At 36.1% G+C, this 144,179-nt stretch overlaps 6 protein-coding genes and 3 non-coding genes across 12 annotated transcripts; 2 read left to right on the top strand and 7 right to left on the bottom strand.

Annotated features, from left to right (window-relative positions):
• Window positions 1–40,784: 40,784 nt before the first annotated feature.
• mfsd8l1 (major facilitator superfamily domain containing 8-like 1) lies at window positions 40,785–50,624 on the bottom strand. 2 transcript variants are annotated; one of them, XM_028026889.1, is made up of 13 exons: window positions 50,268–50,624; window positions 47,165–47,350; window positions 46,946–47,008; window positions 45,246–45,365; window positions 45,010–45,089; window positions 44,551–44,911; window positions 44,168–44,241; window positions 43,173–43,386; window positions 42,889–43,011; window positions 42,587–42,717; window positions 42,030–42,090; window positions 41,884–41,957; window positions 40,785–41,284 (listed from the first exon to the last, which is right to left on the bottom strand). In XM_028026889.1, exons 1-12 carry the CDS (start codon window positions 50,341–50,343, stop codon window positions 41,887–41,889), a joined length of 1,560 nt encoding a protein of 519 aa, XP_027882690.1. In that variant the 5' UTR covers window positions 50,344–50,624; the 3' UTR covers window positions 40,785–41,284; window positions 41,884–41,886. The 2 variants fall into 2 exon arrangements, with proteins under 2 accessions (XP_027882690.1, XP_027882689.1); XM_028026888.1 differs by having other exon boundaries at window positions 41,884–42,090; window positions 50,268–50,623.
• A 2,135-nt stretch (window positions 50,625–52,759) lies between these two features.
• On the bottom strand, window positions 52,760–55,324 carry polr2h (RNA polymerase II, I and III subunit H). Its single transcript, XM_028028291.1, has 6 exons — window positions 55,145–55,324; window positions 54,476–54,568; window positions 54,034–54,117; window positions 53,644–53,737; window positions 53,455–53,538; window positions 52,760–53,297 (listed from the first exon to the last, which is right to left on the bottom strand). The coding sequence occupies exons 2-6, from the start codon at window positions 54,546–54,548 to the stop codon at window positions 53,180–53,182; spliced, it is 453 nt and encodes a 150-aa protein (XP_027884092.1). The 5' UTR covers window positions 54,549–54,568; window positions 55,145–55,324; the 3' UTR covers window positions 52,760–53,179.
• Window positions 55,325–55,659: 335 nt separating this feature from the next.
• On the top strand, window positions 55,660–81,840 carry armc9 (armadillo repeat containing 9). Of its 3 annotated transcripts, XM_028028288.1 has the most exons (26): window positions 55,661–55,847; window positions 56,729–56,895; window positions 57,084–57,209; window positions 57,756–57,926; window positions 58,335–58,490; window positions 58,604–58,696; window positions 59,774–59,798; window positions 60,445–60,602; window positions 61,667–61,765; window positions 62,787–62,822; window positions 64,229–64,263; window positions 64,342–64,453; window positions 64,875–64,967; window positions 65,878–65,968; window positions 66,541–66,664; window positions 67,364–67,503; window positions 68,510–68,586; window positions 68,920–68,994; window positions 69,306–69,396; window positions 69,634–69,686; window positions 70,051–70,149; window positions 71,202–71,311; window positions 71,913–72,079; window positions 72,789–72,894; window positions 76,867–77,045; window positions 80,350–81,840. In XM_028028288.1, the coding sequence occupies exons 2-26, from the start codon at window positions 56,821–56,823 to the stop codon at window positions 80,370–80,372; spliced, it is 2,514 nt and encodes an 837-aa protein (XP_027884089.1). In that variant the 5' UTR covers window positions 55,661–55,847; window positions 56,729–56,820; the 3' UTR covers window positions 80,373–81,840. The 3 variants fall into 3 exon arrangements, with proteins under 3 accessions (XP_027884091.1, XP_027884089.1, XP_027884090.1); XM_028028290.1 differs by lacking the exon at window positions 76,867–77,045 and having other exon boundaries at window positions 55,660–55,847; XM_028028289.1 differs by lacking the exon at window positions 62,787–62,822.
• Window positions 81,841–87,765: 5,925 nt separating this feature from the next.
• Window positions 87,766–94,404, top strand: b3gnt7 (UDP-GlcNAc:betaGal beta-1,3-N-acetylglucosaminyltransferase 7). Its single transcript, XM_028027570.1, has 2 exons — window positions 87,766–88,010; window positions 90,380–94,404. Exon 2 carries the CDS (start codon window positions 90,381–90,383, stop codon window positions 91,632–91,634), a length of 1,254 nt encoding a protein of 417 aa, XP_027883371.1. The 5' UTR covers window positions 87,766–88,010; window position 90,380; the 3' UTR covers window positions 91,635–94,404.
• A 4,550-nt stretch (window positions 94,405–98,954) lies between these two features.
• Window positions 98,955–105,856, bottom strand: ncl (nucleolin). The gene is made up of 16 exons (XM_028027569.1): window positions 105,672–105,856; window positions 104,582–104,677; window positions 104,375–104,483; window positions 103,917–104,042; window positions 103,282–103,626; window positions 102,942–103,085; window positions 102,713–102,796; window positions 102,499–102,622; window positions 102,157–102,293; window positions 101,901–102,027; window positions 101,494–101,630; window positions 101,213–101,342; window positions 100,759–100,901; window positions 100,408–100,534; window positions 99,783–100,051; window positions 98,955–99,631 (listed from the first exon to the last, which is right to left on the bottom strand). The coding sequence occupies exons 1-16, from the start codon at window positions 105,687–105,689 to the stop codon at window positions 99,567–99,569; spliced, it is 2,181 nt and encodes a 726-aa protein (XP_027883370.1). The 5' UTR covers window positions 105,690–105,856; the 3' UTR covers window positions 98,955–99,566.
• LOC114151652 (small nucleolar RNA SNORA75) lies at window positions 100,244–100,370 on the bottom strand. The gene has a single exon (XR_003596982.1). It is a non-coding gene; the product is annotated as a small nucleolar RNA SNORA75 (small nucleolar RNA).
• LOC114151651 (small nucleolar RNA SNORA75) lies at window positions 101,018–101,152 on the bottom strand. The gene has a single exon (XR_003596981.1). It is a non-coding gene; the product is annotated as a small nucleolar RNA SNORA75 (small nucleolar RNA).
• On the bottom strand, window positions 103,690–103,829 carry LOC114151644 (small nucleolar RNA SNORA57). Its single transcript, XR_003596974.1, has one exon. It is a non-coding gene; the product is annotated as a small nucleolar RNA SNORA57 (small nucleolar RNA).
• Window positions 105,857–110,768: 4,912 nt separating the features above from the next.
• Window positions 110,769–114,049, bottom strand: nppc (natriuretic peptide C). Its single transcript, XM_028026865.1, has 3 exons — window positions 113,822–114,049; window positions 112,596–112,890; window positions 110,769–111,320 (listed from the first exon to the last, which is right to left on the bottom strand). Exons 1-2 carry the CDS (start codon window positions 113,912–113,914, stop codon window positions 112,618–112,620), a joined length of 366 nt encoding a protein of 121 aa, XP_027882666.1. The 5' UTR covers window positions 113,915–114,049; the 3' UTR covers window positions 110,769–111,320; window positions 112,596–112,617.
• Between the last annotated feature and the right edge of the window lie 30,130 nt (window positions 114,050–144,179).

Raw genomic sequence — 144,179 nt, 5'->3', positions numbered from 1 at the left:
GCGTTCCCAACTGGACCACTGTGTAGCCAATCTCTGAGCAACACCAAACAGAAAACATCAGAATATAGTTAGACATGGCTTATGCATGAGTGTGAACGCAGCCTAAAACAATCAAAACTGAACTGATTCCTTCTTCCTCCTCCCCCACCCTTAATGATGAAAAAGCCGATTAAAACTCCAGATAGCGTCACAAATCTGTCTGAGTATATATACGGGTATATTTCAGTGGGGAGAAACATTCAGAGAGCTTATAATGTGTCTGTGCAGTGGGGAGCAAGGGATTGGTGTGTCTATAAGAAAAGTTTGCCCCAGGTGACAGTTTAAACAAACTCCCATGGAGCGCTCTGCCGAGAGAGCTGCATGCTGTGCCGCGCAGAAACAATGCACTAATTAAGGCAAGACACTCAAAGTTCATAGCAAGTCCTTAGATCTTGGTTGGAGTGAGGAATGAGTGGAGCGGGAGGGACTTTGGATTACATTCAGATCAAGGGAGCAGACACAATCTGGCTTCAGTTCTGGCTTAATGAATGGCTCCAATTATTTTTGAACTAGGTTCTATCTGCTTTGACTGCAGTACACAAATACATACAGAAACACTTTTGGAACCTATGCATCATTCTACTATCAATCTCAGAGTTTAAATCTTTGGTATAATACTATAAATCATCCAAGACAATATTATTGTCTTTTTCCTAGTGGCCATAAGTGCACTTCTGGAACAGTTTTATTACAAAACACGAGCTTTCACAGCTTAATCTCAGCTTTTTCCAACCAAATCTAGAGGAAGTATAATTTTAGTGAAATTATGACACATCCTAAATCTTTAAAGAAACTCTGCTTTGTATATGTACGTAAGTGCAAGAAAAGAAAAAAAGGAAACAGTAATATTTAAAAAAATGATAAAATATTTTCCATTTAAGAGATATTTTACAAAGAATTAGCTGAAGAGATTTTTATGTTTTTCATGTGTTTGTATACAATTAATATATTTCTGGGTATAAATTGGAACTGTTTGTCTTGTAAAGAGCATTTGAACTGGACTGAATTGAATAGAATGTTACCAATCTTGTTTGGTTTTTGATTATGTTCTCTGTGATAGAAAATTATCACTGTCTCACATTTATTCGGCCCAATTTGCATTAACTGCTTTAAGGTTTCTAGAACTATTTTATTTTCTCGGTGCCAGACAATGTGGGGGAGATTTTTTCTTCTCTTTTTCTACATGTTTTTCCAAAGTATTTCTTAGTGCTGCCTTTAAAACTGTATCACTTGGGTCAAACAACTTAGGCATCCTTTCACAAGCTTCTCTCTAGTTCACTGAAATATTTTGTCCTATTCCACATGAGGTATCTACACAACCCTTTCGCACAACACTTTTCAGCTCCGATCAAATTTTTCTTTTGAGATTGAGATCACGATTTTATGATATCGCTCTAAAACTTTGAGTCTCTTGTTTTTAAACTGCTTTCTCACCATTTTGACAGTAGGCTTAGGTTCGTAGTTTATTTCAAAGACAAATTTGTACCCAAGTTTTAATTTCCTGGGTGATATCTTGAGATGTCGCTTCAGTATTTTCGCTGGTGTTTGTTATTAATCTTCAAAATGATATTGAGCAGAAAAATACTCTCATAACATCGCCGCTATCTCTGTTTTTCACAGCTGAGATAGTAATCTAAGGCTCCCAGGCTCCCCACTTTTCCCTCCAAATCTAACAATAGTCATTGTGGTCCAAAAGCTTAAATTTCTATTTCATAAAACCACAGGACATGTGTTCAAAATTATCTCCATCCATACGTTTATTTATAAAATGTAATCTGACTTTTTTCATGTTGGATTTGAAGTATCCATATCTAATTGGCATTTCAGCAAATAAGCATGAGACAAATTTTACTTTGGATAGTGTTACTCATCACTGATTCCATCTTCAGCCAGCATCTTCATAAGATATTTAGCTTTTGTTCTGAAAGTGATCTGCACATTTGTAAAGGAAATATTTCTGAGACACAGAAACTGTCTCCTTAACAGTATAGTGGGTGGAAATTCACACGATGTTCATATAATTATTTGAACATGTGGACGTGGCACCTTCAGGCAAGTAATAACATAACTCACAGAAATTCCCTGTCTCATGATTCTGGCATTTAACAAATATAAATAATTTTGGAAAATTATAAAATTGTAAAAGGAGCTTTGTGGTTTTTGGACAGACAGTGGAACAATGCAATCCCAGTGTAACATAGTTTCTTTCACCAAATAATGTATTAAAAGAGTAAAACTGGAAAAGCATTAATTTGGTTCTTTTTAACAGATCCCATAGATCAGTTTGAACATTAAATAGGGCGACTCTAGACAGGGGCCAACAGGGGCCAATGCCCATGTAGACTTGGTGATGGCTCCTGTTGTGGAACTGGTGCTGAACTGATAAGACTAAATCATTTTCTTATGCACAACATAAGAAAGTCCCTTAGTTTCTTCTATGGCTCACTTATTACATGAAATTATGAAATATTGCTCTTTGTTTAATTCTGTTGTTCTTTGGCCCCATGGAAAAACACTGGCTCCACCCTAACTCGCCTGACCCCTCTGTAAATATGGCCTAGAACTGTCACTGAAATAGATGTTATTAGTGTTTTATGATGTATTTAATCACTCTTAATAAACGTATGTGGATGTGGAAGAAAAGTTAAATGCCTATGTTGTTTTGCTGAAAAGAAAGTTTCAAAAGTCACAAACAGAAAGGAACTTGGAAACAACATTACTACACAGAATTCATACAGTAATTGTGTATGAAATTAGTTCTGATCTGTTCAAAGGGGTGAAAATCATAAAAAGAAAGTTTCCTTTCAAAGGCCTGCACTGTTATCTTTTCTGATATGTATTTATTTTTATTTATTGCAAAATCACAACCTTTACAGATGAGAGGAGAACAAATTATGTATTCAGCTTTGAACAAACAATAAAACTATTTTATTTTTGCCTTTTGCTGAGAAATATGAAGTGACCTGGCTGCCTAATTAAAACCGGGAAGGTGATTTTCCCGGCAGATCTACTTGCAGTGGCGATTTCCCGAAAGATACCAAAAGAACACCAAGATCACAGTAAAGATACTTCAAGACCCACAATGATGCTGTGAAATACCACCAGGTGCTACAATCAGGAAAAGCCAAAAGAGATTTTGATTACCACAGCTATAACAATCAGGCAACTTGAGAAGAAGATCTCTGATTCTAAATACCCAGATGATGATTGTAGAAATACCTGCATGTGTGGGTGCATTTGTTCGGGCTCACTCCCAGCAGAGAGTCGATGCACAGGAAGAGAGTGGGAGAATGAAGAGAGAGCACAGAAAATCCACATCCTTAGGATCGTGCATCTATTTATTGTCTACCAATTTAATCCATCCAGGAAACTGGTGCTTATCTTTGGCGATCGTTAGGGGAGAGGTTGGGCCTGTCCTGGACAGGTCACCAGTCCAACCCTGAGACAAACATGACAAACAAACATGCACACATTCACACCCTGGGAGGAATTTCAACAGACTATTAACCTGACATGCATATTTCAAACTATAGGAAGCAAATCTAAAAGCTTTATAGAAAAAGCCTCCCAGCCAGGATTTGTATTTGTGTTAGCACAGGTTGACAGCTTTTTTTTATAATTACTACTGCAGTCAATAGTTGGAGAGTGTGAGTGTTAGGAGGAAGTCATTTATAGCTGTATTGAATTTTATTTATTACTTACTTATTCATTCAATTATTTTCCCACTTTGGTTTTCCTTACATTACTGCCATTATCATTTGAGATCTGCTGTCTAGGCTTCTATATTTTTACGTTTATATATCACATACATTTACTTTGAAAAGAAAAAATAACATAAAGCCTCTATTTGGGTTTAAATGATGTAAATAAATTAAACCACATTTCAGCTGTTTTTATTGCTTTATGCACCATCACCACAGGCTCCACATCCTTACTCCAAATCTCTATCCATCGCAGTTGTTCCCTGACAGCTCATTTTGGGTTTTTAAAATCATCCGTTCCAACTTGCCAGTGACAGCTTTGGAGCTCGCTGAAGGCTGGGAAACAAACACATGCTGTCATCTGTGCTGTCTATCTGTCTTCCTGTCTCTCTGTCCTTGGCCGTCAGGATCCTCACAAGTGACAGATTTCTGTCCGGCGGTGTGCCTTATCCGCTGATTTGGATCTGTCTGTTTGTTGTGTTGCGTGACAGACCAAGAATCCCAGTGCTGCAAGAATGTGAAAACGTGGCAAATTATGTGTAGGGGTGTGTGTGTGCGTGCATATGTTCTAAAGCCTGAGTTTTGATTAAATCTTTGTGATGTAGTCACAACTTCTTTCTGGCAAGAATAATAAGGACAATCCTTTCACACTCAGAAATTATTCAGCCTGGTTGACTAGCAAAACTTGATTTTCTAAGAAACTTGTCACTATAGTGACACCAAACTCTATAGTAATTTTTATATTTTATGAAATGATTATCTTATCACGTGTCATTGGTACATGGCAAAGATATTGACATGCATTGAACTATTTTATATTTTGCCATTGTAGAACCACCAACTTCAGTGTATTAATTGTGTCTAGTATTGTCTACTAGTGGAGCTAAGAGAAAAGGATTCATGGCAGTTGAAAATGTGAAAAATATGGCATGGCTATTTGTTCTCTGAGCCTCCCAGTTGTTCTCCACTGCTTTGCCACCATCTGCCATCTTCACCCTGCTCACTCTCCACCTTATCTGTGATCTGGAGAAGAAGAGATCATACACCATGCATCTTGCACAGTCACACCCACAGATACAATTCCTTTGTCTACACTGGAAATCCTACACTGAACAGTAAGACCTCTCCATTCATTCACAGCTCTGCAATGTCTTAAACCTCATAGTTTAGAAACTGCAGCTCTGAAGAGGAGCTGCGTCGCCAAGGCAGCATTTGGTCCACCTAGCGTTTTGCACAGCTCAATGGTTGCTCCAGGAGATTAAAGGATTTCTCAAACATGCATGAAAGATTCAAGACAACACTCTAGGTATGTTTCTGATGAATGAATACCTTCATAACATGGTGAAAAACTTTTAAAAAGTTGATTTTACATAATACTGCTGCTTTAAAAAAACGTCTATAAAACCTTTGAAAAAAAAAAAAGAATGAAAACTTTCCAATTTAGAGCTATGCACTTCTTTATGTTGGTTTATTAACCAAGTTCAATAGAAAATAAGCTCAAGTTTGCTCTTGTAAAGAAAAAACTGAAAAAAGCTTAAGGCATGGAGATTCTTTGTAGACCTCTGAGACTTGAGTCATCGTCTGATGTTTTTTTTACACGTAGTCATCTTTGGCACATTAAGATGCTGGATAATGATAACAGCTCATAGATGGCAATCCTTGAAGAGGAATCTGTCTGACCTTTCTGACTTTTCCACAGCTGCCTTCTTTGATGTAAAGCTCCAGCCTGAATAAGAAACATTATCGTGGTGTTTGTCACCAGATAGCTGTGGATGGAACAGTGCATTCTTGGCCAGAGGTAGTCTGCTTGTGCATACATATGTTTGGATTCCTTTATGCTTTGAGGTTCCTTGTTTTATTCTTCCACAGACAAAACAACCCAAATGCTGTTTTCATCACCACATATTTTTTGCATTACAAGTAAGATGATACACTCAGCAAACTGCTCAGAACTGGTGCTGCATGAGTACTGTCATTTGAAACTAAATTAAACATTTAGCCCTGGGACATGGACCATGATAATCCATCACAAGCATCACAAGCATATGAAATGCTCATGTAGGGATTGAAGGAGGGAGGCAATGTGTGAGCATTTGGTGCCATCTTTGATGACCAAACAACTTAATCAGGGGATCTGTCAGGATGTTCAAAAAAATCGGATTGCCCTGCAGTGATGACTGAAGGCCTTCACCTGCATGCTGATAGCGTGACATCACCCAAACCTCTGTTTTCATTCATCCTCAGGACAACTTATGAAATTTTCTATTTCAGCTCCTTCGCTCAGGTTAGATTTTCTTTTGTTTTTTAAAAGTCTGAAATTCTACAGAAATGATAAGTGTTGCTACTAGAGGTTTATGATAGAAGAGCCGTCTAAAAACCATTTCAGGTTCTCTGTGTTGGTAGTGCAACCTCCTCCACTGATGATCCCAAGACTGCAAATGGTGTGCAGAGCACTGTGGGAGCTGCTGCCACATAGACAGATTACTCTTGTCACTGCTGATCTACGTGGAATGGCCGGCCATTACCGAAATGATCTAAGGCCGCATACAAATACACATTATATGAGCACAGCGCAGGTGGACAATTGGCAGGAGATAGATATTTGATGGAGACAAGTAGTGTATGCTGAAGACTTCATGATTAGGGAAAGATAGCAAATGCAGACTGCCGAAAAAAAAAACAATATTAGAAACTAAAAACACACACATATGCGCACACCCACATACAGTAAACACATGGAGTCCCAAAGCAGATAAAGCCGTCACTGGAATTAATAACTGTGTTCTTCAGCGCTTTGGGCCCCAGTCCTCGCCGTAAACAGATCACTCACACTGTAGCCGATTGGCCAAGAGATCAACCCAGGGGTTGGGGAGCAAGGGAAACAATTTAGTTGTGTGGATGTGTTGCAACGTAGGCACACTAAAGCAGTCATATTTCAACCCTAACATACAGAAAAATGCAGATTTTTGTTCACAGTGTAACGTTTTCTAAAATAAATAAGTTTTGTTTTGCTATGTACATGCACTGAGAACAACGACAAAAAATTACCTTGATGTCAAATTGCCTACTTTAAAAGTTGGAATTAAATTTCCCAACAATGTTGCCAAATATTAATATCTCCTTTTGGTCCTATTAACACCTACTGTATCTCATTCAGCCTTTGATAGTCCAATTACTAGAGGACAGTTCTAGAATGATGTGGGACTATTTTTGAATTTGTCTCTTTCTGTTTATTTTGTTTTTTGCATTGTAGGTTATAGAATTGTGACAAAATATTTGGCAGCTACAGATTTCTCCTATTTTTATTCATGTTTTGATAACAATCAAATGTTTTAAAACACAAAAGAATCTAGCCAATAAAGCATGCATAAATGCGTTTTGAATTCCATTAGTTGTGACCGGGACGGTAAGAAGCAAATTTATTTTCTGGTTTCTATGTAGAGTTGCATTTGTGCTTTGTAAATATTTTTATACCTAATATAGGTATAAGACAATAAATGTGGTTACTCAAAGTGACTTTGTGATGTGTCAGGTAGGGGGAAATATTTATCCTAGAGCCATCTTGGTCTTCTTAATAATGCAGATTGATTTTGATTTTTGTATTTTATCAGGCTATTTTTGCCTGGAGTTATTTTTTGATGAGCTAGAACATCTAGGTTTGACTCAAAATAAAATACAAAATAAATGTGTAGGGTGTACATACTTTTTTAAAAGCATGAAAAAGTATACATATAAGTTATTTCTTAATGGAGTATTGGAGCCATGAGTGCTACAACTCATTGTTAGTCCATTTGCCCTTATTTTAGGTGTTAAGAAATTAATTTAGGAACCATTTTTTATGCAGGTCAAAGTGCCGCTTAGAAACATTTATTTTAGTTAAAGTACAGGTGCCAATGTGTGGAAAACCACTGAGCTGTTGTTTCCTGTCATTCTGTGTATGTTAACACCCCCAAAACACATCTTATATCTAAATGTGAAGAAATGATATAGAGCTTGTCCAATGTCAAGTCATATAAAATATGTAAAGTGTATGCTGCTACAGATGTGCACATATTTTGATTTGTGTGATTGTGGCAATGATGGATGTAGAATTCATTCTGTTACACCATCAGGATGGAGTACCTCATTTCAATCCAACTCCAGTTATAAGCAGTAGTCAGACAGCAGATTATTGCAACTCACCAAGGAGAACTTCAGAAGGTGGATGTATTTTAAGGACAAATGATAAATTGTGTCAATAAGGGAAAGGAATCTATATTCAGTTCAACATAAAGAATATCAGGGGTGAGGAGACCTTTGGTATGGAGTAAGAAGATGCTTGATAAAACATGAAGGATACTGCAAAGTTACTGAACCAGGAAAGCAAGAAATATGGTATTTTGGGGGATAACAGTAAACTCAGCCAAGATCATATTAAAAGTTAAAAGAAGAAAATATGATTTGTCACCATATTAATCACAGCTGTGCTCATCCAGATTACTCAATGTTTGGAAATGAACGATGCAGAAAGAGCTCTGCCATATGTCCTAATGTAATAAAGACAGCCAGGATTCAATCACAACAAAACTGAGAAATTTTACAGCTAATACCTGGACTGAGTCTAACACTGAAGGAAGAAAGGCTTAAGGAAGTTATTTGCAGTGCTGTAGCTTAGCCTCATCCATTTTTTATTAGAAATGAGGTACACAGAAACATTTTTAAGCCAGTCACGCGGTGTTTCCCTTTCAGTGTGATCTGGCACCTATTTGGAAACAGCAGTAGAGAAAGGTGTAAGATGAAATAAACAGAAAGCGGAGATTTGGTTATACTTAGGAGATGCAGCTCTTCTGTCAGACATACTGATTTATTGAAACATGCTCTCATTTCACACAACATGAGACTACATAGGTTTTAATCATTGCAGTTTTAGTCAAAAATGAGAAAACATGTCAACTTGGTTCTAATTACAATAATAGCACTGCCTATAATATTCATGATCCAAAACAATAACCCTGCGGACTTGGGCCCACTGACTCGACACTGATAGATCAAAGACCATCAACTTTTATCTTGCATGGTCTTTGGTAAAAAAAAAAGAAAGAAAGCTGAATATACATTGTATGCTTTGACAAAAATACACTGAATAGGAGAAAAAAATAACAGTTCAGGTTATGGAACAAATCTGAAAGACTGTAGTTATTATTTTCTTTATGCATTTCATTTTTTATCATTTATGCCTTGAGTTCATATAATCTAGAAGACATTGAGTATAGTTCAGTGCCAGAGTTTTGTCAGTCATCACTTTTAGGAAAGTTCCCTTTTTAGTATGAATAACTATTAGCAGAGTTTTACAAGTGGTAAATTATTGGCATTTTAGCGTTTTTGTACTTTTTTATACTTCTGCATGACAAGTTTCTGGCTCTGGCCACCCACTTAAATGCCTCCTGAAAACATGTGAACTGAATCACTGGGAACAACCAACTAAAAGTCTTAAATCACAATGAACTCACACTCATATTGTTCCACAGGTGTACCAAAACCTTAACAAGACGCATGCATATCTCCAGAAGAGGAAAAAAAGTGATAAAGTGAAGCATTTTATAGTGTTTCATATCTAATCTGGGAAATGCTGGACAGGGAGAGGCTTTCGCTTTAATTTTCCTGGCAGCATTTGGCTAAAACCTGATGATTGCTGGTCTGCTTAGTGTTCCAACCAGTCTCTCCTGAGACTTATCTATAAACATGCACACTCTGCAGATTGCTTCACATTCACCCACTCTAACCTAAAGAACCTCCCTTTACGTGTGTACACTTCAGTAATAAAAATCTTGCCGCTATAAACATTTAAAGCCACCCACATTTCTATCTCCTCCGTCTGTCTATCCTTAATCTCCCTCCTTTCCTGCCTCCTTCTCTTTCTCATGCTTCACCCAGGACGTCCGGATGAGCCCTTCTAGCCCCTCAATATAGAAATGTTCCCCCTCTCTTCCCTTCTTTTCATCTCTGTTTGCCTGCTGCAGTGGGGTGGGAGCTGACAGCCAATAAAGGACCAGCTTGTTTCTAGTTGCCCAAAAACATAAAAAAAGAGAACTGATCCATTCTCTGTTGAGTGGTTTGTTTTTCCTCCTCTCTGTGTACTTTGCTCTAGATTTTGGCCTCTTGTAATGTGGTCTTAATAGGAAAGAGGGAATGATTTAATAGAATTAATTACCCCAAGCTGCCTGCCCACAGCTTCGATGCAAAACGCTTTCTGCACACACAGCAGCATGATGCTGTAGTCTATAAAAAAAAGCTATAAAAACCTAAACAAAGATATAGTGTTTTTGTTTTAATGAGTATGGTTAACATGCTCATTCAATTAGGAAGATTCATTTGCCCCAGCCTGCAGTTGGCAGCTATGACTTGCAGAATAGATTTAAACACTAGCAAAGACGTACAGGGGACCCTCTGAGTACAAATGCATATGAATCTGAAGTCTCCTAGATAGGAATGGCGCATGACTACTGAAGCAGAGAACTGCAACACCAAATCCTATTTTCAGAGTAACTAAAATGTTTCAATTACAAAAATCATCATTTGTTGTTAGAATATAAAAACTGCTTGTTCTATAACGTCAAGAATTTGGCCACCATGAAGACAACTGACTGTGCAGCTTGAACAACGTGAACATTTCAAAGGTCTTTCAATACCTTTTGGACAATTGTACAATATATTGTTATTTTTTGACATTACATAAAAGCCTTTGGTTTTTCCCTAGTAATGGATTTCAAAAGCTATTAGCCCACTCCAACCAAAATGTAGGCTATGGAGATACTTGTTTGTCCTGCAGCTCATTATAACAGTTAATTATAAGTCTATGGCTGAAATAAGTAATTTTACAATGTCAACATAAAGTATTTTATTGAAATAAAAGTTTCTAAGATATATTAACCCAGTATCTAGTATCTGGAATGAGATTAAGACATTCCCAGTAGTCCTGTCAGTTCTTTCATCTCATGGCTTAACTTGAAGAATCTTACAGTTTGTTTCTGAATATGTCTCCCATGGTCTCCCTGTTCTCATCAACAAGTAATTATCACGAGGTTATGCTTTTTGTCAAAGTTTGAATTGTCTCTGAATTACTTAAACTTTGCTATTGTGTAAGACAACTCAAAGTAGAATTAGCATCATAAATGAAAATTAAAACTGGTATAGTTTAAAAGATTGTGACTTGTGAGTGACTCACTTGAACTGTCTGGTTAGGCCTCTTTAGCATTGAACTAACACTTTAAGAATATAGTATAAACTAGATGATTTGGTATTGTTCACTCAGGTCATTAAACTCTACATATACCTCAGAAAATATTTACCATAGTTAGAGAAATATTTGAAGTCTTTCCACGTCTTATCTCGGTTTTGCTGGGGGGTTTTTACAGGTCAGACCAGTCTTATGAGTTTGACCCATCATCCTTCCATCAAGTGCTTAACACAACTGGCAAGTAATAAAACAAACATACAGCAGCAGAAAGAACATATGTGTGGACAAAATTCTCCATCAGATTAAGGTTAAGACTTCAAATGTTGTCCTTCCAACTGTCCACAGCCCTTCAAGCTTCAAACTATTAGCTGTGGGGAAGGGAGGGCTGCCGGGTCAGCAGTAAACACTAACCCATGAGAAGCAGGCGATAGGAATGGACAGAGGCCAAATGGAACAAACGTGAAAAACACTAAATCAGAATTCAAAAGTAATTGCCAAGAGGAGAGTGCCAAGAGAAGACAAAAAGGACTGAGAGAGACTTTCAATCTGACAGAACAAGAGGGAAGAGAACGCAGGAAAGAATATTTGCAGGAGCACAAATTAATTGAGCAAATAATGACTCAGCATTGTTTACTGGAGTTTGAGACCTTTTTGAAAATACAGAGCAATATTAAGCTGTGTGCTGTGTCAGCAGATACTAGTATACATTGGGGTTGATTTGTATTCCAGCTGAATTTATGAAAAAGTTAAAAAGGATTTGGAAAGATGTCCAAAGGTGCTGGGTTGGGATAATTGAAAAGTAATTAAGCATTCAGTAAGCTGAATATAAACGTTTGGTATTACATTAAGAAAATTTGTACAGTATTTGTTTATTTATTGTTGTTTTAGATTATTCTTAACTATTCAGAGCTTGGTGTGTATTAAAAGTTTTGTAATACTCTGTTTAATTTATGCAGATAGTTACATATGACTTGCTTCCCAAAAATAGGTTTGAAAGTTTTAAAATGACAAATAGGAAAATTCTAAGAAATAAAAAAATATATGTAAGTTTGGGCCATATTTTCTGGATTAAGATACAGATTCAGCCAAGCACTTTGCCAGTTCTATTTTTGGACATTTCACATGAAATAGATGCAAGTTTATGTATCATATGTGGTTCATGTGCTGCTGCTGTTTGGTATAAACAAAATCACAATGCCTCTCCTGTAAAATTGATAACACCTTCAATAATAGATTTCCCACAGTGATAGCAGGCTTTGATGTATATTGATATTAATTGAAAAATAAGTCAAATTACATGCATAATTTCAATTATAAACTGAATTTGACACTTCAATTCTAAAAATGTGCAGCCCCAAGAATAAAACTGTTGCACAGCAGAAATGTGAGACAGCACTTTTTGTTTCCACAGCACATGCTGAAGGTTATCTTCTGTTAGCTTAGGTTCTTAAATTACCATGAGATTCAGGTTGAACAGCAAGCCTGTAGTTACTCTGCTTAGGGCTTTCAGATTTTCATAATCCATATTACATTACTTGTCCACCTTAAACACCTAACAGAGTGTCTGGAAAAAATCAACCTGTTTCCGTTAGTCCGCCGTCTACAGGCCTCTTTATTTGCACCATAAAGGCCAAAGCCTCAGGGTGTGGTGTTCACTTGTCAGTCAATATCAGCAATACAGAAGCTCAAATCTCCAGCTCTCCCAGAGGTGTCTGACATATTTGGTCTGCCTGTACACAAATGTGGGTGCTGCCTCTATGAATTCAATGACCTTTTATCAGTCACCTTGTTTTTATAATGTATCATTTACAGATCAAAACCTGAAAATATAGACATACATGTCAAACTTATTTACCTCTTTTTAAATTGAAACCACAAACTAGAACGTAATTAATTGGTATTCCATTTGATAGACCAACACATGTCAAAGAGAGATCAACACATGTAGGATAACCATGGTTTTTCTGCAGAATAATGAGCCTTGTCCTGCGCTATTTGTAAGTTGAAAAATATTGATTCTTGGAGGTGTGGACTGTGTTGAAGTTTTAAATTTTACCCAATTGGTAAGGTTTGCCAGTGACATATGTTATATGCCAGTTCAACGTAATGAAGCTAACCGGATTCAATATTTAGATGTAGGGCCAACATGAACTGAACGGCTTCGTTCACTTCCTCAGCTACCTTTGCTAAAACTACAGACAGTCAGCAATTCTAAAACAGTGCAGACATTTGACATCATTGTTTCAATTTCAGATAATGGGTTGAAGATTGCTTTGTTAGATATTCAAGCTTGGAATATTGTTCCATAACCTAATGTTTCTTTAAGCATCTTGAAAACCTTATTCATAATCTGTCTGCTGTGTTCCTTGATTTTCATGATGCTCTGTTCTCTAACTAGCCCCTTAGACCTTCACAGCACAGCTGTATTGATATTGAAATTAACTAATGGACTCTATTCACAAATTAAGGTGAATTATGAATCCAACATTATTGCATTGGACTTATTATAGGGATGTCAGAGTAAAGGGTATTACATTTTATCTTACATTTCATATAATGCATATAATTAAAATTAAATTAAAATTAAAAATTATATAATTAAAACCTATGTCCTTCTTTTCTTCCACTTCAGAATTATGGTCTATCACAATAAAACTCCCAATATTTTTTTTTATATTAATATTAAAGTGTTTATTGAAAAAAATGTGGAAAAGTTCAATGTTTATGAAAACTTTCAAGGCTATTTCAATTTGCATGAAATAAAACATTTGAAGGGTCAGTATTACATTTTATTTTTAAATGAATTTAACCTTGTCGTTAAATTCTTTAAATTACAGAAATGTTGGCCTTGCAAAGCATTTTTATGACTTCATTCATTCTGTGTCACATATCACACTATTTTGTTATAAATAGTTTGAACAAAACTCTTAGTGTGAGGTCTTCTTTATGAGACAGGTGAATAAGCCATCATAAATGTTTGGGAGGCTTGTGATCAACCAGGACTGACCCATTCCACATGCAAACAACTTTAATGTTTTACTGCCAGTGACAAATAAAGATACAATCTATGTCCGCTGTTTAAAGTGGAGTGCAGTGGATAGAAGATTTATGTTTTACTCTCCCCTCTAAGGTCCAGTGTCTAGTTTTCTTAATTCCCATACACTGCTTTATTGGCCTCTTTTCATTGCTTCTGCAAATTGTTACTCTTTTAGATGAATAAAACTGTCCCTCATCCTCTTTGCTCACAGTCTCCCACGCACTGCTTTATGAAGGTAGTGCAAACCTTTTCGAATAAGTTATTTATTTTGCAGAAGATCCCATAAGGCCTTGTCTTGAGAGGCTTTTCATGATGGAAAGCATATTGAGAAAATAGCTATATTCTTCTAATCTCTGCATAGAGATCTTACATGTTTTTCTCCTCTGAAATGACCTAATTAGAATTAGTCCACATAGATTTAAAGGTTAACTCGTTACTCTATTATTCTCAGAGGCATTTTTCACACCATATATACAGTATATGCATGAAACAGTGATACTCACATGTCATTTTTTTTCAATTCAAAGTTATGCCTCAAGGCTTTTGCTCTTAGTCAAAGTGAAGATTCAAGTCCTAATGGGTCACAAAACATTCACACTTTTGAATGCTACACAGAATTGCTGTAGGTTGCAAAATAGAATTATGAACTTTGTGCTAAATTTAACATATAATCAGTTAACATTTAAATCTTGTTCAGAAGATTAAATGCAGTATTGAATAATAATAATTAATTGATTGATTAATAAATTAACTATTAACTGTTGTAAGTTATTAAAAACAATATTAGCCATAAAATTGACCTCTCTAGAAATGTGCAGCTGAATTTTCATTTGTTTGGTAACATTAAATGCTGACATTAACTAGTTTTACTGATGCATACTGCACTGTGGAACCAATATACAGTGTGTATAATGTGACCATAACAATTACCAATTTTTAAACACTATATAACCCTGAGGGCATTTTAGTAATCTACTCGAATGATCCACACTTACTTTCTTCCTTGGTCACATAAAGATTGTTTATGAGAGCTGAGTTGTCAAAATATGAAATCTCTGCTTTTGGCACTGAAATGAAACTTTAGCCTAAGTGTTCATCTCAGGTCAATTCTGACTTCAGTCAAATTTCTTTACTTACAGCACACAGCTCAAACAACACAAAATGTGTGCATAGATCTCCTTCAGCAGTCAAACTTATTTCTCCTGACCAAATTTATGCCTGTGTAATTACTGAAGCCAGATGACAGGGCGCTGAGAGACAGCAAATAGACGGGCCGTGCCCTTGAGTTTGGACTACACCCACATGACGTAGAGTAACTGCAAGTGTAGATTCGCATGTGTGCTTTAATGCCAAGAACACTCAGCAGTGTCAATGCCAATAGGTATAAAACCGAAAAAGTTGGTTTTATTATTCAAGGTTTGTTTCGTTCTCTTGAGAAAGAAAATGCTACAAGAAACATAAATAACTTGAGCTTAAATATTTTTTAAAGAAGTTTCTTCTTAAGGGATTAGTTAATTTAAAGCCTGATAGGTAAGAAAATGTAGGGGTTTTCTGAGAGGACAAGAAGGCAGCCATAACATTATGCCATCTGTCAGTGAAATACTTTCATTCTCTCACTGCAATGGTGCACCTTGATCCTGTGTCACACATGGATCATCTTAAAGTACAGTACAGGCAAGCCATACGTTGCACTGCATGTCATTCGAGTTCTTTATGTTCAACAAAATGCTATCAACTAATATCAAACACACAAAGAATTATTTTCCATACAATAAAACACAGATGATTTACAAACCTTATCAGGTTGCAATTACACAGTAAAGTGCCATATTTCCCAGCAGAAACTAGGTCACATTGCAAAGCCTTCATACCTCTGTCACTACAGTATTATTTCAGCTGCTTTGTCCGCTTACAGTGAAGCCAAGAAGACAGTTGATGTCAGCGCTTGAAGAACAACAAAAGGAGCGCATCAAAACTGGTACGTGCCGTGCCAAAAATCCTCACCATCTCATCACCATCTGTTTTCCGTTTACATAGCTTTCATTCTCAATGCCAGGAGAGGCAAAGGGTTTTTACTTATGGTTGCCTAGCTGCAGCCATGTTGTGATACGACCAGCAAAAAACTTCAAAGTATCTTTGAAATAATGCCCATAACTCATTTGCAGCTGCCAACTCTTCTTTGTCAGCCAACAGTGCAATACCGCAGATCTCTACAAAACAACTAGGCAAGCCTAATTGTTTCAAATCAGCTGACAATATTGTTGCAACACCCCTCAAAGTAGTTTTGGTCGTTGGGAAAATTCACATAAACTGTTGCTGCTGTTATCTGTGTATCATTAAGTGGGAGATGAAGTGTGGCAGGATCAAGCCTTTAATCTGTCATTTGTTAGATCCTTCAGATCAAGACCAAATTAGCCTTTTGGTTGTCATATTCCTGGAGGCCAAGACAATAAATTGTTTATGAGTTTGCATTGTTTTATCTTTTGCTATTTGCTGAGAATCACAACAAAATATTTACTGCTCGGTTTTTCATTTCCTGCCTGGTTTCAGTCACACTTGGCTAAAAGTTAAACATCCCATTCTGTTTGGTTCTTGTTATGGTCTGAGAAATAATCCAACGGGCTTGTAAGGACATTTTCATGAAACTCACAATGTTTTTAATTTATGTTCTGAAATACTGAATTGACAGTTATTTCAGTGGATAATAAAAATGTGTTTTGTCTTGCAGATGTACCAGAAGATCATGGAAAGGAACACTGTACATTAAAGCGTGGATATAGGTAGTGCTCGACATGCTGTCATTCATTGTAGGTGTGTGTGTATGTTGAGCACAGGCTGCTGTGCCCGTCATTCTGTCTCCAGAAGGATTTAATCTGGTCCCTTATGCTTTGTGCTCAAAGGCACTGACTGACAACTGGCAGAGGGTGAGAGATATGCGTGACTTTGGCCTCCTGTTGCAATTTGTTTGTGAATGCATGTGAATGGGCACGCAGAGCTTCTAAGTGCTACTTATGGGTTTGTGCATGTGTTCAGTTTGCATGTGGTTTAATCCTTATGTGGTGGTGGAAAGCTGGATTACATTTGTATGTGCAGATTGAATGTTTGTCATCCAGCAGTGGTGTGTATGCTCAGGTACATACTGCTTGAGAGGAAGTCCCATTGTGTCACTGTTTAGCATCTTTAGAGATGCCTGTAAAGTCCCTTATTTATAGCTGCACAGTATAAAGTAGGCCTTTTTAGTGATGTTACAAAAAAATTATGGCATAAAATCCTTTTATAAAAAAAGGCATTTAATCTTTCTTGTCTTGGTCTGCCTAGCAACGCACTCTGTAATTGCTGCTACTCTAAGCTATTATTTTGGATCTCAGACATGACTGTGAGTGCTCCAAGATCCTCAATTCAGCTTAACATCTTAAATCTGCAGTTGAGCCTTCTTATAGCATACATTGTATAAGAAGACACATTACCTTTTTTTCCCCTCTCTGTTTCTCTGTTAAATCAGGACAAGCTTTTTCTCTTAGGTCAGTTAGGATTATCAAAATTATTTATATTTGCTAAATACCAAAATTATGGGAGAGAAAAACTTTTTTTTTCTTACTTTCTTAAATCCAGAAGTTGACTCTCACTAAGATTCCTTGGCCTGAAAACATTTTAGAAAATTCCAGATAAGATGATAAGATAAGATAAGCGTAAAGCTTCTGCCAGGTTAATTTACAAATGTATTGTAAATTAGGCTGAGGCTTATTGGTAAGGTATACCTCAGACATATTAATTCTTTGTTTGGTATCTTAACAACACACAACTAAGAAAATCAACCAAAATATCAGGAAGAGAATTGCAAACCTCAACAAATACTGCTAATCTTTGTGCACAGCTTCTAGATGCCTAAATGTGCCATGAACAAACCGATTATGAGAGTTTCCAGTCGTTATAGTGAGTAATGAAGAAATGGTTTCTGTGAGATGGATGTATTTTGGTGCAAAATCTGTTTATCCATGCCAGAGCATCTTTATTCACAGTGAAACAAGTCCTTTACCAATTTGGGATGAAAATCCCCTCAGACAGGACGACTCCATGACTCCAAAACAACATAAAAAGCAATATTACAAACTACGTCTGCAATCAGGGACAAAAACCATCATTTTTGTCTGATAAAACAGAAAAGGAAGAGTCTAGCAGCAGTCCTCACCAATACATTTGAAGGATAAAAAGAAAGGATTGCAACTGTGTTGTAAAGGTGTTTGGCTTGTTCTAAAGAAAGACGGGAAGGAGCTATTGAGTGGTTGTCCAGTTTTATGATAGTCAACTAATAAAGAGTACACATCATCACACTGAACAATAGTCAGTTGCAAAAGCATTACAGTAGATCCGCACTCCTTTAATTTCATTTAAGAGGCAACATTTTGATTACCCAATGAAAAAGGAGCGACCGACACGATACAAAACATTTTTATGCAATCCAAGAACACAGTGACCAGCTACTGTTGCTGCTAACAATGTTAAAGTTGGCCTTATGTTTAAGGATTTTCAAAGGGCTATTTCATAGTTTGTGAGGAGTCTGGACTGCCTTTTTAAATTTCTGGTTCAAAAGCTAAAATATTTAGAGTGGTCCAATCTGAACCTGATACTTCTGCGCTAGACATAAATTCCATAAAATACAGTTTGAGTTTCATACAATTTTTCTTCTATTTGTAAAAACACAATGATAGAGCTTTGTTAACTCTTTTCTAGCCATACAGTCATGTATTAGTCAAAAGTGGACTGAGCATATAATTTTTGCCTTTATAAGAGTACAATAACATTTGTAACAAAACAAAACAATAGGATTCTTTGTTTTTCCCCAGAAGATACTCTCTTATTTTATCTTGTCTTGTGGTCTCTGTTTCTTCTAACCCCACTGACATGTTTTGTCTCTTGAGTTGCATGTATGGCCGCACTTTTTAGTGATGTTCTTTTAAAAAAAAAAAAAGTCTGAACACCAAGGTGAGCTATACTTTTTAACCCACTACATAACTCTAACTTCATTTTAAAAACACATTCCATTATTTTGTAAGTCTTACATAATTTCCTATGCTTCCTGTTTTTTGTAAGGCAAAGGTATTTTTTGTTGAAAACCAACATTTTCACTGGTTTCCCTTTCTCAGTGTAAACACCCATGGATTAAAATCCATGTTATTCTAATGCTTTTCCTCGATGGTAAAATGTAGATTGGTGGTTTATTTATAAAAGCTTCTGTGTTAATTTTCATACTGTACAGCTGGGTTTTATGTTTGCTAAAAGAAGTTATTAAGGACTGTGGCTGTGAATGGTTTCCCTGTATGAGAAGCGGTGTTAAATGTCAATCTGCAGGATGACTCCTGTTACACTGCTAAGCCTTGTCATTGTTACAGTTGCTACTGTTAAGCAGAAGACACACACACACCCACACAGCTGCGAGCCTGGTCTGTGTCTGTCTTTGCAGCCATGTGTCAGCAAAAGCATTTGAGCAGAAATCTGTCCCTACCTTATGCCTGTGTTCAAATAACCGTGTCGTCAGGCATCTGTGTACTTTCTGTCCTTAGAGAGTTTCAGTGTGTGTGTGTGTTTCTTGGCAGATGATCAGATTATGTGCCGATCTCAACAGGTCCCCCAATTGATGCCAAGTCACACAGTGTCCCCTAATTCTCCATAATCCACTCTGTCTCTAGCAGGTGAACATTGTGTCTATCTTCCCACTCCTTCTTTGGCAATATCTACAAACCGTGGATAATCTCTCATTGCTTTGGGAACTCATTTTCACATCAGGTCATCACTTCTCACAGTGTCCAATATACACTAAGCCTGTCATTGCCCCCCTATTTCTCTATAGTACCTTTTGGTTCCCACAGGAGGGGACTAAGGCTATTGAATATCTAAACAGGTACACTTATAAAGGACTGTCTTTAAATCTAACTGTTAGTGTATTTCAAGCATGAATCACTGCCACATAGGCATTGGTAAGCGTATTATCAGGTGCTATCCGTCTAAACTTTTATTATAGATCAATAGATTGATATCCCATTATAAGTACTCTCTTTGCCTGAATGATTCATGTTATGTGGAAAGGCTAAGATCAATAAGAATACCTTTCTCATTACAGTAACTATGATGGCACAGTAGGGATTAATGCTTAGTTTACAATAAAAAAAGGAAAGTTTTATAAGATGCCAAAATTGGATTGTTTTATTTGACCAAAAGTGCAAAATCCAACAGTTTCAAAGTTTTGAGCCTTAAGAAAACAGTGTAGATTACCTGCAACCTCAGCTATCAGTTAAGCATGTAAATATTAGCAGTAAGTAAATTTAATTGGGGTACACAGCTGTGGAAAATTTGAAAATTATGGTTCAGCTAAAACTGACAACAGACTACTATAGTTGGTGTCACTGATTTAATTGCTGAATCACAGTAGCCTTTATAGGGTGCTTGTGCACTGCTCATTTAGCTAAATTAAGAAATTACACCCTGGAAAGAACACCAGCGCACTAGCCAACACTAAAACACACAGGACAGACAACCAGGTAAGCACACATTCACACCTTCAGAGATATCAATTAATCCGACATATATGTTTTTGAGAATCCACTGAGAAAATATATCTTTGCAAGGGTAGAATATGCAATCTTCACAAATAAAAAACAAAATTCAAAACCAGTATCTTTCTCACTGTGAGGCAAACATATTAATAACTACCCATCATGCTTCACCCATATGTACTCAGAAGTTAACATTTAGGAGTTGCAATTTGATCCACTGGGAAACCACAAAGCAGTTTCAAAGTCAGTTTTGGTATGGGTGCTTCATGCATCAGTAGTGATGATAGTTTATGCAATAAAATATTTATTTGTCTTTGAGTTTAAAACTAATTAAATCAGTCACACTCAGTGGTGTACCTAAAAGAAAAACAAGTTACGAGGGGAAAAGTCATTCCCCAAAAGCTTTACAGGCTATTCAGAAGCTACGTTATGGGTGATTGCTTATTGTATTTTATTGTTGGTAAATTTGAAAATCCGTGTTATTTCAAAGGACTCGTTCACTTTGCCTTTGTTTTTGATATTTCCGCAAAACAATTCAAAAGTTAACAATTCTCTTTAGGATTTTGCTAAGACTAATCTATGATAACGGACGTAAAAGCCTGCTCAAATTTTATTCTCATATTATGTATTTAACTTCTTAGTCTGGCTGCCAAATGTTTGATACATGACCTGGGACTGCTTTTGTTATCTAAACCTCTTCCACATGTTTAATAGAAAATTAGAATAAGAAAATTATGAAGACTCTATGACTACTATACAACTATGCACCCAAGACACTACCTCCATTCTATTTCACACTTAGAAGACTTTGAGAAGCATTTGTCAGTCATTCAGTAGGTTTTATCAGGCATCAATCAACAGCCCTGCTGACCAGCTATCACAGTGTACATCTAGGGTGAAAACTGCCCTCCCCTGCTGCACTTCAGCCTGAACTCCTCACCCCAACCATAATACAATTGGCCTCCATCCAGACTTCCTCCAGCCTCTCAGCTTTTACCTTTTTCTCTCTAGTCACAACACCAGCATTTATAGACTCAAAGATCCATCACTCAGGATGCTTTATGGGCCTTCCCCTCATCCTTGTTCGGGCTCTTATCCAACTATTTCTGGTATTTAGCCTGAGTGACAGTGTTTAATAAAGTGTTCAAGAATAAAAGGGCATTATTAAATCTGTAGAGGGGGGTAGTAAGGCCACTAAAGGTCTAGCTTTCAGGTCAAGCAGGTGAGCAAGTATAAGTTGCTGGGAGGAACTTATGCTACAAAGCAAACGGGTAATACCAGTAGGAGTGAATGCTGACCTGGCTGTGAGGATGTGTAAATAGAAAAGAGCACACAGGAAGATGTAATTGCTTGTTCAATGATTAGGCAATAATTATCTTTACGGATACCACTCCCTGCATGCTCTGTCAAGTTTGACATTGATGGTGCAGAGAGTATCGAGTACACTCAAAATATGTCTTAGTGCTTAATGCTATGTGGAGTCAGCGGTAACTGAACTTTACAAAAGCCATTACCGGCACGTCTAGGAATGTACGCTGTACGGTTGATCCTGGCCAATGATAAGGCACCATCTGTTACCCATGAGTGGAGCTGGTGGGCTATCCACGTACACAGCGAATGCACACCCCAGTGTTGTCACTTGTGGAGATTTCCCATTGCCACGATAATGAAAGAGATGCTTGGGTTTCTCTCTGTTATTGTAGCGTCTTTTACGCAGCAAACGCTGCCCTTTATCCCCCCTTTTGGTTTCTGTTGGGGATTACAAGACATAATGGGGGTTAGTGGATGGCTATCAACCTCTGTCTTCACTCTTTTTAAAAAATTTAGGAACAAAAGCCCCCGCAAGAGCAGACCACTTCTTCTTCCTTCATTTTTAATTTGACTGGATGTGCTAGAGGGGAAGGTGGTGAGACTTACAATGAAGAAAAATAAAGATTGTTTGATATCACTATTTCTTGATGTTATGTGCGGTCAGGAGTTGTTATGCTTGGAAACAGCTCAGAATATTAGAACACAAAGATGAAGATATGGAAAGTGGCAGAACACTGGGAAAATGTGACAGTACAATCTTTATTTAAATTCATTGACTTTAATTTAATTAAAGAACAAGTTACATTTAAGTCATTTAAAACAAATTGAAATAAAAATTTCTTAAAGTTTTATTATTAAGACAGAGAGCAAAACTGTAACTTAGTAACAGGCACTAATTAGTATAATTCTGGTATTTGATAGCAAGTTAAAATGAAAGTCTTTAAAAAAAATAGGCAATCAAAAGCAGCCCAGTGTGGGGAAATAAGGTCTCTTGATTGGACAAGGCTACACACTGGTTTCAACATATACACATTTTATACACGTCATACTGCGAATATTGGTTATCAATTAATATAGCAGTATTATAGTATAACAATCAGAATTATTGTCTGAGTGCCAAAAAGAACTCTAACAGTTTTATTTTCACAAATAGAGAATTGCGACATTTGCTATTCTATTTTCACTTGATATATTTTTTGAAAAAAATAAACGTTATTAGAAATTGCTTTGAGTTTATATCAATCACAACAGACAAGCAAACAGAAAAGAAATGGGAAAGAGAAAAAAAGAAAAGAAGAGAGGTAGGTGAGAAGGTTAATAGGAAGAGGGAGTTAAGAATATAAGAGAGAATACATTAAAGCACACGTGGGACCTGCTTCTTACAGTGACTACACACACTGATGGTGTGAAAACCACAATACCAGTCATCACTTTTATTAAGGTAACAATGCTTTGTATTGTATGTTGACAATCTACCCACAGCACACTTGTTAAGTAGCTCACTACAGACTGACTACATAAGTAGAAACTGCAACTCATTAACAAGCTAGTAGTTTATAATTCTGTCACTTATTAAAGTGCACCATGTTAAAAGTGTATAATGTTCACTTGTTTAAAGTTGCATAAATCTGTATTCAAATTCAAAATACAAAATGTCATGGAATAAATTATTAAATATTATCTCTAATACTCAACATGTTAATAATAATTGGAATAATTGTTGATTTTGTGCAGAGTAATTCTGATGTAGTATTTTTACAGAAGGTTGTCTGTGCCTGGGGTCAGCTGTGGGAATCTTACACCCACCCCTGCTTTGGCTGCATTTGTACTATCTGAAATATATTAATTTTAGAATCTGAGTATGAAAATCAAATGCGATATGAATGGTAAGTGGGAAGTGGTCTGTAGTTGTGTAGCATTTTATCTGGTCCAGAGAACCCCAAAGTGCTTCACCCTATATTCAATCATTCACCCATTGATGCACACATTCACACACTGATGGTGAAAAGCTACACAGCTGCCCTGAGGTGGACTGAGGGAAGCAAGGCAGCCAAACATTTGGCACCACCGGACTTCTGACCACTTGCCAGTAGGCAAGTCTGGGGAAGTGTCTTGCTAAAGGACACAACGACAGAGACGGACAGAGCGGGGGATCTAAATAAGGTGCTCTTCCTTTATGGCTAAGTTGATGAAATTAGAAAGACTGGACTCTGCAGACATAAGTTTTTCATGTAAGTCTCAAAGAATGTATCCAGTATTAGCACCGAATATGCGTTCCAGTTTTAGCCAAACTGATCAGAAGTATAAGAAGCTAAATAGGTTTTTTCTTTCTTCAATGCTCCAGCTTTTAAATACATGTTAGGTAAATGTAAATACTGTTAGAAATTGTTTCAAATACAGATTTGATTTTTAATAATCGGAAAAGAACTTCTTAGAATATTTTATTTCTTCAGATTTTAAAGTTAAATCACCTGGGAGTGTGTTTTCTTTACAATATTTCCATTTCTGATTCCAATAAATCATGAGCTACACATTCACTAGATTTCACTCCCACCTTTAGGCAAATCCCAATTTCTCGGTTTTTCTTCACCATCAATTGTACCTTTTCAGGAAGAATCCGCTAACACCTTCTGACAGATGATGCCAGAGGAGGTGGAGCAACAAGAAGGAGGTAGAGATAAAGCAGCAGCAGGGGTGTGACACCAGTCGATACCAGTGGGAAACAGCAGTAAAGATGCAGATGAGCAGTAAGAACTCTTTAGACTGGTGGGAAAATGGCAGGATGAAAGCACTAGCAGGGGGTGTGATAAGAGAAAGGTGTGAGATGAGATAGTTAGGAGGAACGTTGTCAGATGTACTCACCCGGCCAGCTCGAGAGCTTTGCAGCATGAATAAGAAATGGAGTCTGCTCTCATGGATCGTGTCAGGATATTAATGAATGTTATCAGCCAAGATGGTATGTGGTGTGGTAGAATTTTTCTCTTGGCACAGGCTGTCTTTTGCCAAAATTACAATGTAATATAAAAACCTTTTTAGTATTATTTGATGGCAACATTAAAAAAAAAAAACATTTAAAAAAAAGACTGACCAAATCTTTTATAATGTTGATCAATCAGAACGTAATACGTTACAAGTTTACAGGAGATAAATCCTGCAAAAGTACTCATACCCCTTAATTTTTTTTCCCGTTTTTCAGGCTGCAAACACAAAGCACAACAAAAACTAACACTGAATGCAACTTTGAACTCTTCCGCCCCACAGAGTATGAAAATATATGGAGAAAAAATTGATGAAAGACTACAGAAACATATTCATGTCTTAGAATTACCCAGTCAAAGTCCAGATGTATATTCTAGACAACAATAATAATAATAATAAAAACTGGGGTTAGAGATGAGTTTCAGCAAAGCTAGCTGAGAAATACTCCAAGTTTGTAGGGAGCAGTGGCTGTACAGCTCAGGGCCCAAAATGCATGCCACACTTTTCAGATTTTTTTTGTGAAATAATAAAATGTGTATATTTCAGGGACGCAAAGTATTTGATAAGGCACGGCATTTAAGTATTCATTTGAGTGTAAATGCACACACCAAGTCTGGAATGCTGCTCATTCAGCTCCACTCATGCATATCTAATTTGTCATAAATGTGTTTTCCTGGAGAGGCTGTCAGGTTAAATAAAGGGTTAACCATGAAAGAGGTGAGCTGAAGCTGCCAAATGTTCGATGCTTGAAACTACTGGCATGAAAGACCTCTGAGTCCTCGCTGCCGGCAAACTCTATGTGCTCTGGTGACCTGGCTATCGCTCGACTAGCTTCACGGCTGCAAACCACCCTTTAGTCACCGACAACATGCTACACATTGTTTTTTCTGGGTCAAGAAAGTCCCTTGGGCAAAGAAGGTGTGTTATGTGAGCATACTCTTAACTCTCACTGTCTCTTTTTTTTGTGTTCTTTTTGTTGGGTTTTTTAAAATTATTTTCTTGTTTACCTTGTTATAGCAATTATCTCAGCACAAAACCAGAGTCCTGCCAGCATATGCGGCAAAGAAAAAGTTTTCCAAAAAAACGGTTGCCAAAGTAAATCTGGTGGCTCAGTCAATTTTTAGAATTCTCCCTTCATTTCCCAAAACATTCAGGAAAGCATGCTGCTTTCTGACAGAGCACATTACCAGTGACGGCCACAAGTGTATGTTAGAATTTTATGTTTATATTTGTTGCATGCGTCTGTCTTTTGCGAGTTTATGTGTCTCCGGGCCATGAATGCAAGACCCCCTTCTCTAATCCCCATTTCCAGACCGCCTCTATTAACTGGTGGGTTCTTTTCCGTCACACTGCAGACATCTCAGCTGTCCTGCTCCTTCACTGTCAAGGTGCTAACAAACCATGAAAGGTGTCCATACTGGGGTCCTCTGATCAGACTTTGGCTTGCACATGAAAGCTGTCATACATGCACGCTTGCAGCTTGTCTGGCCCTGGAGGGTTGTGCGTGACGGTAGGGGTACACGACTCTGCGAGGGGAAAGCTGATGGTGGGCCAACAGCTCAATGCGCTCAGGTTCCCAGCCACTCACTCTCCCTGTGTGCAGCTGTGAGCAATAATTTGGCTCCAGCTAGTACGATGCTGATCCAGACCTGTGAATCTGATACCAATTAGTGGAGGCCTAATCATGTGCCTCCAGGTTCTGGCTTTTGTTAGGAAACAAAATAAAGATATGGGGAAAAAAGTGATGGGAAAAGTGCCAAAAGATGTGCAGAACAGCAGAGATTTTTTAAAATGGTTTAGCATTGTAAAGCTTTTTTTTTTTTACAGAGGAGGATATTTGTAATGAGATAGAACTGTGAAAATTAGAAATTTGGGATGCTCCGGGGCTAGCCACGCGTTAGCATAATTAAGCACTACCAGAATCCCAAGGGTGGGTTGTAGCAGACAAAGGGAATTACATTCAGTTGGGCACAAACTAACAGCCCCTCACTCGCATACAGATGCATCATTGTCATTGTTCTCCTCTCGCAGGTGGAGGGTTGGCATTTAACCAGTCAGCACTGCCCCGCTGAGCTCCCAGCAGATTTACAGTTCATCAGAGGGTCATATCTCTCTTACTCCTCTTCTCTGTTCATTCATTACACTGTTCATAATAACAGTTTCTGTCAATCTGAGGTAGAACACTGCCCCCTAGAGGAGCCCACCTGCCACTTAAGAGAAACCCCCAGTCAGTTCTGCGAGTCTTTCAGCTAATTTTGATCCAATAACCGCTCTGTGAACCCAGAGTCATTCATAGTTCACAGAATGTGAGTTAACAGCTAAGCTTCTTTGTATTCTCACATAATAAAGCTTAGAAATGCCTGATACTCTTAATGATTTCAGAGTGTTTGCTTGTTGGCTCCAAGCGTTTAGCAATGATGATGATGTCAACGGACATCGTTTACACGCTTCCTGCTGATGGTTTGAACAAAATTATGTACACCTCAGAGAAGCAAGTGGCCACTCTGAATAATTTGACTGTTGTAGACTTTTATAATTTATTCACATTTTGACTTTCGGATTTCTGAATTCAAAAGAAGTATCTTTGGTTTTAGATGTAACAGAGTCTAAAGAGACAAAACAGAGTCTAAATTTTAAAAAGCCTTTTAGCTACAAAAGGATGATAGTAATATTACCATTAATATTATACCATATATATATATATATATATATATATATATATATATATACAGTATATATATATTTCTATACAGTATATATATATTTATATTTATATGTATATAAAAAATATGTATATATATGTATTTTATTTTTCAAATAACTTTAGCCTTATTGTGTTTTTTACAGTTAAATCAAGTTTTAAATCATTATTTTATAATAATATAAAATAATACAACTTTATAGTATTCTAATAAGGTAAAAAAAACATGGAAAACTGCAAGACAGTTTGGGTCGCCCTCTGAAAAACACATAAAAGAAGGAACTGATGTTGATTTCAAATCTTTATTGGGGCTGCTGTGTTTCTGTAATTTGTACCTTGTATAACACTATGAAGTTCACTAATTCAATCTCATCTCGGCTACAACCAAAAGTCAGGTGCAATTTCATCACTTCTGATTAATTTGTTTTTCCTGATGTGTTGTTAGTTGATATTTCTAGTTATTTTTTTGTTTTTCTTCCAGGATGCATTTTTCTTTTTTTTTAGCAAAACAAAAATAAAATTTAGCATTCCAAAATAACATTTAAGAATTAAAAATAAAAATGTATAACTGCAATTAATTTTTTTATAATTAACACAAAAATATATACAGTCAGATTTCACAGAAATTAACAGTGGTTTCTTTTACAATATTGTAAAAATAAATCGTTCATTATTGTTCTTTCTCTGCTGAGGCACAGCAAGAATACAACGTGGCCTGTTTGTCAGAGTTTATCATTGTTTTCTAACTCCTGACGTACACACATGACCACGAGCAACATGAACTTGATGAAGGGGAACGGAGGGTTGTGGGGGCGGCGCAGATGTTGATGAGCGTGCTTGGTACTCACAAAGACATACGATGCAGTCGAAAGGCACTGAGCTATTTACAGATAGACAGGGAAAAATGGGCCACTGCCTCCCGGCAACCTCTGCGGCAGCATTTTCACATAACAACTGGTCAGCTTTCATGTACGTTCTTATCTTAATGAGGTCCAATCCTTTGTTTACCCTACAGTGGAATTTCCCAAATAGGACTTTTTTTAATTGCCCCCACAATCCCCTACCCCCAGGTTTCTATTGTAATGGTGCTTGTGCAGCATCAAACCAAAACAAGCCACCTTCTTCCACTGAACATCTGAGACATGACACATTAGTCTTAAAGTTGAAATAGGACTAGAAATCTCATTGGCAATATATTTTATTTTCTGTAAGTGCTAATCAAAGAAGTGATTGTGGATATTCCCTATAGCTTTACCGCTCAGCTATCTTTGTTAAGAATAATTACAATGATGTAGAACCCCATTAGGCCATCTCTCTTTCTTGTGATGTTTTGCATGTGGACAACTTACTCAGATGTTATGTCTGTAAGTGATCTGGGCTTGTTGAAGTCAGAGACAACTGAGTTTAAAATCAAGAACCCAATGAACAGGGTTCAGAATCGAAAAGGTCAGGAAAAGGTTATGGATGCTCTGCTGACTTTAGAGCATGTTGGATGGCCCTAGGACTTCCTTGGTAGGCACATACAGATGCATATCTCAGTATAGTCGTGCAATACAGACATAGCAAACCTTATCTTGCTACGTGGTTTAAGCCACCAATTCTACCTTGACCCTGTTGTCCACTGATCCGAGTCATTTCTTTGTCTTTGGTATAAATGCTGGCGGCCTTTCCCAAAGAGAGGTCAAACATGTAAAGTTAAAAATGAAAGGGTGAAGAGTTCATTCCTTGAGTGTGTATCCTTCTGGTCTGTGTTAACATTAACACTTAGTGAAGTTCTTGGCAGCGCTACACAAAACAGCAAGATGAGACCTCTTTCAAGCATGGTCAGTGAGGCAATGCTTATATCTTCATGGAACAAGAGGTTTGAATGCACATGCAGGTGTGTCAGGATCTAACTGCCCTTTTCATGGACAAAACTCTCAGGGTGGAGCCACTTGGTGGTATAGGTGGTAAACTCAAGTTTTGAAAACTTATCACAGAAATAATATATTAAAATATGAAACAAAATGTTAACAGTGAAGCACTACTTGAGTTTTGAATTTTTTTTAATTAAAACACTATTGTATAAAAGGCAGCATACAGTCCTTGGTAAGGTAAGACTCTGAAATCTTATATGATATTATTGAAATGTGCATTGTAATAATAACATCTATGCTCTCACAAATTTAAAGGACAGGTTTAGCAAAATTCTGAACAGAAAAATGCTTTTAAAAATTATGAGAACTAATTAGACAGTGTTTTATAATTTTATTTAATTATTTTTTGCTAATTAAAATAATAACTTTGATTTACTCTGTGTTAATAATATGTGGCCACAGGCATTTAGATCATCAAAATGTTAATCTACCATTTTTTTATTTGTGAATTTTAATATTTTTTATTAATTTCATAACAAGACAATGACATAAAATGGATGTAATTTTTGATTTACCTACATATTTTTTAAGAAAGCCCAGAAAAATTATACTTTAATTATGCTACCATAGATTAAATAATATTTGTTATAAAAAACATAAAAATGTATTTTGACATATTTTCTCTTTTTTTTAATGTATTCAGATAATGTTAATACTGACACTACTGAATTAGTTATTTGGCCTTTTTAAATTATTTCTATGATAAATAATTAAAATATATCTATGTATTAAATATATTACAAGGATATTTAAAAGAATGTTACATGTACCAAAGTTACATATGCATTATTTACATTTTGTTTTAAAAATATAATCTTTTATTATATTTTAAGAAAAAAAAGTCTACTAGAATACCTTATTTTGTCATTTAAATAATTTTGTTTTGGAGACTGAGTACTGTATTTAAGTTTCTCATCAGTTTCCTGTGCTTTATAGACTGAAAAAGACCTAAAAGCTTCTCTACCAGCATCAATTCAGTCTGTCCTTGGGGACAGATAACCAGAGAAACTCCTGGGGCCATAAAAAGTTGTTTCAACCAAGGATTTTAACGACATAATATCCCTGTAATCTACCTACAGGCCTAAAAGGACCCAGTAAATGTCTACCTACAAAGTGAGGACATGGGGATACACGAGAATCGCAGGCAAAACCAAGACTCAATGCTTAACAGTGTGTGATTATCATAACAGGAACCTGCAGATTGGAACGCAGATAATGTAAGATTAACCACACTCCATTAAATAGGAAAGCAAATAGACGCACTTTGATAAATGAAAACCAGACTTGGTAGTGCATATCAAGTGTACATACAATGCACTACAAACATTTTAATTAGATCAATATGGCACTATAAATAACTGTACATTGCTGTTTGTTAGCATATATGCATTAAGTGTTGTAGTGTTTAGCTAATGGGTGAAACTAATGCTACTTCACAGGTAAAATTAAATATTTCTTATTAAAAAATATGTACATTTAAAAAGGCATGACAGTAACAAATCAACCTGATATTTAGGCTTTAATGTTTCAAGCTATTGAAAGACAAATTGTTTGCTTGGTTGCTTTGAGATTTGCTTCTTTACATAAACTCGTCTTGATTTGGTTCTGAAAACGAGCCTCCCACGTTATTTTATTGATGTCAAGGAAATTTTGAATGAAAAACATTTATAGTTATAGAAATGCAAAGAAGCTGGTAAAAAGAACCTTGTTATATGTATGTTTTATGTTTATCAATGCTGGGTCTGTAAAAGCTACAGTTTCTGGACAATTATTGGCGTTGCAGGTAAAAATGCATAAAAAGCCATTGAATAAATAAATCTTTTATTCCACCAGTACAATATCAAACTAAAAATTATTTTTAAAAATAAACATTTATTTTGAGTACATTTACTTGTCTAAGAAAAAAAAAACTCACGTTAAAAAATTAAAAGTGTAAGTAATAATAAAATTATTTAAATGAGCATGAGGTTTGTAACCAGAAATAAAGAGATTATTTAAGATCTTAGAGTCTTAAAAAAATGATTGGCACTACATCCATCCATCTATTCATCCATCCGTTTTTACACCAGCATTTTCTAGCAGGGTTGAAGCTGGTCCCTATCTCTAACGGTCATTGGGAGAGAGGTAGGATATGCACCCAGAACATGCCCCATGAATTAAATGTTAGGTTTTTATACTCATATAAGATGCCTTGAATGACTAGAAATTTTTAAGTAATGCTCCATGTTTTCATGAAACAAATGCCTATTCCTTGAGGTCCGTCTTCAAAATGGAAAAGACGAGAGAACAGCATCAACATGACTGATCAAATAGTCAAGAGAACATAATTACTCGCCTTTCCTTGCACGTTTCACATTTTTGTGCACATCTTTATTTGGGGGGAGTGGGTTTTGGGGGTGACTTTTAGGCATGGTACACAGCAGTAGTACAAAATAATTTAAAAAATAAATAAACTGTTAATGCTAAATTATTATGGACTAAGTTCAGGCAACTTAAACAGAACGGTAAAGTTGTTTTTAGACTTTCAAATTTGTTGCTTTATTTCATCACATATTAATGTATTCAAGCATAGAAATAGATTCTTTCAAGCATAAAATACATTACGAGTGTAGGTAAAAACATGGTTAGAAACTTCAGCAAAGAGGCAGAAGATTTGGATGAGTAAGGACAATCCTCACAGAGATGCAGTGCATGAGTCACTGATAAGGGCCAAACAGTGGAATAGGACTTGTGAAAAACAAAAGCAAAACACAATCTCCACTAGAGCAGCAGTGCTGCATTTGGAAAGTAAACAAGAACTCAAAAGATAAAAACACCAAAATGAGAATGCACGAGGAAAATTACTCACTCTCGCCTAATCCCTTCTTGTTTGTGTTTCTGACTATTGCAATAAGTTCCAGAGACAACAATTAATTTAAAACTGGGGGGAAAAAAACAAATATAAGTTATAGAGCATAAAACTATAATTAAAGACTGAGTTAAAAAGACAGTGGAATTGAAATGACCAGAAATTATGGATGAATTGGTATGAGGTTGCCCATGGTTATTATTTTCCTTTAATTCCTCTTTATTTAAAAGGAAAAGGCCTCAGAGGTGGATTGATACAGTGTGTAAATGTGGAAAACTCCATGACTGCCATATTTTTCATTAGATGAGACTTTAGACTATTAGTGAATTCAGAATCTACCTTAAACTGATTGTACCTTAATAAGTCAAACATATCACATACAGATCCAACAGCAAAACAACGTCACGGAGACAGTGCAAAGCAAGAAAAAGTCGCAGGTGAAAGCTGTGAATGGGCATCTGGTAAAAAAGTTGGAGAAAGGGAGAAGAGTAAAAAGGCAAGAAGAACCAGGGAGTCCCAAAGCTGGGTCAGAAGTTCAGAGGTAGAGTTTGTCACCTGCTCATATTGGCACACCATCCCCCTCGTGAGCATCATGACCAAAGTTTAAACCCCACTGCCCCCAATTCGGTCTCCCTTTTACCCCGCTCTAATTGGATTTAATGAGCAATTTAACAACATAACTTGCTCAGCGAAACCAAACAGCTACTGTCCTTAATTGCAGGTCACTCCCTTCATAATGCAAGTCGGCTCCAGGATCCTCCTTCCTCGCAGAGCAAGTCCAGCTTAGTTGTGCTGACTCCTGCCAAACACATTCCCTCTCTACTCCTTCACCTGGCTGTCTCTTTCTGTTAAGGTCCTGCACCTCCTGCAAACGGCATGCTCAGTCGCTCTGTCCAAAATGTTCTCCAGCAACAAAGGCTGTCGTATTTGGTAAACAATAAGCTTGAGAGTTTGTTGTTGTTTTCGGGGTGTGAATCACACCTGCAGGTCGGGAGGAGTCTGACCTCTTCTCTCTTTAGCACATTTCTGCTTGCTCTGTGTCTTGAACAGTAAGGTCCAATATTCAGATCCTTCTAAATATAAACTAAAGATTTGAGGTGTTTGTACCTTTGCATTATTTTATCACCACATATTAATGTATTCCAGCATAGAAACATTTTGTGAAATGTTCTGCTTTTCTACATGAGAACCGCGCAGAACTTTAAAGCTGCTTTTAGAAACTTGTTTTTAAGTTTGAGTTCATCTCTGGTTTTATATAAACTTTCTAAAGATTTTTCTGAATTTAACACATTGCTTTCTTTCTTTGAATATATCGTATTTTTATTGAATTCATTGTTTATGTAGATTTAATTCCTTCTTTAGATTTCTCCCTTTGTGGGTTTATTGTTCCACAAAGTATTCACTGCAGATTAGTCTTATTAAAAAATCTCAGCTATGTAGCCATTTTAAAAATATATTTGTCTTCTTGTTTATGAAAATCAGTACGTTGTAACACAATAGAGTAGAATATTAATAAAAAGTTTATTTCAGTAAGTTAATTTCACAAAATTATTATATACAATAATTATGGACAGACTGATACCTTTATTTCTGTTAATAATTATGATTTCTCACTTGAAGCCAATCAAAACACAGCATTTGATTTTTAAGAAAATATAAAAAAAATAGCAAGGTGGGCTTAATGAAACAAATGATTAATACCTGCTTAAAGGTATTTCTTCAAAGGGTACTTTTAATCTGACAAACACGCCTTATCAAAGTACATTCCACTTTAGTGAGAAGTACCTGTAATACTATATAAGTATCAATATGATGAAAAAAAAAATTGCAATTAAATGAAGGGCTGGTGCATTTTAAGGAAGGCCATACTGGCCTCCAAATAATTAAAAAATAAGCTTCTCAACTAATAGACCGCTTAGTTTTAGATTTAAAGAATAAAAAGTAAAAGCTAGGGGTTATGATTTATTATTATTAATTCATTTAGGCTTTTCTTGTCTAACGTTTGTTCTAAAAAAAATCCAATTGACAAGAAAAATTTACTATTTCCATTGTCTATCATTGCTTTAGTCCAAAAATAAGTTGTATACCAAAGTAAAGCCCACCTCATTAGCTAAATAGATAAATTTATACTCACAGGTTGTGGACCATTTAAGGTATATTTTTAATCTTTCTTACTGTCTAAAAATAAGATTTAAATGGAAGACCTATCCAATTCATATTATCTTTTGAGAACTGGAACAATTAGTGCTCAAACCAAGATGAAGCGTGTATTTTAAGCAAGTGGATGAATGGAGAAAAGCGATGTTTTGAATTATTTGGTGTGCAAGTCTCCTTAGTCACAGATTAATCCAGGCATTCTGTACATTTGCTGTGTACATAATTTTCTCTAGTGAGACAGATAATTTAAATATTTCTACTTGATATTTAAATTAAGTCACACACATAGAAATAACCTGTTTCAGATATATTATAAGCTAATTTTTTCCAGAGGCTATGGAGCTCTAAGAAGCAAAAATGTAATAGGATGTGCTGCACAACAGTGACTAAACAGGAAATGTTGCATCAGGTCAATCCTCATATTTAATACCCTAATGTGTTGCAAATGAGTCTCCCTGAGTAAGAGATCATTTCATGAACTGATGCCTTGTTAAAGTCAAAACAAAAAGTATTTTTGACTTGGGGAGAAAAAAATGGTGAAAAGTGATTAGTCCGTGAATTTATGCTTCTTCTCCCGTGCCTAATTCCATTTTGTTTTTATCTCCTCTTATTTTTTTTCCCTCCCTGCTTCAAATTCTCATCCCCCTCCTCTTCCCAGGTTTGCCCGATTTCCACTCGGTTCAGCAGCAGGGCACTGGGTCATGGCACTGACTTGATTTTCACACTGCTCCCTCAACAGAGCGCCACATCAAGTTAATCAGGGTTAACAATTGCAGCAGGGGCTTGCTGAGCAGGGCTCCCATCGGCTTAGCGTGGCCTGACTCGGGCGATGCAGATGGGCTGGTAATCTCCCTTCTAGGCGCACAGGGGACGCATGAGGCCAGTGGAAGCTGGTTCATAGCACTTTGTGAAGGCAACCAGTAGTCTGAATGCAATCGGAACAACGGGAAATACTCAGACTTTATTATTGCCTTAAACTATGAGACAGAATTCACACAGATTTTAAAATTGTATTTTTTTTAAGACTAAAATTGTCTTTGTATGGGATATTTTATAACATTCTGGCATTTAAGTATAATATACTGACCTTTAATTACTTCAATATGAATCTGGTCTCATCCAGAAAATAACAGGGAGTGTTAAAGGGACATTTTAGTGCTATTTGAGTCTTAGGACGAAAATAAATCTTGGTTTAAAAATGTATAACTCTTAGAGAAGTAATAAGGACTTAAGTATCCTGCATTCAATTTTGACTCTTGAGAACACAAATTTCAATCACTGGCATCTATCTCCTGTTTGTAAAAACACATTAATAAAATGTTTTAGTTTGCTATTTTAACCAGACCTCAATTAAGAAACAAACGTCTATTTCAATCCGAGTTTAAAGCTGTAAAGAGCCCAATCTACAGGACAGGTATAAATTGTGGTTTTACGTCGCACTTCATAGAAAATGAACAATTTTATTATAAATTGCTGCATTTCTAAACCATCATTAGATTTTTATCGTTTAGCAAATAAAAGAAACAGGACTATTCTTATCCAAACCTGGAAAAGCATAAAAGCAAATTCCATAATACTTTTGCAGAGTACATAGGAATCCTGGTTATTACAGAGAAAATGATCTGAATATGAGAAGATAAAACTTTTAACAACTAAATATCAAGGGATGTTAAAGAAATAATATATCAACTTATGCTTATGTTCCAGAAATATTATTCTAAGAAACTTGAGCTGGTAAAAAAAAACAAAAAACTCAAAACCTCTTTCAATCAATCCTTTACACTGAAACCTTAACACCTACTGTAAGTCATACATATTAGATATGGTGTACTTTTTTTCTTCTACACCCACTTGCAAATGAGTTTCATAGAAATATTAATTAATGATGCCAGATTTTACTATGCAAATCAAACAGGGAATGTTGAAACCTGGAGAAAAGATTAAATCACATGTGTGACACAAAAAGAAGAGGAGATAAACTTAGAACCAGCTCCAAAACTCTGAAATGGGATAGGACGCAAATATTCAAAATCTCCCCTTCTTTGCAAGTGGCTCCTCTTTAATCACCCACACAGTTCATAATATCACAGGTCAAAAAGTTCACAGAATTACAAAAGCCAAGTGTTTTAAGTGACAATTTTAAAAAAAAGGTAGCCAGAAGTGTTGCTCCAGTGAGGAGAACAGTTGAAGTTTGACACATTTTAGAAAATAAAAAACCCTTGTGGAGCATAACCCTGTGTACAAGCAGAGCAGACTCATTTATTCAGTCAGCAGAGGTATTACACAACCATGAATCCCCAATAAACCAATGATGAAGAAAAACTCTTCCCGTCATGTTGCCCAGGGTGACAGATGGGGTTCATTTTTTCGTCCTCTTACTAGTTCACTCTTTTACATAAACCAAACACAGTAAGCATTTTGATGTGACCTTTTAAAAAGAAAAAACTGGGTCATGGTATAACTAAAGCATGAGCTTGACTTGTATTGTCCTTCTGCTGCAGTGGATCCTTTTATGTCTGTGTTGCCACAACTGCAGCACTCTGCTTCGTCCATTTTTTTCCATAACCGTCTTGCTTTTAAAATGTCGCACCTTCCAAGAGACACATGTATTATTAAACAGGATTTCAAGTGCTACCACTGTGGGACTTTCACACGCTGGTGTTGGTGCCATCATTTTGATTTGACCACGTGAGGGACGGTCTGTGCGAAAACATTAGGAATCCCCAGTACCAGAGCAAAAACTAAATATTTTATGCCCATGGTGGCAATTCAAATATTTTTAGAGGAGATTGTTTCTAAGATTCTTCACTGTATAGAAGTTACTTCAAAAGCATCACTGCCCCTATCAGGCTTTTTCTTACCAATATCAATTTCCAGTTTTGTTTGAGGTCTGACTTGCAGACTCTCCTATTTTAGAGACAAATATTAGAGACATTAATTAATTTAATTAAATTGTATGCATTTATCCATCAAATCTGATGTCCCCAACCTTTATCAAGTTTTCATTCAATGAAAAAAGTGCATCATGTCACATGAATGATGTAGTGTCATTTACTTTATCTTTTTAAATAGTTTGGCAAATTTGATTTTTGTTTAATCTGTTACATTATTAAAATTAGGCAATTTCAATTAATTTCTTAGCACCTTTTTGGATTTAATCATAAACAATGCAATTTTAAGTTATATTTTTATAGGTAAAGCATATTTTCCTAGGTCAGGCTCCTAGATTTTGAATGTTTTTACATTTGTTAAATCTGTCAGTGGTGTTTCGTCATTCTTGTTCTGTCATTTTACATTATGCTCTCTGCACCTTTTAATTGCCCCATGGAGACCAATAAAGTGATTAAACTAAACTTAATTACTATTGAGAATACATTTTCTCCCTTCTACATTTGACACTTATTCCCAACTAATAACTCTTTAATAATTTTTATTATATTAGTTTGGCATTTTTTGTATTAATCTTGGTGACTGGATTCTTGTTTTTGGTTAAAGTTTTTGGCAAAGCAATGATTTTTACCGTTTACCTTTAGTGAATAGAGTAATACATTTCCGTTTTTATTTAAGTGTTTAAGCCTGAGCACGTCTGTCTGCATTTACTTTGAGGTAACTAGAATTACTTTAAGAATATTGTATGATGTGCCAAGTTGTTCAGAAACTAGTTTTCATCTTCAAAGAGCCATGAAACTGCCAATACCTAGATTGTATTGTTCTTAAGAAACCTAGCAACTATATATATTTTTAAATGGCTTCCCTGAAGTGATCCCCTCACACAAAATTTTTATGTATATGCATCTCATTTCTGATTCTGTGATAAAATAATGAATAAATGGAAATGTGAATTTACAGTCTTGGGTGACTTGATTACTGTATCTCAGACGGATACTTTAGTCTCATGTATCTCACTGAACATAAAAACCAGGTGGCTTCAGATTGTTGTGTGCATGTATGATTAAATGTTAGTCAAAAGTAATTTTGCTCAATATCTGAAACAAAAAAAACATTTTGAATAAAAAGACATCCAATTTGGGGCAAGCATTTTTGTAATGCGATCATTTTAATTCCCTTAGCTGGCTTGCTGCTTGGTCATACAGATTTTTTCTTTTTTCTCGGATGGAAATGTTCTTTAAAATTAATTTAATAAAAGCTTTTAGGTCATGTCAGATTTTGTTGGCATCCACAAAAAAAAAAAAAACTACTTGTACAAAGTAAGCCTTAATGCTTCAAAGAAATTCCAGTCTTGGGCACCCTCTCCAGACTATGCCAACCCAGTTTCAGGAGATCAATCAGCATTTGAGCCTGGGGAGTTGAAAAAAAATAAATAAATAAAAATAACAAACACTGAAGTCCCACTAAACTCAGCAAGCCCTCGCTGCCCTGTCTACTCGAGGTAAAACAGAGTTCACCAAAAGTTCACGCGTCCATCATCATAGTGGAATTTGGTACCATAGGATTGTGATTGGAGAGGAAAGAGGAGGAGCCTGCTTGCCAAATTTACCCAGAAAAACTGTTATGACACATGACGTGTTCTGCACTTTCAAGCCTGATATGGGGGGTCAATCGTCGGTCAGAGTGTTGCTCCAGGCCAACTGTGTTTTGGGATTCTGTTGTGTGATGAGCACAGGGTCTTAGTTAAGTTTTTTTTTTTTTTTAAAAAGGAAAACCCTAAAATATCTCTGTTACTGGCCCTGTGTCGTAACATCTCTGCACTTGCCCCGCCCAACGTGGAAACAGGTTCAACCAGAGTTCACAGTGACGAGCTACGCCTCTTTGCCACCATGGACACAATGTTTTATCATAAGCACAGCACACTTTATCCTATTTTTTGATAGCGACGTCACAGCGACCCCTGATGGGTCCAAACCCACAGTCTTCAAAGCTTCCAACATCCTCTATAAGGTACACTTCTCCTATAAGCTTGTGGTCCATTTATGCTTAAAGAAAATTAATTTCTTCATTGGTGAACTTTTTTTTTTCTCTATAATTTTATAACATTTTTGCCTCCTTAATTATATTGGTGTTGAGTCATTGTGCATCAAGGTGCAATGCCCCTACAAGCAATTCACAAGAAATTACCAATATTTGAGCTTTAATGGCTCTTTAAAAAAAATTAATAAAATTAATTAATAATAATAGAAATATTACTTAAACATTGAGGACTTTTTAATTTTGAAAAAAATAAAATAAAATGGATAGAAACTGAAAATCAATTCTATTGAAATTATTCATTTTTGGGATATTTAGGAAAACTATTAATTGTTTCATTGCATCAATATTCTTTTTTTATTTCCAAAATCTATTTTAAGAAAAGCAAAAATAGATAATGGGGTTTTGCAAGTCATAATTTTAGGTTTGTGAAATAGTAAAACCATTGATCCCTTTTACCATGTATTGTTTAGTTTATTCCATTTATTTAAAATTTTTATTAAAATAAATGTATACATGAATAGGTCACATTTTAAAATTCTAATGGTCAAATTGTACTTTTTTTATTGCTGGACAATATAAAAACAAAAAAAATTAACGTTAACTGGAAATGCAAGCACATTCTGGGCAACCTCAAGTAACCAAATAATGGCAACTAAAATTACTTTTTCTCTAAACAATTTTAAAAATTAACACTTTAAGGTCACTTCAGTTCAACACCAGTCATAATTTTAACAGGTTTTTAAAAATGTGTGGTCCATACACTACAAGTGGTATAATAAGGTTATTTTGTTTTAAAAATAATTTTCTAGAAATTAACTCAGGAATTCTGTCAGACATATTTTTAGTAAAGCATTTTTTTCTTCTTCGATGTGATCTGTAATCAATTAAAAAAAATTATAAAATATAAAATCTCTAAATATAAAAGACATAAAAATAAAACTAATATACAGTTATTTACCCAGGAAAACACTGTTCTTGGATAAATAATTAAAAAGAGGATGGAATAGACACTTTCTTCTTTTTTTATATATGGAAAAAAACAATCTAACCAAAGACAACCATATGCTTACAACAGGTCAAGTAAACCATAATAAATTATAATTTTAAAAAAATTTGCGTCACTAATATTTTCTCTTTTTTGTGCATGTAAAACCCAATGAAATCTTTATTTCATCTACAGTAACGTCTATGAAAATGACAATTAGATTTTATACATGTTCCGACGGCGTCAGTAGAGCTCATGTTCTACAAATGAGTGATTAACAAGACACACTTCCCTGGCTGCGGCCTCCCCGCATGCGGGTTTCAGTATTAATGAGGATGACGAACAGAATAAAGACTAAGGGCGCCCACTCGTGTTAAAAGCAAGCACTACATTAAACACATGGAAGAAGTAGTGTGTACTTAAAGTGTAAAAATTTTATTCAGAACATTCTAATCAGGGGGGGGAAAAAAAATGCAGACATAGAGGAACAGACATGTAATATTAGTGACAAAAAAACAACACTTTTCCAATAATGGCAGAGCGAATGAACAAACACCACAAAGTGTACTCCAAATTTGACATTAACTGTGGTATCATATATTTAGTACATACAATTTGTTAGTTTTGTTTCCTTTGTATTTCCCCACCAGAACAAGTGTCTAAAATGATGCACGTTGCATAGGTTAGTGTTTAATTTACTACAGCCAGTAAGATACTAATTGGAAAACTATTTATAATTTAATAAAATGTACAAAAATAAACATTTAATCAAGTAGTTACAATTAGACCTCTTCAAATGGACAGCCACTAAAATCCAGGTTTCAGTTGGCTAACTGCTTCTTTAGCGAGATGTCACCTTACGAACTGGTCCCAACCCAGACTAAAGATGCTGGTCAAGATACTTATACCATGTTCTGACAAAAAAAAGGAAGAAAAAAAAGGAGAGAATCAGAAAATCTGTGAAAGCAGTGTTTCCACAGTGTCCACGAAGGCTGTACAGGTAACAAGAATAAATTCATTCAAGTTAAAATAATAAAATTGCAGTAGTTCCATAAACTATTTCATTTTATTAAATATGTTTTTGTTTTCTTAAACTTCAAACTGTTGGTTTAATTTTTAAAAATACAGAAAATAAAAAACTGGAAAATACTCATCCAAGTCTGTACTGAATTTGAAATTACACTGATTTTTCTTAGCAAATAAAGTGTTTATAAAATGTATAAAACAAAGATTCACAATACAATTAGAACCTGAATTCCTGAGAAAACAAAAAGTTTTCAAACCAGTTTCACAAGCAGCCCTTTATTCATTGAATAAAACTATTTAGATCAATATGTCTGTGGAAAATATCTCCTGTACAATTATTTTGATTTATTCAAATATTTTTATTTGTTTTAAATATGTAAGAACACAATTATTTTGTTCTAAAGAACTTTTAATAAGGATCACCGCTTTGTGCACAATAGTTTATCCTTTTTGGGAAATGAGCAATAGAGACTTAAAGTTACTTTACCTTTCAACTGCTGCTGCTGCCGTGCTGTGAACTTTCCGCGTGTTCCGAGCTTTCCGCGTGTTCCGAGCTTTCCGCGTGTTCCGAGCTTTCCGCGTGTTCCGAGCTTTCCGCGTGTTCCGAGCTTTCCGCGTGTTCCGAGCTTTCCGAACTTTCCGTGTGTTCCACTGTTGGCTCCACCAGCCGGTTGTATGAGAAAGCCAGCATAATCTGTAGAAAGTGCAAATAAGTCATCTGGATTAATTAAAAGAATATATATAAAAGATTTAAGTGACCAACAAGGCCAAATGAAAATGTTGCATGTTATTGCAAGATAACCAGACTGAATACATAGAGAAGTTCTTACTGGTCCTATTTGAAGTACTAATTTACCATTCACCAATATAAGAGCTAGTTTTGTGTAATTTATTCTTAAATGCTTAATGCAAAATAGACTGACAATTATAAAATCCACCATCACGAAACCACACACATAATGATGCTTAAAATAAGATCTTCATTTGGGGTGTAAAAAGCTGCACGTTTTTAATGATGAAGAATAAAAACATTCAGTTAAGGTAGATGGAGCATGCAAATAAAATGGTCAAGTTTGTCTTTGTAATTAGAATATTTGATATTATGGAACTAAATTTCAAACTCATAAGCTGGAGATATTTTCAATGCTTCATGTTCAGAACTTAGTACAATTTTATTATTTTTTACCTACCGTAAGCAGGATCAGAAGTGCCACCATTACACCCACCATTATATACATGTTCTCAGTCAGACCGCCTCCCCATAGAGGGCCCAGAATGGTGGCTAGACCCCCAACTGAGCGACGCACTCCCTGACTAAAGCCTGTAGAGACAGTGACAAACGCTCACTTCAGCAAAAAGGGAGTTAAACTTATTCATCTTTTACTGATGAACATGATTGAGCTTCTGGGGAGCAGCCAGGTAAGTAGGAAGGAGACATAAATCCAAAGAGAAGCAGATATTTATGCATCCATTAGATGGCGGTGTTACTCGCCTTGGGTTCTCTCTGATGTAACTTTGGAGAAGAGGGAAACCTGGGCCACAGCTACAAAAGGTAAACCCAGGGCCTGCAGAAAAACTCCGATGATGAACTCAGTCAGCTGCCATGAAAAACTACCTACAGAAAAAAGAAAAAGAGTAGGATCAAAATTAGTGACAGCATTTCTGATGCTCCTCAAAGTTTATGGTATTAATTTAAATGATTAACTAAAACTAAATTCTGGACTTGATTTGAAGCATCATCCAGTATGCATACAAGTACAACAAGCTGAAACTGACCTAACGGATTAGCGAGAAAGATGAGGCACCAGATGCAGGAGATGTTGCAAAAGGTCAAACCAATGGTGAAGACCACCCGCTCTGTGAAGTGCCGGCTTAGCCAGTGCACAAGCAGGAAGCCGGCAATCACCACCACACCTCCGAGGCAGTACATCACACTGTTTTCCAGCTCTTTAAAGTCAAAATATTTCTGGGTTAATGGTGTCACCATAGTCTGGAGAAGAAAAAAAAAAAAAGGAAAAAATTGTTTCAGGAAAATTTGTCTAAAAAATTTGCAAGTAAAAGGTATTGATATCATTACTGTTTTTATTTGATTCCTATAAGTTCATCTTTATTCAAATTAAAATGGACAGTAAATCAAAGTTTACGATGCCGTTTACTAAGCTGTGTTTTTATGAATTTACATCATCTTAAATGAGTATAATATCATGCAAAAAATACATTTGTAGTAATTCCTTCACTCAAAATTAAAACGCTTGCATTATACAGATTAATTATACACTGAAAGGTTTCAACTGATTATGCTTGCTAATGTTGTTAATTATTGCTTATATTAATGTTATTCCCAAATGAGCCATAAAAGATAACTCTTAAATGTGATTTTAACAGAGGGTTTCTTCCATATATCTTGATAAAGAGTTGAGTGGAAGGAAAAAGTGTGGTTGGAAAAATGTGTACAAACAGCAGCGATAAGAGCAGCCATGAGCAAATTGTGAGGCAAAACTAAATAAATTGTTTTGAGATTTAAGACATCTGAACTGCAGCTGGGGTCAGTTCATCAAGAGTTTCTTTTAACATACACAAGACACAGAGTACAACTCAAACAATTCCTTGTTTTAAGCAACTCCAGAATCACAGATGACATCAGAAAAGTCTTGCATAGGTGTAAAGAAAAAGAAGTTGACCAATGCTGTGGTCCAAAGTGAACTAGTCAAATGAAAGTCAAGTTTGCTTTTCATTTGCTAAAGTCACATGACCGTTGTATACAAGTATACCTCCAGTGCAGTCTGATTGAAAAGGGTGATGAACTGAGCAGCCAACAGCACAACCACTTCTTCTCTCAGGAATTCTGGTACAAAAACAGCAGACAGAACAAAGTTACAGGAAAACCAAATTTCAAGAACTTTGATATGCCTTTCTTCAAAAGCTACAACAAATATTAATACGCAATGACCTACAAAGTGGTTAAGATCACTTTAAAAATTACAAACTAAATCTGCAGTCATATATTGTTAAATAATGTCAATACTTATCCCTAGAGATCAAGCAAACATTTTTTGATACTTTACAGCAAATGAATTTAAGATTTTTATTGAACAGATAATAAATAAAATAAATTATTTCAGCCAATGAAATACATACTCCATCAAACAGTTACCTTGGCATGTGCTGGAATTCTTGAAAGAACTCTGAAGCTCATCGGTTGGCGTTCCCACAGGAGATTCAAGTGGCGAATTACTATGACGGGGCGAGTTGCTGGATTCATCCGGTCTGTGGCTTCTGCACTGGCTGGATGTCATCATAGAGCCGTAGGAGCCCACAAGCTCCTGGGAGGTCATTAGCGGCACAATCTCCTCCTCGACTTCTTCTTCGTTGTTTTCTTCGCCAAGTCCATGTACGTTCTCTTCTTCATGGCGTTCTGAAATGCTATCAGTCTTCCTTCTTTCCGTAGGTGGCAAGTCCCAGTACATGAAGACCACTGCCAGTTGAAGGAGCATCCACAATAGAAACATAAACAGCTGGAATGAGCACAAAGGAGAATTGTTAGTCCTTAGTCAGGCATCTGGGAGCTTGTGATCAGTTTACATTACAATTTGGATTTTTTTTGCATCCTTACCCCTGGTGCAGTATATTTGTTGACAATAAAAGGACCAATATGGAAGTCACAGAGTCTCAGAAAGATGTTGAATGCAGGACCTAAGTAGAAACAAGGTAAAATTTTCACTTTGACAGATTCTGGGTAAGTGGAATCAGATTAAACACCGTCCTTGATATGATTTAAACATTTTTGAAAGATTGCAATAAAATAATCTTTTTATTAATATGATAATAGCAGAATACAGAAGCACAAACCAATTAGAAGGCCAGCCTGTCTACAAGCCATGACAGCAGCAAATACAGTGGCCCGGTCCTCTGAAGCAGTGCTTCTGGTCAGGAAGCCAAAAATTGATGAGCCAGCACCTGTACCAATGCCTGATGAAAAATTGAGAAAAAGAATCTCATGCTTTTGTGATTTGGTACGAGTTACAAATGAAAACACAAAATGTGCAATTTGATTTGAGGGAAAGTGGTCACATTACTAAGAACATTTCAGTTTTTCCACTAAGAAAATCTAGAATCAAACCTGCGCAGCTTGGCATATTACCATCTTACATTAAACTCAAAATATAAAACACATACACTGAAAATGAACAAGTCATTGAATGAAGTTTGTCCAAGTTCATTTAAAAAGTTTATTAGGGATCAATGGTAAAGTCAGGGTAAGTGTCTAAAAATCCACACAAATGCACCATTTTTAAAGGAGCCTATGCCAAGCTTCAATAGTAAAACATAACCAAAACAAAGCCAGCATTACAGAAGCTTATAAAGTTAGGAACAACAGACAAATTCCACCCAACACTGATTTTGGCATGATGTGTGGATGCATTCCATATATCAACTCTTGACTGTGTCTTTTGTGTGGTCTTCAGTAATTCAGAAGTTGACTTTGTGATGTGCTCTGGATCACTAACTGCAGTTGCACTTGAGCATAAGGTCAGACATTGATGGTTGGACATTCTTCTTCAGTTTTTCTACTACAGAGAAAGGTTTATGGTCCCCTCAATGACGGCAAATTGTTGAGGTCTTAATCCACAGGTGTCAAACTCCAGTCCTCAAGGGCCGTTGTCCTGCAGCTTTTAGATGTACCATAGGTACAAAACACTGGAATGAAATGGCTTAATTACCTCCTTCTTGTGTAGATTAGTTCTCCAGAGCCTTAATGACCTAATTATTCTATTCAAGTGTGGTGCAGCAGAGGCACAGTTCAAAGTTGCAGGACACCAGCCCTTGAGGACTGGAGTTCGACACCCCTGTCTTAAACCATCGAAAAATTTCTGCTGAACAAAAAATTGGAAGTTCATGTTAAATTGCCTGTATACGTGTATGGCAATTTATCAGGTTTAGAGGACCCCAAAGAGATTAATTCAACCAATCATAGACATGCTGATGGTGGTAAGCCACATTATAGCACCAACTGCCCTGGGGTAATCCAACAGAAGAGTGGCTGCCTCTGACCACCACCAGCAGGCAAGATGGGAAAAGTGTCTTTCCCAAAGACAAAATGAATGTGGATGAAATGGAGGCTCAAACCAGCAACCTCCTACCATCGTGTCCACAATCACCCCACAGTTAATTCATGATTTAACAAGGGCTTTGATTACTTTTTCTTTACAAAGGGCCAGGATAAACTGAAGGTTTGATTAGTTCTGTTCTCCAGATAAATGAAATCCCAAAAACTGCATTTTGTATTTACTTAGGTTATCACTTGGCCAAAGACTTAAAGAAAAACATAAATGGGAAAATACTTTTTCTTTTACACCCATTTAGATTCTACTAAGGCCAATAACGTAATGAGGTGGCAATGTTTACAAATTATGTCCATTATCTCATCTACAACGAGTGCTATAAATTTTCAAAGGTTAATAAAGTGTTGGCTTACATCATCATAAATTATAAAACTGATTTATAGCAGTGCTATTTTTTAATAGGCATCATTGTGAAGGATGACTTACCAGCTAGCAGCCTACTTGACAGTAAAAGCCACTTTGAGTAGCCCATGAAATACATAAAATTACCTGCAAAAGACAAATGTTAACAAATCATGTATGTAGTAGTTTTTGTTGGTTAGTTTTTGTCTCCAACCCTTTTTTACAGAAAGGTTGGAGACAACTGAAGATAATAATATTTGTAGGCAAGAACAATGAGTATAACATGGGGAATTGAAGACTTACCAATTATCTCAAAAATGTTACAAAGCAAAATGATTTTCTTTGTTGTCTGTGTCCGGTCAGACCAATATCCAAACAGTGGTCCAGACAAGAGCCCACTCAGACTGAAGGCTGACAGGGCCAAACCCAGGAAATAAGGCGGTGCCTCTAAAGTCTGGAGATATCTCCATATTGTGGGTAATATAACAGCTGAAAACAAAGAAAAGAGGTTTTTATATGTAAATATGTACATTTTAATTTGACTTCCTGCTGTAAAAAGGCAAAGCATTTTATTTGATCAGCACAAAATGAAGTATTGCTGGTTTTCAAAATATAACATTATAACTTTGTTAATTTGAAAGTGTTCTTTAAATTTGTAAAGTTAAACTTACAAATTTAAATACTTATCTCGATAATCTTAAAGAACTTAACAGGCTTTACAGATACCTGCAGATCAACTTTCCCCCCAAAAAAGTAAAAAAATCAAGTCTTGTGTGAAAACTATCAGTTCTGCTTTACTGAAAATCTACAGAAAAAAGAGGTGGGGATAAAATAACTGTATGGTTGATGTCATTATGTAGCAACATTAAATCTTATCAATTTATATTCCGCTGAGGGAACTGCAGTCAAACTTTCCAAAAAGAAGAGGTTCTTGTTCTCCATCAATGTCCATCTGGATTATCACTCAGACAAAGGATAAACCAAGGTAAATGCAATCTAAACTCAATGGCAAAGTCAGGTGACGCTCAATAAATCATGCTGAGAAACAATGGAATAGAGGAAGCGATTACTCAAGCCCTCTTGAAATCTGGGTAATGCCTGTTTTGTCACTTGGAGAAAGATAACTGTGTGAGTTTTCTAACACAGTCATCAACATGGACATGAATATTTGCCAATGCCAAAATTGGGATGTCATTGATTTTACTAAACTCTGATTGCAAAACAGCTCTTATCATAAGACTTATCCTAAAAACAGCCAATAAAGCCAGCCTTAAAAAATATAAATAGACATTAAATATTCTGTTAAATCTCATTTAGCAATTTAAACAATGACCACATACTTTGACTACTAATAAAAAAAAAATCTTAAATGTGATCTTAAATAAAATTTTAGCATTTCTTTTTGTGGAAGAGACATAATCTTTTGATTTTTCAGGCATAAAGCCTTTTTCAGAGAAAGCTAATTGTGAAGCTCAATATTAGCCTGCTTTAGCCTCTCAGTTACTAACTGTATGATTTTTCCTTAGAAGTCACTATTCTTGGCTAATAAATATAGTCCATGTTTAAGTTTCTAGGTAAGCAGTTCAAAATAAGAGTACCAAGAATCAGCCAGTGTGGGGTCTTGCAATACTTTTCCAAAACCAAACTACATGACAGAAATTATATTGATAAACCATATTAATGCAAACAATGCATAGTGCAGAGATAGAAAACAAAAAGCAATATATTTGCAGTTGATGTCAATAAATTCCTGCTTAACTGACCAAGGGCTATACTATATATACATATATAGGGAATATAATCTCTTCTCAGTAAAAGCATATGAGGGTTTATCATAAGAGCTATTTGGAATCCAATATTTGTTCTTGTAAGTGTAATGAATAGACATTTATTCCAATTGATAGACAGCATAATATTCCCAATTATATTATGACATAATTTCCCTCAACCCATATTCCGATTCTTCACTGTTATTTTGAGGGTTGGAAGGTGAACAATTTGGCAACCAATGGCCTAAATTTGTGCTGAGAAATTCTGGGACAGCCATTTGTCATCAAGCAATTCATGTTTTGTTTTTTTTAATTATCTGTAAAAATATTCCAAAAAGTAGTATCTTGTTGACTCAAATTCTGACATTTCTGTGAAGAAATCAAGTCATCTGGATCAACTTCATCTACCTAAAGAACTTAAGAACATTTCTACATTTACCTCTGGCTTTTACTTGTACATTCCTTGTTATATATGAACTGAGGACTTTGAAATTGCTTATTCACTTTAAAGAGTTTAGAGTTTCACAAAGACTAGACAAAGTCCATTTGTGTTTTTAGAAACCTGTAACCCAGCCATATTGATTCCATAACAGAAGGCTAGTAGCATCTGATACAACATATTTAACATTAGTGACAAATTTTGTAAAAGCCAAGTAATACAGATGTACATAAAGTTCTTTTACCAATCGTTAGATATTAGAACATGCATTTACATTGTTTTTTAGCCACAATATTTGGGCATCTTTTCCTGTCTTTTTAACATGTGTGTAACAGCTAAAGCCAAATTGGGCCATGCAGCAAGACAATGTAGGAAGGGCTAGAAGAAGCTAGAAGCGCCTGACTGAAAAAGCAAGACGTCAGTGTTGCAATGGCCCAGGCAAAGTCCAGAGCTCAAACTTTTGTTTTAAGGCCTTGATGTTGTTTTTCCTGCTTATGTGCCATGTTCCCACAAATTTTCCAATTCAAAATTCTGTACTTTTCCAGAGCGAAGATTCCAGATCTTTCTGGGATTTTTTTTAGACAACCCATACATTCGAGTACAAAACATTTTCTTCAAATATTACAGGAAGCAACAAAGAGGTGAAGTTTCCTGATAAAAAAATAGGATCATCTTGGGGGGGATCTCGATCTGGATATTTAGGGGCATTTTTACTTAATTCAACACTATTGAAAGTCCTGTTAACTTTTAAACTCGCCTCTCTTTGAAAGAGAATTTAAACTTGATCAGTTTGTGACGTCTTGTACATCATTTTGTTTAAAACTATAAATAGGGGGTAGCATAAATGGGGAGTTGCAACTTTTTAAGCCATAGCTGTGCTTTAAATTCATAATCTAGGAGTGTATGTAGCGTATAAACAATAACACATTTTTTGTTCATTTATTGGTTGAGATAAAAACTCTTAGCAAAATTGAACATATACCCAAGATGTGATACGGCAACCGAAGATGAAGCATGGCATTTAAACGGAATGTATGATCAAATCCACTTCCATACCTTTCAAAACGGCATAATCAACTAGCGTCTGTGCAGACTTTTAAAAGACTCACACGACTAGTCAAAATATATTCATTTTCAGACACTAATGTCATTGTCCATCTAATACTACAGAGTGTCAGTGAGCAGTTCAACATCTTACCATATTCCACACCGCTAAAAAGAAAAATGAGTCCAATGGTGGAGAATGTCAGTTTCTTTTTACGTTGATAGTCCATTGTGGTTGACTTAATCTTCCTTCACTGATTTTTCAAGACATCATCGTCTCTACATGAAGCTCTGCTGAAATAATCCCGTGTGCCGGGTGCTTCCAATTAGCGCCGACAGAGATGAGATTCTAACTCTGTCGGGAGCCGAAAGACAGGAGAAAGAAAACCACTAGGAGCGCACTATGTTTTGCTTTGCAGAGCAGCTAATAAGCATAAAGCGACTTGACACAATTTTGTAAAGTCTCAGAACAGATCCTGCTTACCGCAACCAATCCCTACGCCACTAAACACGTATAAATCTGCCTTTTGGCAGATTACATCACTTCCGGTCGCACAAAAATTAATGACATCCGAAAGTGTAGCCTGAATCTTCATTCCTGTTTTCACAAATAAGCATTCCTATGCATTTTGAATGCATTTGAATCTAGTCTCTGAAAGTAACCATTGAAAAACCTGATAAATGACAAAATTCACCAATATAAAAGTGTGTTAAACATATAAAAATGTTTTAGGTGTCAAACTCCAGTCCTCAAGGGCCACTGCCCTGCAACTTTTAGATGTGGCTCTGCTGCACCACACCTGAATAGAATAATTAGGTCATTAGCAAGGCTCTGGAGAACTTATCTACGCAAGGAGGAGGTAATTAAGCCATTTCATTCCAGTGTTTGTACCTGTGTCACATCTAAAATCTCCAGGACAGTGGCCCTTCCGGACTGGAGTTTGACACCCCTGTCTCTGAAATCTAATTAATTTTGTCATCACATACGGCTCATCAGTCATTGTAATATTTCTGTTTCAAAAACTATACAGCAAATAACAGAAACAAAATACTATGGGATTTTTTAAGGTGGCTGATATTAGTGCTTCCAGTGCCTATAGCAAAAGTATTCCTGCTTGAACTTTTTCACATTTTATTTCATATATTTCTTTTGCATAATATTGTGATTTTATATGACAATATTATGCAATGTTAATTAATTTGACCATTGCAAATTAATGCAATGGAATGGAATGAAAATAAATGTTCTTCAAATAACCGTCTGAAAAGTGCGGTGTGCAAATGAATTCTGCCCCATTTAATCTGATGCCCCCCAAAAACATAAAGTGCAACCAGCATGCTTCCAGAAGCAACCTAATTAGTAAATAAATTCAAATTGTGTGTAATTTATATTTTGTTGTTCTGTGTGGGTCTAAAATGTCTCAGGGAGTGGTTGTGCACAAACACCTTCATGAACACAGCAAACAGGCGCGAGATAAAGTTGTAAGGATGGATAGATCTAAATATGGACAACCACAGATATAAAACCCCTGTAGAGACTTGAGGTGACTTTAAAAATATCCTCAAAACAACAATAGTGTTTTAGGAAGAGTGTATCCACACTACAATCCGTATCCAGACTTAATGCCAGTTGAGAATAGCATTCACAGACACTATGTAGCCAATGTGAGATCGCCCCCAAAACCAACTGCAGCTGAAATTGCAGCCGAAAAGGGTTCTTCTAATTAGGTTCTGGGGAACTAAATATAAATACACTGCACACTTTTCAAAATTGTATACGTGTGAGAAAAAAAGAGAAAAATGACATCATTTTCTTGTTCTTTAAAATTATGAACTGCTTTATGTGGTTGTCAATTGAAAGTAGATGTACTGTTGTGAAACTCAGAATGTAAAAATAAACAAAGGGATATGAATACTTTTGTAAAGCAATGTATTGGACCCATTTGAACACGTTAGATTAAATGCATTAAAATGTATGTGAGAAGCTGTGTGAATTGGGGAATCTAATGTTGTGATTTACTAATTTCCATCTGAAAAACTAAAATATTTCTAATTTTAAAAAATGAGTATATTGTTGTACATGATGTGCATGCAGGCCTGTTTTACTGCATCAGAAAATTCCATGTTAATTAATGTGCGAGTCACTGGTAACTCTTCTCTATCCTGTGACATTCATTACCACAGGCTTACACAGCTCTGTTTGTGCACAAAAGCTGCTTTTTCTTGCCTTTAATTTGATTTGCAGTCCCCAGCATCATAGAATTTCAGTTTGTCCCCCATCTTGAATTTTTCATGGGCACACCACTTAATATTCAAAGTCGATCTTACATATCTTTAAGTTGAGTTGTTTGTCTATGTATGAAATAAACAAAATGGTTGTTCTGAAAATGTAACATCTGAAAATGAATTATGTAAATGCGAACTTAAATTGTATCAACCGTCCTCCACTTGAACAAAACTTCTGAATTGGAGGAAGTTGTCTCCGATAACATTTTTGATGTTTCATCTCACTATTACAACAAGTCTCGCTGGTGTCGTGCTGTTAAAAATCCAAATAAATATGATGTTTGAGGCGAATATCTGCAGGTTTTGAGAAAAAAAAAAAGAATAAACCCCACAATAGATCAAGATCCTTATGCAAATGTCTGGTACTATGAATGTTTCTTTTAGTTGTAAAAAAAATACACTACAAAAAGCTCTATCCAGACCTGAAATCAAGACTGTGTAGAAACCCTGGTAAATGGACACCAAGCCACAAAACAAAACATTATCCAGGTTGATCATCTGCTAAACATTGTTTTTATAAAAGAAATATTTATTTACAATTGCTTGAGCATGAGATTGTATCGGTTCATTTTTGCCAAAGTCTTGAGTCTGTACTATGTCTCTGTTGAAGCATTTTTTGAATCAAGACACGTAGAAAATATATTTCCAAAAGTATTTTTCCAATAGAGTCCATGTTATGCTTCTGTAAATTGCTCCAGACCTAGATATGTGAATTTCACTGTGACTTCAAAGATAGATGACAGCAGAATGCAGTGAGTTGGTGGGCCAGTAGACCGGTGCTCAGAAGGCCAACTTTTTCATAAGAAGGTAGACCCTGGAGTCCACTTCAAAGCCGTGAAGGTTGTTGGCGTCTCCCTGCAGCCTCATAAGCAGACCTCCATAAGACACATAGGCAGAACTGAAAGTATAAGCACATCATAAAATTACTTTTTTTTTGTCAGACATATTTGCCATATTTTCATGAGGATGTCATGTTTTGTATTATACATACTAAATAACTTCATTTGACTTAATGTCACTATCACTCACTCATGCTGCACTACCAGTTTACTTACAGACGTGTCGCTGCTTCAGTTGATGTTTCATCGCCTTCAATCTTGTACACCTTTCCATACATCACATACTCAAACTGGTCTGCCCTACAAAATCAAATGTAACTCTGAGTACAAACTTCAAACTGCAAAAGCATGGTGTTGCTCACTGACATTAACATGCAGAAATGTATGCAGTGGAAAATGCCTCACCGAGACGGTCGATCATCCTGAGGGTTGTACTCTCCATCATCTGGTGTTCCGTCCTCATATAATGTGCTGGCAATCACCAGTCTGAACTTGTCACCTTAATGACATAGAAAATGAAATGAGAGAATGATGACATTATTGTCTTGACAGATACCTTGACATAGGTATACTCTTGATTAAATTTTTACACCTATGTTTTTTTACACATCTAGTTTGAGCAATTGAAAAATAAAACAAAATCAGCCCATTGTACCTTATTAAACGCCAATTGACACCAGATTAAAAAAGTACATGCAAAACAGTTCCAAAGATTTTTATTTAACTAGATAACATTATTTCAAAATAAGATGTTTTTATAACAACCATCTTGGACAAAAGCAGTTAAGATCTTACCAAGATCAACAGGATATATCTGAATGTTCACATCCAAGATGAGGTCCATCTTGAAAGATTCACTTTCACAATGTAGTCGAGACACTTAAGACAAACAAAAAAAACAACAACAGGTAAACAACATATGCTATCTAAAAATATATGTGTGGTAGTGAGACACACTTTTAAACGATTAAGTTTTCTAGAAGATTTAGATTTTCTATTCAATCCTCCTGAAATTTGTATTTACTTATTTTATGTTGTTTTGTCATCACCAGTCAATGGGCTTAATGCTATGGTTGCCTGGGTTAGAAAAAAAACACATGGCACCCTCATAAAACTAAGCAGAGACAGGATCAATAAATCCATGAAACCCATTAATAATGCAGTCGTGTAGGCCTTATATTATGCGCTTTTGTTTCATTTCCCTCTTGTGTAGGGTTTTTTATTTCATCTCGCATACCTCTGTCAAACTTCTTGCCATCTGGATCAATGTCTTTTACATCAAAGATATCTTCAAACAGAATTCCAGCCATTTTGTGTTAAGTCTGACTTCCTGGAAGAGATCAAATAAAATAAAAAACAAAAAATAAAAACACGAGATAACAGATATCCAGCATCAACAAGAGGACACAATTTACAACGGCAACTTTTAAAACATACAGAAAATGAAATAGATATTTACAAAAAATCATGGTGCCTAAAACTGTACAGTCTACGTTTCTGGTGTTGGGTAAAATTAATTGTATTTTTCACTGATGCTCAAACCGCATTCATGCTTTTGTCTCTTCATGATTACTGTAATTCCTTATTTGTTGGTCTGCCTAAAAAATCCCCTCAAACATCTCAGATTATTACAGAACAAAGCTAGTGATCTCAGCAGAATGACAATTTTACTCCAACTCTTGTTTTTTTGCATTTGCTTACCCGTGGTGTGTAAAGTTGATAACATATAAAATAAGATTTAAATGTAAGATTTTCAACCAATATTTGGACTTGCAACATCTTATTTTACAGAGCTCCGTATTCCTTACGCCTCCCGTACAAATACATTTATTACTACAACTTCTGCTGCTATGTTCAAGCTAAATGCTAATTTTAGCATGCTTCCCAGACCATTTTTTATACTTACCACAAACACTGTTCTTGAAATAGACTATAAGCACAATAAAAATACAGCCACTCCGGGTGGTTGAAAGGCCCCAAGGGTTGAATATAAGTACTAAATTTGTTAACACAATGCGATTTCATTCATAACTATCTAAACCATAATAACCCGCGGAGGAACAATGTGTTCAACCTTTGACACGGGAAGTACTTCCGGACAGAAAATAATATAAAAAGCTGATGAGATTGAAAATGACAAAAATATTGAAAATTACACAAAAACCAGTCAGCTCATAGACAGTAATTAAATGTTGACAAATTAGATTAACCTTAACAATTTTATTTATTGTTTGTAGTTTTATGTTACAAGTGTATTCCACGTTTTAATTTTAATAAATAGAAAAAAACACTTAACTTAGGAACTTAGGTGTGGTTTTATTTCTTTATCAAATAAAATACATTTATTAATTTTTTTGGATAAAACATAAGCGTGTTCAAACGGTGTGCACGACATTTACCTCCACTTTCCGGCTTCATCTGGTTGCTAAGTAGTTTTAGTGTCCTTTCTGTGTACAGTTGCTAGCTAATCGTTAGCTGACTGAAATTTAGGGAAGAAAGGGGCGAACAAAGCCCTGTCGAAAATGTGTTTAATACGATTTAGTTACGGACGGATACCTAGAATAAGGATTTCTAATCTGATTAATTCCAATAAGCGATGGGCGAATGAGGTAAGAATAACGATAATATCCTCAAGTGACGTTATTGATTAGCTAGCTTGGACAATATGTTAAAGTTGACGTTTAATATGTTAAAGTTGCTGCTCGCGTTCTCACTAAAACCAGGAAGATAGAGCACATAACACCAGTTTTAAAGTCCCTACACTGGCTCTCTGTAGCTCAAAGAATAGACTTTAAAATACTGTTGTTAGTTTACAAATCACTGAACGGCTTAGCACCACAATACATTAAAGATCTGCTGTTGTTGTATCAACCTTCCAGACCTCTCAGGTCTTCCGGTTCTGGTCTGCTCTGCATCCCCAGAACCAGAACCAAACGAGGAGAAGCAGCATTCAGCATCTATGCACCACAAATTTGGAACAAACTTCCAGAAAACTGTAAAACAGCTGAAACACTGACTTCTTTTAAATCTCAACTAAAAACCCACCTGTTTAGAATTGTATTTGAAATGTAATCAATTACAAATTTATTGATGGAACTTGACTTAATGTCGTGTTTTGATTGTTGATTCTATGTTGCATTGTGTTTCTGTGTTTGTAATGATATAAAGCACTTTGAAATGCCTTGCTGCTGAAATGTGCTATACAAATAAAATTTGATTGATTGATTGAAAGATGTTTAGCTTCATCAGAGGGATAACAGTGAGATGAGATGTTGCGAGAATTGTCTGGCGTATTTGCAGCTTTGATTAAAATCGAGAACAATGTAATGACAATAAGGATACAAAACCCAAATACTTTACTTAAGTAATCGGTTTATCATTGTTTGTACCAAACATTTCTTATTTGGCGTACAGTAACGATTTAGTCTGTGTATGTGTGCTGTTTTGTTTTGACTTGCTATAATGGTAATAAATTGTCCTGTCTTTGCAGCCTGCAACAATGCTACTTTGATTTCCATACACGATTTATGAAAGCAGAAATCTTTCCTGTCTCTTTGGGGTTTGAACATTTCTGGTACTCGCATGAGTTCTAGGGAGCGAGCCAAGATGGGGGACATCTTGGCAACTGAAGCTGATCTTCTTGGGATGATCAAAGAGGTATTGCATTTTTGCAGCACACACTTTGTTGGCAGTAATAAAGTATTTTTGAATTTGAATTGATGTGATTTAGAATTTTACTGCAAACTATTGGTACTTCATAAAATTTGCAGACACATTTTGTATGTTGTATGTCCCACATGTGAGTTTATTTGAACTTTATTTTTATTTTTGTTTTTCTTTGGTAGTACCTTAACTTCGAAGAATTTGAAGAGACTATTCAAACTTTTGACAAGGACTGCAAAACCAAAGGGAAGCTTGTGTCGAAGCCTCGTGGTAGCGCTCTCAGAGACTCAAAGACCCGTGTCATCCAGGTACATGATCCAGTAATGAAACAGCTGAGGAAGCTTTTGTTCCATTATGGTAATTTTGGTGGTGGTACAGACTATTATCAAATAGGAAGATTAGTAAGAAGTAGGGCACAGACTCAAGTGGACTTTGTGGATTGATGCTAGCAGAAACTGGTGTTTTATGCAAAAGTACACATTCACATTTTGAACGTTTTAAATGCCCGTACTTTGTAGCACATTTGTTTTGATCTGATTATTCTGTTTCTTAATAACTGTGCAGAATTACTTTTTTATGTTGTAAATTTGCCCTTATTGTACAGTCCCTCTTTCCTATTGTCCTGTTTTTATATTTGTCTTGCCTTAGCTTGAATATGCATGCTTCTATTTTCATTTAACTTTTTGCTGTTACACTGGAATTCCCCCATTGTGAGACAATATTTCCAAATATTCCAATATATTTCTATTCTATTTTAATGGTGCAATATGCAATTAAATATGCACAAAACCAATTTTCCCCATCTAAGTTCTTACTTATTCAAATGTCCGTGTGTTTAAATCTGACTTTTTCAGGAAGATCTTCTGAGCTCATTTGATGATGGTGACCACAAAGTGTTCTTTGATCTCTGGGCAGAAAACATTCCTTCAGCGGTAAAAGACTCAGATGACGAAGCACAGAACCTTGAGTTCTACCTTCATATCCACTTTACTGTCTACCCACTGAGGACACACCCGGGTAGACAAGTATGTAGATTTATAGTTGTATTTATTTTTTGAAATAAGTAATTGTGTAATTATACATAATGTGCAGTTGTTGAAAGTGTTCACTAGGTGGTGCCACATTCTCTTTTTAAGCAAAGCACATTGGTCATGCACTGTTTTCCTAACTTCCAGCACATCTTTCACTCTATTAACCATTATGATTCTAATTAGCTAAACTCTAATTAAACATATATTGCTATTTAGAAAATTATGAGCTATAGTTAGAGCTGCTTACATTATTTTAATTCCTTTATTCAGCGTTTGTTACCATACTGTCGAGAGTCATTTAGCCAATGGGAAAAGTTTTTTAATGATATAATCGGCTTATGTGACATTCAGCTATTTGTTTCAAATAAATAATGTAACTGACCAACTGTCATCTCTCTGCAGGACCGAGCTGAATTTGAGGAGAGGATTTTCCTTTTCAAGCAATACCTTGAAACTCGTGGATCAGCTCTGAGCCAGACTACTGAGTTTTTGCCTTATTACGCTTTGCCTTTTGTTCCCAATCCAACCATTCACCCATCCTTTAAAGATCTCTTTCAGGTGCTCAAACTGCTATAAAAGGCATTTCTTTTCATAGTTTTTTCTTTTGCACACAACCACCTTCAAACATTCTTTATAATCTTTCTCTAATATGTTTTATTTTTTTTGACTAGGATTCCTGGATGCCACAGCTGAAGGACAAGTTGGAGAAGTTTTTATCAGTGACTCTAAAATCGACGAAGATTCCAAGGCTGTTGACTTTATATGTATCCTTTTACTGTGCCTCATCGATTGGCTCTGAGAAAATTCTGAGAAAATTTTCAGTGTGCTGCTGAGGCAGGTTTCTTCCTGTTTATGAACATTTGAATCTTTGGTTTGGTGTGGTTAGTTTAGTGTTGTTTTCATCAGTGATCTCAAAGCCTTGCGTTCAGAGTAAAGGGTTTTAAAATTTTAGCTAGCTTGTAGCTAATAGTCTTAATAAAAAGGCATCTATGCTTACAAAATGTGTCAGAATGCAAACAGTTCTGTAAATTACTCCTGTCAATGTATTCATTAAGATGATTATTACAAAATGTAGTTTGTTACAAAAATATAACTGTAGCTAAGATACTTATTTGTGACTTGTAGTTGGTATTTTATGCCCTCAAACTTAAACAGGTATTTTTATTTAATTTTCTACATTATTTAAGACTCATACAGAAGTACTATATAAGTTAATAAATAATGATAATTCAATCAATCAATCAAATTGTATTTGTATAGCACATTTCTGCAGCAAGGCATTTCAAAGTGCTTTGCATATTTAGGTCACACATCATAAAAATAGCAAATAGTTCTGACAAAAAAATCCCAGAAAATTAAAAATGATTTTTTTATTAATGTAAAGCTTTTCCAATACCAAACATGCTTCACAAGAGAAGAACTTTAAATGCAGGTAGTATTTTTAAAATGTTATGTTAACATGCTGCCTATAGTGGTGAGTTCTTATAGAAACGCTGGATTAGATCAGATGGGCGACCAAAGGGCGTTGGTTATTGCCGACTGCTTCAGTGGTTATGTAAGCTAATATTGACTCTATCTTTTGTCTTTTCCCGTAGCAAGATATACAATCTAGTACTGTTCAAACATCTATTAATTATTCTTACTCAAACAGGATGTATAATATGCTTTTTTGATTTTTTTTTTATCTACTGCTTATGCAAGACGTATATACTTTAAGCTGATTCTATGCATTTACTTCCAGATTAACCACTCAAATAAGAAAATGAGGAAATAAATGCTGTTTAGCTTCTTTACTAGAATTCAGCTATGTATAAATATATTCTTTAATAAACATTATGAAGAAGGAGGGTGGAAGAACTACCAAAGGTAAATATTTGTGACAAATACATTAATATTTCAATATTATTTGATATATATTTCTGTTTGTGAAAAGATGTCCACTGTTAACTGTATATAACTGGTTGGCAGGTAATACAGTTTTGAATAGATTTTCAGATTGTCTAAATGTCCATGTTTAATGAAACTTAATACAAGGAAAGTGTTCCTTTCATGCATTAAAGAACATTATAGAAGGTCTAAAGCTTTGTTTCAAAATTTACAACAAAAAGTCCCATTTACAGTTTTGTTTTGTGTTTCAGTAACATTAACCACATAGGCATCTGTTGGATTAGTGGAGTTAGTATTTTATCTTCGCAGTTTATGATTCAAAAGCAACAAAGGTGAATAAACTCTCTGAGGCTTGTACTAACATTTGTTGTAGATGCTAAATTTTGCAACCATTTTAAATGGTTGTAATGAAAGATTTGAATAGATAAATACTGACTTAAACACAATGTTTAATTGTGAAATATTTAGTGCAAACAGTTGTTTGATTTAAAAATGATCAATTGGGTGTCTTTTATATTCCAATTAATAATAATAATAGATTTCAGAGGCAACAGCACATTTTTAATTTGCCCCTGGGGCTAAGGTTCTGCAACCTCAGTCTGACTGTGTTTGTGTGACCGCACAGAAGCCATGCAGCAGTTGCAGCTTCAGCTGGCTGAATCGGAGCGACGCATCTCCAGCTACGTACGGAAGTGTAACAAGATCAAAGCTGACTACCATAACCTTATTGGAATCACTGCTGAGCTGGTCGACTCTTTGGAGGCCACTGTCAGTGGAAAAATGGTAGGCTGGACTGATTGCATGTATAAAAATGTACTGAACAAAAATATAAACACCCCATGTCAAATGTTGTTGCCATGTGGAGTTTACAACTGTAAATCAGCATTTGTTGACACTTTACTGCACAAAAGTAATATTTCTCTTGATTTGTGTATAATTTTTAATCCAACTTGTTGTCAATAAGCATTATTCAGTGAGTTGTTTTTTTACTCAGTGCATGGGTGGGGTATGGCCACTGGGTGATCAGACATAATGAGCAACAACCGGACAATCCTTGGACTGGGGACGATAAAAGGCCACCCCAAAATGTCCAATTTTGTCACAAGTCATAATGCCTCAGATGTCGCAGGTTATGCAGGAGCGTGCCATTGGCATGTTGGATACAGGGATGTTCACCGGAGCATTTGCTGCAAGGCTCAATATCCATTATCGGGCCATAGGCCGTTTAAGAGTTTGTTTCCAACAGACTGGCACTACTGCAAATCGACCTCATCCTCGTCAGCCATGTGTGACCACTCCAGCACAAGATCGCCATGTCTGGCTTGTCCATCTGCAGGATCATTTAAGACCAGCAACACACAAAGCTGATAAGACTATTGGTCTGCACAACAGACTCATCACACCTCAGACTGACCATAACCGTTTACGAGAAGCCAACTTGGTCAAAATCAAATTCCTCAACCTGACCCGTATCATATTCAAAGGACTGTCAGTCTGCTACAAATGGCCATACCACAATGTTATCACTGCCGATATAAAGATCAGTAATTATTGAAAATATATTTTGAATTTCTCTAAATATTGCGTAACTCTAATGTTCATAAAACTTGTATTTGACATGGGGTGTTTATATTTTATTTCAGTGTACATGTTGCATATACAGACTAAAGACTACACATGATGCTTTGGGTTTATTTTTTTATTTTTTGTTGCAAAGTAAAGAGCAGTACAGAAACAAGTCATTTGTGTTTAATAGTATTTATTTTTAATCCTAATTTTTAACAAAAACACAATTTCCAGTGAGCAGATTTTAACGTGAAAAGGACCTTGTGTATTTTTTTTTACAGATTTCCCCTGAGTATCTGCAGAGTGTGTGTGTTCGCCTATTCAGCAGCCAGATGAGGCAAAGTGCTGTTCAGAGCACGGACTTCACAAGGCCTGGCACTGTAAGAACCACACACAACCACGGCTATTTCTCACGTCCCTTTCTCTCTGTTCCACCTCTTCCATCAAAGATTGGAACAAGGCTTTATGAAGCACGTTGTAAAAGCCACATGGGCGAGGGCTGTCAGTAATCACGTCAGACAGGGCTGGTCAGACTGACGCGGTATTTGAAAAGGATTTAAAGATTTCTAACTGATATGGTGCGTGTCTCTGTTTGCACACTCCACCGTCAGCGATAAGTCAGGATATATCCGGCAAGTAAGAACCGAGATCCTAGTTTTGCTTTGTTCATACAAAAAAACGTCTAGGAAAATTACATATTGAAAATACACAAGTGAGAGTAAAAGGGGAGTAACTGTCTTTGCCTTTCATTGTAATTCACAGCAAGACACTACTTCAAATTAGTCTTAATCTAGACTAGTGTTGGTGCCAATTAATAATCTGTATTTACTCAGATTATAAAAGCTTTGCTGTCCAGTGGATTGTATGTGGTGCCACGAAAAACTAATGACAGTTTAGAGATCAGTGCATTACAGTCTGCAACAAGTGATGCAGGACTGATGTCACCTATGTGACCATTCAAACCGTTTTACTATGCAGTGGAAGAAAGATGACTGCTATCAGAGATGCTCATTTTTTCGTTGGTTCAGACGCTTTTTGCTATTTTGTTTTTGCGATCCCAATGCTCCAAAATGTTGAGTTGCAAAGGAGAAAGAGCGATTGGAGTTCAGCGGTTAGCTATCTTTGCCAGTACACAGGCATAATACTGTTCAACGTCCACATACTGGCATTAACATGATTCCAAATTTACGCTACATTGTTTAAAAAAGACCTGGTTACATGCGGACAAGGTCTTAACCTGCTTTACAGAAGTTTCTATTCTTATAGTGGTGTTTGCAGTCAGTGGTCTTTGACGTGCTGTTGTATTCCTCTTGTGAAATCTTGTGTTTGTATGGTTTGATCTGAACGAGCCTTTTTTTTCTGTGTGTGTTTTCTTTGTGTGTGATGCTTTTATCCACAAAGGGATATTACTCTATGAGTCCCTATGATGATGGCTATGTAAGTTTCATGTTTACATCTTTTTCTTCCAGCATCCCTTCTGTCCCTACTTTCCATCTTGCTTGTTCCACTCTGTATCTTCTCCCCTCACATCATAAAATGTAACTGCTCTATGTCAACATGTATCCATTTCTTTGCCTGACCCTATGCTCAGTTTTCCATATTTTTTTCTTCTTTCTGTTAGATTGCCCTAGTTTAAAAAGATGTGTCTCTATTTGTCTGCTTAAGGGTCCTTTTGTTAGACTAGTTATAAGGCCAGAGTGTCTTTTAGACTCTACCTCAATATTGTGTCCTATTCTTTCACCTCTTGCTTGTGTCTCTTTTAAAAGGAGTTTCAGTTTTATCCTGTTAGGTTCTTTGGTAATGTTTTTTAACATGTTAAATAAAAACCTTAATGAGAGTAGCCAACACAAAGTACTTTATTCCCACAGTCAGGCTGTCAGATGGTATTAATTACTGTAAATAAATATGATGTTTCAGTATTAATGGCAGTGTCTGAGGTTTAATATTGATCATTTTCCAGGTCAAGTCACAGAGAAGAAAGATGGACACAGTTAAAGACTGAATAGCTAGAATAATAATTCTAATAACTCGTGGATTTAAAGGGTCGTTGAATTGGATCATTTAAAGTGATTGTACACAATGGTGAACTCTTCAGGCAATATGGGCAAGGACTGTAATTTTTAGTTGTCTCTTTTTCTTTCACATATTTTTCAATTTTTCTTTTTTTTTGTTACATCAATTTTAATTAGGTAAATTTGAAATATAAATAATTGTTATTCATCTGTGAATTATTTAGTTTGAGGAAACTTTTATTAGTTAGTTCCAGGAATAGCATTTTCACTCTGCTGAATATTCCTTTTATGTGTCGCTAAATCTCGTTTCTTTTGGAGGCTATTGAAAGAAAGCAGAAAAAAGTTATTTCAGAGTTCTAATTTCCCTCAGCGTAAAAATAAATTTCTCCCTGTTTCCACAGACATATTCAGATTGTTTCCTTGTCTTGAGCCATATTACGTTGCTTTTTGTCAAAAGTTTATTCATTATACTTTATTATATATTTGAACTGAGATCTAACAGCTATGAGGACACTACCCCACCTGTATGGTGATGGTTCTTTGCCTGAATGTTGCATACTGCATGGACAATATTACCCACAAGCCCCTGCACTGTGTACATCAGTGTTCAGCATGTTCAGATAAGGCATGATGAATGCATGTATTATATTATACTAACAACTTAGCTGGTGGAAACTACATGAAATGAAGATTACAGGAATAATTTGAACACTTGCATGTTTTATATTCTGCTTTGTGTAAACTAAACTGAAATCATGGTTATTAAACTGAAACAATAAATCTTCTAAAATATACTTAACATCTTGTTTTTCCATGTACTTCCTGTTTTAGGCCTCGTCCATGCTACGTGCATCTATTGCACTACAGTAAGTGTTTAATTCCATATTTTTGTTCAGTTTATTTAGTTAGATCCTAAAATGTAAAAATAAATCATTGACATATAGGAGGCCTAAGGAGGTACCAATGCTGCCTTCTCTGGACTATGACAAACTGAAGAACGACTTGGTTGTCGGCTCAGACAGACTGAAGTGTCTCCTGCTGCAGGCTCTGCGCTGGGTAGGAAGAGTTTTAGGAGATTCTTATATTGTTACGTTGCAGATTAATTTTCATTTCCTTTTTTCAGTTCTTAGAAGCTTGAGTCCTTGTTGTTTCTGTTCGCTGTATCTGTCAAATGAGTGCATTCTATTACATTTCTTTTTATCAGCAGGAACTGAACTATTTCAGCCTTCAGCTTAGTCTTACCTTTTTAATTAATTGCTGATCATCCACACACATTGAAACTGTCCCCTTGGTAGAAGTAGCAACAACTCTTCTTTTAAAAGGGATATTTATTACCATCTTATTACACATTGTAATTTTTTAGCATAACAAAGAGTACCATGAGAGCTTAAGTAGTGGCTGAAATAAACATAGCATAATATTTATCTATTTACATGATGGATGAAGACCTTTTAATTGTTGAATTCTGTTTATGTAGAGAATAACTCGCTCACTCCCTGGTGAACAGAGGGACACGGTGCTTCAAGCCTACATCAGTAACGACCTGCTGGAATGCTACAGCACCAACAAGGTGGGCCAGCAGCTTCTGTGGAAATGCTTGAATTGGATAGAAATCCTAAAGCAAATGTGTACGATTATAACAAATCTTATTTGGTTTAATTAACTTTATGCTATTTGAAGTTCAGAGTGTTTAATACCTGAATAGGGCTTTTATGGTGAACGTTTGACATACTAACACTAATAAAGGAATATACCATCTGCCCTGTAATTTCACTCTGTACAGAGAGAGGACCAAACCTCTTTAGAATTGCACAGGGTAGGCTTTTTTTTAAAGTCCAGTTCAGCGTCATGAATCACTTGATGCTCTATGCTGATTTAAGTTTTGCTGCCATTTTTTTTTTGACCTGTGCTCCCGTCTCCTGCATTGCATCTGAGATGATGCGTTTGATGGATGATCAAAAAGTTTTAATGGGTACATTATTTTCCACTATAACTACACTAATGCTAGTAATTATTAAACCCAATTACTATTTTACTTTGTAATAGCATAAAACTCAATTCATAAAGAATATGACTTACAGACAATCTGATCTTTTGGGAGCTTGTCACTATTTTCTTTTTAATTCTTCTTGATTTAAGACCATCGTATTGCCCACCCCTGGATGAAAATGAAAATTGTTTATACCTACTTGCTTACATTTAAATTAGTAGTAAAAATGCAAACTGAAAACACAAATACAATACTGCCGGAGGGTGACCAAGTAACAATGCATGCATGCAAACTTTTACCATCCACTTGAACCTTGAGATGAATGCAAATGTTTTAAGACTCTTGCAGATTATTTAGATTAAGTTGACTTTAGAGGAAAAGAAACTCAAAATTCCCAACGATAGTGGTTGCTTGGAAGTTTGTTTTTTACTACATGCAACTTGAAGCCTAGCATGCAAAGAAACGACTCTGTGTTTTTCCTTTGTCTTAGAAAACTGTGCTTCATTTGATGAAGTCAGGAAACGAGGTTGTCCGTCAATACACTGCTCGTCTCATCAATGCATTTGCTTCCCTTGCAGAGGGTATGTTCCTAATAGCCTTTGGTTTTGCATCCTCATTTCTTGGCAATATGAGTCATAGCCTCGTTAAACATTCTTGTGGAAATGTAGATTGATCGAACCCCTCAGGACTGAAGCCACTAATGATACTCTGCAGCAGAATGCAAATAATAAGGAAAAGCAGTTTATAAAGAGGCTGGAGTAAAGTTTTCTGTCTCTGTTACAGGGAAACTTTTAAGGATTGGCATATGATCCAGCCAAATCAACTACATTTTAGTTACAGCTGAGACTTCAAGGCTTAGACTTGTATCTAGTCATATTAATGCCAAGTATGGCATTAGTATAACTTGTGGCTCTAATCAGGTTTTGTTAAAAATATACTGTTTATGTGGAGTTTGTGTTGTTTTCATAGGAGTAAAGACTTACTTGCTTAAGTTTAACAAGTATTTTGTTTTCTGAATTATTGCTAATAGTTGTAATTTAGTTAAGCTGAATGTCATTTCATATTTTGTGTGGAAACTTAAAAATGTTCAAGATTACGTAAGATAACTTAACTTTTTTTTTTTTTTTATGGCCTGCTGTATTCATGATTACAGGCCGGATTTACCTCTCCCAAATTCCAATTCTTGTGAAGCTTCTGACAGAAACACTAAGGAGGGAGGAGAAGGACTCTCTGACTCGGGAAAATGTTCTGGTTGCCCTTCAGAAGCTCAGCCTTAGGTAAAGATTTGCAGTTTTTTTCTAGTGGATCCAACATAATGAAGGTTCTGGAACATTGTTTCACAATAAACATGTGACCACAACCCCCTATTATGGATTTAAATTTCCATCATACAGCTCAATCTAGATTCATGTTCTACATCACAATAATCACCTGAAATGATGCACAAGACAATGAGCATCACAATCCTCATTCAGGCTTTTTAAAAGCATTCTATGCTTCAGATATAGGCAAAATTGTGCACCATACTCAATATGTTATTCGTCTCAGATTCTGCTGATCAATGCATTTTTCAGATTAGCCCCACACTGGAGGATTATTCAGCATCTCTACTCATGAAGTTACATTTACTCAATTTCATTAAATAAAGGAGAGAAATTGAACAACTATGAAGCCAGGCGGTGACAGATGAATGACAGCATGAATGCTTTCAGAGTGTATATTAATCTGCTAAACTGGCTAATGTAAACACTCAGGTTTGATATCTCTACTGCATAAAGTTGAAATCATGAATGAAACGTATTTCAGTTTAAAGCAGTCAGGTCTTTAGCATCAGCTTGGTTATTGTTACTCTGAGGTAAATTTGTATCCTAAATAATGAAAAGGTTAAAGCAGAATCCAGAAACTCTTTTTTTACATGAATGTCCTGTTTATTAGGCTTGGCTGATTAGAATGAATAATTGCGGTGCCCTTGTTAGGAGAAGCCAGCAGACAGCCATGATTGAAGATGATCTTATTGGTTGGCTTGTGGATGAGCTGCAGGACTCGGACTGCCTCAGTGACTACACCCTGGAGTATTCTGCAGCTCTGCTTATGAACTTGTGTCTGCGAACCAAAGGTAAGAGAATGAAAAACATAATGTGGATAAAGATAGTTATTACAATTCAGATGTTACAAAACTAAACTTAGGTTCATTAACAGAACACTAGAGTAAATATCTGGAGCATCTAAACATTACGTTGCTTCATCACTTCTGCATTATGTGGTTTTAGCTAGCTGTTTGTAGTTATATTGTAGGAATCAACCCCTGGTTTTAGTTTTGCTGGTTCAGTTTAGATGTTATTCTTAAATTAACCTTTGGAGTTTTAAACAGTAAATTAAATACACAAATAGTAAAAGTGAACTGATTTTACTTAACCACTGTAAAGGCATACAGCCATGTCCGCCTCTGGCTTCCATCCTTTGTCTTTGAGCTATCTAAAAGTTAGTCTGTGTTTTTCCTCTGTTTTCTACATATTTCCTGAAATACTTGGGTGTGTTAACTACATCTGCCATTTCAAATGTTCAATATGGCAAGACTATATTTTTTTTGTCTTCAAACCTTATTAAAACTTTTTCATAATTCAAATAAATCCTGATTTTATTTTTCTTAACTTGTTACCAAGTTTATTTTTGACTTGAAAACACACAAAATAAAAGCCTATCTGTCTTTTATCTTCTGCTAGAAATAAAAGACAGAAAGGCTTGTTGTTGGAGGGATAGGGTTAAAAGTGTGTGACCCATATATGGAGGCCTTTGTCCTCGACATGGCCGTCACAGGTTCGAGTCCTGTTCCACTGACCTTTGCCACATGTTTTCCCCCTCTCACAACCTGCCTTCCTGTTTGACCACTGTCAAATAGAGGTCACTTTAGCTGGAAAAAATAAAAGAAATAATACACAGAGTTGATCACCTTTAAAGTATCAGGTTTTGTATCCCTGCATCCTACATTTAGAAATACCAAAGTAATTAAGCTTGATGGAATTGGATGGAATGGAGTCTTTGTTTGACACAGACAAAAAACTGCTGTGATGTAGTGTTCAACAGAATCTGTGTGTCTGTTTTGAATAACTGTCCATTTGTAGGAAAAAGGAAGTGCGCGGAGAACGCCAAGCATGTGCTCAAAGTTCTGACTGACCTTCTCGGACATGAGAACCATGAGGTAATTTACACATCTGTCACCACATGAACACAGACTGTAATAATAATATACTCACAGAGCAGTTTTATATATAACACATACAAGTTATTTTCTGCTGCTATATCGCTTCCATATAAATGAATTAAGTAATCCTTGCAACTGTAGATTTGTTATCAGGCCTAAATAACCTAAGTCTAATGAAGTTATGATGTTAATGTTTCCTGTTTCCCTCTAATTGCATATTTTACTCCACACAAAATGCTTAATCTACATTTAAATTAAATTCCAAATTAAATTTTTGGAATATCTCTAAGACAGAGTTTGTGTTTGTTGGTGTCGGTGTGCCTTCCTCAGATTCGGCCATATGTGAATGGAGCTCTGTACAGCATCCTGTGTATTCCCTCCGTGCGACAGGAAGCCAAAGAGATGGTGAGATAGCAGAAATACCATCGTCTGTTTGGAGAAAAGACACGTTTTGACCATTTTCCTTCCTAATCTCAGCACATAGACCTTGTGTTTTTAAAAGTTTGGAGATGAAAATAGATGTACAAAGTAAATTATGGTGCACAATAACATTTCCTGATTCATTTTGAAAAAGTATACCTATTATACAGTTAAGAATTGCTACAAATGTAACATAACCACTTATTAGCTCATACTTACTCTCTTTGAGTGCTTGCATACCTTTTAGCGTTACCCATGTGTTCACCTTTGAATCTGTCTCTATGCTTTATGTTTAGAGTGTAGAGGAGATTCTTCGTTGTTACAACAGAGAGGAAAACCCGGACCTCAACAGACAGATTGAGTTCATCATTAAGCAGCTCAACTCAGGTTAGTTAACTCAAATACATTTTTACTTTAGATCCGATGGGCAATTCTAAACAAAGTCAACCTTTTATGATCAGTGTCGATGGGGTTTCTCCTTCTGTGAAAACCATCTCTCAATATTGAGGCATAGTTTGCAAAATATAATTTGCAAAGTATGCAAATAGTTTTTGTTTGTTTGTTATTCTTCAGTATTTTAGCAATCAAGGATTTCTTTAAGTCCTTATGCTATTTTTAACCCAGGTGATGAAGAGGGACCAGAGTCAGATGATGAGGAAGAAGAGGATGACAATGATGTAAGGCATTTAGATATTTATATATATTTTTTACACTTCTCATTATATTCTTTACATAGCAAAGTGAAATTCTTATTGAGAGTGAAAAAGTTTGTTTTGCCAACAAAACTTGGTTTAGAAGGCAGAATACAAAAAAATCATTACATTATACGCCTCTCTTCTGATTGTATATAAATCTGAAACCTTATGAAAGAAAGAGCAATCACAAAGACAAGCCTTATCTCATAAATACATATTTATATATCAATAACATCTGGTTGTGTATTAAGGTGGAGGGAGATGTGTGAAAGAATGAATGTTTTGATAAAGTTGTTCTTCAAGATGGCAGTAAACAGGTCTTGTTGCTGTGGATATGTTTTTGCAGGAGGATTTAATGGAAATAGAACTTGATAAAGAGGAAATTCTTCAACCCCAGCAAAGGGAGCTGTCTGGGGAGACCCTGCTCACCACTGAGTATCTTGGGGTAGGAAAATTGTGCTCCATAATATTAAGTTAATTATGCTATTTTCTTTCTTTTTTTTAACTAGTCTTTGCCTTTACCTAATGAGCAGTGTTTACTGTTGGACTGTTGTACTGCTGGTGTTCAAGATGCCTCATCTGCTACTGGGACTTTTGACAGTTTGAGCTTTTCTATGCTTCTAAACTACATATTTAAACCTTTAATTATAAAGAGGGATCCAAATTTGGTAATTTTATTTCTAGTTTCTTTAATAAAAAGAAAAGTTATTCCTCCACCATTCTGTGCAGTATAACAGCAGTAACTATGACCTCTGAACTGGACCTTGACATGTAAATTCTTATGGCCATTTAAGGGATAGTCATTGTCTTTCTTTATGCCAGAAATGTGTAAAAAGTTGTTGTTTTTTTCTTTTTTACTCATATTATTTACTGTCCAAGTTTAGTCTAAAGAACAACTTTTCTAACCACATCAACACAATGTTGAAACAATGGAGTGAGGAAGGTCTTACTTCTTTCCGAAGTTAGGTAAACTTTTTCAGATAATTTAATTTACATGTTTAGAGCCCGACATTTTTAATTAAGCAATAGCTGAAGGTGTTGGCAGTTTAAATATTAATTGGCGGTACAATTACAGAGTATCACGTGGCATATTGCCACTTTTGTTTTATCTGCTCTTTATAAAAAAATTGTGTAGTTTGACACAACCTTTATTTAAATTATGCTGTGTTTTGACATTTTCTCATCAATGTTTTGTTGTTGTTGTTTTAGCCAATATATTCCCCTGATCAACATCCTTTTTTAAATGTGTGTTCTTTAACTTAAAGTTGAAAATATTTTTGGGTCAAGTGAGACACAGATTTTTACATCAGTTTCTCAAAGTACATGTGCAATGACTTTGCACATGTACTTTGTGCAAAGTACATGTTGGGTTTCCATGTCAAAAAGTGGCAAACTGTGACAGCTATAACTTATAACGATAACGAATGTCTTCGTCCTCTAAATAATGACGATATAAAACTGCGGCCAAATGTTTAGCATGTGGCTCTTATGTCGTAGATCATGACAAACATGATGAAAGTAAAGAGGAAGTCAACACCTTTGGCGTGCCCAAACGTTGATGAGCCCTTACAACGGCCAGTCACCCCGAGTTCTCATCGAAATGCAGGGTAAGTTCAGTCCATTTATCATAAAACATATTTTTATGGTGTCAGGTCTCTTTTGATTAAAAGTTTTTGTAAGACACCAGTATGTTTTATGTGATTTCAGATTTTATTTTAAGCATAGAATTTGGTAAAGTTACCTGACTTCTGGGGTCTGACGGCCCATTAGTTCACACCAGCACAGTCATCTTGTTATGTAATCAGTGAGCCATTTTGCTGTTTGTGTTGCATCTTTTTTAACCCTATTACCTGCTACACTGGTAATAAAGCTTCTACTGGCTAAGAAACTGGTATAGTGGGTCAAATCAAATATGTTTTCTAAAGTCTGAATTGCATTGTCATGGGAAAACATTAGTAGCCTGGCATTCAAACCATGGAGCACTGACAAAAGACACCAGCATCACCATAGAAACATGGTAAAAAAAAAAAAAAAAGAAGGTGTTGCTTTATACACTGAATACATTTAGAGATCATTTTGCAATTTAAAAATAAAAGAAATAACCAAAGTTGAGGTTAAAATAAGTTTTACTCTTTGTCAGTATACATGTTGACATATTTTTACACTATCTAGATTATATAATGTTGCTTACGATTGTATTATTTTTAGTGAAAATCATCCCAGCAGTCAGTGTGATGAGGGTAGAAACAGGGAATATCCCCTAAACAGACAGAGGAGTTTGGAAGGGAGTCTGATCCCCTCCCCATACAACTCTCGACCTCCGACACGTTCTGGCAGCCCACCCAGCACTGCCGACTCCCTTCATCACAGCATAGGTTTGTAATATTTTTTTCTTTTTCCATATTTGATTCACTAATTATTCCATAACTACAAAAGTATTCCAACTCCAGGGATTAGTAAAATAATCCATCCGTGTGTGTACATTTTGTGGCATGCGTTCATCACATGTTTTTAGTCACTGAATCTTTCTGTATTTTGAGGAAAGATCTAATTTCCCTTCTATTGTATCAGATTTATTTGAAGTGATGCCCAATGTCTTTGGGGAACATGAGGCACTTCCAGACAAGGAAGTTGCAGCAAATTCCTTGAAACTTCTTCTTCAGGGATACGTTTATCGGCAAACCAAGCGCCAAAGGCTTTAGGAACTTCTTTTTCTTTCAAGAAGATAAAATAACTGCCAAGAATCAAATTTTTCTCTGTTGTTTGGAAAAATTCAATCCTAGACTGTCTTTTTTTTGTTTGTTTGTTTATACCATTGGTCTCAAACTCCAGTCCTCAAGGGATGATGTTCTGCAGGTATAATAATATGATTCATTAGCAGAGCTCTATATACTAGTGAGGCAGTTTTAAAGTGTCACTTGGCAAGGGACACATCTGAAAGTTGCAGCCCTCAAGGACTGTAGTTTGAGACTACTGGTTTATACCAAAACCTTGACTCAAAATTAAAAAAAAAGACAGATGTTTGATCAAATTCCAGTAACAGCTTTATTGATCTCTTCCTTTGTCTTGTCTCACAATATTCAGACTCAGAATGCGGACGGTTCTACCAGGATTCACAGTTAGACCGGACATATGAAGGTCAAGCCAGGAAAGGACGGTCCCAGGAGAGACACAATGGGCACTCCGTCAGGTAAATGACACCCAAAGTTTACTCTCTCACAGACGTATGCGTCTTCCTTTGCTCCATTATGACTAACACTTTTGTTTTGTATCATTGCTAGCCTACAGTAAGTCCATCAATAAGCTCACTAGAAGTTACAAACAACTACAGCACCCTGCACATTCATTGACATTCCTGATAAAAATGTGAAAAAAACAAAAGTCTTTCATTAATGCTTTATTATGTGAGAATAATGCAGTTGATTTATAGAGAAGCAGAGGACTGGTGTTGCTCATACGAATGCAATACTAGTAACCAAATACCAATCACTATGTGCACACAATTGAATCAACATCTAAACAGAGCTAAACAGATTTTTTAGCCAGTTCAAAGGATTTAATATAAAGAGCATCAAAATGTTGAGATGACAAATACAGTATATCACACACATGTACCACTGCTACTGAATTTACACACGTGCAACTCAGTTCATTACCCAAACAAAATATTACTTAATCTGAGGCTATTCTATCAAAGTGAGTGACTGATGAAGATTCACTCACTTCAAAAAACACAAAGTGGCTCCAACTGCCCCCTACCAAGCCTACTTTCTGATTAATTCAACTAATAATTATTTTATCTCTTTGGACTTTAGCTTTCATTCCTAGATGGTCAGGTGATTTCTAATGTGGAAAAAAGAGACAAAAATGAGACTGATGTCCTAGCAAAAGTATCATATCTTGTCCTGATGCAGTAGCACCCTGTGAATTGTGAGTCCTTCATCTGAATAAACACACTGCACAAAATGAGGTCATATCGGTAGAGACACACATATTACAGTCATGACGAGATGCGATGCTTCACAAACAGTGACTCCTTTCCACACATTTAGACCCACATAACGGCAAACAATAGAATAAAACCTCTAACATTAGAATCGTTCACACTAGATGCATTTTCATTGCTTTTCACAGTGAGATTATGTTTTTGAAATAAAAGATAACTGTGCCTTTAAGGCTTCTTTCAGATCTTTACCAGAGGTGCAAATAACATTGAAGGTTTCTGAGTCGATGGATTTCATCCATTTGGAACTGATGTAAACCTAGCAGCAGATGTCTACAGGGCTCCCTGTATGCCGTGACATGTGTTTCTAAAGGTGTGCGTCTGCAGACAGGGTTGGCAACAGTGCCAGACACCAATGGGTGAGTCAGCACTGCCAAGCTGGTGTGTGAGACTGTGACATGCGTTTAAACAAGCTGCAGCCACAAAGGGACCCATTCAGTCCAACCTCCCATGCGTCTTCCCTCCTCTAAATCCCAGAGGAACTTGACTCCCAAATACCGCCAAGAGTAATGAGTCCCAGGAAGCCCCTCTTCCCCCATACCCCAGGAACGTAAAACACCTCCACAATACAGCCTGACTGAGGTTAAACAGAACAGCCTAATTTCATTAGTCTGGATGACAAAGTCTTTTATGCTGAGATGAAACAGGCATTCATGTTGGGGAGAATAGAGCCTTAGCAACACAGCAATTTGGCAAGTGCCAGATAAGCAGGTACCTTTTTTTTTAATGTTGTTTTCGCACCAATAAACACATTTGGCTCTTTCATGTTCAAATAGTCCTTTAGATGTATTGACATGCATAAGGTGACACTTTGGGAAAACACTGTTTCCATTTCTTCCTCTAACGATCGACTTTACTGGCCACATTTAAGTTCAGAAGGCTAGAAAATCAATGCTACATCTGTCCCTCTTCCATGTCGCTGCTGTGCAGATGGCAAGTATTGCACCTCCACCTATGTTCAGAGATACAATCATGTCACACAATAGGCAGCTCTAGCAGATCATATCTGAGTGGTTGGCGACAGTGTGATTATCAAGAGGAGAAACAAGCATGAAATCCATCTATTAGACATGGTATAGGATTTCTGCACAGGATGTTAGCCATTTGTCTGCAGCGCGATAAAGTGGGAGAGCGCTGCGTAACTGGATGCTAGAGGAGTTGTTTATTCATTTTGATAACATTTCATTTCACTCCCACTCAATGCTCATTCAAAGGTTATCAGGGATGGATTCTTTACACCTGTTCAATTTCTCGCAGGATTTTCACCTGCCTAATGATGATTTGTGGCGCATCTTTGAGGTAAAACCAGATTTGACACTAGAAGTGGATGAGTGGTGCTTCAGCATCAAGAGATGACAGGTTTTTTGTTTTTTACTCATATGTTGCTACATAACTTGGCAGCAAAATAAATATCCATGCAAACTAAAAAACATTCATTAGAGTGCATTGTAGATTTTTTTTTTAAATCCTCCAGTAATGTATTTTTTACATATAGTAAGAATAAGTGTTTTCAACATCCATCTCAAAACATGATTGAAAATGGGGCTTCTGACATGCAAAACGTATCTACAATGAAGATGTACTGTATGTTTGTTTTTATTTACTCCTGTTAATTTGTGTTTGTTTTATTGTGACAAAAATATCTGGGAAAAAACCTTTTAAACTGAGTCTACTGAAATCCAGTTCAAGCAATAATCTGTGATGTTACTTGAATGAAAGTAGCAGATTAGTTCTGGTTTTTCTTTAGTTCTGAAAAACCAGAACTAAATCCTGTTTTTCATTGAAAAAATATTCTACAACATCCTGTGTCCTGAGTATCATTACACTAAATATAGATTCTCAAGTTTCACCAGGCATCAGTGGAGTATCACCAGAAACTGAGGCTATTGATTGAAATTGATACTTTTAAATATTAAGGTCAAGAACTTCTCCAAAGTTGATATGTGATACGGTCCTAATTTCTTTTCTTTGTGTCCTCCCACATGAGCTTAAATTTGACTCTGGCTATATCTTATGATGCATGAAATCCTCATCGAGGATGAAAGTTCATCTTTGAACCAAACGAAAGTAGTTGTTCTGGATATTTTTTGAGGTTGTATGCCAGAGAACAAAGTATTTCAAGTTTTGTTCTTGAATTATTTAGTAAATCATTTTTGTGCTAAAGCTACAGCTTGTACAGTATTACTTTTTACAGCCCATTTCATAAATACTTCAACATTGAATATATTTAAGATATTTGCATTTGTTTATAGTATTAGTACACAGAAATTTTCAATTGATTGTTTTGCAGTACTGTGTAAACTATTTACCCCTAATTAATTCCTTAAAATGTGACATTTGTTTTACACTTAAATGTTTTTACTAATGAAGCTAATGTTAACATCAATAGGTTTGCACCGATTGCAGTTTTGATCTTGATCACTGATCTTTAAAAGCTTGACCTCATCTTATCAGCAATGTTCTATTTGTGCAGTTTCTTGATTCTGTATATCTATTAGTTATAATGGGTTTGCTTGGCCAGTGAAACAGTAAAATTCAGTTAATCACAGAAATATGATTTACCAAGAAGAAAAAATACTTTTTTTCATATCAGATCAGGTTTAAATAGCTTTTCTCATTTGCTCAACTTGTTTTTCCTTTATCTTTATTATTTATTAGATTGTCTGAAACATTTAAGTGTGACAAAAAAGCAAAACATTTGAAAAGAGGATGGAGTTTTTAAGAGCTTTGTGAAAACCATTATCACACATTTGCTCAGTCAGAGAATTTAGAGGGCTATTGTGTTGATAAAGGATCTGTCTGTCTTACATTATATTTCACATTCTGTATACAAAACGAAGAAAGAATGCATTGGTGGCCAACTCAAATTGCATTGCACTTGTCATGTGACCTACATGTCAGCGTTACCCAGCTAATAACTTTGTGCCTCTTTTAAACTATTGAGAAAATAAGTAGGTTCAAAAACTTTACTGGCAAATCATGTGAGTACATTTAAAATTGCCAAAGTGGTTATGTGTCCAAAGTCATTTATTTGTCAGAAATCTTTTACTTGCGGATCTGGTTCCATAATACTGACCGTATTGGTTGTGATTTTTTGTTTCTGGACATTTTTTTAATGACCGCAAAACTCTGAAATTCTTTTTGCTCTCTGACCATCAGTGACAGCTACATCCTTGGGTTTGTGAGCTCCTCCAAGATCCCCCGGACACCTGACCCCCCCATTAGCCAGAACAATGATCACCGGAGTCGTGAACTTGCTCTGACACCCCGGTTCTCCCAGTCGGAGCCACAGCAGGGCAGCCGGCCTGCCAGCTCCACAGGAGGAGGAGGGAGTGGAAGTAAGCATAAGTTATGGGTGAAAATCAACACCAGACAGAGTCAGTTAATTAGCCATGTGTTTTCATGCCTACCCCAGGTAATGACTTGTTCTAATATGCAAGCAAGTTTGAGAGAAATCAAGTCATGACTGGAAGTTCAGTGCCTTTAAAAAAAATGTCAAGCCAGTAATAGATTATCTTCTACGCCAATTTAACAGACATAGGCAAGCTTTCTATTCTCAAATATGAGTCTCTTGCCCATTTGTAGCAAGTATTTTGAACTTTGTCTTTAAAAATTATGTTGGAGAACTCAAACTCTTTTCATACAACTCTAGAAATGATTGTTGTGGCAAACTAACCTCAGCCAATAATAACAAGGAATTCATTTCTTTGACAAATAAAAATACAGTGGTCAAGATTGTTCAAATATACAGATTAGAGCTCTCTGTTTAATACACAATAGTTTTGAAAATGTTTGGACATTACAAAGTTTAATTTAATCCCCTTCCAAAAGATTTTTGCAGACAAACATAATTCATAATGGACCTGCAAAATGCCCGCTCAGCTCTGACAAATTTGGTGAGAATTAAACAATAGATACCTAGCTCTGCTTGGTAACTGCGCTGTAAAAGCATAGCTTCAGATGTGGTCTTTTGTTCTTCTACACCCCAAGGTTTGGACTTCCTGGCAGAGTCTCATTCTGACAGTCTTCCCTCTCTTAACCCTCTCCTTCCTGCCTCACACCACACACTTGCGTGTCTTTCACTGCTCTTCACAAATGACTTTTACTGTAACAACCTGCTCCGGCTCTCATCTGAATACTATTCATTCAACGCAACAAAAGTAGTAATTACTGTAAAATTGCCGAGTCATGCCCCAGTTTCCCTGTTTTCTCAGTTTTCTTTGTCATGCATGTCTTCAGTTACACAGTTTTTACTCTGTAACAAAATCCTGGATTTCATGTTTTTGACAGCTTATCCGTAGTCTTTTGTTAAACATGTTTCAGTGTTTGGCTGTGTCAAGACTGAACAGTCAGGTTATAGAAAATAGCAGTCTAGCATGACAAGTTCTCTCATAATAATCAGACTTAAGCAAATCTTAAGTAGTGTGTAAAGTTTTGTTGTGAATAATTATAACTTTAGCATTATTATTGTTATTATAATATTAATAAAAATACTAAAAGGCTAGACTTTGAAGAATAGTACTTAGTCCTTTTATGTATGACATGATCCTAATGATCACCTATCGAGGATTTCTTTCTTTAGTTTAATTTAGACCAAAATATTATGTCATTCATTTTAATCTATTTTATTAGTCAATTATTGTATTGATGGTTTATATAGGGCTGTCATAAAAAATTCTAATTTTTTTTTTTGTTCCAGACAATTTTTTAAAAGTTTTATCAGAACAATACAGTGACTGTCTATCATTAATTTTTTTTTCTTAAATAAGCAAATAGGAAAGTCAAATTGAGTTAAGTTTATATTAATCGAGCAAAGTCAATACTCTATCCGGCCCAATCAGCTTTATCAACTTTTCATGTCATATCTCGCATGAAGAACTTGAGTCACAGCAGAGAGGATCTGGTGCTCTTAAGCCGTGGCGATAGCATCTTTCCCTGCTTCCATGCATCTTAACTGCATTTCATAAACGATTACCTTGGGCTCTTCCGCCGGCTGACTCTTACCATGAAGCATGTAATAGCGCCTAATGGTCACTCAAAGCCACCACATCCTCCTTTGAGTGTGTTGCACTTTTGAGGTCTGGCAAGTGTCTGACATCTTATTGCCTCAAGAGGAAATCACTTACTGTAATCATTGCAGACACACAGGACATTGGCAAAAAAACTAAAGTTTTGTCCAGTTTTGCTGTGAAACCTCTGGAGCTCTCATGTTCAGCAAACCTGTTTATATTAATTAACTTAAATGTTGCCTCTTTGTTTTGTTCAACTCTGGCCTCACTACAGGGATGGAACACCAAACCACACACAGTGGCAAGGTCTTCTGTTAGCCCACCTTTTGTATGCACTTTAGACTTAGACTTAGACTTAGACTGACTTTATTGTCATTTTGCATGCACAGGGTGTATACAGAACGAAATTTCGTTGCATACGGCTCAGAACAATGTTTGAGGTTCCAATGTTATGAGGTTACTCCAGAATAAAATAAAATACAATATAAAATATAAATGTAAATATAAATATAAAATATAAAGTGCAGCTTTAGCTATGACTGACTGATTCACTCGCTTGCCAAAGGAGAAATGGAGGAAGTGTTTGTGTTACCGAGTGGGCCCGACACTCGGGCAGTGCAAACAAGGAAGGAGAGCCTCTGACTTCTCTTCATACTGAAATCATTATCCAAGTTAAGACAGGTTGACAATGCTGACTGAAAATGGTGACAGATTCCCCTCCCGTTGCCATGCAAACAGATAAGGGAGAGGAAGTACATGAGTATTTGATAGAACTGTTCATTCCTGTTGTTAGAGAAAACTACCATAAAGATGTCAGATCTTGTTCCCTCCCAGATTGCTCAGAAGCATTCTCTCTATTCCCAGAATGAGACATATAAAATTCACAATGGCAAGACATTAAAGAAGTGCTCTTTGTTGTGTGTTTTTACTAGCTACTCTTGAAAAGTAAAAAAAAAAAAATATATATATATATATATATATTGGATTTTATGTGTCTGAACTTGGTGAATGATTAAATGGTAAATTTCCTGTACCTGTATGGTGCTTTATCTAGTCTAGAGTAACCCAAAAACATTTCACACTATTCACACACACATTCACACTTTGGTCTGGTCTATTACACCAGCCAAGGCCTACGTATGTCAAGCTGAATATTGCTCTTAAAGTTCAGGTCTTCTGGCAGTTTCTCTGTGCATCTTTAGTAAAAACTCTTAAATGATGTTGCATTTTCATAATCTCAAACTGAAAAACATGTGCTGCAGCTCTACAGTGGTGAATTTTGGAGATTTTTATTTTTTAACTCTGTTAAATCCTCCTTACTGTACGTATTGGCAAGATAAACTTGAATCCCCACTTGTTTACCACAGTTCCAACTGTTTTAAGCGTTTTAGTTATTGCATTTTTACATTTTTATCTGTGTTCTTCAATGAGTTGAGTAACTTAATTAATAATCTAGAACTTCCTGATGGGAAATACCATTTACATTTGTACTTCAGTATAGTTTTTTTTTCTCCAATGTAAACCTTTGAAAATGTTATATTTAAACATACATGTGAGATTCTCCAAAAAACTGATTGGATAGATATTGCACCAACCATCCATGCATCCTCTCCTCCTCTTGCTCTTTCTCCAGGCAGGCACTCAAAGAGGAGGTGAAGAGGGAGCTGTCACCATGGGGGGGAAGCGCTATCTGTCCAGGAACGTCAGGCTTCCTGTAACATTATCCCCCCCGGGTTGCGATTGGGGTCAGGCCAACAGAGACGGGTAGGAAACGACGGCAGCAATGAGAGGAGGCAGAGGAGTGTGTGAAACAATATGTAGGATTGTGGCTCTAAATCCCTCACACACACTCCCCCGCTTCAGCACACACCGCTTTGGCAACACGATATGATGGCGGACAACAATCACAACCACCAGCGAAGCAACTCAGTGAATCAAGACGTTTCTGAATTTCTTTGTGTGTGTGTTTCTTATTTTTCCGTGGAATAACTCAAACAGTGCATTAGCATTAATATTTGGAACCACTGAAAATAAATGATTGTAGGTCCATTTTACAGTCTGGGTTATCATTTCCACTTGTTTTGTTTTTCTTTTTGGAGATGATGGTATGAAGAGTCATTTCATTCAAACTTAAATAAGTATAAAACAATAAATACTGTTATTAATAAATACTGAATAAATACTCCATGTTGCTTTTTTGGGGGGAGAAGGGAGAGGAATGGTTACTTTGTCAATCAGTGTTTATTAATTTCATGATTTGTTTACGATTTTATTTCATTGCTTATTTCATAATTGTGTTTTATTTTTGAGACACCTGTATTTTGTAAAGCTACTTTACGTATTTGTGGATTTTTCTTTGTTTTTATTTCAGTCTGATGTTCTTAGTCGAATGAGGGGGCGGAGTTTTCTCTGTGGGGCAGGTTTAGAGGGCAGTGAGCTGAGTGACTGCAAATAAGTCTGAAATACATAAAGCAGCTTAACAAAATAAATGTTTCAAAATAAAACACATTTTTGAAGTCTTTAAAACTGTGATTGACAAAATAACCTCCTCATTATTGATTTATTTTTATAAATGTATTATGGTCTTATGTCTTGGGGATGTTTATTTGTTTGATGGAGTATTTTTTTCTTATTTCTCAATAGCAGTATTAGTTTATTTAGTATTGAATGAAGGACTCTTTTTTTTCTGAGCTTAATGCATGAATCAGACTTGGTTTGTGTCAGGATTTAGAGTAAGACAGAAAGCAGTATGTCAGTAATACTCAGATTTTTTTAAAGGTTTAAATTATTCTAAATATCTAGCATAAAAAATATATAATGCTTAAAATTATAAGGAAAAAAACTCACTTGTACAAAAGCAGTGACTTCTTCTCATCTGTCTCTGATGGACATATTGTAGTTTGACTTTTCTCTGATTGCCTGAGTGTTTAAATTGTGTTTAGAACTTTCAGTATGATGTTTTTGGAAAAAATGACTTGAATATTTGTGATTTTCTTAAATTCAGCATACTTTACATTGTTCTCCTGCACTATTTCATGTATGTTGATGTCTATATTTATGTTCAGTGCTATGTTTCTGATGTAATGTAATTTGACAGTGGTTTTAAATAAATTTGGTAACCTGACCTGCTTCTTTGTCTTTGCAGTCTGACTTGCTGGCTACCGTTGCTGTTAAGTTAAGGAAGTTTAGTTATTTAAGCTTTTTTGGTCTCGAAGTCAATTTTGTTCATACTTTATCTTTTGCTGATAAATAATCAAACGATACCAAAAAGAAAAGACAAATGATATTGATGGTTATATACAGTATATATACAGTATATATATATATATATATATATATATATTTATAGATAGATAGATAGATAGATAGATAGATAGATAGATAGATATACATCAATTCTTAGACTGAATTAATAAACTTCACATTTTTGATGGGTTTGACCATTTTCTTCAGGATCGTTCCACAATAGTACCTGTTCATCATTAACCAGCTTTTGTCTCTTCACAGCTTGCATCATATGAAGTTTCCTAATGCAAAATTTAATGCTTCATTAAATGGTGCAGCTTGTCGTTTGATGCTAGGAAAGAAACCACATCCTGTTGTCTTGGCTTTCCCCACCTCACAACTGAATAAAAATCTGAGATACTTCAAATAATATTTTACTTTACTCTTCTTGCTCTGTTTGTTGTTAGCATATGGAGAGTTTATCCATTCTGTGGCTATCGGCACTCTCATCCATTTCATTGACCACAGGGTTTTGAAAATATTTACCACTGCAGATGTACTGGCAGTAGTTTCAGTTTAAACTCCTTAATGATTGAGCACTATGTGCTGTCTTGAAAAAAGACATGCACTTCAAACATTTTCATTTAGTCCACACTACTGTACTTGTACCACAGTTTAAGAAGCAAGAACCTAATGTTTGCTTTTCCAGTTTGAAAAGCAAGTGTGTTTCTCAAGTTACGTCTTTTCACTAAAATCTAAACCAACATATTAGCACTGTCAAATATGGAGGATAAAAAACACCCAGGCGGTCGTGCTTTGGTAGGTCACGTTTGCTGTCCCCCTGAGAGGTGACATGTTCAACAGCTAACATAATAGATGCAGGCTGTGAGGGCCAGCACAATGTGAGGAAACAGGCTACACATGACAGACTGACGCACTTACTGCCAGGTGGCCGTGGGTTTTAACCCTGAGCTCGAGCCATGCTGAAACCCTCGAGCTCAGAGTGGGACAGAGGGAACAATTATTTTCTCCCTAAATAAAAGTGCAGATGCAGATTAAGAAGGAGTTTATAGATAGAAACATTTCAAGTTAGTTGAAGTAAAAATAAATAAATAAATAAATAAGAAGTCTATATAGATTTTAAGGTAGACTTTTTTTCCAATTCAGAATTGCAGAAACTATTCTTGTAAAGCAGGAACATCCTTCACTAAGGAGCCCTACAAGTCACCGGCACCATCCGCAATCATTGCAGTCATGTTTATCAGTGGACAGGCGTCTGCACAGCCGATAAAATGTGACGCCAACAAAGAAGAGGCACCTTTCAAGGTCTGTGTCTTCCAAACTTCCTGTTTTCTTTTGTCCAAACAGATGAATCAGAGTCGGCCATCACAGCTGCGCTTTGTTGTACAGGCACATCTTTTTTTTAGGACATGCTGAGTTTCACTTAGTGTGCAAGCTTACAACTTCTTGGGTGCACTGTAGCACTAAAGGTCAAAGGAGCCACTCATCAAACAGCCTCTAGTTTACAGCTGCTTGGCATTCACTTTTTACATCCCTGACCGCGGGAACGTCCTCACAAACTTTCAAATGAAAGCTTTCCCGTTTTCACAATGTGAAGCTATGCCTCAAGCTTGTGGACCCAAGCTCTATGCTAGCTTGCTTTGGAAGTCAATAATACACTTGAAAATAAGTTGAAAATTATTTCTATGTTTGATGAATCACTGTAACAGAAACTGGGTCATTCTAAACAATGAATAAAAGCAGGTTTCATTTTAGCCTAAATAAGTAGGAACATTTTCATGTGTTCCCATAGTTGTGGAGACACCATCCGTACCTCCAGGCCTCCCTCTTTCATTCTCTCTTCTTTTTTCTAAGATCAGGTCACTGAGGTAACTAAAGGGGAAACGCAGATATTTTCCCCCATCAGCATTCTCCTGCTAATTTTGGGGATCTTAAGGCTACGGGTTAAGGTTAGCTTCTGCGGTAGTGACAAGATGGCTTGCTCTGTAATTGTTTATGCATATTAAGGCATATTTAGTGTTTGTGCTATTCAAATTGGGAGTTCTCAACAATTTTACGCGGGATCTCAATTATTCACAGATTGTAGCTATTTGTGAGCGGACGTAATCCCTAATCCCTGCAAATATTGGGGATTCATTGTGCTCATAGGTTACTCTACAATAATTAGGTTATGTTTCATCAATAAGTATTATTTACCAACTGGAGGTCACCTGGAGTCATTTTAGTTTGATTATCAAAATCTCACATTTCACCATAATACCAACACTTAACTACAAAGATGAACTGATTCACCATGGCTAAGTACGTACATGGGTATGTTTTACAAAAAAAAAATAGGAAAGGGACAAAATGGCAACACATGAGAACAAATGTAGGCTGGGAATTTGCAGAAGAACAAATTTACCCAGAGGTCATGGCTTGAAGTTGCCAATAGAACCACAAGGGGCATTTTACAGGAATACGTTTGAGAAAATGCTTGCAGCAAGATTCTTAGGTGTTACCACATTTGTTTTTCACCCACATCCATCACTGCTGGATTTACTCAGTGCAGCAAAAGAAATACTACACTGGAAGTACAATTAATGGCAAACATCCAAGTTGCACATAAAAACCCTTTAAGTGTTGATGAAAACCACAGGTTCTGGTTGAAAGCTTCACAAAAGCAAGACAAGGAAGCTGATCTCAAGTTTCCACAGCTTCCCCAACCAAACTGTTAATATGTTTCAGGTGCTGACTATACATTGACGATACCAAGTTTCCAAAATAGTATTAGTAAATGATTAATATTCATTTCAAGTAGGTCAACATCAGTGGGAGAGAGGGGAAAAAAACATTTCTGAGGATCCTTTGTCCCCATAAAATTAATAAATAAAATAAAAATACACTTGTCAGTTTCGTACAAAATCATTGTTTGTCAAATGGACCTTCACATTCAAGAACAAAAGCTTGGGTAACAAGAAGTCGCAACATGAAAAATTTACCATGAAAGTTATATGAGTCTCATGCAACTTAATATGCTGAGAAAAAAATCCACCACTTAAGTTTCTGTTTCCTGCTTACAGCCATTCATTCGACACAAGATTAAAGTTTATTAGCTGTGAAAACGGCTTTTCAATCATTAACTGCTTTGAAATGGACTCATGATCTCAGTTTTAAAATATTCCTGATTATTCCAGACACCAGTTTGAGTGGCTGAGATTAAAACTAGATGAAAAGCACATGAGCTGATAACCCAACTTCTGATCACTTTTTCCAGTACAGGAATAATTTGAATCAGGACACAGTGTGATATAAAGCAAAATAGGTCTGACGTTAATCACTACCTTATTGGAAATGTTTAGAACTTTGGAAGTGAACATTCAAAAACCAGTGTTTAAGTAGTTGTTTGCTTTGTCAGAGGCTGGAAAAGTCAGCATAGTCAAAAAACCTCAAATTTCCACAATAATCTTGCAATAGCATGTTATAAACTCCTCTTTTGCATTGTAATTACATTGAACACTTTCTGGAAATAACATAATTTAAGTAAAAGTAATTTTTCTGCTAGAGATTTTGCTTTAAGAAATGCAATCTTTATTATGTTAAAAGCACTGTCTTTACAAATTTGAGCTGAATGTGGCAGACAAAATGAAGTTAAAATGTGACCATTGATAATCTGATATTCAGATAGTTTTCTTTGGACCAGAGTCTGTAAGACCATATGAAGAAGTCTTTCTCCTGAAAAACCACATGTGATAACCTTAACGCCTCGTCCCTGAATACACCAGCGGGAGAAGGAGACGGTCAAGAAAGCTGAGCTTCAATCAGCTGGTGGGCTCGGAGAGTGATTCTGACCCGTCCATGGGAAGGGTCATGTTGCAACAAATCCTTCCGCGTTCTTATTGGCTGATGCCTTTGTTTGTCTTCAGTGACTAATTGTTTCTGATCAGCTAAGGAAGTACAAGGAACCGTAATATCCATCACCACTTCACTCTTCTCCAGAATACGCGCGGACGAAAACCGCAGAGAAGTGAAAAAAAAAATCAAAACGGGAAAAAACATCACTAGCAGGCAACAGGATGCACATGGCCCTGAGAATGATGGCTGGTTGGATTCAGGAAATGGAGAGAGATGGAAAGGAAGGAGGGATTTTGAATCACAGCTGTTGTTTGACTGAAAAAAAAAAATCAGTTTTGAAGCAGAGGGAGTTTTTATTGTTCCTCCCCAACACCACAAAAAGATGAAGAGACACTTAGGATTATTTCTACTCAAATGATTCTTTTGAATGAAGAAACTTTAAAATGGAAAACCATAAACAGATAATGAGCTGTCTTGAATGACTAAAACCAAAATGTGCCATTTATTGATATTGTTAGTTGTTTCTGAAACTTTATCATCCTAAATAAAACATTCTGATAAATAGACATAAGCTCTAAAAGTGGAGGAGCCAGTGGCAGGCACGATCACGATTAGCTGTTCTAGTGCAAAAGAAATTTTTAAAAAAGACTGGCATTTTTTGGCATAGATTACTTACTTACTTGGCTCCAACCATAAGATGATGAAGGTCTGAAGCAGCATATGCAGCTGCTTAGGACCCCTGTTAGCCTGGAGTCCCCAAGAACACTTGAAATTTCACAGGACAGCATAAAAATGTGGAGGGCCAGTTGTAAAGACGCAATGTATACATGACAGCAGTTTAATGGTTTAATGGCTGAGTGTTTGCTTTCCCCTTGGCTCAGCTCTGATTGCCACTTCAACCTGCAGGTTAGTCCAGTGAGACCACTCACATAACATGCTAATGAACATTGTTTTTTTTACTGCAGGTAAAATGTTAACTGCTCCTGTTTTCTCAACAAAACTGCATGTCAAAAATGTGAGCTCTATGGAATCTACTGTTGGTTTACTAAGAAAAGATCAAATATTGATAATATACAAGTGACCTTCATTGTGCTGTGGCTGACAGACAATGAGCCTGATTGGGAAATTTGCTGTAAAAAAAAAAAAAAAACCCTTACAGCATTCAGGAAGTTTTGTCACCTGTCTAAGGTTTAGTACATTGTAGCCTCTCTGATATGTAGTGGTACTAACAGCAGAAGCAAATGTAAATGCTGCAAAGCCAGAGTAATGATAATAAAAGTGTCTGATTGCATGATAGCACAACAATGGTAACAAGGTGCTGATTTACTATCTTGACATTGTATTTATGATTCCCACGAAACTGTTCTAAAACACCAATGTGCTTAAGGAGGGAAAAAAGATTTTCAATTAAATATCATTATGTTATTTCATTATGTTACATTATGTTATTTTATTGACTATTTCTGATAGAAGAATGTTTCTGACCTCCTACTCTTGCATGAATGTTACCCTTTCTATTGTCACACTATTACTATGGAGATCATTCAACAAGAAAAACAAGCAAATAAATAAATAATTTTTTTGCATAGCTTTTCAGATAGATAGATAGATAGACAGACAGATAGACAGATATATAAATGTAGCTGAGTAAATTTAACTAGTTGCTATGCATCCCTTAGAGCCATACCAATAACCACCTGCTTAGATTTTTATATATCATCGACTATACAGTTGTCAAGATCCATAGTGTTTAAAAAGTTAGTGTTCCTGGTTGTTAGTTCAGGACTCCACGTCTGCTACTCCCTATCTGGTTATCTAAACATTACAAACGAGACACTGAATGTTTGGTTTGTCTTAAGAGGCTTTGGCATGACTTTTGATTGACTGCCCTGCTTGCGTGGCCGCCCTGTTCATTCACTTTCCACATCCTGTTTCACGTGCTCGGAGCAGAGCCTTTAAGAGCGGCTCAGAGCGCACGGGACTTCCGAGCTGTGACCGCGCAACGGTGCGTAGACATCAGAGCGCAGAGAAACGGCTTCGCATGGCACATCTGTTTTCTCTGTAGTTGCCTCCTTAATCAGAACCAATTCGCCTCTAAGGATTTTCGGAAACCCTGTTGTATTTTTTTTTTTTTTTTTTTTTTTTTTTTAGAAATAGTCAATATCTGCTCGGTTGGTAGAGCGATCTCATCGTCTGAAGCAGAAGACGGAACAGGTAAGTTGCCCCCCTTCTTTATGATAACGTTGGCGTCAAACCAGTGAATTCGCTCGCTTAGAGTCATCGTTATATACCTGACTTTCTGTAAAATATGTAAAAGATTATTCAACCCATATTTTGTGGAAATCCTTCAGATGAAACTGCGACACCTCATCGTTAGTTAAATAAAACTAAAAACCCTTTTATTAAGGCAAATTTAACATATGAATAGGTGTTCAACATTCTACATGTGATTTAAAAATGAATTTTAAATATCTGTAATTATCAATAAAACTATTTTAAAGTATTTTATTTTCCTCTTCCTTGCAATTTCAAAAAGTCACATCTGGTTTATTGTTTCAATATACTTTAATCAGAAAGCTAAAGGCATCTGTTTAAAGACAGAGCCTTTTCTACTTATCTCGGATTTTTATGTTTTGTTTTTGTTTTTTTATGTTTGTTTTTTTTTACTTATATATTTCTGAGCTGACATTCAGTAACTGGCTGATAATTAAGAGGCGGGGAGGAGAAAGAATCCCTCAAAGGTAAGGGGGCCCACTGTCTCAGTGGACGTGAATAGATGGAGCCCCAGGATGACATTTTGGAAATGTGAGAATCTGGAGCGCATTCCACATGTTCTTCCAGAAGACCTATATACTGGTGTGATTATAAAGACTACATGTTGAGTTTTCCACTATTGTTATTCTACAAAACGGGAAAAAAAAAAAATATGTAAAGCAGAGTGCGTTCTTAAACATGTCATTGTTTGCTTCTCCATGTTTTTGTTCTGATTTTGATCAAATCCACTTTATTTAGGGTTTCGTTGTATTTGCTGACGTATTACAGAAAGATACTCATAACGTTTTCTTTACATATTATAGGCTAGTCTAACATTTTTTGCGTCAAAAATTTATTCCAAATTAACAGGAGCTCGTAATGTTTTATTTAAATAAAACATTTAAATAAAAATTTCAAGCTGTCAATGCCTTGCAAAAGCCTTTGAACTTTGCCACGTTACAACCACAAACCTCAATTTGTTTTATTGAGCAGAGAAATAAATAAATGGTTTTACAACTAAAGATCTGAAAAATAGAGGGAATCTACAAACATTTTAAGTCTTACAACAGATTCAGTTTGATCTGAACTTTTGAGATTTTCTTATACGTGGATATAATTTGAATTCCATTAATGCTTTTCTGTACACAGTTTTTTTCCTCAGCTGCTGGGTCCCTTACCTGGCCTGCAAAGGCAATGTCTCTTGGTCTTTTTCAACATTGCCTTCTCTACTTCTTGATCGTCTTTCATAAAGGCCAGATTTGGGAAGTGCAAAAATAACAGTTGTCCTGTCAACATATTCTCCCACCTGAGCTCTGAATCTCTGGAGCTTCTCCAGAGTTACCACAGGCCTCTTGGTTGCTTCTCCAATTAATCTCATTGCCACACCTTTCATTTTAGGTAGACATGTCTTAGTAGGTTTTGTATTTTTGCCAATCTTACTGCATTTTTACATGGTGGATTGAACAGTGCTGTGTGAGATGTTCAAGGCTTAGGATATTGTTTTTATTACCTTCTCTGTTAAACAGTCCCACAACTTTATCACTGACCTGTCCAGTATGTTCCTTTGTTTTCATTATGTGATTTAGTAGCTGATGTTCCCTCACAAACCTCTTAAGTTTTCACAGAACAGCTTGATTATGCTGAAATTAAGTCACACATGAATGGATTTACTGATCAGGGGACAACTATCTGTATCAAATTGTATTCAGATAGATCATATTAATTTGGCTGAACAAATCTTCATGCCACAGTATTCTGTTTTTTCTTATTAAAAAATGTTGATAACCATATATAAATGTATTTTCAGCTGACAGTTATCCTTACTGCTGGTCTATTATACAAAATTAAAAATAAATAAATGGATACAGAGGAGCTTCTCATTTGAGTGCATGGTGGTACAGCCTTGTTGTCTAGCAACAAGAAGGTCTTGGGTTTGAACCCTGAACTGGGGCCTTTTGTATGGAGTTTGCATTTTCACCCCATGCATGTGGTGAGGAATTAGTCTCTCTAAATTACCTTTAGGTATTGTGGGTGTGGTTATTTGGTCTGCTTGTCTCTGTGTAGCTCTGTAATTGCCACCAGGTCCAAGGTGTCCTGAGGCAACCACTGCAACCTTTCATGGATATGTAGGTAAAGACCATGAGTGGATGGGTGATTGTGGTTTTAATGTGAAAACATTGGTATTTAAGCAAGGCATTGTAATCTACACAGACATAAAAAAGTTTGATCTTCTCATTGACTTTGCAAATACTGTACATTTCAAATCAAAATGTACTACTCAATACTGTTAACAAATCCTAACGTTGTCTGTGATTTTTGACTTCCTGTAGAATGAACAACAGAGATCGCTGGAGAGTGTACAAAAGGGTGTGTGCCATGTTCTTCCTGGCTGTGGTGGCGCTCACTGTTGTCCAGAGGGGCAGCATCAACATGGGGACTCCATTTGAGTTGGAGCGGCTAGCTCGTATGCACGCTTCCCAGGCAGATGGATCCAGAGCCCCTCCAGAGGAGGGACCTGGCTTGCACCTGGGGTTAAAGAGCTTCTGGAAGGCTGGCAGGCAGAAGCCAAAAGTCAAAGCCTGGGCTACCACACAGGAGCCCGGAGTTACCAACAACACCAGCCCCAGTAACTGGGACGTGACCAGCTCCAACTGCAGCGCCAACCTCAACCTGTCAAGCCAGGCTTGGTTCAGGGCGCTTGAGGACAACTTCAAGCAGTTCATGCTTTATCGCCACTGCCATTTTTTCCCTATGATTCTCAACCACCCAGAGAAGTGCAGAGGGGAGATTTATTTGCTCATGGTGATTAAATCGGTGGCCACCCAGCATGACCGCAGAGAAGTAATCCGAAAGACCTGGGGTAAGGAGCAGGTGGTCGACGGGAAGAGGATAAAAACCTTGTTCCTGCTTGGTACGCCTTCAAATGTTGAAGAAAGAGCTAATCATCAAAAACTTGTAGAGTATGAGAACTATATCTATGGAGATCTTCTTCAGTGGGACTTCTTAGACAGTTTCTTCAATCTGACACTTAAAGAGACTCATTTTCTCAAGTGGTTCCACACCTACTGCCCCAGAGTACAGTATGTCTTCAAGGGGGACGATGATGTCTTTGTAAGTGTGGAGAACATTTTGGAGTTTCTAGAAGGCAGCAGCCATGACAAGAACCTGTTTGTAGGGGATGTGATTTTCAAGGCTAAGCCCATTCGTAAGAAGGAAAACAAATATTACATTCCTCATGCTCTCTATAATAAAACCTACTACCCTCCATATGCTGGAGGTGGGGGGTTTCTCATGCATGGGGTGCTTGCAAGGAGGCTTCACTGGGCCGCAGAGACCCTTGAGATCTACCCCATTGACGATGTATTCTTGGGTATGTGCCTGGAAGTGCTGCAGGTCATGCCTGTAAAACACAATGCCTTCAAGACATTTGGCTTAGTGAAAAACAAAAACAGTAAAATGAACCGAGAGCCCTGTTTCTTCAAAAACATGATAGTAGTGCACAAGCTCCTCCCGTCGGACCTCATGCACATGTGGCATCTGGTCAACAGTGAACTGAACTGCTCGAAGAAAGTGGAACTCCTATAGCTCCGGGAGAGTTAAAGACAAAACCCCGTAGCTGAACTTTACCACAGAGAGCACCAAAGGAAAATGCTGCCAAATGCAGCGAGCAACAAAGCAAACTTCCAAATAAACTCACCTTTATGACTCTTTGGAGAGAGTCGAAGAGCGTTTTTAATTTGTCAAGTAAATTATTTCAATTTTTAAAGGTTCATGAAAAATTGTGGGTTTATATGTATGTACTGACAGCTCTGTTAGCGTTCAAATTCAGAGACAGTATCTATCACAATCACATTTTTATTCTGATAATATGCAGCTGCAGGCTCTGCTGCAAATGTTCAAAAATGGTCTCACTGTGCCACAAGCAATGATAGATGACTTACTACTCACCCTTTATGTGGTCCAAACAACAATTCTTCCACTGTCCTCTCTTTAGACTATTACTAATTATAAACTTGTTTATAAGTGTAGTTGCATTAAGTTTCCAAAGCACACACTATGCATTATCAAAACATGTTTCACTGTATTTGCTGCAACATCAGAAAGCAGTTCAAATCAAGTTTATTTGCATAGCACATTTCAGCAACAACACACAGTTCGAAGTGCTTTACATGACAAAAACAAAACGCCACGTGCAAAGAAAAAAGAAGCTTTATGTTACTGCGGCAAAATAAAGTGAAGTAAAAAGTTGCAGTGCAGACTAGAATTAATTTGCATCCACTTAATAATCAAAGGCAACTCTAAACAAATGGGGTTTTAGCTTTGCTTTAAAGCAACTTTGTTCAAGAGAAAAGTATAACTGCATTATGTATAAGTAAAAGACCGAAGTGTTTCATTTGAAATCAAGGTTGCTTCTGCTCCAGCATGCAGCTCGATGTTCTAAACTGCCTCCTTTTGGGTAATAGAAGCTAAATGCTGGAGTTTCAGATGAACAAACAACTGCACTAAAACAACAAAACAGCTTGTTAACTTGCATTAATCAATATAGCTACTTGGACTTTCTTTCAAGGCAAAACAGTTATGTTGTTATATGTTATAATACAGCTGAACTGGTTTAATGTAAAGTATTTCGTTTTTATTCAGAGTTTTGTTTGATTCGTTTATACCAGGTCAAATAAAACCCAAACAATATTTCTTTGAAAAGAAAAAAAAACTAAACTAAACTAAAAACAATTTTATGAAATTAAATTAATTTTATCTGTAGTGGTGCGTTTCATTTGTTACGGAAATTTCATCACACTTGAGTGTTTTCTAGTGGCAAGTTGGAAAACTGGTAGAAATTATTAGGTGGATTGGTGCTAAATATAGGCAGCGTAAGACAAAGCTATGCATTTCTCTCCACTAAAAGTGTTTAAATAATAAAGGAATTTGTTTAGAGATATGGATTTTACAGCACTATGTGATCTGTTTGTGTCTCCTTAAACACGGTCTGAGTGGCTTAAGGAGAGACAAACTATCAAGAGTTGCTCATAGATTTTATACTTGCAGCCTGACATACATGTATCTGTGCTGCAGCTGTATTTGTCGTAGAACTCTGGATTATGCAGCTACTTCCAACTTTTTTGAGTTGAAATTATGATTTATATTGGGCACTCTTGTTTTTTTTCCAACTGGGAACTCAGAAACTCCAACTTCTGTGGACAAAGACAGCGCACCATACGGGCATACTTTGTGATTAATACTTATATCAGTCTTGTTAAATGAAAACAGATACAAACATAAAATTAAGAAATGTGAAAGAATAAATTATTTAACAAACCTAAACTCAAATAAATATGTTTACTAAAGTTAGTGTACTGTGAGCCAAGGTTGTTTTTTAGTTGTACCTGATTTAAAGCAAAAACAATGCTTTGAAATTGGCCACCTTTTCAATTGTTATGTTATTTACCCTAAATAATATCTAACTTGGATATATATATAGCTGGATTTACTTTGAATAAATGCAATATTTTGGAGATCATACTGAAATACTTTTTTAAAAAATAAGTTAAAACATTTAAACATTGTGTAACATTATGTGTGTGATTCTGAAACTTCAAAATTGCAGAATTTTGAAAGAAATCAGTTAAGCTGGATAAACTACTAAATTTGCTTTAATTGGCTTTCAAAAAAAATATCTGTATGTGTTTGATTTAGGAACAACTCGAATAAATTATTTAGTGAAGAGTCATTCAACACATTTATGTTGTCAGACCATATTTTTAGTTACATCAATCAAACATGTGTTATAGATGGGGGTTTTTCAGTGTATCATATTGAGGCATAATTTTTCAATATCACTGGCCACTTTTAGAAATAATAAAAATGCTATAATAACACCTGGATAACTTAATTCATTTCACTTGTTGCTTTGGAACATGTCTGATTTAATCTAGACATCTACTGGATACATATAACTTTAAAAAAAAAACATCTTTATACCTGTTTCACTCATTAAGTCTGTGGATTTAAGTGCTGATATACTTGACATAAATTTATGAAAGGGAGGTGACAATAACACTGTGAATTTCAAACTGTTGCTGGTACGATTGTATGGCACCTGTTGCCCCCCCCCAGTAAAAGAAGGGGGCAAATGTGGGAGTTCTTGAATTTATTTAAATGTAATAATGTAAACTTCTGTAATTACAACCCCAACAGGCAGGGCTGTAGTGGGTGGTGATTAAGACTAAGTAATGTAAATGTATGTAATATTGACACACGCGCACATGTGTGTGTATATATTTCTATATGCACACATACAATGTATGTACATGTGATGTCATCTGTAAATAAACCTTTTCACAGTCTTAACAATCAATATGTCCTACATTGGCTATCTTTGTCTATCAGCTCCTGAAATCTCAGTGCAAGTTCAGATCATATCACCTAATAAAAGGAGATCAGTATCACTGTGAGGTTTAGGTTACATAGCAAAACTTACACACACGTCTTTTATGAACGTGTGTGTAAAAGAAATACCTTCCCCTTCGAGTACAAGCACATAAGAAGGAATACAGGAATGGGATCATCTTTAGATTGTGTTTCATGAGAGTGCGTTTGCCTAACCAGTAGCTAAAAGTTGATCTCCTTTGACCATCTCTTGTTTTATAGACATGTTAAAGTGATCTAGAGTCAAACCTCTGAGCTGATTTATCTCTTTTATAGGATTTTTCAGCGTGGCTTATGAGGTCCAAGTGTGTATAAATGTGTGCCTATCATGTACTGTGTCTCTATTAAGGCACTGCAAGAATCTTGAATTAGAGAAAAAAAAGTAAATAAATCTGCAAGAATGTCTTTAGTAGTGTGGTTTGAATTTGAATTTGCAATGGGCTAAAGGGGTGCGGGTGGAATTTAGTTACAGAAAACATAGAGTAGTAGGCAGTGGGATGAAAGTCACAGCTTCATGCTTGAATATACACCAGCCACAGAGGGTGGTTACTGTGTAAGAGGGCACCATGCTTTAATTTATCTAAAGTTGCTCTGCTAAGTGAAATTATTAAAAATGACAGAATTGATTTATCAAGCAGCTGTCAGAATGTGCTGTATATTCTGGTGAAAATTTCTCACTCCAGTGGTGATGTTTGTCTGTGTCAGCAGGTACACAACCAGCATCCGGGCCAGAGCTTTGTGTTTGCCAGCACTAATTAGCAGGAGCCTTTGATGTCAGTCTGATTGCACAGACAGTTGGATGAGGATGCAAACTTTCACAATAGATCTCCATCATTCTAGAGGACCACAAATGGCAGAGCTTTAAACAAGGGACATCATTGTTTATCCTGGAGATCACCATTACGACAGAAGCAAATTAAGGAAGCCATGAGATGTCTACTAACTACAAAAAATTTAAAATAAATGGATGTTCTTCTCTAGTTCCATTATTATCTGTTAGATACCATCACACTATATTCAACATTTATTTCAGCTATTGTTAAGTTAGAACTAAAACTGTTATATTTATTAGGATTTTATGTAATAGACCAACATTGTTTTCAACTTTCTTTTTAACCAATAAGAACATGAATAGTACACCATGCATGTTTTTGTTCCATTTAATCTGATAACCCTATGTACAATTTATTGCCTTCAGAAGTCTCTTAATTAGTACATAGAGTTCTTCTGAATGTAATCTCAGTATAAACACAGCAGTTCTGTGAAGCCGTGAAGGTTTCACAGAACCTTCTTTGAAGGTTTGTTTGAGAACATTAGTGAGCAAACATCACTGTGAACACCAACTAACCAGACAAGTCAATAATAAAGCTAAAGCAGGGTTAGGTCCTATTTCAAGCTTTGAATAACTCAAAGCTTTATTACTGTGCCATACTCTTTTCATCTTCACCCAAAAATGGAAAGAGCATGGCGCACAGCTGCATGCTGTTCACCCAAAGTTAAGCTGGGCCTTAATCAGAGAAGTAGCAGGATGACCACGGTTGTGGTGGAGGAGCTGCAAAAAACCACAGCTCAGCTAGCAGGTCCAGCTGTAGTAAAAGTATATCCGGTTAGTGGACAAGTGGTCAAATAAAATTCATTGTTAGACGACAGTAATTAAAAATTCTGTTTAGAGTTTGTGAAAAGCCAGAACACTGTAAAACATGGTAAAAACATCATCATGCTGTGGGAATTCTTTTCTTTAGTGGGAAACAAAATCTTGCCAGAGTTGATGAACAGAAAAATTTAGAAAGAAAATCTTTAAAGGGTTTCATAAGTCTTTAGGCTTGGGCAGAGGTTCAGTTTTTGTCAAGAGTATAACGTAACAAAATGTGAGAAGTTTCAAGGACTTTAAATATTTTTGCATTTGCACTATTTAGTAATTTGCTAAAAATGCATTTGAATCATCACAGAACTTTCTAATTTATTTCAAATACAGCAAAGAAGCAAGCGAGAAAGTAACTAAAGTGTTGACCTGGACACAGTCTCTAGGTGAAACAGAAAAGAATGGACACAGGTTATAGTAGACCTCTGTCAGTGATACAGAGGAGGCAGCAGATCTCTAAATGGAGTTATTCATTGGTGCCATCATCAGGGTCTCAGCCCAAGCACCTTCAGCAACAAAGATCCCTGTTCAGCTGCGTGACTGACTTCAGCAGCTGTCCCCTGTCCTGTGGTATTACTGACATGACAGATTTGCCAAGAGCTCTGGGTCAACACTAATCATCTAATGTCAACCTCTTTTCCTAGAAACATGAAGGTAGGGGTGGAGTCATCAGTGCTGATGCAACTTTTCCTCAAAAGTAGAAAGGTTATTAAAGTTATTAAAGACATAAACTACCTGCACACCAAGAGTCTATGTCTCAGAGGTTTTATAAAATATGCACCGACAAGTTAGCATACATTTGATTCAAAAGATTAACAAATCTTATGGACTAATACAACTGAGATAACTTAGATATCACACACTAGTGTTGCAAGTTGTTCATGATTTAGACAACTACTACCTACATATATGCAGGATTTATTGTTGATTTTCCCCCTAGCACCTTGATGAGGTTGACATAGTAAATATTTAGAAGTAGTGGCAAAGTTGTTAGTGTTTTCTCAGAGCCTTGACTTGTTGTACTTTAGATGTTCCAGTGTAGACCTACAGGCCAAAACATACAATCTAATTAAATCAGTCACTTCAATTTGCTCTTAGGTTTGTTCCTGTGATAAAATGGAAAAAATCTGTTTACACTTCATCTATTCAATGCTGGAAATAGGCACAGGGAGACAGCAAGTACAGAAAATGGATGGATGTCTCCTAAAACAAGGTTATTTACTCTTTTGCACCATCTCCTGGTTAATATAATCAGCCACTTGCAGCAGAAAATACTTAAAAGCTCCTTTTGCATTGAACTTCTGCATAAATGAATCCTGATGCTCAGCATGAGGGGTCAGAAAGCTTATCTAAAATCTAAACTTACTTTTAATTTCTTAGTCACTTTTATTGTAAATTGATTGGAGCATTACATACTGCCAGGTTTCATAAATAAATCATGGAAGAAGCACAGAAATGTGCTCAGCTTCAGGCAATCAGCTTCATGTTTGAACAGCAACTTGGCACCACCATGGCAAGCAGTTAAATTCTTCATTAATGAAAATAATTTGCTCCCTTTTTGTATTATACTATAATCTCAACTTCTCCCCAATGTCAAAAATTTAAGATAAAAATAATTTTCTTAAACATTTTTTTTCATAATCATCTGTTAGCTGTCTCATGCCTTCCCAATATACAGTTTTATGACTGAGCATTTTTTTTAGTTTACCCTATTAATTTTAGATGACTCAAGTCAGGTAAACCCCTCCCCCATAAAACATAGCTAATGTATAATTTATAGAAACCTTTGACTCAATTGAACTCATAAAAACCTAAATCTTTAAGGAGGTCCATTTCAAAAACGGGTTGTATACTGTTCTACCAACTTTTCCAGCAGTTTTCCAAAATTGTGAAGGAAACCTGTGACCCTCCACTAACAGTTGTGCTTACAAGGTAGAAATTAAAATACATTGGGGTGTGCCAAAAACATTAATAATCCATAAGGATTCCTACATATTTCTAGAGTTAGATTTTAAAGATAAAATGTAGACAAAAGGAATTTAAAAAAGGAAATATAAATGGACATTAAGGAAGGGTTACAAACAGGACAAAAGAGTGCATGGAAAGACATATGAAAGGAAGACGATTGTGGACAAATATGAGGAAGTAAATTAATCAAGTTAATTGATTAGTAATTAACTTTCCTATCCTTAAGTGAATTATTCACTTAAGGATAGCAAGCTAGAAACGACAAATCTTTCTAAATTATTTAAATGGAACAGTTGTGGATTTAAGCCAAAAATGGAAAAGCACTGACCCATGAAATCATAAACTTATACTTTTCCATTTTAGTCCAAAATATATTGAAAGTATATGCCCATCTTAAAGTCATGTGACATTAAACAATTTAAAAAAATTTACAAATTCCTTTACAACAATTATTAGTTTTATTATAACCTCGCATGTTTAGCATATAAGGTACATAAAAAAAAGGATGTAATTTTGAAACAAAATTGTGACCGATCTTTACTTTTAACTACACATTTTTGGCTCCTGCAAAAAAGAACTTGGAAACACCAACTTAGATGATGGAAAACAGAATAAAATGTAGTTTTCTTTGATACTTGTTCAACCCTGTAAATTTAATTAACTTCCATACATCAGACTCTGGAGAAACCCATCTAAATAAACCTTTGATATTTAAGATTTTATGAACAGGCATGTTTTTTTTCTTAGAGGATCCTCCCTCTAAATTTGTTGATTAGTATTTGAAGAGGCATCTGAATCAAAACTTTTGTAACCAACTGTAAAGGTATTTTATGACTGCCCAGTTGTATGATTAAATTTCAGACTACAGATTTAATTCTGACGACATTAAAAAGTCTGCCCTATGAGGTTTTATTTCATCAAGTTTTGAGATGGAGAAAAAATTAATCAATACACGTTTTGTTACACAGTGCCCTTGGATCCGCGACTTACTTATCACCATCATAGAACCATGACAGATACTCGGCGAACCATGAAAATACAAATCATTTCACAGTAAAACTTAACTAATGAAAACTAAGACAAAATAAAAATGGATACAAGTGTAAATTCTTTTTTACAAAAAGGTAAAATGAAAACATACAAACTGTTTAAATTTACACAATATATCTGACAAAACAAGCTTTTTGTTAAACAAACTTGGTTTTCAGATATTCCATTTTACTCCTTCTGAAAAACCTTAGGAGGAAAAGAGGTGCGGGTCTGCATTTGGGACATTCAGTTCTCACACATAGCACATAAGCTGAAAAGGTCTGAAGTACCATTCTGGCACAGGAGGGTAGAGTAGGTGAGGGAGGTCTAGAAAGGGCTTAAAATGCCCCTTTACAGTTAAATATAACTATGACATTTTCTGGAATGTCCAAAGGCTCTGAAAACTGATGAAGCCAGAGTCCATTGAAAAACATAAAAAATAGACCAAAGATTTAGTCATCAAACTTGATTTTCTTCCCCTGGGGTTTTGCTCCAAATCCACCGCCTCCTCTTCCACCTAAAATGAGGAGAGAGCAAACATTTTAACATTTCAGGAGCGCAAGCATCATTAAACTGAAACCTCATCAAGCAGATAAATTCAAGGTCCAAGTATGAAGTCAACATGACCACCTTGCAATCTCTCCTTGGTAAATATTCCTAAAAATTACCTCCAAAACCTCCACGTCCGCCGCGTCCACCCCTTCCTCCTCCTCTGCCGCCACCGCGACCACCGAACCCACCGAATCCCCCACCACGGCCTCCACGGAAACCTCCTCGTCCTCCTCCGCCGCCGCCACCTCTGCCTCCACGGAAGCCGCCTTCACCCTTTGGCTTGGCGTAGTCCAGAGTCACTTTGCTGCCATCTATTTCACCATCCTCCATGGCCTCCTTTGCTGCCTTGCAATCACTCTCATTATCAAAGTCCACGAAACCAAAACTGTTGAGAGAGTCCTTGGGTTACTGATAAAATCGTCACAAAACCATAGACTATGAGACTTGTTCAACTTTAGGGTTCAGTTTTTAATAAACAAGGAGAAAACCCAATATTCAAATTCAATAACTTGTGCTACATTTTAAAAGCTGTGAGAAACCATTTGAACTCATTTTAAATTTCAATCAGAGAAAATAGAACTGTCTCACATCAGACATGGACAACTTCCACCGAGAAAGCTGTCTGTTTAACTGTGACTTCACTCTGCTTCTCATGCGAATCCTTGCACTGTCACTGTTAGACAGATAGGTGCTCACGAGAAGCATCCAATAGTGGAGAACGTCTGTTCCTATTAAACGTACCCTTTTGATGCGCCGGTGTCTCTGTCTGTAACTATTCTGGCTCCCACAGACCCCTCAAAGGAGTCCTTAAGAGACTGATCTGTTGTGTCTTCGGAAAGACCCTTGACAAAAAGAGTTTTTGTTGGACCTTGGAGAAGAAAGAAAGAAAAAGTAGTGTTAATCATTTTGTCCTTAAAAACAACAGTTCTAAGAAGCTTAAGCCCACTCTCTAAGACCAGATCAGGACTTGACTATCTTAGAATCTTCAAGAAATTTCAGGAGATCAAGTTTTCATCATATCTGGCCATGCCAATTGTGCGAGAGGAAAAAGAAAAGTTAAGACAAATATAAAAATGAAGTGTAGATATGTACCTGAGTTTCCTCTACCTCCATCTCTTCCACCGCTGTTCTGGCTGAACTCCAGTCGCACTGAGCGACCTTCTATTTCTGTGTGGTTGAGGTTTTCCAAAGCTTCCTTGGCATCCTCTGCATTTTCAAATTCTACAAAAGCAAATCTAAAAACAAAAACCAAACCTTGGTAAAGTAAATTTGTCACAAGTGTGAAAGGAAAAGAAACAAAAAGTACCGACAACTACAATAACTATCCATGTTGAAAATTACAAAAGCATTGACTTGTAGCACAGCAGACCTTGTCAATACCCATATAAAAATAGGGCAAAGCCAGTTCTGACTGTGCATTGCCTCTGCTTCTCGTGCGAATCCATGCATAATCATAGATCAGATCAACAGGAGCTCATGAGAAGGTCTGCTCAAATTATTATTGTAGAAAGTCTCTTTAAGCATGGAGGTTCAGTAAAGTGCTTACCCTTTAGGCCGACCGTCTCTTTGAGGAATCCTTACAGAGACGGCCTTCTCAAAAGTGGACTGCAGCACGTCCTCTGTGGCACTGAAGGAGAGATTATTCACCACCAATGTTTTGCTAGTAGCGCCACCTGCTGCGTGACAAGAGGAAAGTGGTCAGATGAATACAGTTAAGAACATTTGCCTTTACATTGTTGAATATTAATATTTTGCATATTGCAAATAAGCTGCACCATAAATAAAATGGTCACATTTAATCTGGCATGATATTTTTTTAAAGCTTACCAGATGGCCTTGCTCCTTTTTGGCTCTTGTCTCCAACATAGTCAACAATGATGGATCTCCCCTGCAGCTCAGCTCCCTGTGCTTCCTCCAACATCTTCTCTGCTTCAGCCTCAGTTTTGAACTCAATGTAGGCAATGCTGTGAAAAGAAAAAAAAATACTTTGCAGACCAAATATGTAGTGATAATATTGCTTCACAATATACACCTTATATGTGTAAAATACAACAAACCACTGCGTGTTGAACATATGTGTTGAACATTGTCTACAAATGTAGACGAATGCTTTGTTTCCAAGATTTTAAGCCAGTCACATTTTAGAACTCAAGATACTTTCTTTTTTTTTTCTTTTAAAAAGAAGAAAAAAAACATTATTATAGTTGAAATAATCATGAAAAAAGATGGCTTACCCTCTGTTTGAACCAGTTTGGCCTTGTGGTAATCGAACATCAACTGCACTTTCAAACAGCTCTTTCAGGTCATCGATTGTTGCAGAGTAAGGAAGGTTTTTAACAAACAATGTCCGGGCATCTCTCTCTGAAAAACATGTATTATTAGAAACAGGAAAAAAAAAAAAAAAAAAAAAAAAACAGCCCAAAAAAGAAATATAGCTACAAAACCCACATAATAAAGGTCAGATTTGTTATCAGTAGGTACAATTATTACCTTTCTTGCCCTCTTGTGAACTCTCTTTGCTGCGAGCTTTATCCAGCTTCACCTCCTGACCCATGAATTTCTTGCCGTTGAGCTCCAGCGCTTTGTTGAGATCTTCCTCATTTGCAAAGTCTACATAGCCAAATCTCCTACCAAGGTAAAAGACACGTCACTTTTAACACTGTCCAAAACAAGAGAATGTCTTCCATTTAATAGGTTGTCTTTGCTAAAACATTCAGGCCACAAAACTGAAATCTTCAATGTGCCCAAATTTAAATGTGAAAAGTTTAATCTGACACAATATAATGCCCCTTCCACAAAAACAGCAGACAGTGACTCAAAATAGCTGCTTACTTTGACATTCCAAGCCGGACGTCAGTGACCTCGATGTCGTTTTTTGAGAAGAACTTTCTCAGCCCATCTTTGATCTCTTCAAAATCTTTGTTGCAGTTCAAATTTCCAACAAATAAACTGAGCCCTAAATAAAATTAACAAGTTTCATTATTTTATGTGAAGCGGCATTCAATGTAGAAATTTAGTTCATGTTTTCAATTAAATCCTGCCTTACCTTCACCATCTGACTTTACTTTCTTAGCAGGTGGGGTCTCCTTCTTGCCTTCTGCTTTTCTCTTTGCAGGTTTTACTGGGGCTTCTGTGGAGGAAGGAAGGAATTTTAAACTTGCTGTCACAAAAAATAAATAATAATAAAAGAAAACTGGAGGAAAATCTAGAGCCCACAGAACCAAATACAGGTTTTATTCATCAGCAGGGAGGAAAATACGTATTTTTAAACTAACCCTCTTCTTCCTCCTCATCTTCTTCGTCGTCCTCATCATCGTCCTCATCATCATCCTCTGACTCCTCCTTTGCTTTGACCATGCCGGCTTTCTTTGCCTTTGTGGCTGCAGGAGCTGGAGTGGTATCCATCTCTTCCTCTGAGTCTGCAGAACGTAAACATTATCAAGTCTCATTTCATTGTGGAAAAAAAAACAAACAAACATGATCAAACGTAATTAACCTGCATCAGATATATAAAAAGGTGACATCATACATGATCAGTATTAAGTCCCTTAGAATCATCACAAAAGTGTAGTAATGCACAAATTTTATATTAAAAGCAAACAGGCCTGGTCTTACCATCTTCGTCATCATCTTCCTCAGACGACTCTTCAGCAGGCTGTGCTTTAGCTGCTGGTTTTGCTGATTGTTTGGCTGCTGGGGTCTTCTTGGGTGGTGGGGCCTCTTCTTCTGAGTCTTCATCATCAGAGGACTCTTCAGCAGCAGCAGCCTTGGCTGGTGCCTTTGCTGCAGGCTTAGCAGGAGTAGCCTTCTTAGGGGGTGGAGCCTCCTCCTCAGAATCCTCTTCATCAGAAGACTCCTTTGCAGATTGGGTCTTCACTACGGGCTTGGCAGGACCCTTGGCAGGCTTTGCAGCTGCCTTGGCTGCTTTCTTGGGAGGTGGTGCCTCTTCTTCAGACTCATCTGTTCAGAAGTTAATGTTAATCGTAGCCGTGCAAGATAAAGATTCTAAGATGCAAATGTAAACTGTGTCACAGCGATTGAGGATAGAACCGGCAGACAGTTAAATACGCACCGGCACCGAAGACATAGCGCTGCCTTTGCTTTTCCTCCGTACATAACACACATGAGTACTGAACAAACCCATGCATGCCAAGAAATGGAGGGTGTCGGGACATTTTTGACAAAATTTCCAAGTCCTACATATATGTGGACCACAAAATTGCATCTGCTTGAACTCCACTACCACATACCGTCGTCATCTTCATCATCATCTGACTCCTTGGCTTTGGCTGCCTTAGCTGGTGTTTTTGCCTTTGCGGGTGTAGCTTTTGCAGGTGTCTTTTTAGGTGGTGGCGCCTCTTCCTCAGATGACTCTTCTGTAGATTCCATCAAATGATTTTAAAACAGTAGGGGTGATTAAGACGATGCTAAAATTTTGAGATTTTTTCCAAGAAAATTTCATAGTATTGTGAAAGTGTAGCAAAACAATTCTTAGCCTCAACTTCAATAACTGAGATTGTGTATTTTAAATATGTGAACACTAAAACTAGAGGCAAAATAGTGCTTTAGCTGATAAGTAACAGACAAAAAATTAATGCCACTTTTAGGGTTGAGAGTATGACTATTGAGTACGACTACTCAATAGGTAGTTGTAGTGTTACGACTACCTAATGAGTGAAACAAAATATTGAGATATTCAAAGCAATACCTGAATCGTCGTCTTCATCACTTTCAGCCTTCTTAGCAGTCACACCATTCTTGACAGCTTTTGTAGCTTTTGCTGGAGTTGCTTTCTTTGCAACCTTCGCTGGAGGAGCCTAATGGCAAAATAGAAACATGCCAAAATTATTTCACTGCAATAAATTAAAAATGTTAAAGAAAAAATAAATAAAACTGAAATCATAGTGGAAAGTACCTCTTCCTCTTCACTGCTGTCCTCCTCGCTAGAGTCCTCTTCTTCCTCCACCTGTTTAGGTGGGGGAGCCTTTTTCTTTTGAGCTTGAGTTGCTGCCTGAAAATGACACAATAGCACATTTTTATGAATAATAAAGAAAACTACTTAAAAGTACTGAAATACATTTGTCTTAGTAAAAAATAAACTTGAGGTACAAATATTAGTACCTTATTCACAATGGAAAACAGTTCAACTGTATGTACAACATTTCAGATTATCAAATAAAAATATAAACTGGTGCCCCAAAATCATGTTATTTAGACCATTATAATGTTAATTATATCAAATACAACAACCAAGCGTCATGTTATCCGCGTTGGAACGCTGTGGTACACACTCGGTTTTGGTTGCTCGCCTCGTGTGTCACTCAGCGTACACCCACCCACGTGGGACTCATGAGGCAGGCCAGCTAACATATGGGCTAAGCTTAAATCAACTAGGTGAACAGATTTTTATGAGTAATAAATTACACAAAAAACAAAGTTACTACACACAATTTCTAGAAAAGCAAGGATACATTTAATTTAATTTGCAAGATGTGGGGGAAAAAATGCCGCTGAAAACGCGATCAAAGCTACAGCTAGCTTGAGCTAGCATAGTGCATGCTTCCAAGAATACAGGTTTAAAAAAAAAAAGTTAAATACAAGTCTCAATTTACGGCTTAGCTGTTGAAATTAACTTTTAACGAAGGCTAAAAGCTGCCGCACAAAACAGAGACGCGTGAGTGCCATGTTGCAAAGCTGGCTACGGTTAGCAGGCCAAGCTAGGCCACATCCACGGCTATTTCGACCGAGGATCAACGTTACTTACGAAAAAAATAAACCAAACACTAGCAGTTAGGCGACTTGCAAAAACTTCTTCATAACCCATTAATTCGCTTCAGCACATAAGCCCATGTTTCTACTGTGAATTAATGTGTAATTTTCTTAAAAACGCAACTTTAGTGTAAGGGCCTCGTGCGTAAACACAGCTTAATCTACCACAAGCGCGCGCTCATACAACGTAATCGCAAAAAGATTAAAAAAATTTTTAAAAAAACACTTTATCTTACCTTTGCTAACTTCACCATGATTACTGCTGTTGCGTGTTTCAATGAAACACTGGAAACTCGATGTGTAAAGACGTGTAACTAAACTGCTAGTACATGCACGTGGTTGTGTCTGCTCGATGGAACATTGGACTGGAAAAAGACAGATATGTCGCAGCCGCGGCTTCTCTCCTGCTCTACGCCGTGACGCAGACCCGCCCACATACCTGCATCAGCCAATCCCAAGCTGTAGTGTTCGCATCGTGCGTGGGCCTTGCGTATGACGTACAGTTTACTCAAACGCAGAGAGAGAGGCGAAATCCTTTGCACGATCCTAAGTTTTTCTTTGTGTAACATCAAAATTATCGCGTTGCGTTGTGAATCAGTCCAAAATAAATACTTTCAAATGTTAGCAGAGCTCTACTGATGGTCTAACAGTACTAAACTTTTAAAGTACAGTTTGCTAAGTTACACGAAACGTCGTTTAAACCTATGCAGTTTTAACCACGTGGATTTAACCATCTGCTACGGACCGTCGTCACATGTGGTGTGCGCCTACTGTGGAGAAAACACTGATCTCATTCTTCAAGTTGTTTTTCGTTTATTGAAACGTTTATTTTGTCTTTCATTCGGTTAAAAAATGTGAGCGTTGTTAAGGGAAAAAACATATTAAAAAGTTCAAAAACAGCATCAAAGGTGAACAAGTGTCTGCCTAACTATTATCGCCAGCGGCCATGACTCAAATGTCTACATTAAAAAAAAAATTCTCTTACTTTTCTTTTATGCTAATACAAATACTTTAAAACAGGTATAAAAAAAACTGATGGAAATGTATTAATACTTCGAAATATGTGTTTATTTAAACGGGCCCAAAATGTGAATGTAAGGACACTCATTTAAGTCACTGTAGCCTACAGTGTCTTTACATTTGTCAGAAATATTAAAATAATACCATGATTAATCAAAATATGATTTGCCTGTGAGGTATTTTCAAACATTATTTCAGAATTTGGAATTTCCCTCCATCTTAATGTGAATTAGCCAACTTATTACTGAAATCAAATTAGCAATGTTCTTTACAAACTAAGTAGTTTGGTTGCTATACCTTATGGCTGATACTATTTTTGTTGCAGAAATATTTAAAAATACCTTCATGTGATACATATTAGCTGTGTACACTTAGACAGGTACACAAAACAAAACTTAAAGTATTGACTCAACTAGTCCACTATTTTATTCAGGTGTTTCAATCACTTCCATGACCAAAGTTTTTTTTTTTTAATGATGAAATTGTATTAAATCTAATGAATGAGGAAAGTCAGTTAAGTCCATATGTGCCAGTACACAAGCAAATATTTTTTGCAGTATAGTGTATAATTCACAACTGGATTGAACAGCATAGGTATAAACATTTAAATTTGAAGGATACAATGTCAATTTTAACTGCTGAGTCAAAATTACCATGTGTGATGATAACAATGACATAAGTCATTGGGACCAAAATATTTAAGAAGGGGGCTCCACAGAGGCGCAGTTGGTAGAACTGTTGCCTTGCAGCAAGAAGGTCCTGGGTTCAATTTCTGCATGGAGTTTGCATGTTCTCCCTGTGCATGCGTGAGTTCTCTCCGGGTACTCCGGCTTCCTCCCACAGTCCAAAAACATGACTGTCAGGTTAATTGGTCTCTAAATTCTCCCTAGGTGTGAGTGTGTGTGTGTGTATGGTTGTTTGTCCTGTCTGTTTCTGTGTTGCCCTGCGACAGACTGGCGACCTGTCCAGGGTGAACCCCATCCAAATTTACTGAGTCTCTAAAAGTGCAAATCTACAGCATAAGCTAACTGTACACCACATCCTTTTCGTCTAGATATTTGTTGGTTAAGATGTTTTACTCTGTCTGCTAGTTTGTATAAAATAAAACACATTCAGGTTTGCTATATGTAAAATGACTCAATGTTACCTTTTGGTAGGTATAGGTGCAACTTTATTCCTGGAATTTCAAAGAGTATTCAGAAAGATTTTTAATTATAAAGCTAATCCTGTTTCAAAAGGCTGTGCTTGTTTTCAATGGCTCCAAAAAGTCTGTGGCCCTCCAGAGTACTTACAATGTCATCATTACCTAGATTAGCTCCTTGTATTTAGTGCTGTTGGTGGTGGAAGCAATCCGTCTGATACCAAGTCATTTTTATTTTGTTGAATCAGGAGACGTTCACAGCACATCTGAGTAATTAACACTGAACACCACACAGAGGCAGCATTGCATTTTACATCTTTCACTCTCAGAGAAATCTCAGAGAAATCTCTGAGAGTCATAGCTAAGGATTTGCTTTTTTTTTCTTTTGTAACTTTATATATCTTTAATTTATATATTAAATTAAATATAAAGCTAATATGTATCATATATATATATATATATATATATATATATATATATATATATATATATAGAAAGTTTTCATTCTCTAATTTTACAAATATACTGACTATTGTAAAAACGCTGATCCAAACTCATTTGGGTTTTTTTTTATTATCTTTGCTGCTTTCTGTGCCAGTAAACCATATGCAAGTTTTCTGACATCAGAGAGAACCAAACCTTACTAGAGCTCCTAAGATAAATATAGAGGGCATACAAGACTACTCCCTCTTTTCAAAGCACTTCCCCCTACACTTGTGTTGCTCTGGTGGATTAAATCAAGTGAACCCAACAAATGAAGGCATTAGTGAGAAAAATAGATGCACCCCAAAGGGTTCTATGCGTCTCCCTTCTTTATCGCAGACAGAAGCATTATTTCTGGGCAGCCACCCAAATTACTCATAGGGAGATTTAAACTTGGAAAATCATGTTACTGTTCCTCTATATGTCAATGACTTTTTCCATTGACAGTACCTTCGCTAATGGAGCTAAATTCTGAGATTCTTGATTGCCTGAATCACATTCTTGCAACAGCATCAAATTTGCTGCAGATATTCATTCAGAAAGTCATCCATTCAATCAAGACGACAAAGAAAATTAATTGTGACGACAAAAACAGAAGAGTTGTACCCACAAGTGATAAATTCTATACTGGAGTTTATTGTGGAGTGTAGAATTAATTCATTTGCCTCTTGTGTGGAAAAAAAAAAACATGCTCTCACACTATATGGAAATTGCACATTCCTTGCAAAGTTTCTCATTTGAAAATATTTTAGGAATGAGAAAAACACTTTTACACTTTCTGTTAAATGGTATTTACCTTTTCTAGGTTATATACATAAAAATATATGACATGATTTAACTGCATAACACTTTTCTTGAAATTAAATCTTCCTGATAAAAGCATGTAGTTTTTTATATTGAAGATGGGTTTCACTTTTTCTTTTTTTAGTTCGTCACTACTCTCCAGCTCCCTCCAGTGGAGGTGACATGACAGAACACAACATCATAGACACTGACCAAATAGTCTCTTTATAGGTACACATTGCAAGTACAAAGTAGGACTCTCTTCTGTCTTGAGAGCTGCTGATTTTTTTGTGATATAAAAACTGAACAAGGTATAGGGGAAATTCCTCAAAGATTTTGGTTTATATTGACACGATATTGACGCAGTTGCAGCAGACCTGTTAGCTGAACATCTGTGATGTCTGAATCTCCTGTTCCACCGCATCACAAAGGTGTCAGATTAAGGTCTGATGATAATGGAGGCCATTGAAATACAGTGAACTGATGTTCATGTTATTTGAGCTTTGTGACATGGTGCGTTTCATGATGCTTACTCTGTTCTTCGATAATAATTTTCATAATATCTAGTTGCCTAAAGACATTACGTTGGTGCCACATGATTGTCTTATTTGTTTTATGACTTGACTAGCAAATGTATACCTATTAAAGTGACTAATGAGTGCAATTTTTTTGTGGTATAATGAAAAGCATTTTCTTAAAAAAAAAAAGGTTCAATACAAAATACATTTATAATATAATCTGAAACACTTAATCATGATTTCAAAGTTATAATTTTGTTAATTAAAATTGGTCGACGATAATGTTCAGGTCAGAACCCTTTGGAAATAATTTATTCAATTTCTTTTACAAAAATGACTTTCAGTAACATCTAAATCTGATCATCTCACAAGACTGAAACTACCCTTCTCAAAGACTTACACTGCAGTTCATTTGTTTTCACATTTTCCCCATAAACACTTTCATAGACTTAATTTTATATCCTTCCATGTCATTTATTTCTTTGATGATTTGCTTCTTTGAACATTGCACATATTTGGCAAGTTTTGAATACCTCATGGAAATGTTTTTTGCTCCCTCCTCCCCTCCTTCTTCCCACCTCTACCTTGGAAAATTTTGGTTTGGGACAACTGCCACAAAAATAGAGACATTAATTATTATTACCACCACTATATAACTTGACGTTGCAGCAGTAAAGATCTGGTTTGGATCCAAGTTCCAAACATTGCAGCAATAAAAAACCTAGAAACATAGTGCTTCATCTTTTCTACCCAGTAAATCTACCAAAGCCAAATATATTCCTCTAAATATCCCTAAAAGTTCATGATAAGCTGAGTTAAGAGGCAGGGTGGAGTATTCTTTAGTAAGAATAAAGATTTGGGATCACACTAGTTGGCTTTTTATTCATGCTCCTACATGATATTGCTAATGTTTCTTTCTGAGGTTGCAATCTTCTAGTTATAACAGTCAGCATGAATATATTTTTTTTTCTCTGAGGTACTTGTGATGGGCAAAATTGAACATCTATTTAGCTAACATACTCTTGTCGATAGTACACTTGCCTTTTGTTCACCAATGGCTGGAGAAAGGCACCAACAGCCTCTCAACGCTGAAAGATTTTCACAAGCATAGAAAATGCATGGGTGGATGGATGAAAAAATAACTTCTCTAATTATTATAAAATGTGAATTAAAATAGGTACCAAAAAAGGAGTAAAATAGACTTTAAATACCGAATCAGAAACAAACGTTAGGATTGACTTATCTAATACTTAGTTAAACACTGATAACAAAAAGAAATAAAAGAAATAAAAATAGTCAAATGTTTCCTACTTGTTCAGGATATTGATGTTCTTTACTAAATGTCTAATTGTTCTTTCACAACATTAGTGAGACACAAGACGCCCAGAAAGGATGGCATGTGCACATGGAAGTTCATTTTTATCATATTTTTTCTTAAAACATTCACAACTATATAAGACAAAAGTAAAAGGAAACAACAGAATTGACCTGCAGTTTGCATCCATTTTCAAAAATGTTACATAAATAACACTCAGATTTATAAATATCTCTTTTATAAACATATAAATATTTTAAACATAAATACATTAACGCAGGAGTGAATGAAGTACTTGAATGTACAGCAGCAGCAGCAGCAGCAACAATGTACAGCTCTTGCGGTTTTTAGTTTTTACACCATTGTCCACAACGTCATAGTATGCATCTCTGTATTTGTAGACCATTTGTATGGCATACATTGATGAATATATACCTGCATATTTACTATGTATATATTCATATTTATTTATATAAAGTGATGAGGCTTCTGCAGCATTGTCTTCTCAGTCTTTGCCCAACGATGACTGTGGGCTCGTTCGTACCGAAAATCGTATCAGTTGGTCATTTTTCGCTCAGGTGGCAACACACTCAGCCTATGTTGTCCAAACCCATCGTCCAAAGACCTAGAAAAAAAAAAAGAGAAACAGGAGAGAAAATTTTATAAGCACTGTCAGAGACTGGTTTGTAAACACTTGATCATTTATCCTATAATTTTAAGAGCCTATTCATCAGCTGCTCATCATCCTGGGGATTTCCAAGCATGCTTGTTGGTTTTAATCTCCATAAAAATCTTACTCTGGTCTCTTGAACTGGGAATCCATTACAAACTTTCGCATTTCTGGGTGTGAACCAGTGACCAACACTTCCATGTTAGTCATAAACTCTCAAGTCCCCACGCTGGATCTCACTGTTTCACCACAACCACAAAAAGGCCCCAGCCTTCAGGACTAATTGTGTGTCACCTTAGCTTCCACATTACTTCATTCACAAACACAGCCCCTTCCCTGCTTTTGGTTAAAACACTTGGGTTTGGAGAAAATGGCTTTCCCAGAAAGATTCTGACCACTGCAGAGTGCTTCGTTTTCAAGACAGTGCGTGGATGTGTATGCGCTCGTCCACCTCGCCACTTCCTTCCTCCATCCCTCCTTGTCGTCTCCACTTCCTAAACATGATGTATGCCGCTGTTTTTCCAAATGAAACAACTGGGATTGTTCACGATTATGAGTGGACTTCCTAAACACCCACAGGATTGCACCCTATGTCACTCTAATTTAAGTGAGCTTTTCAGCAAACAGTTTGCATCCTTGAAGAAAGTATCGCAGAAAATGTATTATTGTATTAATTTGATACATTATCTTTTTTTGGATCCTTTGGGGCTTAAAATGTTCCAGGTGGTTTAATAACAAGGATTTATTCACACAGTTATGACACAATAACATACGTGAGAGTGACTCCTGACATGCAACTAATTTCTGAATTATACTGGAATTCATTGCAAAATGCAAGTATCATCATGTCTACTTGTTGACTCTGTAATTGCATAATTGCATAAGAACATGACATATGGACCATCCTGACATTAGATATACGTCCTTTTGTCTCATCCTGTGGACCACATTTACTTTTTCTCCCAGATATGAACACCTCTGATAGTTTCTTATGTATTTCCTCAGTGTGCTTTCTAAGGTGATGGAAGTGTCCTAAAACACTAACCCAAAAGTAAACATGTAGTCGTTTTCTTGTCTTTTTGTCGTCTGTTTGCAGATTTATTCAAAACTTTTCCTTTTATTTATATCACTTTTTTTTTTAACCAGCACAGATTTTACTCATTGTTTCCATCTGGGACGTTACTGTGGTTCCATCTAAGTGTAAAAAGCAGGGATGCCCCATGAACTCACCGCCTCTTCGCAGCTCCGAGCCCTAGCAGCCCATCCCGCTGATGGTCCCTATCCTGTCCATCTTGTGTCCGAAACAGCCACTCCGTGACGTGGAGCCCGCCTTCTTGTTTCCCGACTTGTGCCTCCTCGCTGCGGGCTGGTCGTTGAGGAGACGTGCCCACATCCCTCTGGCCCGGGTGTCCATGCGTAAATCTCGCAGTAACCTCATCCGGGAGCGCACTGCATCTATCCTTCGCTCCCTCTCATTTGACTCCAGGATCTCCGCTAGTTCCTCACCCAGCAAACTTCGGAGGGACTGTGAACAAAATAGATGAGCAGTGCATCCCTCCGGTAAATGTTTTTTTTTTTTTTTTGCTTTTTTTTTTTCAAACCTCTGATAAATCAAACAAGAATATATACTGCTTGTTCGGGCAGAGGTTACATATTTTTACACCATTTGAGGTAAGCCTCAACACAGTTTATTCAAATAAACGGCGAGCATTAGAGGGAATATTTCAACATTTTATACCCTTCGGGGGTAACAACTTCAAATTCCACCCCAAAAGAGAATGTTCCAGTTATTAGATTAGAGGTTAATTGAAATCACTGCTAGTCTATAAATCTCCCCTGTCGCATATATAAGTGCTACTTTAATTTTTATTAAGTGACACTGCGTTCTAATAAAACTACCAGACTGGGAAACAGGTGCATATGAACAGTATTTAGTCTGGACTTTGGTATCCACTTCACCCTGGTTATTTATTTATTTGTTAATAACGCATATATGACTGCATAACTTATTTTAAATAGTTAGGGTAGTCCGTTGCCACGATTATAATTTGATTTTACGCACACAACAGATTCCAACAGATACATTTTCAAGTCGGGAATAAGTGCCATCGGTACCTGCTGATGACTAAATTGTGGAACACAATTTAACACCTCTTTAAATTGCTATCTTATAAATAGAATGGTGACAAATTATGTTACAGAATAAAATGTTATTTTAGTACAACAGAAAGAAACACAAAAAGCTTGGGTAAGTTTTAACTTATTAACAAAGAGAAGACAATGCTTTTCCAGAATGGCAAACGTGAACTAAAATAATATCTGACGCGTTCTTTTATTATTATTATTATTATTTTTGTTTTTTGAGGGGGGGGGGGGGGGGGGGGGGCTTATATCAAAAAGCAACTATTCATGCATAAACGCAACACCAAGCGTCATTTGAGATACAACCGGCTTACCTTCTGTTGCGCTTGAGTTAAAGGTTTTGCTCCCATCTTTTCTGAAAGCAGGCTGACCAAAAGTCCACAAGCAACCAGGTAGGACAAGTTCATTTTGTCAAGTCTTACAGGGACTCCTCTCCTCTTCTTCTTCTTTAGAAAGATGGACGGTCGGTTCAGTCAGTCAGCCACTAACAGGATTGAACGCGTCCTTTACCCCAACGCTTCTGAACTGCTGTTCTAATTCTGCGCATCAGTCCTCGGCTCTTTATAGCCAGCCCTCAATGATGTCACGACAACCTGCGTAATGGTCCTCCTTCAAGCCAATTCTTTGTTTTCACTACCTGCCTCCGAGCACGTCATGTCAGGGTTTAATTAAATGATACAATGTTCTGGTCACCGAGGCTTTACAGGAAATGATATATCGTCTATCCCCTGTCAAAAATCCCCCTACTTCTAACTTTTGAACCCCTAGCTGAATTGGTACTAAATAAGATTACAGACGTCCTGGTGAAGGACCCATAAAAATGCAACAATGATAAAACTTTCCAAAAAACCCAACATGACTTTACACAAGCACAAAGTACAAAAAAGCTACATTTTCCTCTAAAATTTAAGTGTCAAGTCTTTTTCAGTGATTTTACTAGATAAATTTAAAGAATTGTGCACTAAAGGCAAATCATCTGAGCAAATGTAAACTTCTTGGATAGGAAAATACAAATTTGTATACATTTCACAATGAAATAAAGAACAAAGTACAAACAAAAAACTGTTACAACACATAAAGCATCTCTACATAAAGAAGAGTCGGCTAATGACATCACCATCGAAGGCATCTGTTTCAATATACTTGAGGGAAAGTTACAATAAAAGAAGGTTTAGGCTAAACAGCAGATAATCGCAGATGCGATTTTCTGGTTTTCAAGTCAAAGACATACTTTTTTGTCACCTCCACCAAGGCTCTTTAGAAAATAACCAGAAATTTATTTTTCAGTGTTATGTTTGTTTATATGATTAAGACAGACAACTAGGATAGATTCTCATTACGTATCTATCCTAATTGCATCGGATTACAGTGTGGCAGTGATGAAACATTAGTAAAGAAGTCCTTATCAATGTTGTGATAAGAGTTGTGATAGAGTTGTTAATGCAATTTTGTTCAGATTTTCTGTACCTCACAGGCCCAGAGATTAAAAGTTAAGAGTTTTGTCATAAAACCATCTGATGTGCTATTAAGAAATTCACTGGAGAATATTTTAAAGGCAAGATGATAAATACCGGCATTACTTCACCCCACCATCTGCTTTAACAGATCTCAATCACATTTTAATGGCAGCATGAAGGACAGTGAATCCATATCATGGATGTTTGTCTGAAATATTGTAATTAATCTTTCATAAAAACAAAACAAAACATGAATGGTTAAAGCAGAGACTTTGAAGTTAGATTGTTCTATAGTGGTAGCACAGAAGCACATCTTTTAAGAGCCAATATCACTCTTTTGAATAGATATGCTTGAAAATTTTGTTTCCTAATGAAATCAACATGTTAGAGATGGAATTTGTACATTCTAAACACATCGTAGTAATGTTTTATTTGAGGGGTGTGGTTGTGAAAATCTAAATGTTGCAACTTCAATTCATTTGAGTGTGTATTAATGAAGCTGTGCAGGTACAAAGTGACAAGAAGAACGGGAGTGTCAGGCAGCAACTGGGTTGGTACACACAGTGGCAGCATTTGCTGTGCTGACAGGGGAAAGTTCTATGTAGTCAAATTTTTGGGAGTAAGCATCAATGAATGAAACTTGGTAAAAACTGAGCAGATCAAATAAAAATCCAAGTAAAGCAGAGAAACTGCAGAACATTTCTGTGCAGTCATTTTAAGTGGGGTTATGAATCTGCTGGGACTAAATAAAAAGGTCTTATTAACTGACTTACCTCATAAAATATATTGTTCTCTGTTTAATCTCATTCAGAAGTCTGTTACATGTATACAACCTAAATTAAATAGCTATGATTGTTTCAAATTAAACTCAATAATTAGAAATGGGACTCCAGTGGTTTTGCTGTGAATAACTAATGAACAAACTAGAACAGCAATTAGCACTAAAATCAGAATTACTTTAATTATATTCATCCAGTGTTAACAACTGTTTTGATTTGTTTAGGGTTCAGGGTTGTTTTCCTGATTATATTATACAACGAGTAGAAAGCGTTTGGTCCATCACTATTAATACATACACGGGGGAAAATAACATTCAGCATTTAATCATTTATAAATACTGCAAAAAAGAAGTTAACATATAAACTCTGCATCAAATGGTTCTATAGAAAGTTTCAGTTAGACTTCTCACAAAAAATAAATATACATCAAAATCAAAAAGGTTGGTGGTTTGAGTTTCTAAATTTAGAATGGGAGGCAGATCTTTTAGCTATCAGGCTCCTCTGCTGTGGAACCAGTGGTTTTAGTCAATGAGGCAAACTAGCCCTACTTTTAAAACCCCCTAAAAGTAGGACTAGATTTAAAACTTTCATTTTTTATGACACTCATAATTATACTAGCTTAGTTTATTCTGGTCTGGGCTATCACAGTAGATGTACTGCTATGTTGAAATATGAAGCAATAATTTGTTCAGTGGCTGTTAATGGAAAGGCTGTTATGCTGCCATCTGCTGTGTCTTCTGAGTACTGCAGTTGTGCTGTTCCTTTCTGAAGAGAAGAGAAGAATACGCTGAAACGCCTGTGAAGGGCCCAGTGCGTCGCTAAAATGTTCTGTTAGAAACGTTTTTGAGTCAAATAAACAGACTTGCGGGATTCACAAAGGAGGACAAGATGCATATCGACAAGCTGAACGGACCAGAGAACTAGCGTATGTAGAAGTTTCAGATGTAGCATTTGCTACAGCTTCACCACTATGCGGTATGCTAACGGAGACGGAAGTGCTAATTCTGGATGCTAACGTACAAACTCGAGCAGTATTCGAGAAACAGGGAGACGAGCATTTTCCATATTAGTGCTGAATGTGAGTACTCTCCAATCACTTACTTTGAATAACAAGCTACCAAACTCCAAAAGAGGCTTGGGACATTTTGAAAGAGACACTTGAGAAATGTTATGGATAAATTATTCTGTCTTCCCTCTATCTCTTTTAGCTGCTCACACTGCTGCACGCTTACATAGCCATAACATATAAGAGTGGCGACAGTAAGACATAAACAAAAACTGATTAAGGCAGGCCAACACCCTGTAGAGAGGGCACTTAACTTTGTTGCATCCCTAAGGTGTGCTACGTGGAGTCCATCGCTGGACCATTTGTCCATGGACATGCACAAATGGACGCCCATTTGTATGACTTCCATTTGACTTGTAACATTTGATTATTTTTGGCATTAAAGCCTGTTTTATACTTTACCAAATCTCATTATGTCTCAAGATAATGACTGAGGTGTTTTGGCCAGGTCCTGGAACTGGTAAACAAAGATGGACAATTTCGACATTACAATTTGTTCAGCAAGCATTAATAAATAATGAGAAAAAGAGTCAGTAAAAAATGAGTCAATTTTAATGATGCAATGATACAGTGTTGCTATATCAGGTGGTGTATCAGCCATTTTAATGCAAGTTCGCAGAGAAATGCAGGACATTTCAAAACCAGTGGGAACTGAAAGACAGTTCATGGAGAGTGTGGCAAAGAGAGACACATAAACCGTAACTATCCAAGCTGAAAAAAATGATAAAAAAATCACAAAGCCAAAAATGTGGTCGGTGAAAATGAAGAAGACCCCATTGAGAGTGCCTTTGTTGAAAAAACACAAATCTTAAAGAAGGACCAAGACAAATTGAGTGGTTGGTTGATTCTGGAGCATCAAAACGCATGACCTGTGATAAAGAAATTCTTCAAGACTACCAGCAGTTTTAAAAGACACCGTCTGTAAAACTGGGTGCTGGCAGGGTGGTTGAAGCCCAAGGATTTGGCATTGTTAAAATGAACAAGACCTTCAAAGTCAGTGATACTAAACTTGCAACCATGTATGATGTGCTGTACATTCCAAAGTTGTCTGGAAATCTTTTCTTATTGGGAGCTGCTACAAGGAAAGGAAATACATGGGAGTTCAAAAAATCTCATGCTACATACATGGCAAGCTCTTCAAGGAATGGGAACAATGGCCTGTACCAGTTCTATGTTAAATGATCTTTGCCTGTCTGTGATAGTACATCAGTAACATTGTCCAATGAGTGTGGACACAACTTTGCAAGACTGAGATCAGATAATGGTGGGGAGTACATTTTAAGTGAGTTTTAAACAATATTTGAATCCTCCAGGTATCTACCATGGGATGTCTGTACATCATACACCTCAGCAAAATTGAGTTGCAGGAAGAAAAAACAGGACAAAGCAGCGAGACGCATGTTGCCACATGCTAAGCTACCAAAGATGTACTGGGCTGAAGCAGTAGCAACAACAGCCTACATACAAAACAGATTGTCAACATTTGTTCTGAAGCAAGAGACACCCTACCAACAATGGGCTGGCAAAAAACCTGACGTGAGTCATGTTAGTGTTTGGTTGTGTTGCTAAAGCACATGTCCCAGACGCTGAAAAACGAAAACTAGACAAGAAAGCTGTGAAGTTCAGGTTTCTTGACATTAACCTAATCAAGAGGTTAATGTCTGTTTGATGAAGAAAAGAGAAGAATTCTGATTCCAAAAATGTCGTCTTTAATGAATCAGATTTTGACTGGAAACATGAGGTGGACATTCCCTGTCCAGAGAAAGAGGTGACTACCATCACAGAAGTAACAGAACCAATCATACTAAAAGAAGCATTAAAGAGTCCAAGTGTAAAAGAATGGGGGGAAAAGCAGCAGTTTCTAGTGACTGGTAGAAAATTAAACCTGGGATCTAGTGAAACTACCAAAAGGCAAAAAGGTCATCGGGTCATCGGGTTCAAAGTCAAGCATCAAAGTGATTGAGAATTGCAGACTTGTTGCCAAAGGTTACTCACAGCCGTATGGTGCTGATGGGGTTGAAACATTTTCACCTGTGGCAAATTTTAGCTCAATTCGTACATTATTGTCCTTTGCCATCCAGAATAACCTACATGTATGTCAAATGGGTGTCACTGCATTCTTAAATGGACACCTAAAAAAAAAAAAGAAATATACATGGAACAACCCGAGGGACACATCAAACCAGGTCAGGAGCATCTTGTGTGCAAGCTAAAAAAGCAATCAATCAATGGACTAAAACAGTCTTCTCATTGTTGGAATAAAGAGTTCACAAAATTCTTGATGGATCTTGGATTTAAACAGAGCACCTTGGATCCCTTGGTGTTTGTGAGAGAAGAGCACATCTCCGGAAGAGCGAGGCGAATCCAGCAACTAGGAAACAATACCTCACAAGCCGAGGAAAGCCGCCTACCGGATGGTGAAGAAATGCCAGGTAAGCTTTCACATTTACAACGTCTTTGAGGGAATCGGCTCTCTGGAATGGCATGTGGTGAACCCAACAGTTCAGTAGGAACATAAGAGAGGAACTGGAAGCCTCAATTCCTTTTTCCCAAACCATATCCAATATGTAGATCCATTGAAGCTTTAATGTCCAAAAGTGCTTAATGATCATAAACTGTTGAGGCACTGTAACAGCATAAATACTCAAATAAAGCAAAAATAAGAAAGTAAAGAAAGCAAGTCAGATGGCGTGCCAGGTACACTGGTGCCATCTTGATTGAAGTATTGGTTTGACGTTACTGGATTCTCATACATCTGAATGACAAATTGATTCTTTTGTTCATATTTCCAGCAAGTACAAGTTCAACTTAGCCTGCATAATTCTCTTTGAAACATACTTGCTATGTAACAAATATATTAGGTTCACATTTTGTCCAAAAATGGTCTCAAGTCTTTATTCTTTTTTATTACAGTGAAGGGACAAATGGCAGAAGAAGGAGAATCTTCACTAATGAGCACCAGAACAAAATGAAGCTTTCTCGTCTTCACTAACGTAAAGGTAAAGTACTTGTAGTAAAGATGCTCACTCTGTTGGTGGAGCCACTTCATATCTAGCAAATTCATTTTCGACCTCTATTTTCATCAGCTTCTGGTCATAAATATTTTTCAGCCAAACATTTTTTCTTGATTACTAATTAATTTAAAAAAAAATTTTAACAAGTGTGTGACATTCTTCCTTAATACCACAGCTGTTGTGTCACAGGTTTGTGCTTTTCAATTACATGATTTTCCCAATGACATCACACTGCTTGCCGGCGAGTACTGATGCTTTTACCTGTTATTCATCATTCTTGATCTGTCTCAACTAAAATAAATACTTTTATGTGCTTAATTTACAGTTAGCGATTTTTAGCTGTCATGTAGTTGAATTTAAATTAGGTTTGCTATCTTACTTTAACTATGCATTAATACAAGCTTACAGAGGGACAAGACCCTTCAATGAGTGTGTATGGGAGAGTTCAGTGTCTTGGTTTCTCCTTTGGTGTTTGTGTTAGTAAAGCTACAAGCCTGTTATGGCCCTATAAATAACAGTTTTATTGCTTGTGGAATTTTAATGCCTTTTACAAAACTGCTCTGACGGATTTCACATCTACCATAACATGCTTGAACCTAATGGAAAAGGATGGATACAGTTAAAGCCAGATTTTTTTTCAAATGCCATGTAAGGGACACAATCTTTTGTCTTCCTTGCTGTCTGACATTAAATCAGATGAAAATAGCTCTGTTACAAAATAATACAAAATAGTTTTTTTTTTTAGAATATTATCGCACTCAAGGTCACTCCAAAGTAATGACTTTTTAAGCTTCAGATAGGTAAATTCATAAGCTTTGGGTTAAATAAAGGCACACCTGTGGAGTGTTTTAGGATTTAAAAAAAAAGTTGTATTGTTGACAGAAATAGAGAAAGAAAATTCTAAATATTTCTTAGTGAGATTCTTTAAAAGATCTATACTAGTCATTTTTACATCTCATTAAGTTAACTTAATTCACAAGTCAGTAACATGCCTCCAACAAATAAAGTGTGCATGCCAAAAACTAATGCTGGTGTAACAGCATGTGAGGTGAGTTATCCAAAATTGATGGAAACTTTCATAATATTGTTTCACTGTTCATGTTTGAAGAATGAATTAACCACAAGTGGAATACAGTCTTATGAACAATATAGTTTTATTGTTTTTTCCAAAGCATGCACTAGTGTCTTTATTGTAATTCCATAACCAAAACATACTAATGAACTTTGAGGAGACAGAGAGATGACGAATGAAGAAAAAGCTGAACGATGAAGTGGAAAAAGCGTAGTCACTTCAAAGCACATAGGATGAGAAAAGAATGGGTTTTGTTAGTTATGTGTTACCCCTTATTTCTGCTTAAAAATAATTCCAAACATTCCACAGGACAAATGTTACAATTTTAATTTGAAAAGTATTCTAATCTTTTAATTGGTAAATGTGGGTTTGCACATATTTAATTGTGTGCCAACAATAACATATACCCAAAAAAGTGTGTATAATTGCTTAATGCAGTGGTCCCCAACCCCCGGGCCGCGGACCGGTACCAGTCCGTGGACCAATTGGTACCGGGCCGCGCAAGAAATAATTAAATATTTCCATTTTATGTATTGAGTCTGGAGGATCTTTTATTTTGAAAATCCTTTAACCGGATTCTGTCAGTTATGTCTTGTGCGCCAACATTAAGCCCACAAGCAGCAGAATGAGTTACAAACAGCAGCAACAGCATCGGTGTCTGTCCTCTCAACGCTCGCGCATCCCCCTGGTCCGCAGCAAATTTGCTAAGTCTTGACCGGTCTGCGGTACTAAAAAGGTTGGGGACCACTGGTTTAATATCTTAGAAAGAAAAGATTTCAGTGCCTACATGAATATGAATAAAAATAAAAGAGGCTTTGGGATCATAACCTGTTTTTACAGAGATTTATTCTATTATCTGAACCATGAGAGTTGTTTAGTTATTTGTTTAGTGGATTTATTTTATAGCAGAAATTCCTGAAAATGCACATGCACAAGGCACAGATGTCACCAATGTTTGGACAGGTAATTTGTCTGAAGAATTCTAATACTCCTGATGACATTTAGTTAACAACAAAACATTCATGTTTGAATTGAGTAAAAACACTGAAAATCAATGCAATGTCAGGCAAACAACTAAGCACAAGATTTGTATAGATGACTTTGAAACACATTTATGAAAGGAGCAGCGAAAAATAAAGTTTTTATGTATCAATATGCAAGTAGCTGTGGGGTTTACAATTGGCATAAAATTGCATTTTGTATCCAGCGTTAAGTTACTTTAAAAATATGAGACTCTCAAGATCTAAACTCTATTTTATGAATGAAGCTAGACTGGCACCAATCCAATAATGAAAATTGATCTGCACATATTGAGATTATATTTAAAGAAACAAAAGAATTGAAATTAGATAAAGTCTGAAATGAACTCAAAATGTTTTTATCATGTGGCATTGCATCAAGAACTGTATATCATTTCTAGATAACATTTTTGCTGTATTAACAAAGGAGAAATCAAAATGTACTCTAAAAGAAAAGTGCATGGTCTACTTAGGACAAAAATTCATTTACAGTGAATGATAATTTTTGGAGAAGCATATATTGCTATCTGAATGGTAGTTTTTGAAGGAAATTTTTGCTCGTTTTAGCAAGACAGTGCCAACAACTTCAGCATATCATATGGACTCTAAACACATGTAAAGGTGTGCAAATTATTTCATTATCTTTTTAACTGTCATCTATTTTGGAACCCAAACTGTACTAAAGCCATGAAAGTGAAAAATATTCACTTTTAGGGGCAGTTAGCTCCACACATTTGTGATGGCTGGAACAGTTTTTAAGCCACTGTAAGGTTGGCCACTTACTCAGCCAATGTGGAATAATCCATACTTGGGGTTTGGGTGGCGTACGCTGTGACAAAACCACATGGAAACAGGACTGTGCAGCACAAATATATAACCACATAATAAGCTTGCAAGTAATTTGCTTGTGAGTGGCGAGCCCTTAAGCTAATGTCACTGCAAATAAATACTGATGCACTAAAACACTGACATGCTAATGCAATGTTTCCCTGATTAATTTGAGACCCATATTCCCCAGTGTGTAATTTAGGTGCAAATAGTTTAAAAAATAGCAGTGAGTCACTTATAATATTGATCATTTATGAGCTCAACTGAACCTTACACTTTGTGTTGCAGTTGTTTCAAAATGCTGAAAGTGTTAAACAAATCCAGTGATGAAGGGTACAAAAAACATGGAAACTTAACCCAGTGACTGGGTATTGAGTTTACGCTAAAGCTAAAGCTAAACTTATGCCTCTCCTGCAGAATGCTACAAAAAGTTAAGCATAGATGTCAAGCTGTTCTGAGAAGAACTAAACCTACTGAGCTACTGTAAGGAAGGAAGATCTCATAAAAGTGGCATGTGGCTGTCTGTGGAGTAAACCCAAAGAGCAAAGCAATTACTAGACTGCAAGATCTGGAATGACTGTTTTTAAAGTTTAAAAACAGAATCACTTAACACGGAGGGGTGTAATACAATTACTTGCAACTAAAAAGTCTTTTGAAGTCATTCCTTTCGTAATGTCTGAGGACAAGCTGCATGCATGGACTGACGCAACCAAACATCAGCTGAACTGAAAAAGCAGGGCTGCAGACACTTTATGTGAGGTCACCACTTTGTTCCTCTTAAAGAGCAACAAGGAATGTGTCAGCACCACAAAGGCTAGTTGTTTCTTAAAATGCAGCTGCTTAAAATGATTTCATTTGTAGATAATTGCTAAATAAACTGATTGAACATTTATGTTATATTATGAATAGTTGTCTTTATCTTACAGCGTTGTCACAGATTGTTTTACCATTATTTTCAAAGTCACAGAATATTTTAGTGTGCATGTCCTGATCTTGGATGTTTCGTTTGAGTTTTCTTTGGTTTTGTATTCTGACTATTTGTTTAATTTAGTTTCAATATAAATCTTATTGATTACTTGGCTCAGTTGTATTCAGCTTAGTTATTATTGCTTTCACTTTGATCACTGTTTCACCTTGGTTATTATTTATTTCCTCCTCAGCCCCTATCTTGTTTGTTAGTCGCCTTCCCTCAGCCTGCCTGTCTGGTCTTCTCACTCAGCTACACCATTTTTCAATCAGCCACCTGCCACTTGTCATCTTATCAAGCTCCCAGTAGTTAAGCTCCTCTTTCTCCTTCAATCACTTCTGGATTTTTACAGTTTTTGTCATGAGATCTGCTCTCCAAGCTGTGTTCAGACATCTTTATATATATATATATATTAGGAATTTAACTAATCATTACATTCCATGATGTTCAAAACAAATCAGTGTGTGCAGAATGGGATTTTTTAAAATTTATAAATAGTATCCATATACAATTAGCTGAAATAGCACTTAAATGTGCCATGAGCTAAACTGTCAGTGAGTCGTTTCAAAGCAGAAAGGAACCATTTTAATGTAATTCTAAAGCTTTTGCAAATTTTTCAAGATACAAACATCAGCAGCAGAAGCAAGATGTGAGTTTATTAAAAACAATAGAAATGTCAAGTCAAATATATGTGTAATAAAGTAAGATCGTCCGGCGGAAACTCCTGGTGGGGCAACATATCTAATGATGTCAAGAAAAAAAATTTATTGCAGCATCTGAATTGCCAGGGAGCTGATGCAGAATAAATTTGATGTGTGCATTTAAAGTGCTTCCAAACATATATGCCATGATTTTAATGATCTAATGGAGTGAGATTTTGCTTTAACAAAACCCTAACCCTTTTCTTAAGTTACTCTGATTGGTATTGGAGATTTTTAAAAAAAAGTCTTTATTGGGACAGCCCTTAGAAATTTTACCAGACCTCAGTTACATGGTTTGTTTGGGTAAGCTTGGCATGTTTACCCAAAACATGCAAGTTTTGGGTAAACTTGCATGTATTCAACTGTCTTTGAAAATGCAGGATTGTTGTAACTGTTCACAAGTGAGTAAATAACCAAGAGAATAAATGTGATCATATTTTGCTGCAGGTCTGTATGCAAGTTTTTTATGTTGTAATTATACAGAAGAATTTACACAGAAATGTATAGAACATAAATTATCATTTTTACTAACACACCTCTGGTGGTGTCATGTTAACCTACAACAGGCTGCAAGCCAGAGGAGCTAGAATTAGTGACTATTCTGACTGACTGGAAATGATGGCTTTTCTTTTCACCCTAACCAGTATTTAGAAGTCATTGCAACAGCTTGGAGCTGTTACTTGCTCAACAGCAGAATTTCAAACAAGATCAAACATTTGACAACAGACATGGTGACCAACTGAGGTCTAGCCCAAATAGGACAAACCAAACCAGTCTGGCTATGGGGTTTTTACAATAACTTTCACTTTCAATGTGCATGTGCATCCCATTTAGTGGCTGATCTTTGACGTCAAGTTAGAGTAGACCTGCGCAGAGCCCACACAGGTCTATAATGAGCAAAAGAGTGTTAAGCAAAATACAGACTTTTTATATTTACAATATTTGTGATTTGCATTTTTTTGTGCCTTGGTAGAGCGAGTGTTTAAATGTCTGAAATTGGTTCATAAACTAATTTTGCCTCAACCTCCATGCATGTGTTTAATCTTGTACGACCATGCAGATGCAATACTATTCGAATCAGTTTATTGTATTTGAATTGTGTTATTTACATATGCCTTATTTACCTCTCAATGGCCACACAGAAAGGAACATCTAATTGAAACAGCAGAGGACCACAATCTTTTTTCATCAAACAGAAACATTTTGGCTGAAGACCTGAGAAAAAGAGAAACGTCACAGTCGGGTAACTAAATGCAGTCTTTTTTTAAATTTTTTTTATAAAGTACTAAGTCTAAAATCAAAGAGGCAATTGAGATTGTAACCCACAAGTCATGAACAAGTGTCTGATTTGCAACATTAAAAGAATACTTTTGCTGCCGTCATACAGTGTTAGGTGCTGATAGATCAAAACTAGCTTTGGATAAATTGACCTCACTACGATATCTTTACCTGTAAAGATAAAGTTATCTTTTCTATCATTTATTCACTTTCTGAACAAATTACTTTCTGCATTCCATCCTGTGCCAGCTGTCAGATCATCAGTCCACTACAGGGCAAACATAAAGCCTTCTTCAGTTTAGCCACGATCAGTTTTCATAGAAAGGATTAAAAAAATGGGCAAGGAGAAAGATCACCAGTCAACCAGCTACCATTTTTTCCTCAACAAATTTTGGAACATAGCAGCATAACTTTGCCAACTACATATTATTGTTAGATATTAAACCCCATCAGTAAAATGGCTAAAAGTCATTGCTAGGTCCACTTTTAGGACTAGAGAACACTGATGAAAAATATACTGCTTTGTCCAATGTAATTATTATATAAAATGAAGAACTGAATGTCTTCCTATGGAGATTCCGTTTTTAATGACAAATCTTGGTTCTTGGTGAGTATACAAATGATACATTGGTGAGTATACAAATGTCCTCCTTTTAATGTTGTTACAACTGTTACAATCTGGTAAAATATTAACAACTCAATGAATTCAATTTCCTGAGGGAGTCTTCCCAAGGGATCAATAAAGTACAAGTCTTAAGTCTAATTTGGGGACCATTCTCAAGCAGATGGCTTAAGTCAATAATTTTTTGAAACAGAAAGTGACTGCTATGTAAAACACCACCTCTCTGAGGCAACCAGACAAGGACATAGCAAGCAAAAAATAGCTTAGAGATATACCGGAAGATTCCATTTGTACTTATAAGGTGAACTTTCTGAATTCAACCTGACAGTTAAAAAAAACAACTAAGGACAATACAAACCATCAGCTAGCAACAGTTGGAAATTTGCTAAAAAATTACTACCAATTTTGTGTAACAGTTCATTCATCTAAGGCTTAACACATCATTAGTTATAAGAAAGGTATGTAGACCTTTTAAATTTCAAATTCAGACTAGGTGTGAAGTAAATATTTAGGTAGCTTAGCCTGTATTCAATGCTGTGTACCTTTTTAAATAGTAAGTATGGCTTAAAATTTAGATATAATTTATTTAGAAAAGCCCAGTCCAAATATTTTAAAAGACTAACCATGGAAAATAAAAGATTCCATTACATCCATTACATCTGTCAAGATATTCATCAGGAATAACTCTTTTTTTTGATAAAATTCATCTCTTTAAATCAATAATATACATAAAATACACCATCTGTTTTTGAATATTCAGTATTTGGCCACATATTTGGTAAATAGGTTTCACTGCCTTGTATTACTAACCAGAGTCAGTCTGCTCATTGGACATTAATGGAATTAGCAAATCCCACTGGCTTTTCTGCTTGCAAAATGATATGATGTCTAATAGTGATTTCTGAGGTCGAGTTGCAACTGCAATGAGGCACATACATTCAGAGAAATGTTGATCAAACCAGGAACAAGAGTGTTGATAAGCAGTGAAAACCAGGTATGTGGACATGGTAAAAAATAAAGCTGATAAAAGAAATAAAATTAAATCAAATATATACAAACATTTAATGTACTCACAGTACGAAATGTTTCAAAATGTTTATTACAGAGATGCAAAAGTATTTCAGTTCAATATCTAAATTCTAAGGAGAAACTGCAAATACATTTTTTTCCCTTTCATTTCCAAGAAAAATGCATTTTCATCCTAATTTCATTTAGATTTTTGAATAAAAAATCAGTCTTAGGTAACTTGATTTTTGGAACATTTAACTCTTAAAATTACAAGCTTAATTTTAAGAAGGTTGGGTTTTGTTTTACCCAACCTTCTTAACAACAAGGCTTGTTATCATGGTTCCAGAATGTAAGGCAGAATTAATTGAGATACCAGTAATAATCATACTTTTATTTGGCTGGAGCATAATCCTCAAGCTTGTGGGCCTACTTATAATTTTCCACCTAGATTTCTTTTTTTTCTTCTCACTACTAACAAATCTGCAGGACTGGTATCAGTAGAAAAACAAATCAATAGGAAAAATCTCAACTTCAGATAACTGGACAGTTCTACTTTCATCCCATCTCTGTCATTAGTGGTGCAGTGTTCTACAAGTTTTTAAAATTTTAATAGTGTGCAGCTCTACATGATTCACTGTCAATGATATGTGTGGTTTTGTACATTATAGGGAAGATAAACAATTCACAAGGCATTTAGTGGTTACTTCTTACTATAGCAACCATCAGTAATTATAAGAGTTCATTTTGCTCATTTTTATCCTAGGTGTTGTAGAGATAAGCTGCACCACCAACTGGTTGCAAACTAAAGCATTCATTTATATAAACAGTAGCCAACCTATAATAACTCATTATCTACTGCGAATTGTGGTTGTTGTTTGGTTAGCTTTATCCTCACATACCCTCCCCTTTAGGCATGCACAGAGTGATTTATTGTTTGCTTCAGATATCAATTATAACACGGGTGCCATCTACTAGTGTTGACATGATTCCAGACTCTGTTCTTGCTATCATTTTCTTTTCTGCGGGACCCCGTAGGCCTTAAAACTATGATGTGGCATGTTGTTGACAAAATGAGAACTGGTAGATAATAATCTTTCATTCCTAAAAAGGTATTGGAGCTTTTTTTTACTTTGCTTTTGATGTGTATGATAATCCCCACAATGATTATTTTTGTTGCTCAACATTTTCTAGTTCAGTTTAAACTCTTGCATACTCTGACTTGCTGTTGTCTCTTGGAAATAAGAGCAAATAAGATCTTTGTTTATTTTGTTCCAACTCAATCCCTGTCTGTGCTCTTACATGTCGGTCTTTAGGAAGATTACACTAATGGGATTATGGTAATACTTTAAAAATGACTTGTAATGCTCTTTAAGACATTTTGCCAGTATTACTATGTTGAAATTATTCATCCATAGTCACAAAGCATAGATATCAGTATACATGGCAGTAAAGCCAGAGTATGTTAATACTAGTGACTAAAAACAATTATGCTTGAAAGAATTATTGTCTAAAGGGCTATCAGTGTCAAAGTATCTGCTGTATGAATTATCTAAATTTGCTTACCTACTGGAATAATATATTTTGAAATATTATCTTATTTAACTTTAAAAAGTGGTTACTATGATAAAGTCTGTCATGTACATATCTATTTAATTTAAGACAATATTCTTAATGTAGAAACAATCTCATTCTGAAAATTATATTATTTGCAAGAATAGTTTGTCCACATTATTTATTCAGTCATTATAGAGACTGAATAAAGTCTAGCAAAGGAGGGCTTGAATGTTTCTCAAGTCTGCTTCTGATTGGTTGATTAGGTGACTGCCAAAGAAACTCAGTTCTAATGACACAAGCTAACACTATGTGGGCCAGTATTAAATTTTGTTATCAATTAGACTGATAAAAACTTCTTGGATATTGGCCATAATAAATCCTCGTTTGTATCACAACATATCCAGTTTTTTGTGTGAAACTCCTGATATTGTTTTAATTTTACCTTGGTCTGAACTGATAATAAAATAATACATGAATATATTAATAACTTTTTGGAAATGTTTTTAGTGAGTAATAATTTTAGTGGTGCAAAACAAATCTTAATCTGAGAAACATACAGAATTTTCATGCTTTAAATTTGCAGTGGTTTGTTCAGTTGGAAACAAAATACTAATTTCCCACAAATTTTAGCAGATTATGAGGACTGAGTAATTAATGCACATTAAAACTGTTGTTATTGTGCAATTCTTCACAAAAATGTTAAAAATCCTGTACATTTTGGTCATGAAGTTCTTTGTCAAAACCAAAATATATTTTTCTCCTGTTTTGCTCTGTTAATTTTTAAACTGTGATTCAGCTACTTGTAATTAACTGACAACTTCCAAGCAACGATTAAACAGTTTAGAAAGGGTGTGTCAACCAACTCTGCTGCCAAGAAGTGTTAACTTTTGCCCCTAAGCTACTAATGTTGCAAGTAAGATGTGAAAAAAGTATCATAAAAATATGACTCCATAGACTGCCAAGAGAAACATGTATGAAGAAATCGGATGTGTTTTGACGGCTCATTTAAGTAATAAATTATTCTGTGTTTGCAAAATGTTTTCTTTAAAACTTAACCAAATAAATCTATCAAATGTTAAAATTGTCTTATTTTCAAAGTTAAATTATTCAGGCCCCAGTTTCTTGCTTCAGTTGTAGCATGAAATATATTAGCATATTAAACACAAACGGCAAACTTAAAATACTCTAAATGGTAATTGCTTAAAATACAAATAAAAATAAAATGGAGTGATATTCTTTATATGCAGGCTTTTTGCTGCAGTCCCAAGGTATGCATATTGGATTAATTAGTTATTCTAAATGTAATGGACATGAACAGCTGTCTGTAATTTGCGTCTCTGTGTTGACTCTGGAGGAATGGACTTTTGCCCTTTATAGGGTATGACCTGCAGGGATGGGCTTCAAGGCGCTAATGACAGTGCACAAAAAAGGGATGGATGGATGAGTACAATTTAGTATACCTTAAAAGCACAACGAAGATTCTTAATAAAAATCATTTATTAAGATATCTTTCTGAGAAGATATTTAAAAAAACCCAGATCCAAGTCAAATGAAAGCATACAGAGATCAATTTATTTAAATCATTACATTTCTAAAACATTCAGTAAACTTAAACTATAATTGGGTAAAAAAATCACAGTAGGTTTTTATAGAGTGGTATTTAAATGTTGTATGTACTATATATCTGGTTTCAGCTGTACATGCATAAGGCTGAGAAAACTTAAGATCAAACCTACATACTGTATGTCTTTACCAATGAAAGTTTTGTGTGGCCTCTGCTGTAAAGTGCTGTGTCAGCTGAGGTCCACCAAACTACTCCTGGCAGTCGGCCATATACTTTTAGTGTTCCTGAAAACTTTGCCATGTTGTCTCCTGCAGTGCCGTATCCTCCCTGTGGGTGAGTTCCCTTCTCCTCCCCATTCCTTCTCCATCTGACTGACAGCCCCTTAAGGCTGCTCATTTTTGAATAAACACCACTGATCAGAGACAAGCTTTAAAATGGCTGTCAGCAATGTGGGTTAGCCAAAAATCTTCAATAGTTTGGAGATAAGCAATCTAGCCTCTGAGTATTGCTAGCCTTGTTTCGATTTTCTGGTGCTTTTAATATTTTCTAGAATTTTAAATTTATTTGGACATGGAAAATTAATCTGAAATGAGAAAATAGCTTGATATGTGCTTTGAGTTTGCTAATACACTTAATGAGAAAAGGTTCCTTGGAGGGCTATATCCAAGCTTATAGGAAGCACGGCAGGCGATAAGAGCTCACACTGTGCAATCTGTTATGAGAGTCATTTGAGGTCTGGGTGGGGATGTTGATTTGAACTAAATAAAGGGCTTGGAACCCAATACTGTTGCTCTGAGTAGGAAGAAACACCCAAAAGGCATCTGACTGGGGCAATTTAGGATGGAATAAAAGGCTTAGTCTCATTGAAAGGAATATGATTAGTATGGATAATGCATTTCTTAATCTTTATGGATAAATATCTGGCTGAAGGCCATTGTTAACAAGGCAGAGATCACTGAACTTAATTCAGGATTGATTTCATGGCAATGTCAATGTTAACATCTTAGGATAAGGAGTCATTTGACAAATAAATACATGCTTGAAAAGAACGTATTTACCTTTTCCATCATTTTTTGGATTTCTGGACACTGATTTGACCTGACTTGACTCAACCAAAGTAAGACCATTTAAGACCAAATTTAGACCGATGATCTGGTCTAAATTAGGTGTCCTTTGTCTAGCTTGAGGTTAGCCAAAGCATATGGTTGAATTTTATGATCTATTGTCCAAAGCAGAGGGCCAAAGCCAATATCAAAGAAAGCTTCAGGCAATGAAGTTTTACCTAACATTGGCTCACTTTCTATTCCCATTTTTCTTTGATCTTCCTCCTCCCTTGCCAGAGGGTGGGAGATGCTCTGTTTTACGACACAGTGGGCTGCATTCATGGTTCTGCAAATCAGATTTTCCTTTGTTTTCTTGTTAAATAAAGTTATTTCAAGTTAGTCTTCAGTATTTCATTGCATTTTGGCTCAGTTCATTCATTAATTGGATTTGATTCTTATTTTATTATTTAATATATTTATGTTGCCTTATTAGTAGCTAGATTGCAAGCCAATAAGAGAGGTTTATGGAATATTTCAGCCGTAAAGTTGGGCTATTTTGCTTATAAATTCTCAGATTTGACTAGAAATAAGTATGTCAGTGATCATTTCTTGTTATCAATCAATCAATCAAATGTTATTTGTATAGCACATTTCAGCAGCAAGGCAATTCAAAGTGCTTTACATCATAACAAACACAAAAACACAGTCATGCAACATAGAATCAACAATCAAAACATTACATTAAGTCAAGTGCCATCATTAAATTCGTAATTGATTATGTTTCAGATACAATTCTAAACAGGTGGGTTTGTAGTCGAGATTTAAAGGAAGTCAGTGCTTCAGCTGTTTTACAGTTTTCTGGAAGTTTGTTCCAGATTTGTGGTGCATAGATGCTGAATGCTGCTACTCCTCATTTGGTTCTGGTTCTGGGGATGCAGAGCAAACCAGAACCAGAAGACCTGAGAGGTCTGGAAGGTTGATACAACAACAACAGATCTTGAATGTATTGTGGTGCTAAGCTGTTCAGTGATTTATAAACTAACAACAGTATTTTAAAGTCTATTCTTTGAGCTACAGGGAGCCAGTGTAGGGACTTTAAAACTGGTGTTATGTGCTCCATCTTCCTGGTTTTAGTGAGAACAAAGAGTTTCTTCTGCCGGTGGTCTGTATTCACGTGAAACTAAGTTGGTTTATAATTCCAAACTTAATGGAATTGGTGCACTAGGTCAACTAAAGAATTTTAATTTTATTAATAATTTAATAATACATTAATTTTATGATTACTAATAATTAAATACGCCTTACACTGATGCAAATTCTGATTCCTGGCATTTTTGATGCCACTGTGTAAGGTTGGTACCACATAAACATGTTTTTAATATATCAAATGTAATATTTTAACTTTAAATGTCATGTTTTCTTTACCTATGAGTGGAAAATCGTAATTATAATTAACACAAATAAAAGTTTGAAAAAACAGTCAATGTGGAATTAATTTATTTCATATTTAATTTCCCCTTTTGATAAAGTATTTTTGAATTTGAATGTATTTGAATATGTCTACTGCTTAAGTTATTGAAATAAATTAATCTTCCAGTAATATTCTAATTGATTTAATAAATCATCAGCAATTTAAAGGCCCACTAATTGCCATAGCCTAAGAAAGAAAAGTAAAGTGTCGAGCCTCAGCCACAGAAAAGGTATCAAGGGACAAGGGGCTTAGTAAATTATCAGATTATATATGACTAATTATTTTAGAAAGACTTAATAATGGAATTGAATACACTCAACAACATGGTTACACATACAGTGAGTCATCAAACACTTCACTATTTATAGCTTCTGCTTAGCATCTGCACGTTTGGCAAATTTTAAATGAAAATCCAAGATATATATTTTTTTGTTTTACTTCTATGAATAAAACAGCTAAAGTGTTAATTTGATGACTGCAACTTTCAGTGAAAGCCCAATAATGACTTGTTTTGAGACAATCTGTGATTTTGTTGCATGTTTGGCCACTGAAGAACTAAAGCATGACTCAATGTTAATAGATTGCAGGGAATAAAAACAGTTCTTAGTTGCTGTCTGGATGTTTGTGGCAGGTGACTGACAGGCTTGGAATTAGAAAACATGCCAACTTCACTTTTTGAGCTAATTTATGTTTACACCAAATAATATGGATTAAATAATTTATTTGAGATAGACAGTTTCTATACCTTTCCTGGTAATAATTTTTCTTTTAAATTATTTCTCAACCTATGGAGAACTATATGTTCCATATGTGACATTTTTCTATTTAATTGGTTTTTCACACCAAGTTCTCATGTAATAAATACTTGGATTTTGGGGTGAAAAACAAAAGATATTGCGATAGAAAAAGGCTGAAAGTTAACCACATGGCAGTAAATCTAACTGCTCCAAGGCTGCATGGTAATTGCACAATTGTGGATTTTCCCTCTCTAACCCAGTGTTGTATAAAGTACTGAAATCTCAGAGTCAAGTAAAAGTATAAGTACCTCTCCAAAATATGACTTTGGTAAAAGTCCAAGTCACTGACTGAAATGTTACTTGAGTTAAAGTCTTAAAGTATCTGAAACTTCTTGTACTTAAGTATGGAAATTACTGTAAAAATGGATGTACTCAAGTAATGTAATGAAAAATACAAGTAAAAAGTAAAACAAAGCAAATGCAGTTTGAATGAAATTTTTTATATTTTGGTAAACTTGTCAAATACACTTAAAATAATGTACACAACCAAGTGCAGGCAAAATTAAACCTGCTAATAGATATACCTGCAGGCATCATTTAGTTAAGAACATTAGGTGCTTTACCTATAGCACAAGGTTAACTTAACCTGCTTTACAACTGAACCAGCTTCTTAGTATACTCTCCAGGACAGAAAATACAAAGTTTTTGTAAGCCTTAAGTTTTTCCTTCAAGTAAGGTCAGTGCTGAAAATGAGAAAAATAAATAGTACAGAAAATGCGGCCAACATGAAGAAAAAGAGCTGTTACGATTACTCTACTTCACAAATCAGTGAATCAGTCAATGCTACAGTCAGTAGGTGGTTCATTTATGGTCAACGTTTCACAATACAGTAGTGTCTAGCGACCAAGCTATAGTTACTGAAACAGGAGGATTATAACCATTTCATAAGACGTTACCTCGATGTGTTTCTTCAAGTTGGACGGGGAGTTTTTGTAAGATAGAATTTCCACATCTTCGGGCAGGAATAACATAAACTGCATGCGGTACGACAAAATCTTTAACACCCACGAAAGAGTATATTGTGTTTAAATAAGGCCATGGGCTCTCATCACCAGCTGGTGGTTCCCCTGGAGCCGTGTCCGACGTAGTTGCAGTCGTTGTGGTCTACGTCTCCTCCTCCATGTGACTGCTGCTGATTGCGAGACTTGCTTTGTGTTTAATGGGAGAAGCGAAACAGGTGTATCCTATTGGAGGTGATGAACAAGCCCAGGCAAGTAGGCTACAGACTTTGTTCGGTAGCCTGCTTGCTACTTGCTAATCAGTAGGTGGGATCAAAACACTTGCGTTTCTCTCTCTCGCTTTTTTGTAACGAGTAACTAAACCACACATTGAAAATGTATCGGAGTAAAAGTACGCAATTAAGTTCGGAAATATAGTGAAGTAAAAGTGAAAGTCATCAAAAATGTTCATACTCGAGGAAAGTATGAAGTACTCCAAAATATACGTAAGTAAAGTAGTGAAGTATTTTTACTTCGTTACTATACAACACTGCTCTAACCTACCATGATGTAACATACTTTAAACTAGATTCATAACATGTAGAAATCCCTAAAACTGTTTTGATATATATAAAAAACAATCACTCCCAACTTGTTACTAACTGAAGTTTGTTCAAGAACTTCATGTATTTGTTTTCAGTGTCCTTTGCAATTGCTTTCTGAAACATTGTATGAGTGTTCCTCATGCAAAGTATGAGAAACACATTGTATGATACAATGATAAATTGAATGATACATTGTCACTTATCTTTTCACCCCATGGGTGAGATCTTGCGTGGAGACCCTGATCAAGGGAGATTATCAGTGGTCTTGTATGTCTTCCATTTTTTAATTACTGTTTGTACAGTTGACTTCTTCACACCAAACTGCGTACATATTGCAGATTCAGTCTTTCCAGCCTGGTGCAGGTCTACAATTTTGCTTCTGGTGTCCTTCCACAGCTCTTTGGTTTTCACTGTAGTGGAGTTTGGAGTGTGACTGTTTGAGGTTGTGGACATGTGTTTTTTATACTGATAAGTTCAAACAGGTGCCATTACAATAGGTAATGAGTGGAGGACAGAGGAGCCTCTTAAAGAAGAAGTTACAGATCTGTGAGAGCAAGAAATCTTGCTTGTTTGTTCTTGACCAAATGCTTATTTTCCACCATAATTTGCAAATAAATTATTTAAAAAATCAGACAGTGTTATTTTCTAGATATGTTTTCTCATTTTAGCTCTCATAGTTGAGGTATATCTATGATGTCAATTACAGGCCTGTCTCATCTTTTTAAATAGGAGAAATTGCTCAATTGGTAGTTGACTAAATACTTTCCCCCCCACTGTTTGTACATGTTCATCCAACCTTTACTTCTATCCACTAAAAGTGACCATGAAATAATTGCATTAAAAAAAGAAAAAATAACAATTATGCTTGTTCCGTAAGTGTACACACACCCACACACACACACACACACACACACACACATATATATATATATATATATATATATATATATATATATATATATATACAGTATATATACTGTATATATGAAAATGGCACTGTGTCTTTAATAGTTTCATCACAGCAGTATTGGATGAATGTCACTATGTTTCACTTTATTTGACTCAGTGCTGGTCGCAAAGTAATCGAACTACAGGGTCCCACCCAATTTGGTTAGCCACAACCTTTAAACAGGAATAAGGACAGCAGGAAAAAACTCATCAAACTCTTCTCAGCATCTTTGGAAACTGTTACTCAGACAATAATATTAAAGCAGACCAACTTTACCATTTTTTAAAGCACATCATGAGCTAACCAAATGCCTCAGATGCTTGTTTTGCAAAGACATGGGTGCATCAGCTTCAAATCATCTGCTGTCACTTTAACCATACTTGGCAGTTTAACTTCAGTTAAACTGGTGTGACTACCGCAAGGTCCAGCCACAAGTGGTTACCCCAACTGGCTTGTGTTAAAATGTTCCCATATGTGTTATATCACTATATGTAGCTGAACTCTGCTGTCACTAGCAAATGGGTATGGCAACAGTGATGATATAATCTCCAGTGCGAAATGCACATGCTTTGGATGGAAGTTTGTGTCCAGCTGGTTTAGAGTTCAAGCTAGGTTCTTCAAGATTCCTACATTTGTCAATATGGCAGCATATTTGGTGTGAAGCATTCACAACAGTGCTGTTCTAGTTCTGTTCCTTCTAAAGTTCACTTGTCAGTGAAACACTTAAGGGTTTTCTTTAGTCAGTCCTTTCATAGTGATTCTAGTTTATTATGTTTTACTATTTCTTGTATCTAGTTATTCCTTGTTACTCTAGGCTAACTATCCTTCTTATGTCTAGTTATTTTTTAATGTTAATCTCCTATTCCCCAGTGTGCCCTTCTTCACCCCCTATGTCACTTTCTCTCTCTTTCTCTGTCTCTCTCTTTCTCCTCTGTCCGCCTTCTACTGTCTCCCCACACACCTGCAGCCCATTAGCTAATCAGCTCAGGTCCTTTGTCCCAGTATTACTCTCCAAGTACATATTAAACGCCTCTTCACAGAAACTTTTTAAGGTTGTTTGCATGATTAATATTTAAAATGTATATTCCCCTCTTAAATTGTCGTGATTCCCAAATAATATTGGATGTTTTCTGATAACTCTTTACTCTTATTTGCTTTGTACATAATAATTGCTGACATAATATCAATAAATTTCAGTAATTTTGACTGCTTAAAATGGCCTGTGAGGAATTTTAGTGGTTTTAGCTTCTGATTGTCTTCATAACCTAAACTGGTACTCTCTTGTTTTATTGTGTTCTATTTTTGTCATATTCTAGGGCACTTAAGTGATATATTTGTATCATTATTGTACATTCAAGCTTGGAATACTTACCAATCAATGCAAATTTAAGATGATACAGAATTAGCTAAATTCACCTTCCAATGTTTTGTTTGTTTTTTGGCTGTTTTTCTTCCCTCTGGTGCTGTGTGGAAGCATAGTAGATGCAGGTACAGTGAGAATAACTGGTAGGGGTTGGATTGGGCTCATAAACTCATTTGTCACTCTCAGACATAGTCAGAAGACTGAAGTTAGCATTCAATTATAGCTTTTGATTTGGCACTAACGTCATGTGGCCTTAGTAGTGGGTAATGCAGCTGTTCTGTCCCTTAAGGGATTTGTAATTGGGATTTAAAATTTTTAGGATAAGCCTCTTAACGGAGTGCATTAACCAGCCCATAGGATTTTTATTACAACTAGGCTCAAAATGATTGCTGTAGATTAACATTCTCAATGATAACATTTGGCAATTTAGTCTCTTCTGTTGAGCTTCTTGAACTTGTTTCATGTGTGTGTTCTCATTAAATTACTCTGGAAATCCATATAGTGCTCCCAGGTTATGCTGCAACCATGTAGACTACAAATAAAACCAGATTAGGAAGAATTTCATTAAAACCACAGAGAAAAACACAAGTATTAAAATTTATTCCAATTGCTTATTTTATGCCTTTTTTTTTTACATCACCAGAGAAAGTATAGGTGTTATTTAAAGGATAGATTTTTAAAATCACAATTAAAATTTTTTAAAGAAAATGCAAAATAAATGGAAAGCTAACCATAGAAAGTTACTTTGAAATGCCACAATAAGACAGCAGTACATGCTGTCTCTTTTTTGATATATAAAGAGCAAAGGACAACTAGGGTCCTGATGCAGATTATTATTTCAAACCACTAAAACAGTTATAGGTAAAGCAATGTTCAGAATTAACCAGGTGATATTCTTTGCTTATACTGACTTGAAGGCACACTGTGAAAGTCTCATTATTATATAATTTAAATATTTTACTGTTATTTTAATGAAGTCAAATACAGCTTATTTTTGTTGTACACAGGCACTTTCAATTCTCCTTCATGCAGGAAAAATTGAAAAGTTCTGTCTATAAAGTTTTTTAAAACTGTCATTGCCTCAAAACTACTTTGTCAAAGTAGGTCTCTTTTTTTTGCCAGAATTTTGCAACCATCCCATTAACGAAGGGAAACACTGAAGCAACCTGGTCTAAGATCCATTTACATGCACATTAAACTTTCCATTTTAAGTTTTACAAAGTTGTCGTCTCTTTTGCCATCATCCATCCTTGGTACTCCATTGAGATGTTTCTGTTTTGTGTCAGTTTGTTATTTTATATAAAACTGGTTTTGCACAGCTGTGTTGGCCTTTGTGAAACCTGTTCCACTGCACGCTTTGTTAATGTGTCTCAGAGAACCCTTCCCTGCTCTATTTATCTTCATATTTTACACATATACACAAACAGAAGTAGCAGCACTTGTGATGGTGGGCTATGGCAGAGTGGCCAGTGTGAAAGACGCATTAATGTGGGTTTTGCTATGTTAAATTGTCTTCGGCATGTCCAAATTTTTTTAAATAAAATTATATCATAATTTATAATACTGATAATGACAATAATGAAACAACTGGAATTTTTGGATCAGGGTAAATTGATTTTAATGAAAAATATTCTCTTAAAACACAGACATTAATAGACTCCTAATCTAAATCCTTAGCTAGGAACCTTACTCCAATGGATAGTCCTGTTAATATGAACTTGATTGTTCATATTAACAGGACCCTTAAGTCAAGGATCTGAGCTTGACTTAAAACTTATTGTGAACTTGTATTATCCATTGCAACTGCAATGTGAAATGTTTTTGCTTGGTACCTGGCAGTGACCAGATGTGATATGACTGGCCGTCGGGGAACTCTCACTCATATATGACAGAGAACCCACTGTAATCCTCATAGGAATTGGAGAATGTCTCCAAAATTATCTAAGACAATTATGGGTTTTTAATTAATAAAACAAACTTGTCATAAATGACCTTAGGGGTTGAAACAGAATCAGATTCCTGAAAATTGCTTCATTTCAGCAGTGACCATGATTGAATGCTCTTATTGTGTTAAAAAACAAAGGCAAACCTTGGATGTCTTTGACCATAAATAGAATGTTGCCAAAATGAAACCAAGAATAGATCTCTATTAAATATCAACAGAAATTACACCGTCAATAGTATGACTACAAGGTGTATAGCTTATCATTGTGCTGATCCTTCTGCATAAATCCCAAGGGAAACTGACACACTCCCAAAACAAAGGGTATGAGTTAGGCTTCTGTCAACTCTTTAAAGGAAATGTCTGCATGAGCAGTTTCCCGTAGAACTACACCCAGCAGTGCACTATTCAGAGATAATAGCAGAGTTCAAGGATTACATTGTCTTGCTTCAAAGCACATCAAAAGAACCATTGACAGGTCTTATCTGTTAAGGCCATACAGTATATTTAAAGTTAAACCTGATTTACACTTATACTGAGAGTTTATTAATAAAGAAACTGTTTACAGAATATTGAACAGGGTCAACACTGTGTTCTTAGCTTGATTTAGAATTTAACTGAGAAGCACAATAAGGCCATTGATATTTTGGGGTGCTGAAACACTAATGGGAACTTCTTGACTCAAGTGTAAGAGCCTCTTGATAACAGGATTAGTAATGTCTAAGTAAACACCAATCAGCATGACTTCAATATACATGACAGGAAGAACCCCACCAATTTCCTAAGAATACGGAGCTTGAACAATATAGAAAAGGTGTAGATGCAAGGACCTCTCTGATAACCTTTATTCAGAACAATAAGCCTTTTCCTCATCCTCCCAACTTGTCCTAATTAGGCAGTAATTCTCTAGATAACCTTATCTTCATTAAAGCACCATTGAAATAAAAATTATGAATTCAGGCTGAATGAAGGCAGAATGAAGGCTCGACATGTGAACCAGGGACTGTGAGTTTTGTGTGTCACTTTTCCTGGTGGTTTTGTTGGGATTGTGTGTCCATCATGATCTATTCTTATCAAAATATACCTTTAATTAATACATTTCAATATGATTGATTTGCCATTCTTGGTGAGAGGCTTAATAGTCTCAACACAACCAACACCCATGCTTAGTTAAATTATATTTGTTTTAGATATTTCTAGGCTTCTGTGCATTTTTACTTGTCAAAACAGGAACAAAATAAATACACTTTGTTAACCAAACAAGAAGAAAGCTTTACCCATAAGAACTCTTTCTCTGTTACAAAACCTTGAAGACATGAAGTACAGTGATGATTTAGCTGAAGTTTTGAAGGGAAAAAGTACAGTTTTGCAGTAAAATGGGAGATAAAGTTCTTCAAAATGTAACCAAACCATAAAAAGCACCCATTAAAAGCAATGGCCGGCACAGATTCAGTCTATAAAAATCTAAATAGCAACTTTATTGGGTACTCGGATGGAATTTAACCTGTAATAGGTTGCACTATAATAGGCAGGTCCATTTGGGAACAGGTGCAGGCACTGGAAAATCAAGCTCAGCACCACAAACTGACATCACAGAAAAGAAAAAATAATTCAGTTCATTTATAAAGCCTGTTGCTCATATCGTAACACATGACTATTTGTCATTAAGAGGCCCATCATGTTATAATACCATTCCCTCACCAAAACCATACCCAGAGTTTTGCTTTAACTCATTCATGCATATTTAAGGAATCCTTGAATCTCCCATGGGTGCTCTTTGGGGATGCCTTAGTGCCTGCTTCTTCAGTGCACCACCTATTTATCCAAAGCTCTGCCTTGGCGCTTTAGTCCCCATTTGAGCTACTGACCCACATAGCACCCTTCCCTCCATGGCCCTGCCAGACTAGCAGCAGCAATTTCTCAAACACTTGGTGAAACTGCATGTCTGCTGAGCTCATCATATGAACTACAACTCTCCCAAGAAGTCTTGTAAATGGTATTCAACGGATGGCATGGAGAAGCATTGCAGTGATTACCTGCATTGCAGTAGGAAAGGGTAGGAGTTTTTTTTTTTAAAGAGACAGAGACCAATTTCAAGGCATCAGCCATGGCTATAATATGAAGTCAAATTTCTTATAAGTTATTTTTGATAGATGCTGCATTTTCATAACAACTGAAGGTAACATAGTTTCTTGATTGTGTTATAAAATATAACTATTTGACTGGAATATACACAATACCCTCTCTTTAAAGCATTATTATATATAGGTTTAAAATTATTTTTATGGTTTGTGAATAATAAGACTACAGTCTTAAATCTTACCCCACAACTATAAGGGCAAAATTTTAAATCAGGTCTCTTAAGCAGCAGTGCTGAGAGGTGAGTTTGTCTGGACTTTCAACGCAATTCATATGGCATGTGATTTGCAGGTCTATGGTTTTCAGCTGTTAGATAGCCAAACACATTACAAAGCAAAGACTGGGGATACAATGAGCAAGGGAAGGCTTGCTATTGTGTTTGAGTTATCAAAAACAAGTTTCACGTTTATTCCTGGCCTTTTCCATTTGATTCCGGAGAACCTTGCAAATTAACATGAACAGCTGTTTGCCTGAATGATCGCAATTCACATAGCTACATACTGATGAAAAACACTTTTCATGTAATAAAACCCCAAGTCCCTTGAATCTGACAGAGAATCCGTGGTGACAGCTAAAGTATAGCATGACGGAGAGGTGGCTAAAACTATGGAAACAAGCTGAAGATTGGTCAGCAATTATAAGAAGGCTTTAGCTGCAAAATTCTGAAATGCTTATTGAGAAGGGTATAAATCCTTTTATTTATGACCTTTTCTATAAATAGTATGTAAATAAAGCAGGTGTTTCTGTTTGAAAACTGATACTCCTATTACATTGTTTAATTAGTATGAGAGATGTAAATTTGTCCAACCTATTAGTTTGTTTCAGTCTTCACAGTTCTGAATATTGATTAGGATTCTGTGAATCTGCCAATTTTATTACTTAATTGCCTGTATGTATGTAAACACACATTTTGTGTGTTTTTTTATTTACTTTTTAAGGTGTTGTTTGGCTCAAAGTGATTGTTGAACCAAACATTGCTTCTTTATTATTATTATTATTATTATTATTATTATTATTATTATTATTATTATTTTGTTTGATTAATTGTCAGTTTAAAAATAACTAGGTCACATGTTGACAAACATTATTTTTTAAATCTGAAGGAGTACTTTGAAGAAAAATAAATCTTGTATAGTCTACTCCTTTTCTCAATTGCCAATTCACTATACCATAAGCAACTATGTGAATCAATTATACATATACAGTAGATACATCTTTAAACACAAAGCAGCCAATGCGTATATATATTTCGCTTTTAATGTAAACTTAGTTTACCATCATCTCTAGGATCATGAAGAATATTATCCACATATCGTAGGAGCTAGCAAAGCAGAATAATTAATTTTCCATTGCCAGATTTCTTTTTTACATGGACTGCTTCAGGTTTTTCAATCATGATCCTGGCATAATCACATTCTACTGCAGGCTCATCTGTATTGCAGTGATGCAACATGCATTATTACTGTCATGATGTGTCTAACTGGAATCTACTTCAATGCAAGTGGAATCCAGAGGTAATGGTGAAATTAAGTTTCATTAAAAAAAATCCCCAAAACAACTTACAACAAGTTGTAGATGGGAGAGGTGACCAAACAAATAGGCTGAGGAAAAAAGACAGCAAGAAGGAGCAAACAACAAATAGGCAAAAATAAAATTCTGATAAAGAATAGCTATACACAAGGAATGAACAACAGACCTACCCAAAACAAGAAAAGACTGATCTAATGAATAAACAGAAACTAAGGCTGATCACAGATAAACAAGAAAGTAAAAATGTAAACACAGAAAAAGCAAAGCAATCTAAACACCCCCAGGATATGACAATTACAGTTTTCAAAATACTTTTCTTTCATTGTCATTGTCAAAATTCATTGTATGAAAGAATAGCAAACATGTCTCAACACATTTTTCAAATAAGGGTTGTGTTCAGTTACACTCATATTAATGAAAAAACACAATGTGCCATTTGAACCAAAACAAAATACCTTTGTTTTTGGTTACCATTTCATTCTCTTCTATTGAGTAACCAGTGACTCAATTAGCATGGCTCAAAATGTCCCATTCATCTAAAGCAAACATAAACGTATGAGATAATAAAACCTTTGGATCACCATGGAGCCACCTCATAGCGGTGGTTTTGCATAGCGCCAATTTGTTTTGGAGTCATGCTGTCAATTGTCTCATCCTCCTCGGCAGACTTTTGTAATGTAAAACAGACAAATATTGCTTCCCTAATTTCCCCTTAAAGTATCCGCTCATGTCACTTGCTGGTGCTGGTGAAAAATGACCTGCCGCCTGGGTATGAAGCCACATATTGACTTGTGGATTTTGCATTAAACCACTGAAATAAAGTTGAGCTAAGACTGCTCAGCGGCCTTATCTTAGGGATGAAGTTGTGCAGTTAGCCTGACAGGCAGGAAGGGGATGGTGACACCAATTCCCGGTTTTACATTCCCATGACGACTGTCTCTGTCCTAGCCATTACTTGAACACTGC

This window comes from Xiphophorus couchianus, chromosome 9, assembly GCF_001444195.1.
Source record: "Xiphophorus couchianus chromosome 9, X_couchianus-1.0, whole genome shotgun sequence".
Classification (NCBI taxonomy): domain Eukaryota; kingdom Metazoa; phylum Chordata; class Actinopteri; order Cyprinodontiformes; family Poeciliidae; genus Xiphophorus; species Xiphophorus couchianus.
The sequence above is the reverse complement of the archived record's forward strand: the minus strand, read 5'-3'. Positions and strand labels throughout refer to the sequence as shown.

What these genes read in the sequence shown, in the direction of transcription:
- mfsd8l1 (XM_028026888.1), bottom strand. Translation starts at nt 50,343, where the DNA reads ATGGACTATCAACGTAAAAAGAAACTGACATTCTCCACCATTGGACTC. An exon ending in CTTTCTCGCTAATCCGTTAG is followed by an intron (nt 43,012 to 43,172) that starts GTCAGTTTCAGC and finishes TTTTTTCTGTAG; the next exon opens with GTAGTTTTTCATGGCAGCTG. An exon ending in TACATCAGAGAGAACCCAAG is followed by an intron (nt 42,718 to 42,888) that starts GCGAGTAACACC and finishes CTGTCTCTACAG; the next exon opens with GCTTTAGTCAGGGAGTGCGT.
- b3gnt7 (XM_028027570.1), top strand. Translation starts at nt 90,381, where the DNA reads ATGAACAACAGAGATCGCTGGAGAGTGTACAAAAGGGTGTGTGCCATG.
- polr2h (XM_028028291.1), bottom strand. Translation starts at nt 54,548, where the DNA reads ATGGCTGGAATTCTGTTTGAAGATATCTTTGATGTAAAAGACATTGAT. An exon ending in TGGCAAGAAGTTTGACAGAG is followed by an intron (nt 54,118 to 54,475) that starts GTATGCGAGATG and finishes GTTTGTCTTAAG; the next exon opens with TGTCTCGACTACATTGTGAA. An exon ending in CAGGATGATCGACCGTCTCG is followed by an intron (nt 53,539 to 53,643) that starts GTGAGGCATTTT and finishes TTGATTTTGTAG; the next exon opens with GGCAGACCAGTTTGAGTATG.
- ncl (XM_028027569.1), bottom strand. An exon ending in TGATGATGAAGATGACGACG is followed by an intron (nt 103,627 to 103,916) that starts GTATGTGGTAGT and finishes ACTTCTGAACAG; the next exon opens with ATGAGTCTGAAGAAGAGGCA. An exon ending in AGTAAAGTCAGATGGTGAAG is followed by an intron (nt 102,623 to 102,712) that starts GTAAGGCAGGAT and finishes AATTTTATTTAG; the next exon opens with GGCTCAGTTTATTTGTTGGA.
- armc9 (XM_028028288.1), top strand. Translation starts at nt 56,821, where the DNA reads ATGAGTTCTAGGGAGCGAGCCAAGATGGGGGACATCTTGGCAACTGAA. An exon ending in AATGCTACAGCACCAACAAG is followed by an intron (nt 64,968 to 65,877) that starts GTGGGCCAGCAG and finishes CCTTTGTCTTAG; the next exon opens with AAAACTGTGCTTCATTTGAT. An exon ending in AGGAGGAGGAGGGAGTGGAA is followed by an intron (nt 77,046 to 80,349) that starts GTAAGCATAAGT and finishes CTCTTTCTCCAG; the next exon opens with GCAGGCACTCAAAGAGGAGG.
- nppc (XM_028026865.1), bottom strand. Translation starts at nt 113,914, where the DNA reads ATGAACTTGTCCTACCTGGTTGCTTGTGGACTTTTGGTCAGCCTGCTT. An exon ending in TAACTCAAGCGCAACAGAAG is followed by an intron (nt 112,891 to 113,821) that starts GTAAGCCGGTTG and finishes TTTTGTTCACAG; the next exon opens with TCCCTCCGAAGTTTGCTGGG.